This window comes from Oryza glaberrima, chromosome 12, assembly GCF_000147395.1.
Source record: "Oryza glaberrima chromosome 12, OglaRS2, whole genome shotgun sequence".
NCBI classification, from domain to species: Eukaryota; Viridiplantae; Streptophyta; class Magnoliopsida; order Poales; family Poaceae; genus Oryza; species Oryza glaberrima.
The window spans coordinates 16,580,411-16,701,252 of NC_068337.1; the positions used below are offsets into that span (position 1 = coordinate 16,580,411).

The window sequence follows — 120,842 nt, forward strand, 5'->3', positions numbered from 1 at the left end:
GGTTCATATGTTTATTAGGGTTAAAGGTTTAGCCTATGCCTGGTGATAATCAACTTTTTGTTTAGATTTATGTGGATGATATCATCTTTGGTTGTTCAACCCACGCTTTGGTTGTAGATTTTGCTGAGACTATGCGCAGGGAATTTGAGATGAGCATGATGGGTGAGTTATCGTACTTTTTGGGATTGCAAATTAAGCAAACACCTCAAGGTACTTTTGTGCATCAAACGAAGTATACGAAGGATCTTTTGAGACGGTTCAAGATGGAGAATTGCAAGCCAATTTCAACACCAATTGGTTCTACAGCTGTTTTGGATCCTGATGAAGATGGTGAAGCTGTTGACCAAAAGGAATATAGAAGTATGATTGGATCTTTGATGTATCTAACTGCTTCTAGGCCAAACATACAATTTGCTGTGTGTTTGTGTGCACGCTTTCAAGCTTCTCCTCGTGCTTCACATCGTCAAGCGGTCAAGCGAATAATGAGGTATTTGAATCATACATTGAGTTTGGAATTTGGTATTCTACTTCATCTTCTATATGCTTAAGTGTATATTCCGATGCTGATTTTGGTGGTTGTAGAATTGATAGGAAAAGTACTAGTGGAGCATGTCATTTTCTTGGTACATCATTGATTGCATGGTCTTCTAGGAAATAATCTTGTGTTGCTCAATCAACTACTGAATCTAAATATGTTGTTGCTGCTAGTTATTGTTCACAGATTCTTTGGCTTTTATCTATTTTGAAAGATTATGGTCTTACTTTTGAGAAAGTACCTCTCTTTTGTGATAATACTAGTGCTATTAATATTGCTATGAATCATGTTCAACACTCACGCACAAAGCACATTGATATTCGTTTTCACTTTTTGGGGGATCATGTTGAGAAGGGAGATGTTGAATTGCAGTTTTTGGACACAAAGTTGCAAATTGCTGATATTTTCACTAAACCTTTGGATTCTAATCGATTTTCTTTTCTTCGTGGTGAATTGGGAATAATTCATCCTTTTGGCATGGTTTGAGGGGGAGTTTCTACCTCATGGTTTTATCAAGCAATAATATGACAATGAGAAAAATTGATAAACGAGAGCTTTTTTCTATACATATGGTATTTTCTTGTGCATGCTAGCAATACTTCGAAGGTTTATTTGTCTCTAGCATAGCTTGTATGTATTATAGTCTTTTCATGAGATTTAGATTTTTGCTTTTAAGGGAAATGATGCATGACACTTAAATTTTATACTTGAATTAAGCAAATATGCAATGTTGATGCTAGCATATGGTTTGATTTGTAAATGCTCTATATATATGCTTTACGACTTGTTATTCCTCAAATAGCTTTAATTGCTCATTGTGAAAAGAGAATAAAAAATATAAAAAAATGAATACTGAATCCTTGAAAACAGTCTTGACGACAAGGACGTATTCTATGTGAGAAAAATAATGGGTGCCGAATCCCTGGAAACAGTCTTGACGACAGGGATGTACCCGAAATAAAAGAGAAAAATATGAGAAAAAAGCTCAAGAAAAGAAAAAGTTCAAAAAATACTCTTGGTTATTTTGTGCTAAAGGTTATTTGAGAAAGAGTGATAAATGCAATAGGTATATGTGTTTAGTGTTTATTTTTCAACCTATGTGCTTGTTAAGATGTTGCATTATAAATCGTATGAAATCATGAATTTTGATTGTTGATCCAAGCTTAATTGTAAAATCTTTGGTTCATGGTTATACTTTAATGCATGTTTGTTATGTTCTAGATGGGTTCATCTTCTTTTTATTGCAAATCATGACTTGATATGCTATATGTATGCTAAGCTCTTGAACATAATTCCTATGCTTGATGAAATCATTATCAAAAGGGGGAGAAGAGATGAATTTTTGTGAAGCAAGGTGAAAATTTTTGAGAAGAGATGAGTTTTGGAGTTGTTGAGAAGAGCATGTTGTTTTTGGTTCAATTGGGAATTTCTTTTTTTTAAAAAGGGGGAGAAGTTTTCTTTTGGATTTTTGAGCACGATGTGTACATTTGTACGAAGTGTGCTTTTTACCACTTTTGTTTTTATTTTTTCCAAACACTAAAACATTTTTGATGGGTTTGCCAATGTGTTCATCAAGGGGGAGATTGTAAAATCAAAGGTGTTTTTGATTATTATTCTGTGATGAACAATTGGGCATTGGAGATTATTGGTTTTGATATTTGGAATTTATTCACGAAGTGATTTTGGAGATGATTGGATTTCACAGGTGATTGCAGGATTCGTCATTTTATGTGACCGGTCAGACTGGGCTCTGGTAGCCGGTCAGACCGGCGTGTATTGCGCGGTCTGACCGGCCGACGCTGTGTTGGTTGTTTGTTTGGATATCCGTGATTATTTCATGATTATGGCTTCTAGATGGATACTATACGTATGTAATACTGTTGTTTGCTACTAATGAGTCAAGTTGGAGATAGCTTGGTCTCGGAATATGGTTTCTTTGTTTATTTCATGTGTAGGTGACTTGATGTCTCGGGAGAGTATTTGCGGTGATGGACCGGGAGTCGGCTTGGGGATAAGACGATGTCCGTGGTGGTCAGAGATCATGCGGGATACTTAGGCTAGAGTTGATGCACGTGGTTGATGGAGATTCCATATGGCATACGATGGAGGTATTGTGTGCATATGGGATGCGGAGTCGAATTTGGAAGGAGTGCAAATTTGATACGATTGGTTATGTAAAGTTTCTTTCTTATACTAGAGGGTTTCCAAAGATGTTTAGGACTCTTAGTATGAGTTTGGTTCGTGGCTTTAGGCTGCCTACCTCGAATATAAATAGAGGGGGAGCGTGAGGCTTCCCGGTATCGCTTTTGAGAGCAATTGAGTTGAGTTTTGAGTTAGGGTTTCGAGTTTAGTCGAAATTTTTGTAAGGAGTGCTGTTGGTGCACTTTGTAAACACAGAGTTAATCAATAAAGTCATCATCCACTTTAAGAGTTCTTCGATTTGGGTTCACCGGGTTTCGGCGGTCTAACCGGCAATATACCAGCGGTCAGACCGGCGGCATACGGGCGGTCCGACCGGCGGCGGCGATAGGCACGGCAGGTATCTCGGCGGTTCGACCGATCGATCTACATCGGTCAGACCGACAGCATCCACTCGGTCAGACCGGCAGATCAATCTCGGTCAGACCGACTTCTGTCGAATTCGAGGGTAACTTTTATTTCCGCTAAAAGTTTTCGGTTTTTGGGCATACCAACCATTCATCCCCCTCTGGTTGGCTTAGTTCTTGTGTTTCCATCCTACAGTTAAAAAAATATGACGTTTGACTTTCTTTATTAACTTTTAGAACATTTACTATCAAAACTAGTCAAAGCATTAACCAATTTCCATTGCGTTACGCGCAGACAGTTGAGCTTTCAAAACTAGTCAAAACATTTGGTGAGAGTGACCCAATTTTCCCATTTTGATTTCTTTGGATTATGCCAAATTCTTTTTTCCAAGATGAACAAAATTTTCATTAGTGTCATGACCGGAAGAAGAAATAAGGCTGCTCATTTGATTTGATAATGGATAAAATCCAACATTTGCATAAAAAGATACTATAGTCATTTATTATATCGGTTTTTTTTAGGAAAATCCAAAGATATGAGAAGACAAATTTAACCAACCAGATGCATCTTATTCAGATGCTGACGTGCATGTAAGAATGCTCATTCACATTCAGTCCAACCAACAAACCTGACAAATTTAATGAAGAATAACTTCACACTGAAAACACACACCCATCAAACTTCATACTAATAACAATTCATCCTCGTCTATAAAAGGATATGAAAGAAACATCAGACGATGAGGATGGAACAAGATAAATCGAGGAACTGTGCAAGCATCACAATATTTTTGTGTGCATATATAGTTGGAGCACATGCCAGAATTATCTTAACAAAACTGGAGTGTCATGAGAATGAGAGGTATTCAGTAAACACATGAGAATCCAAAAATGTATTACTGTTCAAGTATGCTTGCAAGTTCAGGGTTATCTGACTATTCTCGTACTGATTCAGCAAACACTTGTCCAAGCCAGTTGTAAGTGTTGACAACTCTGTGTGACAAGTTAACAAGCACGATCGCAGCACCTAAACGCCTTGCGGTGATATAGAGTTGCCAACCACCTCGATCTAGCCAAAAGGCCAATTCAAGATGGGTTTTGTAGAAAATTAGCTAAACCGCCTAGCGGAGCCGATTTAGAGATCAAAATCAGCCTCTAGGCCGATTTAGATCGATATGAAGATAACTACCCGTCTCGTGAGTAAAACGGAAGGTTTTCAGGACAAACCTACAAAGAGGTGTCGCACTCTCGCAGTGGTGGCGGACGGTTTACGGCGTAAACCGACAAAGATGGACTAAAACTAGGGTAAAATAGAAAATATAGTAAAAGAACGATTCAAGTAAATTGTATTCGGGAGATTACAATGAACCTGCCTTGTCCCTTAAATAAGGGTTGGTCTTGCCCTCTACAGACCCTTATCCATGTCCAACTCGGGATATAAACCAAAGTAAACACAAAACATAGCTTTCCCGAGCAAGGAAACCCGCAACCCGATGAAAACAGACTCGGACTCGACCCTGACGGTCAGACCGCCCACATACCTGAGGTCAGACCAGCCCTACTAGCCGGTCAGACCGCCCACGTACCTGTGGTCTGACCGGCCCTGTGAAGGAAACCTGACACTTTCCAAACTTTGGCAATTTTTCCCTATTTCGTCCATATGTACTAAATTTGGGTGTAAACAGTAAGACCGATACCAAATTTAGTTATCTTGTAGTATTGATGCTAACTGAATTATTTTTATTACGTGTGCCATCGTATCTTCATCCAACGGCAAGGGCGAAGGAAAAAGCCAGCAAAAACAAGCCTCGTAGGCCTCGGTTGATTATAAACCGTAACGGCGTATCAACGACAGACAAAATAAATTTTATGAATAGAACTTTTATATATGTGTTTTTAATAACTTAAAAGTCCGTGTAAAAAAGAAGTACATTGAAAGTACCTTGAAATCAACTTCAAAATAAAATTCTAAATTAAAATTTTGGCAATGGCTGTCTTTTTTTTTTTGGCAAACAACGAGGGCCGTAAAAGACCGCTAATGGGTTTGTTGTATGTTTGGTTTGCTTGTTAACTTGGGTCCGGCTTGTTGTGCGCGTTTCGGCCTTTTGGGCCACCTGGCATTTGTATTTTGGTCTTATCTTGTGGACCACTTGTGATGACGTCTCAAAGTCATTTGTTTTGCTAAGGCGTGTAAGTTGGGTCGGATTTTGATCATTATTGTGGGCCGTTTTTTCTCTTTTGGACTAAAATGGATTGAAATTTATGGACATCTTGTATGGGCCATCTGCACTCATGTAATCTGCATTGTAATGAGACAAAACATAAGGGATAGCCATGGACGAGATCTGGGTACGGCAATTTTGACCATGAGTGTAGGTATCCGCGGGTGCCCGACCCAATGGGCACTGGTATGGGAGTAATATTTTGCTCACCTGAGAATGTAGTAGGCAACAACCGTGTATTTTTTATCCACCAGTAACCCATGCTTGACCTGGTACCTATGTATTAGCTAAATTTGGTCCATCTCTTAAATCTCATATCCCATCCTCTTGGCCCATTTGACCCATTAACCAATGACATATATATACTCAACGGAGAAAATTTGAAAATATAACTAATAGAAACCCTAACCTAATTCCCAACACCCCTCTCCTACCCCAATTCCCACACCGACGGCGGTGGTATGGGCGGGCGACGGAGACAGGTAGGGAGTGGCTACACATGAAGTCGGCGTGGGTACGCAAGAACGGCGGTGGCTCGTGTAGGTGACGTAGGAAGCGACGATGCAGGATAGCATCGTTGGCCGTCAGCAGTTGTGGCTTAGCACGACGTAGACGACAGCGGCTCAAGGTGACGACGGTGATGACAGTTTAGACAGGCAACGACAGGCAATAGTGACGGCGGCCAAGGATAATAGGCGGCGACGCAGACTACTCTCTGAGTGACGGTGCTAGGTCCTTACCCGGTATCCACTGGGCATGCGTGTGCCCGCTGGGTATGTGCACAGGCACGAAGTTTTGCCTACTAACCCAATTGCATATTACCGGGCCTTGGGTCGTGCATGGTTTTGCTCTGCCCATGCCCAACCCGGCCTGTGATCATCCCTAGGGAGATCCAATAAAATCACAATGCAAGCACACGTGTAACTTCTTGATAGTGATAGTATAGTTCAAATGACAAAGAGATCTGTACTCAATTTATAGTACTGATAATAAAAAACAGTAGTAGTCTTGAAGGTTGCACATATTTAAGTTGAAGTTGCATATATCCAATTTTAACTAAATTTAAAATTGCACTTAGTAGCGGCCTCCCTGCACGCTACCCACAGTGAAAAATAAGGAAATTGGGGAGAGGAAGCAGCGGGTTAACTGAGCGCGATTAGCCCGTTGCCCAAATGTGCGCGTCACATAGGTGGTGTTTGGATCAGGGACTTAACTTTGGTCTCTGTATTTATACACTAATTTAGAGTATTAAATATAGACTACTTACAAAACTAATTACATAAATGAAAGCTAATTCACGAGACAAATTTTTAAACCTAATTAATCTATAATTAGAAAATATTTACTCTAGCATCACATAGGCTAATCATGGATTAATTAGGCTCAATAAATTCATCTCGCGAATTAGTCCAAGATTATGGATGGGTTTTATTAATAGTCTACTTTTAATATATTATAATTGGTGTCCAAAAATCCGATGTGATAGGGACTTAAAAGTTTTAGTCTCATCTAAACAGGGTCATAGCCTGATAATACGCACGTAACTTGCACAAGATCTACAGGGAAAAAAGAATCGACTGATCGGAAATGCTACTAGGCGAGGGCGATCGATCCCCCCCCCCTCCTCCCCCTCCCTCCCTCCCTCCACCTGGTTTCCTTTTTTGGCACCGTATTACTTTCCTATTTTAGTAAATTTATGCACCTAAAGTTTATATACCTCAAGTTTACACATCTAAAGTTTAGAGACCAAAAGTTTATAAGTCAAAAGTTTATATATCCGATTCAAATTTGAATTTGAATTTGAATTCAAATATTTTTTATATATAGTATTTTTGTACATCTAAAGTTTATACACCTAAAGTTTATATACTCGATTCAAATTTGAATTTGAATTCAAATATTTTCTACATATAGTATTTCTATACATCTAAATTTTATACACCTAAAGTTTATAGATCCAAAGTTTATAAGTCAAAAGTTTACGTACCCGATTCAAATTTAAATTTGAATTTGAATTTTTTATACATAAATTTTTCTAACTTTTTGTTTTTTTTAATTTTTTTTTGTGTACTGTAATAGGAAGAGAAGAAGGGGAGGAGGAAGGAGAGGGGGGGGGGGGGGGGTTGGGCAGATCCGATCGCTGGGCGACGCCCAGTAGGCCCCCCTCGTCTGATAGCTTAAAATGTTTCGAAAATAGCAAAGCTGTTCATGTTATCGAAAATTTCCGTTTTTTAAAATTTAAATTGAGGACACGGGCACAAAAACGTCCCACGCAACCAATCAACCAATTTCCCGCGCGCTGTCACGCTCACACAGTTGAGCTCCCGCGCCGAGTCCCGCCACCCAACCGCGGCCCTCCCGCTGTTTCCCGCCAAATTTGGCACGCCGCCGCTGTTGCCTCTCCTTCTCCGTTTCTCTTCCATTTCCTCTCCATTTTTAGCTTCCCCCGATCGTCTCGTCTCCACCCATCCTTCCTCCCCCGCCGCGCCTTCGCCACCACCGCACATCATCGCTCGCTTCCCGGCGGAACGCGCCCCGTTCCGCCGCCGCCGCCGCAGGAGAAGACGACTACGACGACGACGAGCGGTGTTGTGTGAAGAGAAGGTGATCCTGACCGCCGCCGTACGCCGCCATTGCCGCCGGGGCCGCGGCACCGCCCCTGATGGGCAACGTCTGCATCGGCCCGCGCCGCAACTTCGCCAAGAACGGCCTCCTCGGCATCCTGCGGCCGCGCCACGCCGCGCCGTCCTCCCCGTCGCAGCCCACCACCACCTCCCGCTCCATCCCCGTCGTGCTCCCCTCCGCCCCCTCCTCCAAGCCGCCGCCGCCCACCCAGACCGCCCCGCCCGTACCCGTCGTCATCTCCGAGCCGCCGCCACCGCAGCCGCAGCCCGAACCGCAGCCCGCGGCGCCGTCGCAGCCGCCGCCACCGCAGGAGCAGCCCTCGCCGCCACCGCCCGCATCGTCGAACACCACCCAGCAGCCTCCGCCGCCGCAGCAGCGGCAGCAGTCGCGCGCCAAGAAGCCGGCGCACATCAAGCGCATCTCCAGCGCCGGCCTGCAGGTGGAGTCGGTGCTCCGGCGAAAGACTGTGAATCTCAAGGACAAGTACAGCCTGGGGCGCAAGCTCGGTCAGGGCCAGTTCGGGACGACTTACCTGTGCGTCGACAAGGCGAACGGCGGCGAGTACGCGTGCAAGTCGATCGCCAAGCGGAAGCTGCTCACCGACGAGGACGTGGAGGACGTCCGCCGCGAGATCCAGATCATGCACCACCTCGCCGGCCACCCCAACATCATCTCCATCCGCGGCGCCTACGAGGACGCCGTGGCGGTGCACGTCGTCATGGAGCTCTGCGCCGGCGGCGAGCTGTTCGACCGGATCGTGCGCAAGGGGCACTACACGGAGCGGCAGGCGGCCGGGCTCGCCCGCGTCATCGTCGCCGTCGTCGAGTCGTGCCACTCGCTCGGCGTCATGCACCGCGACCTGAAGCCCGAGAACTTCCTGTTCGTCGGCAACGAGGAGGACGCGCCGCTCAAGACCATCGACTTCGGCCTCTCCATGTTCTTCCGCCCAGGTAAACAAACAACCGGTCACGCACCATGGTCGTCGCCGCCATTGTCGCCGTCGTGAGGAGCTCGATCGATCTGCGTGGCTTTGCACTGCAGGCGAGGTGTTCACCGACGTGGTGGGGAGCCCGTACTACGTGGCGCCGGAGGTGCTGAAGAAGAGCTACGGGCAGGAGGCCGACGTGTGGAGCGCCGGCGTCATCATCTACATCCTCCTCTGCGGCGTGCCGCCGTTCTGGGCAGGTAGGTAGGCGACGCCGCCATTGACGAACAAATTTCGACCTCGAATGCTGAACAAATTTCTCGCCGCCGCCGGCGACATCGCCGTCGTCGTCTTCGCAGAGACGGAGCAGGGGATATTCGAGCAGGTGCTGCACGGGACGCTGGACTTCGAGTCGGACCCATGGCCGAACGTGTCGGATGGCGCCAAGGACCTCCTCCGCAAGGTGCTCGTCCGGGACCCCAAGAAGCGGCTCACCGCGCACGAAGTCCTATGTGAGCTCACCACTCTCTTGGCAATCCGCCATGGCTGCTTCCTGCAACACTGACACTGCTGTTCTTTTCTCGCAGGCCATCCATGGCTGCAGATGAGCGGGTCGGCGCCGGACAAGCCGCTGGACTCGGCGGTGCTGTCGCGGCTGAGGCAGTTCTCGGCCATGAACAAGCTCAAGAAGATGGCATTGAGAGTGAGCACCTGTCTTGCATTGTGGAAATTGAGATTTGTTCATGGTGATGGTGTGTGACATTGATTGGGCGATCGATTGCGCAGGTGATCGCGGAGAACTTGTCGGAGGAAGAGATCGCCGGGTTGAAGGAGATGTTCAAGATGATGGACACGGACAACAGCGGGCAGATCAACTACGAGGAGCTCAAGGCCGGGTTGGAGAGGGTGGGTGCCAACATGAAGGAGTCTGAAATTTATCAGCTCATGCAGGCTGTAAGTTTGTGCTCTAAACCCCTCTGCTAATCATATTCACTTGGAGATCTTGGTTGGTAAAGATGTTTTCTAAAACTATTATTTGCAAATTACTCCCTCCGTTTTTAAATATTTGATGCCGTTAACTTTTTTAAATATGTTTGATCGTTTGTCTTATTTGAAAACTTTAAGTAATTATTAATTCTTTTTCTATCATTTGATTTATTGTTAAATATATTTTTATGTATACATATAGTTTTACATATTTCACAAAAGTTTTTGAATAAGAGAACAGTCAAACATATGCTAAAAAGTCAACGGTGTAAAATATTTAGAAACGGAGGGAGTAGTAATTAGTTACATTTAACTTCTAGATTGGAATGGCACAGAAGTTACATTTTAGACTCTAGTTCTTCAGATCTTCTTATTATTTTTCAGATCTTCAGATATAATGTGACATGAAGGAAGCACACTGACTTGATTGTTCTCTGTTGATAGTCAAAGGAGTTGCATAGGACATTGTCCCAGTCCATGTAGCTCGGCATAACAATGATTAAGAACAAGGGAAATCGAATTGTTTAACCAAATAGTTTAGTCACATGTTCTTTTGTTCTTCTTTGCCTGTTTACTTATTGACAAAGTGTTAACTGGTAAAGACTGAACTGAATTCATCAATGTGCAACTAATTGTGGCAAGTGCATAACAAAACGTTTATCATGTTCTTTATGTAGGCTGATATCGACAATAGTGGCACCATAGATTATGGAGAATTCATAGCTGCCACTCTACACCTCAACAAAGTTGAAAGGGAAGATCATCTATATGCCGCCTTCCAATACTTCGACAAAGATGGCAGTGGATACATCACATCTGATGAGCTTCAGCAAGCCTGCGATGAGTTTGGTATCGAGGACGTTCGACTCGAAGACATGATAGGCGAAGTAGATCAGGACAATGTAAGATCATCCAAGAACCAATCCTACAATTTTGCGCTGCTATTAGGGTTGGCAACTCTAACCATGAAAGATTATCTTCCATCAGTAAATCTGACGTATTTTGTGCTATTCTTTTTCCTGCAGGATGGGCGTATAGATTACAACGAGTTTGTCGCGATGATGCAGAAAACAACAACAGGGTTCGGGAAGAAAGGTGGTCATAATTTTAGCGGTTTTAGGGATGCCTTGAAGTCACATAGCTGACAATGTTGTAGTGTTATATTGTATATTGGTATACCCCTTTCTATGGGAAATGTTGTTGTGCATACGTGTTGTAAATGTAAAGGAAATGTGTTCTGATCAATTCATAGGAGTTTTGTTAACTGAAGATTTCAAGCTTATTTTCTTGCCGGTTGGTGTCTTGCAAAAACATCCATCACCCCACGTTCAAGCAGATAAAAATGTTGTTTTCTGCCTGAACATTTGAAATGCTAACAATTCCCTTTGTCCTTTTGAGGCAACACAGAGATATACAGATAACATAACAAAAACAATTGCATAGCAGAGTTGAGGTGTATGAGTTAATATGCACAAGAAAGAGTAGCAATCAAATCATCAAGCAAACCGCAAGCCAAAGAGAGCCTATCTTCCATGAAAGTTGCAACAAAGTTTCACTTTTTACAGATTTTGTGGGGGAAATTAACCACATTGGTTGTTGGACTAGGTCCACTGTTCCCTTCTTCAGGCATGGATGGTGAGCAGAAGCTCTACTATCGACCCCTAACCACATGGAAGCCTAGGCACAAGGCTGGTAAATATTGTTGAGGTAGAGGTGACTCTCACCTCTAATCTTATTCGTATCATCTCCGTACGCATTACCTTACCTTTTGAGATTACATATCATATAGGGATAAGTTTCTAGATATCTATAGTACTCTGACTTCACGTGTTGGCGACTTCCATACTCCCAATGCCTTCCATACTCAGTATAACTCTGTATCATCTGTCTGAGTATGAGACAGAAGTATTAATTCATCAATGGTAAGCTAACGAGAGTGTGTCTGTGTGTGTGCATTGTGTATTTGTGTGCAATTCTTCCCGGGAGAAGCAGTATAGGCTATATATAGTGAGGAAGGCAGCTGGCTGGGTGGCTGAATGCAGATCTTAAGAGAACCGGCTCACAACAAGAGTCCACACTTGGAGAAAAAATATATATACATATACTTACTGTAAATATGTACCCGCTGTTAAGAAAACAAGGAAGGTAGCCCACGTATTCGCGCGGGCATGAATCGTAGACTGTGTTCGCGTGTGTGAGAGAGAAAGAGGAATGCGCGCGACAGAGAGAGCGAGAGATAGAGAGAGAGAGGGGGGAGAGTGAGAGACTCTCGGTCTTATCTGCGCGATAGAGACCACCGGTCAGCTCGGCTCGACTTTTTAGTGTCGGTTTTTTAAAAACCGAGTGTCGGTTTTTAATTAACCGACACTCCTAGTAAATTAAAGGTGTTAGTTTTTGTTAAAAAAAAGACACCTATATTATAGAAAACCGACACCTACAGTCTATTAAAGGTGGTAGTCTTTTTTTTATTTTCATCCTACAGTCTATTAAAGGTGGTAGTCTTTTTTTTATTTTCATCCCGCAGAGGTCGGAAATGATATATAGGTGCCGGTTTTATCACTTCCTATAGTGTGATCAAATCATATATGTATGATTTAGTTACTATGTAAATAATCTAACAACATAAGCATATTAGAATACTTTTATGATTTAAATGCTATAGTTGCCTAAATGTTTTTGACGTAAATTTTGCTTTCTATTAGAAGAAGGAAAATAAGAGAGATAAATAGATAATAGAATGAAAAGAGAATGGGAATAGGAGCGTACAGAGTACGTATGTATATGCATCCGCACGAATAGAGTGGGGGTCCAATTTAGAGTTAGATTAGGATGGGTGGATTACTTTTTTTTGCTACATCTATTCTAATGGTCAAAAAAAAGATGGGCCCACTAATTTAAATGATAATCAAGAGTTAGATGTTTCTTTACCACATGGCAGCTTAGAAGCGTTTGTAGAGTGCCATGTGGTGACATATGAGCGTTTGTAGAAAGTTTAATGGACTTTTAGTATATAACTAGGAAGGTGGCCCACGCGTATGTGTGGGCACTTATATTATTGAAAGATAAGATTATTGTTTGATCAAAAATTTTGTCTCATAGATTAAGCGCAAACTAAAGTTCGGATAATGTTATTTTATAATAATTTAAGGGTTCTATTTTTCTTAAGGTATCTTAAAAACCATTCACAAACTTTTGAGTAGGGGAAGTATTAAGTACTTACGACTTTTGAATCATTTTTTTTCTCGAGTAAATAAGAAACTATTGCTAGTTAATTATCGTACAGTCCATCTATATGCATACCGCGTAGTATAGCCACAAATAAAAATTACGAGACAAGATACTCAAAATTCTTGTGATTAAATAGTCTCATAAAGGCGCATGATATAGTAAGAAAGGGAGAGAAGGGTATGCATGGAAAAAAAGAAGAAAGGGAAAAATGAAAAAAGGGAGAGGAAGCGTACGTACCCTCGCACGTAGGTGCATACCTATGCCACGGGACGAGAGGTGGGATCTTGTAGTATTTAGTTTATTCTAAGATCAATTTAATCTAACAGTTTATAATATTGGATGTCCCGATTTAAGTGAAAATTAAGCAGTGGATACTTTGCTTTTTTTTCTTAGAATTTCTAATATTTGCTCTAATTTATTAGAGCACCACGTGGCAGCTTGAGAGCATTTTAATAAATTTTAAAGGACTTAACACATGTAATTAAAATATTAACCGCTTAATATATATGTATGGGGCATATGGTTATATTTGTTCCAGCTTCCTGCATGTTTATATGCATGTAGAGAGAAATTAATTGTGTGGCTAGCAAGCCATTAGATGTCTAATTAATAGCAATTAATTTTGACACCTATTTATAGTTGTTTATAGTAGCTCTTATATATTCATCTTACGACTTTGATTATCCGTTGATCCCAATTTACTGATCACCATCACTCGCATGAAAAAAATACGTACTACTTAGGGTTTAGGACAGCTGAAATTGATGAATTATCTGATTTATGTTGTAGCTATTTGAGGGTATAAACAAATAAATTGACTTCTAAAAAGTTAAAATGTGGTTTAAAAAAGACACCATTTAGAAACTTGGAAAGCGTGCAAACAAAAATCCAACTATGGAATCTGGAAAAAAAGAGGGTCTTAAACTCCCTTACAACACCCTTGTCTTTGTAAGAGTTCTCTTGATATTCGTTAATATTGTGCTCAGATTTATAATATAATAATTTCTTTCACCTATATGAATAAATAGTACAAAATCCAAATACGACATAACACGATACATTATAATTATTCTATAATCAACTCTCGGTTTCATCTTAAACAGAGCTAAATGTTGGAAAAAACACAAACCACAGTGTTTAATTCTTCTCTCGCTGCATCATACCTTTAATTTTCTTTCCATGTTATTAACAAAATTAATCATCTCCATAAATGATTTGATATGTGGCATAGCGGTAGTGCTGCGGCAGTCATGATCACCTTAGATGCCTCAGATACGACGCTTTGCACGCGTGCAAAAGGCAAAGGTGCAGACGTGCATTGTGCAGTGGGCCAAAAAGACGATTTCGGACGCTTTATTTATTAGCAAATAATATATCAAATGATTTAAATAATGGGTCTAGTTGTTCTAGTGTAAGTGTATATTAGTGAGTATAGATTTTAAATTGTTAATTTAATGGGTACACAGTATATAGTATATAATGTTGTAGACTTTATTTTGAAAGAATGCATTATTTGAGAATAATAGTCCAATGTAATAAAAATAGTTCCAATGATTTAAATAGTGGGTCCATCAGTTTAAGTGTACGTATAAATCAGGTAATATAGATCTTAAATTGTTTATTTGATAGGTACGCAATATAGATGTGTAAACTTTATTTTAAAATAGTGCATTATTTGAAAATAATAGTATAAAATAATGAGTACATATGTTTAAGTGGAAATTATATTACATTATTAATTTAATGGTAACATATAATGGTGTAAATTTTATTTCAAAAATTGTAGAGCTAATTTAGTTACATGTGAGTTGTATGATGGTAGATTTGTTTGTTTGTAAAATTATGGTGATTTAAAAAATTTCCATTATATAAATGGGAAAAAGAAGAAAAAAAGGAAAAAAAAAAGAGGAAGGGAAGGAAGCGTACGTACATGTTACGTACGTATACCCACACATGCGCGGTAGGAGGAGGAGAGGTGGGACCCCCAGTATTTGGTTTGTTTTAAGATCAATTTCATCTAACAGTGTATAATATTGGACCCACCAATTTAAGTGAAAATCAAGGGGTGGATGTTTTGCTTTCTTTCTTATAATTTCTAGGATTTTCTTTAATTTATTAGAGCGCCACGTGGCGGCTTGAGAGCGTTTGTAGAAAGTTTAATGGACTTTTAGTATATAACTAGGAAGGTAGCCCGCGCATATGCGCGGACACTTATTTAATGTTGCTTAACTTTTTTTATTATAAATGTTTACATGTAGATTATATTTTCAAAATAGATCTTCACTCTATTTTAAACATGTTTTAGTTAATATCTGGTTATGACATATTACATGAAACCATACAACCCTAAATTTATGACAATGACATGAATTTATGAGAACAACATGTGTCACGATAATAAAACAATAATGGAATAATGGAGTTTTTTTTATTTCTATTTGTAATATATGTGATTTTCTTACCTGAATAAAGTGTTTTTTAAAATACTACCACGATAAAATCTCCAAAGGACCATATTGTTGGTTATATTTTGACAAATATATATAATTTTGCATACCGTATTTTTCAACGCCTTTCATAATCACATAAGATACCTTTACTTATTAATTTAGAGAATGAATCTATTTTCCCAAACTTATTTATAATAACTAATTGATTGAAGTATAATTCATAGTCACATCAATAGAGTGCATGACATACATTCATCAAATTATGTCTGATAAGTTGGAATTCCTCAACTATAAAAAAAATATATCATGAGTAGTTTATTGCGCATGTTACTTGATTGTTCATTTGTTATCAAAACTATTTGACAAAGAGAAAAACATACATATATGACCATAAATCCTATGATGGACTAAATGGTTATATTATAGCAAGATCACTGGCTTGAAATATTTTTCATAATTATTTTTTACATTTATGTAACATTTAGGTTGCCCACTTATCATATACTATTGAAATAGTTCTAAAAATTAAAAAAAAGATGAGAATCTTAATCTCAGACATATTAAATCTAAATCACATCTGCTTAAAAATACACAACTAAATTGTGTTGTTTTCAATTATTTTACATATAGAGCTTTAAGTTAGTATTATATAGTCATCAAGTGTTATTTGACACCTAGAATATGATGTAAAATTATTTGAAATAGGAAAAGTACAAGTTACCCCCTAACTATTACGGTCGACCGAATTACCCCATAAACCCAAAACCAGACATCTTTCACCCTCAATTATTAATAAAATATGAATTACCCCCCCCCCCCCAAACTCAACCTGGAGTAGTTTTGGTCCTACATGGTAGTCCAATCTGCATTTAAAAAAAATAAAATAGGTGGGGCCACATGTGACACTCTGTACCCTCTCTACCCCTCTCCTCTCTCACCTCTCTCTCTCTGCCTCTCTTCCTGAATCCCATTCCCCAGCCTCTCTCTTCTCCCTCCCATTGCTACTGGGCCGGCCGGGTAGGCACACTGTCACCCCGCTGCTCTTCTCCTCCTCCTTCGTCTATTCCCCTACGCTTGCTTGCTTGATTGATCCGCCTCGTTGTCTCATCGGGAGAGAGGCATTGGTGATGGGGATCGATTAAAAACCGTGGTGGGACGACATGCTATGGTAGACATAGTTGCGGCCGTATTTGTTGGCCAAGTTCTAGATGGCAGGGGTGTAGCAGAACCTGGCCATTAAGGACCAGCGTAGGTTCTCGCCTCCGGCACCTGCAACTCTCATCATGCGACAACGATATGCAACGGAAATGATGGAGACGACGGCCTCGATTGGAATGCGCATGTGGCTGCCGAGTCAGCTGAGGAGGAGCGGCCTCCGCCGCTTGCCGCCCCTAGCCTTGCCGATTGATATGTGGAGGGAGAAGAAAGAGAGAGATGATGAAGGGGTGAGGAAGAGATATGATATATGGGTCCTACCATTTTTTAAGAAAATGCTAACTAAATTGACACGTAGGACGAAAAACCACTCCGCATTGGGGGGGGGGGACGTAATTCGTCTGGTATTAATAGTTGAGGGTGAAAGATGTCCAGTTTTTGGGTTTATGGGGGTAATTCGGTCGACCGTAATAGTTTAAGGGGTAATTCATTATTTTTCTGATTATTATTATAACATTATTTATTATATGTTGACCTCATGTATAATGATGTATTTATGAACATAGACATCAATAGTTTATTTAATTAGAGGATCCGACTGGATCACAAATTAGATATATGATTTTAAAATAATTTATAGATAGGATGTTTAAAGAGTATTCATAGGATATTTTATTTTTATATTGTAAATGATCTAGTTTAGCTATGTATATTTGCATAACTTTATAGAGTAATATATTTTATTTTAAAATAGTATAATATCATATTTTATGGAGCATCGAGTTTTTCAGTGGCACTGCGTACCTGCTTTACGTATGTTTTTTTTACTTATTAATCGCTTTTATCGTAAGTCGGTACATGTTTTCATTTCTTCCGTTGAAGAGGAGATAAGATTCATTGTTTCTTCTCCGTATGTACGTACGTACATACAAAGATAACTTACGTTTTGTTTCTTTGTCCGGCCCACAGTATTGATGCAAAAGTATTCTTTTTTTTAAAATAACACATCCAATCTAATGGTCTAAAGTATTGGGTCCACCAATTTAAATGAAAATCGACAGGGAGATTTAATAGTGCCATGTGGCGGTCTAGGAGTATTTATAGTAACGCCACGTGGCGGCTTGAGAGCGTTTCTAGAAAGTTTAATGGACTTTTAGTATATAATAGATAGAAGATAGATAGATAGATGATATATGATGTATGCGGTGCATCGTTGAATGGATAGATAGGTTCAGATATAATCTGTTGTAACAGAATAGATATTATCTATCCAACAACCTGCACTATCTTGTAAACCACAGTGATGGTTATTATCACCAATATATGAACAAAGGTGCGGCCCAAGAGGGTTCAACACTTCTGCACATCTGGTGCTTCATATGGTATCAGAGCCCCACTAAAATCGCATCTGCTCGAACTCATGGGGAGTTCATCCAAGGCGACGGCCAGCAATCTGCTTGGTGGAAGCACGATCTTGGAGAAACTCTCCAAGACTAGGGGTGAAAACGGGGCGGGTATTTCCCGACCGTCCGCCCGGCCACATTATTTCGGGTCAAATTCGGGTCGGAAATTCGGGTACCCGAACCCTTACATGGATACAGGTTCGAATACGGGTAGTTTTTGGCGGATATGAAATCGGATTCGGGAGCGCGGTATCCGACGGATACGGATTATTCGGGAAATTATGCGGGTATTACCCGGTAATCTATCCGTATATTACCCGGATAGATGGACAGCAGCCCAACAGGCAAGCGCCCAACAGCCCACACCCAAAAGGCCAACCAAACAAAGTGACAAGCACAAACCCTAGCCTTCACAGTTCAGATCAGGGCAGGCCGCAAGCTGGCAAACAGCCAGGCAGCGCCGCGCTGCATGCGTGCATCCAGCACCGCCGCCGTGCCTTCGCGCTAGGCGCTAGTGCTCACTGCAGTCTGCAAGTGGCTACTCGGCCGTGCCCACCGACCACCGGCCGCTGTCGCACATCGCCGCGTGGGTGTCCGACAAGCCGACGACCGTCAGACTGCCGCCGTCTACTTTGGTACAGTTTTGCTGATAGGCATTACTATGCCATAAGCCCCTAATATATTCATATTATGCATATAGGAAATGGCTGAATGGCTATTGTCTATGTGGTATATTTGGTTGTTGCTTTGACTTGATATCCGAATAAATATTCGTAACCGATAGTGTTTGTATCCGTCTTGGTACGTATTCGTTTCGTATTTATATCCGACATTATCCGTGCTTTTATTCGTATCCGATAATATCCGTGCCCGACCCGATCCCGATTAAAAAATGTGGGTTAGGATATGGGAAGGATGAAATCTGACCGAACCCGACCCGATTTCACCCCTATCCAAGACCAATCACGCGGTAAGGAAAGCGTAGATTCTGGGATTGGTTCGAGGAACCCATCTTGAAGGGCACCTCACCGGCACGACGGCAGCTCCGACTGCTATAATCACGAAGCAAGGTGACAACGAGCTAATTAAGGACAGAGGTCCGGGGACCCAAATCCAGTCTATGAAGAATGGGTGGCAACTGGTAAGCAAATCCTGGCACAGGTAGCCACATGCAGCACCTCTGCAGAGCAGGGTTCACTTTCTCGGTTTGGGACTTTTGATAGGGGTCACCGAAATCCCGAAATTTCGGAAATTTTGGTCCCAAATTTTGAGCAAAATTTAGTTGAATTTGAACAAATATTATCCAAATTCATGAAAAAATTGAAAAATTGAAAAATTTCGGACGAACTAATATCGTATTGGAGTGGACCGAAATGACCGAAATTTCGGAAATTTCGGTCCGAAATTTCCAACCCTGCTGCAGAGGCGTGCAGGATGCTTGAGGAGATATACTCCTCGGTGATAATAGCGCGCTTCATCAACACTAGAATCGCTCTCTTCAACACCAAGAAGGGCGATCTAGATCTATCCGTCGCTGACTATCGCAAAGATGAGGGTGCTTAGTGATGAGATGACCGCCGCTGTCAAGAAGGTTGTCGACGATGAAGATCTCATTTCCTATTTCATTGCTAGCTCGATGACAACTTTGAGCCGGTCATCTCATCCATTGTCAGTAAAACCGAACCGATGATTAATTTCTGGGAGAGGCATACTCCTAGTGGCTCAGCTTTGAGCAGTGCCTGGCTCGTCGACAAACCACCGAAGCGTCAGTCAATATGGCCAATCGAGGACGTGGCAGCTAACAGAGCAGGCACAATGGCAACCATGACCACGGGAACAATGGAGGCTACAACGGTGCAAACCGCGACCGAGATCATGGAAACAGTGCCACCGGTGGGTGCCAAGGAGGAGTTGATATCAGGCACAAGTGCTAACTCTGCTATAAAAGAGGACATATATACCAATCTTGGAATTTACTTTTCACTAATACAGATATGTGGAACTAGTACTTGAAGTATATATCTACCTATTTTTGTAATTGCCATGTTGGCTGTCTTTGTTGTTTCATTGGGTTGGATTGAGATGTTGTTAGTCGACTCTTTTTGTCTTCGCCATGGCTATGATTTTTTTCTGGGTCCACCAGTGCTACAGGAGGTGATGTGTCGATTGTCTAAGGTGAAAGAGCCACAAAATTTTATTTGGTCATTTCAGATTTGCTAAAGTTCTACTAGTAGTTATTTCTTTCCGTTTGTTTTAAACTCCAACTTTAAACTTCAACTTTCTCGTTTTCTATTAGCACACTTTCCAAACTTCTAGATATTGTATTCCATTAGCACACTTTGGTCTAGCTGGACATGACCCGGTCGTAGACTCGGTAGTACTCCCCAAGTGATATTAATTTATATGGCTCTCCCATGCTTGATCCCAGCATAAATTGCGCCCAAGAATCCAAGATCGCCACTTCCTTTCTACACTTGCTTCACCATAGAAGGTTAGTTGATCCTAGTTCAGCTCCTGCTTACCTTTTCTTTCTCTCTCTCTCTCTCTCTCTCTCTCTCTCTCTCTCTCTCTCTTTTGCTAGTGACGCTTACTAATTTTATGCGGCAAACATTCCCTACATCTGAGAAAGCTTTTCTCAGATTTTATACGACACACAACTTCTCTTCTGCAAATTAGAAAATGCCAAGCAATATTTAATATTTTCTTTAATTTTCTTCACTTTGTGAATGCCACCTATTTTTGTTTTGTATTCATCTCGGCTGTTATACCATGTGATAATTTGGCTCCCATGTCGTCTATCATTAATTTGAGTTTTTCTGCGTTTGTTCGTGTGTTCTTGCATGTCGTTCTCAGTTAATGATCGAGCAATCCTCTAGCCTCTAGGCTTGTTCCTTTTGTAATGAACATAGGCTGTGTGTTTAGTTCGTGTCCCAAAATTTTTTTTAGTATATGGATACATATTTGAAGTATTAAACGTACAGTAATAAGAAAATAAATTACAGATTCCGCCCGTAAATTGCGAGATAAATTTTTTAAGCCTAATTAATCCGTTATTAGCAAATGTTTACTGTTGCATCATATTATCAAATCATGGCGTAATTAGGCTCAAAAGATTCATCTCGTGATTTACATGCAAACTGTGCAATTGGTTTTTTTTCGTCCGCATTTAGTGCTCCATATATGTGTCCAAACATTTGATGTGATGGAAAGGTTGGAAGTTTAAAGAAAAAATTTTGAATCTAAACACAGCCATAGAAGTGTTCCTGATTTTATTGTACGTGATCCAAGAAGGGGAACTTATATATTCACATGTTTCTCAGTCAAAGTAGTTGGGTTAGGTATCAGGAAAGTGTGGTTGTCTAATCTGATGAAGTTATTGAATCAGCTCATGGCTTTACTGCTAAGATGTGTGTGTTATGCAGTATTACATATACCATCCTTTTGAATCATATTAGAGAACTTCCATATTTCCATAAGATGAATATGCAGTGGGTTTCGCGATATAATTAAAGATGGCAGAATTGGATTCTTTATTTTTATGAAAGAGTAAAATACACGGCCGGTCCTTAAAGTTGAGCGCGGGTGTCACTTAGGTCCACAATCTTGTAAATTGCACATCTAGATCAACCATCTTGTTTAAGTGACTCATTGAAGTCCAAAGGACCTCTAACCGGGTTGGCTGGCTTACGTGGCGATCCAGCGTGACAACATATTTGCATTTTGCCCCCCATTTTGCTTCCCCTCTTCCTAAATCTCTCTCTCATGCGTCGGTGGCGAGCGGCGAACGGCGACGCGGAGGGGCGGGCATCGGACGGCGGCGCACGGGGACGGCCCCGCTGCCCTCCCACGCGGCGTCGCTGACTCTGCCCTTCCGCTCCGAGGCTGCGAGACTCCATCGCTGCCACCGCGCCTAGCTCGTCGCTGTCGTCTTCAACCTGGGGGTGCGGAGGATGGCGTTGATGGCGGGCGGCAAGAGAGGAGGCGTCGGTGGCGGGCGGGAGAGGAGGCGTCGGTGGCGAGCGGCGAGAGAGGAGGCATCAGTGGGGGCGGGAGAGGAGGCGTCGGTGGCAGGGAGATCCGGTGGCCGACGTCGGCGCCAATGACGTGCGCTGGGTGCTGCGCCTCTCCACCACGCCCGCCTCGCCGATGCTTCCGCCTCTCCTCCATGGCCGCGCCGTGTGCGCCGACTGCTGGCCCGCCCCCGCGCGCGGCTACATGCCTTTGCCTCCACCTCCGCTGCCGACTACACAAACCCGCCACCGGCGCCCGAGTGAGCCCCGCCTCTCCCGCTGGCCGCTCACGCTACCTCCTTCTCTGCTCCGCCGACGGCCGCCCGAGCAACCTCCGCCTCCGCTGCTGCTACCAGTGCCCGAGCGTCATCCTCGTCGTCGTCCTCCACTCCTCCGTCGCCATTCTCAATGCCGTCGTGCTGGTGAGCTAGTGAGGGGCGGCGCGGCAGCAGGATCCCGACGCCGCCGCGATGTTACGGATCCCGGCGTTGCCGTGACGCCGCCGCCTGCCCCCGTGCTCTCGCCCACCGCTGCTCTACCAGCCGCAGCCACTCGCGCGTGTGTGTCGTGCTAGTGTGTTGCTTGCTACTGGCGCTCGCGGCACCATCAGTAGCGGCGGTGGCGCGGCATGACTACAACGAAGGATTTAGGGATTTTTGTGCTGTCCATGGCACTACTGTTGCGGAGGGGCTTGTTTGTAAAATTGGTGCTTGTGTGGCGTGCCACGTCGGCGGTCAGAGCCGGTTAAGTGGGGTTTGGACCTCAATAAGTCACTTAAACAAGATGGTAGACATATATGTGCAATTTACAAGATTATAAACCTAAGTGACACCCGCGCTCAACTTTAAGTACCGGCTATGTATTTTACTCTTTATGAAACAATAGATCAATTCCTACTGGGTATATATTAATACGTTTAAACAAATAAGAACAGAGTTCAGTGAAATCCTACTAGTTTTATATTATTAATAAGTTGAAATAAAAACAGAGTTCGGAGGAGTCAAGGAACTGAAAAGCAGAAAAGAAAAAAAAACAAAAATTGATGCTACAAGGATTCTAGCCGTTCTATAATCCAAGATGAATGTCCCACCATGGATAACCATGGCGAATTCATTCTTGCACTGATTTCTGCATTATGCTCCATGAATAGTATAATTATCTCCATACAGAATTGGACAGGAAGGGAGTAGTATTTTACTATTTCTAAATGATGCAATGACAAATATTTCCAGGTTGTTCAAATATTTTTGTTGCATCAGTAATACTTATGTAACATCATAAATTTAAAAATTGTTAACAGAGCTGTTCGGAAATAAGTGCTCAAGGCAGTGATCTTTTTGTCATTTGTGACCTTAGAGATTGGGTTGATTTTGATACATCTTCCTGGTAGGCCACAATTTTGTCACTACAAATTATAATCATTTTTTATATTTATAGTCTTATAAAAGAAGCATTTTGATTTTGCTCTCAAATGGTAGAGGCAGGTAATAAATGGCCACGCAAGGTAAACAGTGCAACACTCTAGAAGATTTGCTATTCGATGACATAGGAGACCCATTGCCTATTAAGCTATCAGTACTGCAAAGCATCACAAATGACTTCTCGGAAGAGCAGATTATTGGAAGTGGTGGCTTCGGAATAGTTTATAAGGTATGTCTGACTAATTCTTGATTTTATCAGTTATAGGAGCATTTCAAAACCTACCATCTTGCTAATTTCGAACAGGAAGTCCATGTTACCTTACCAACTGAATATATAAATGTCCAACTGGAACCGTACAACTGAACCAGTATACCATATTTTTATACTGATTGGAGGGTCCTCCAAAGTCACATGATAATTCATGAGAACACGGGCTGAAAAATTTCAGGAAAAACAGAAATTGACTTAGAAATTATTACGATTGTCTATGATGGATTAACATGACTCGTCATAGATGAGTCATCTTTGGTGGGCCAAAAAGTATCTCGTTTAAGACCGGAGAGGACCCGTCACACATGTCAGGTCATCTGTGACGGGCCATAATTGTAACCCGTCACAAAATGATCTATGTCATCTATGACATCATAGATAATGTTATGAACCATCATAGATGATATCACTCATTTTTTAAAAAATTCACGGATAAAAAATTCACTAATGAGTAAAAGTTCCAAATTTCGAATTTTCTAAAAAACCTCGGTTGGAGAAATGCCCTATATAAAAGTTGTAGATCTCAATATAACTTTATAACTGACAATATTTTCATTAGAGATCGTATACATCCCCAAATATGCATTAAAGTGATGAGATCTATTTTTAAAAATGAAAAATTGACTTTTTCAAATGACCTCAGATGAAAACATGGTATGGATCAAAGTCGTCGTAGAGCTCAACCAGATCTACAACATTATAATTGACAATAGTTTTATTTGGGATAGTTTACATGCCCTAAGGTGAGATCTATTTTGAAAAACAAAATTTTAAATTCTTCAAATGATCTCAGACGAAGATATTCCATATATAATATTAAACACGATGAGATCTAAAACATTTTAGTTGATGATGTTTTCATTTGAAATCATTTAGAGTGTTAAATATATGTTACATGCTTTGGAGAGGAATAACTGAAACAATAATATTGAAAGAGAAATCAAATCAACATGTGCTCTATAGTTGATGAGTTTGTAAGGGTGCTCTTTTTAGAGAGGGAGGTCTTGAGTACTAAACACAACAAATGCAAGCATATCTACGTTTCTAAAAAAATGTGGAATTGTGGGTAGTGGCATGTCATCATGTATAGAATGGATAGATAGTGAAATTCAAATTTTTTTAATTTTTTTTGGGTGCACATTTAAAGTTCAAAATCATGACTCGTGATTTAACATCAATGATGGTTCGTAAGTTACTACCCATCAGAGATGAGTCATCAGTGACGGGTGAGAAGTTGTGACACGTCAGAAATGACTCAGCATTGATGGGTTGAAAGTTACTACTCGTCAGAAATGACTCACCTGTGATGGGTGTTCACCCATCAAAGATGGTATTTTGTCATCACTGGTCACTTTAACTCTGACGAACACCGAACCCGTTAGAGATGACGAGTTGATGAGACCGTCATCTTTGACCTGGTATGGTGTAGCAATTAACATATAGAGTTGAAAATTCACAGGGAGTGCTTGGAGATGAGCTTGTTGCGGTGAAGAAGCTTTACTCATTTCATGCAATTAAAGACGAACCATTTCAACGCGAGGTTGATTGTCTCATGAGGATTAGGCACTGCAATATAGTATGGTTTGTTGGGTACTGTGCTGAAACATCTACAGATGTGGTACGAAAAGGAAGGGAAAATATGTTTGTGGATTCGAAAGAAAAGTTGCTTTGCTTCGAGTATCTACGTTATGGAAGCCTTCGCAGTCATCTTGATACTGGTATAACTATATGTGATCCATTTGCTCCATTTATGATGTTCATTCTGAGTAAAAATATTTACATTGTGGAAAAAGTAATAGAAAACCACTAGTGTATCGGTAAATACAACATAGTAATAAGAGGTTTGTTGACCTAAAATTGTGCAAATATAATTAACTCCAAATTTGAGTTGCGGGCAAAATTATGGTACCTACATGGCCAGCCACCACTATATATTGTAATGGTCATATATTCGAAGTGCATGGCAATGGTGTGCCAAAATAAAAGGCATTATGAATAATTTTGCAATTTATACTACAAGGCTATGATGTACTATTTATTTGTCGTACAGCCGGATCTTGTGTGCTTCAATGGCAGATTTGTTACCAAATAATCAAAGGTATTTGCCTGGGTTTGCACTATCTGCATGAGAGGAAGATAATTCATCTAGATCTCAAACCAGATAACGTACTGCTCGATGACAGTATGGTGCCTAAAATTGCGGATTTTGGTTTGTCAAGGCTCTTGAGTTAAGAAAAAAGCCGCATGGTCACTGAGAGAATTTTTGGAACAAGGTTAGTCAAGTATGTGTGTGTGTATATATATATATATGTGTGTTTATATACATATGTATACATGTATATGTATACACGTATGTATATACATACGTATATACGTATACATGTATATATATGTATATATATATACACACACATATATATATAGAGAGAGAGTAAAATTAACTCAGGCTCCATGGTGCACGGGCTCTAAGATTCAAATTGAGTATATACCTAATTTAAATGAGTTTGAATTTTTTTAAATGTTTGTATGAATATTAACTTCCTTACTAACAAGTTCAAACAAGTTTGAACTGAGTTTGAACAATTTTTGTTAGATTTTGGTTCTAAGTATATAACATCCAAACATATAATTAGTTAGGTGTGTAATAATGAATTGTGAATATAAAGTTGAGTTTGAGTTGTTTTCGTTGATAGGTATAGGTATGAATTAAATTCTTATATCTAGGTATATACTCATAATTTGAAAATTTTAAAAAATTTGAGAGAATTTGTGTGTTTCATATACCTTGGAGTCCGGGTACAATGGAGTTCCATATATATATATATATATATATATATATATATATATATATATAGAGAGAGAGAGAGAGAGAGAGAGAGAGAGAGAGAGAGAGTTTCATATATCTTTGCAAATGAGTTTTCCCGTGGATCCGCTTTCCTTGGACCTGAGATTACAGTTGTCCATTGATGCAGGAGATACATGGCACCCGAATACTTAGTTAATGGAGATATCACAGTCAAGTCAGATATATACAGCTTGGGTTTGATAATCAGAGAGATGGTGATGGGTCCTAATAATGAAGGAACAACGACAGAAAATGTATATTCAAGAAGAAATAATTAATAATCAGTACTACATTTTAGATTGTTTGAGTTAATACTACTACGTGTGTAACTTTTTGCTAATGAAATTGAATTGCTTGTCAGGTACTGGAAATCTGGAGGCGTAGGTTGGAACAGGATTCATCAAAGATGAGGCAGACGCCAATCGAAATGCGTTACCGGCAAATAATAGAAGCGTGCATTGAGATATCAGAGACATGCATAGCGGGTAATCCAGATAAGAGGCCAACCACAGGGGATATCCTTCGTCGGCATGAGAAAGAGGAAGCAGGGAATTGGTCTATCGTCCCAGTTACTCCAGTTGTAGATTGGGTATAAATAAATCATCTCTTACTATAAAATTAATTATTTTATAGATCACTAATTCCTAAAATTTAACATGCAAACATATCATATCATCATCAACTAATAATTATAGTCGATATACCGAGTTTTCATTGCAAACCCCCAAGATATTATTACTACATACTAAGGATAACAACATTTAAACATCATGCAACATGCATGCTATATCATTATAATTTATTAATCTAATAGTTTTAGAGATTTAAAATGTAAACTTGTCAAATCATCTTACATAATTTGCATAATGTTTCAGTATTTCTCTCCATTATTTTTCTATAATATCCTATATACCTATATAGTTCATCCTTATTTAGTTTATGATATTTTTCTTTTCTCATTAAGTAATAGCACATCAATTGTTTTTAAGTCCTTAGATGATTAATTTATGGTTCAAATTATCTCTTTTCTTTTCTTCTCTCATTGAGTCATATTATCTCAATTTTTTTAGCCCTTAGATGTATGGTCTAAATTATCTTCTTTTGTTTCCTCATAAAGCAACATCATCTTACTTTTATATTTGGATCATCATTCTATATACTATTTAAATTTAATTCACATTAACTTACGTAAACTTATGTTTATTTAAGATTATGTTGTTTAAACTGTCTCACACATTTTTTTACTCATTTTTATCATAGTAAATTTCGCAACAGCGTAAGGGATTTCATCTAGTATGCATATATACTATCATGTCGCTTGAACAGTACATCTTTCATTCAAAGATTCACCAAGTACATCCAAAGAGCTTTAGATGATGACGAGTATACTGAAAAGTAATTACCGTGAGCCCGAATGTTTGGCTGAATATAAGTACTCCCTCTGTCCCAAAATAAACGTAACCATTAGTTTCCGTATATAACTTTAATCGTTCATCTTATTTATTTTTTTTAAAAAAATAAAAAGCATAAGTCAAGTATAAAATACTATTCATGTTTTATAATCTAATAACAATAAAAATACTAATCATAAAATTTTTTTAAATAAGACGGATGATAAAAGTTGGACACGGAAACTCATGGCTACGCTTAGGGGCTGTTTGGATGGGGGACTAATCTGTAGTACCTGTCACATCAGATGTTTGGACACTGATTAGAAGTATTAAACATAGACTAATGACAAAACTCATTTCATAACTCTGGAATAATTCGCGAGAGGAATTTGTTGAGTCTAATTAATGTAATTCACTGGGAGTACCAAGCATAGACACAGGCAAATAAGGGAAAGGGATGTCTTAACTGAAAACAGAGAAAGACAAAAAAACTAACAACAGGCTCTTTCATTGCCGATCATTTACTTCGAATGGTTCTGTGATTAGCTTTTATTTTGCTTCCGTGGCAGATAAGCTCGCTATCCAGGTTGATGGAGAGCATAAAGCGAATGGCTGTAACTTCACCCGAACCGCGAACAATTCGAGGTGAGGAGTCCAAAGCGTTGCAATTGCAACCTGGGCCTTCTCAGCCAGGGGACAGGAGACCAGCTGATAAGGTAAATGATGAAACAAATGCCCAAATTTATATAAATATTAATAAATTGATTTATTAATATTTATATAAATATAGATAATACTAGAATTTCTTATATTGTAAAACGGAGGGAGTAGTACTAACAGACATTTACAGAATCTACTGTGGATTATACTTGGTACCGAACAATCCAAATTTTTATATTGGTTGACGAACGAATGTAGAGTTTTTGGTTGGATGCTACAAGCAACGCCAAGTGCTACATGCTATCATCGAGATTATTAAAGGTTACATGGGGAGAAAGCCCCGAGCACTGGAAATGGATCACCCTCCCCGATTCTAGGTAAGGTTTCCATACTGAGCAAACTTTCAAATCCCTACATTTCATATTATAAGTCTTTGACTATTTTCTTACTGAAAGTACTTTAAATTTGCCCAAGTTTATAGTAAAATATAATAATACTTTTAATATAAAGCAAACATTGTATCAAAATATATTTGATGCTAAATTTAACCGAACTAATTTGCTATCATAAATGTTGCTAATTTTTTCTATAACTTTGGTCAAAATTAAAGAAACTTTGAGTTAAAAAAAGTTAAATGACTTATAATATATATTGAAACGGAAGGTTTATTTTCTCCGTTGGAACAAAGGTCTATTTTCCAAATCCATGAAACAGGCACATGTATATTAATTTGTTTTGTTTTCTCTGCTGGTACAATACAAAGGCTTGTTAATTTCCAAATCCTGAAAACATGCACATATTAATTTTTTGTGTTTTATTTTTCCTCTGTTGGTACAAAGGTTTGCCGAATGCGCGGAGCTCCTAAACGTGTACTGGCTGGCGGTGATTGGGGAGATCGCAACGGAGGACCTGACGCCGGGTACTCGCTACGCGGTGTACCTGGTGTACAAGCTGACGGGCACCGCCGTCGGCCTGAGAGGTGGCCAGACGCAGAGGTCATCGCTCAGGCTCTACGGCGAGATCACCGTCTCCACCGGCAAGGTCAGCGTCGACGTCGTCCCTGCAGCGGCGCGCGGAATGGCCGCCGGCGTGGCCTATCCTGTGGCCAGGGGAGACGGCTGGATGGAGCTCAAGCTGGCCGAGTTTGCTGCCGACGAGAAGCTGCTCGGTGAGAAGAAGGTGATAGTGGACTTCCGCGAGGAGAACGACCATGTCAAGAAGAGTGGTCTTGTTATAGAGGGCATGGAGTTCAGGCCCAACAAGTGAAGCCCGCAAAAGGCTCAACATTTTGTTCCACAAGAACAATTTCTAGTATCCTAACTATTCTCAGCACATAAAACGACAAGTTTTATCTCTTTAATATACTTTATCTATCTATCACTGTTAGTATTTTAATAATAATGAGATATTTTGATCATTTTTACTCTCTACTAATTTCACTATGAGATACCACTACAACAAAACAACCCAATCAATGGAGACATCTTATTTGTAGGTTAGAGACGAAACGTCTCCCACAGATAACTGGGACGCTTTATAACAAAACAACCTAATGGAGACATCTTATTTGTAGGATAGAGACGTTTTATTTCGCCTCCCACAGATAACTGGGACGCTTTTATAAAACGTCGTAGGAACGTCTCCGTTTACACCGTCGCGTACCTATATTATTTAAGACGTCGCGTACCTATATTATTTAAGACGTTGCTACAGACGTGTAAATTGCATCTCTACAAAATATAGAGATGCTTTTATAGAAGCATTAATATAGTCATGCACATCTTAATATATTTGATATTAACGCTTTCATCTGGGCTCGAACACAGCACCTGCAGGTTGCAAAGTTCATGCACTAACCAAGTCATTAACATGAACAATCTTGAAGGTAAATAGATAGTTTTTCTTATATTGCAACTCTGCAAACATGCGTACTGTAGCAGATACATTAAAAGGAGACCGGAGGGAGTATACTCTTCTTAAATAGATAGTTTTTCTTATATTGTAACTCTGCAAACATGCGTCCTGTAGCAGATACATCTCAGCAAAAACAAATAAAAATTAATAGGACCTGCTTGTTAGCGTTGGTTTTTCTCTCCACCTTCTCTGCTTCTCTATCCGTGAGAGGACAGAGCGCTGCCAGCGAGGGCCAGTCCAAACAAGGAGGGAAGGAAGGGGGCTGCACGAGCTCGGCTGTCCCACGCATGGTGAGTGGGCGGCCAGCGGCCAACGGCTGGGAGGATATGGTGGGCGCAACGGGGAGGGCGCAGTGGGGGTTGGAGATGGCAGGGCACTAGCGAGGGGGTCGTCAGAGATAGCGGGACAGCGGTGAGGTGGGCTCGAGGCAGCGGCTCATCAATCCCGCGAATAGGAGGTCGAGCTTGCTTGGGAGACGTCTCTGCAAGCTCATGGAGGGCATCCACCATCTCCTCCGGATTGGCGGAGAGGCGAGGAGGAGGTGGGAGGTGGTGGAGAGGCTGCCGGGTGACCGACGCCGATAGCAGCACAATGGTGAGGCTTGGCGCTGGTGAAGCGAGTGCGGGAGCGGAGGAACCCGAGGAGGGTGCCCCTGGGGTCGGCGGCAGCGGCTCCGTGGTGGTAGAGCTTGAAGCGCTCGCTGTTGACCACGAAGACCACCACCTCTGTCCCGGGCGCCATTGCCACCTATCTCACTGCCAAGCGCCGCCTGCCTCGCCGAAAAAACTGCCGCCGTAGTAGCTTTTTCCAGCCGTCCTCACCCGTCCCTCGCGTATACCATTGTCGGCCGCGAGATGCGAGACGTGCACCACCTGCTGCCTCTATCGGCGCCCGTGGCTCTGCTTGCACGGGCTCGAGCCCCTGCTGCCATTGACCGCTGTGCAACGCCGATAGACACCACCGTCGCTAGCTCAGTTCGGAGAGAGAGAGATGGAGGTGAGGGAAGGGAAGGGACAAAAGAGAGAGGATGGGATCGGAAATCCTGTTTGGCGATCGATCGCCCTGGGGATGGATCAGCGATCGATCCCCTCCCCCCTCCACCTGGTTTCCTTTTTTGGCACCGCATTACTTTCCTATTTTAGTAAATTTATACACCTCAAGGTTACACATCTAAAGTTTAGAGACCAAAAGTTTATATATCCGATTCAAATTTGAATTTGAATTCAAATATTTTTTATATATAGTGTTTCTATACATCTAAAGTTTATACACCTAAAGTTTATAGACCTAAAGTTTATAGATCTAAAGTTTATAAGTAAAAAGTTTATATATCTGATTCAAATTTGAATTTAAATTATATCCGATTCAAATTTGAATTTGAATTCAAATATCTGATTCAAATTTGAATTTGAATTCAAATATTTTTCATATATAGTATTTCTATACATCTAAAGTTTATACACCTAAAGTTTACATACTAAAGTTTATAGACCTAAAGTTTATATACCCGATTCAAATTTGAATTTGAATTATATCTGATTCAAATTTGAATTTGAATTCAAATATTTTCTATATATAGTATTTCTATACATCTAAAGTTTATAGACCCAAAGTTTAGAAGTTAAAAGTTTACATACTCGATTCAAATTTGAATTTGAATTCAAATTTTTTTATATATAGTATTTCTATACATAAATTTTTCTAACTTCTGTTTTTTTAAAAAAATTGTGGAGATGTGTAAACTTGAGGTGTACAAACTTTAGGTGCATAAATTGACTAAAATAGGAAAGTAATGCGGTGCTAAAAAAGGAAATCGGGTGGAGGAAGGGAGGGGGAGGGGTGGGGAGCGAATCTGATCGCTACCCCATCCCCACGGCGATCGATCGCCGATTTAGGTGTACCTGGATGGGATGAAGGGAAGAGATAGATGGGGAGAGTATGACATGTGGGGTCCACCGATTTTTTTTAGAAAATAATTGCTGACTAGATTTCCATGTAGGACCAAAACCACCCCGGTTTGAGGCAGGGGGTTATTTATCCGGATTTAAGAGTTTAAGGTGCTGAATGGCCGGTATTGCAGCTCAGGGGGCAATTCGATCGACCTCGATAGTTTATGGGGGTTAATTCGTACTTTTTGAAAAAGGAAGTGGAACCAAATGAGAACAAGCCGCTTGGGCTGTGTTGCTTGGTCGGTGTTTGTCACGCCCAGAAATTCCCAAATAGAATTCCAAGCATAGTGTGCATTAAAATTCCCGTCCAGGACCGGCCGGGGTACACAAACGACAAAGTTGACATACAGATCCACGTCTTACAAACATTATAAAAGTCTTACATAAGTGCAGCGGAAAAACAAAAGATAACTGGAGCTAAGCCTTGACTTGAACGGCAGCGGGAACACCACTCCACAGGCATCCTCGACGGCACGGACGAAGCCTACTCCTCAGAGAAACCACCATCTGACACATACTCAAACTCTGTGGTTGGGGAAAAAAATAGAGCAAGACTGAGTACTACCCACTGTACTCAGCAAGTCATGCCGGAATCGGGGTATGATGCACGATATTGCCAAAGGACAACTAGAGAGGTTCTTTTGCATAAAGCGAGCATTTATAAACAGGTGTTTAAAGCGGTAAAACAATTGTACTAATTAATCAATATTAACCATCCACTGTTCAATGCTACACCAGGCCCAACCAACCACCTGAACTAATCAGTTCCATGAGACTACACTAGGGTGAGACTAATCACGGTGAATCTGGTTGACCGCCTATAACCGCGGGCACGGCTATTCGAATAGTTTTACTCTGATCAGAGGTGTACAACTGTACCCACAAGATACAGCCCCACGACACGTTTCCATGCGCCGACATGCCACCACGACATACCGGATATAGGCCGTGACAGGACCCTTCGCATAACCCCCTCTAACCAAGCACACCACACCTCAGGTTTCACCCCCACTCCTCGCAAGGCAGCGGGCAGTCCCCTCTCGTGGCTAGGTGAATCCGGAAGCCGCATAGGCCGTCGCAGGGCCCATCCAAACTCCATCACGCCCACCCTTGCCTGGATGCGTCAGCTAGAGGAAAGCTACACTACAAGCCCAGCCGTTGCCCACGCTGGCTTCCTGGGCATCCCGTGAACCGGTCCTTAATTGCCATGGGCGCGACCATCAAAACCATGCACCCACAACCCACCATGTGATTGATTTTAATTAACCAACACCGAAGCGGTGGCACTAGTCCAGCATTAACATTAGAACCTACAGTCTATACATTAGTATGTTTTCCCCATTGTGTGCTAGTTGAATTAAGCATGGCTAAGCAATCCCTAGTCCAATCTCTAATCATGTTTATATCCCAAGTTATCAAAGGAGCATAGTACCAAAAATAGCATGGCTGTAACAGTAGGTAAACATCCCATAGTATTATTGCAAAACAATGCAGTATTTTATGGAAAACAATAGACCATTTGCAATATAGGATCAACATTCAAGTGACAAGCATGACTTGCCTTGCTCTGCTCCTGGAGGAACCTCGGCGACTATTTCAAAGTACACCGGAGCATCGGGAGAGCCGGAATCTAAGCAACATACAAGGCAAACAATACAAACAGGCTATAAGACTACTGAAATAGAGAACGAAACCATTATTAATGGATTCTACACATTTTTCTTGATTTACTGAGACTTGAATGGGCTTAAACGGAGCTCGGATGGATTAGATATAATTTTAGAAGATTCACTGTGATTTTACTATAAACAGAAAAATCCTTAATTGAACTATTGCACAATAAATAAATCCCGGGGAAAGAGAGAGGTGGCGCCGACATGCGGGCCCCCACATGGCGATGACACAGGTGGCGGTCCGCGGTGGACCGAGTCCATGGACCGGGGAAGGGACGGCGCACCACGTGGCGCTGACGTGGCGCCGACGCGGCGGCCACGCGGCAGCCACGTGGGCGGCCGAACGGACGGCCCCGATCTACCATCCGGTAGATCGAACGGCGGATGCGGCTCGTGGTCGGCGCGCGCGGGCACGGCTCAAGCCGGCCCGGCGGCCATGGCGCGCGGCGGTGCGGCGCGCCTGCAGCAGCGACGCGAGGCGGCGACCGGCCGGTGGCGGAGGGCGACGGTGTCACGGCGACGCAGGCGGCGAAGCGGCGGCTAAGCGGCTAAGCGGTGGCGCGGCGGCTAGCGGCGCGGGAGAGAGAGAGAGAGGAAGGGGAGGAGGGACCTCACCGACGACGACCGACGACAGCGAGCGATGGAGGGCGGCGGTGTTAGCGGAACGAGCTCCGGGATCACCTAAGGAATCAAAAGGGAGGGGTTAGTGAGCGGGAGAGAGACCACGGATGGCTAGGGTGCTGGCCGAAGGCGGCGGCCATGGCCGAACTCACCGGCGCACGGTGCGGAGTGTGTTTCGGCGGCGGAAATCGGCGGCAGAGAGGCGGACAGCGCAGGTGTCAGTCTCACGAATGCGACGGTGTTGATGGCGCGGCTCGGCGCGGCGGCTAGCGGCGGTGGAGGGGACGGGAGCGGGCGAATGCAAAGCGAAAAAGAGAGAGGAGGGAACGGGGGTACTTTATATAGGCTCACAAGGGCTGATCGTGGCCGGGGTGGCCGCGATTTCGCCGGCGGAGTGGGGAGAGGTGGGGAGGAGAGAGAGGCGGGATTCTAAAATCGTATCCCCACTGTCTCGAGCGCGGGTGCGGGTGAGGGAGAGGGGGAGTGGGTGCAGGAGGCGCGGGCGCATGCGCAGGCGTGGCCGACGTGGCCCGGAGGAGGCGGGGCGTGGACGCGGCAGCGGTTGTGGGCGCGGTGGCGGCGGCTGGAGGTTGGGGAAGGACCCGTTAGGTGGGCCCCACCTGTCGGCGACCCCGGGAGAGAGGAGGGAGGCGGCTGGCTTAGCTGGGCCTCGGCCTGTGGGCCGGCCCAGCTGGAAGGAAGGGGGGGAGAGGGAATGGGCCGGCGGCCCATCCTGAAAAGAAAAAGGAGGGAAAAAGAAAGAAAAAGGAGGAAAAAAATTTCCAGGGAATTAAATATTGCTTGTGCTCAATTTTAATTGGTTAAAATTATTTCTAGAGCTCTGAAAATTCCACTAAAAATCTTGTTAGCATATTTCAACATGTAGAACTCAAGAAAAATCCCACATGCCAATTCCGATTATTATTTGCATTAATTTATTAGGGTTTCTCTTGCTTTGACACCGATATTTTCTCAAGGTGATTTATAAATTCAATTTAGGCTTGGGGAGAGAACTTCAGGGTGTGACATACCAACCCCCCTTAAACGGAATCTCGGCCCCAAGATTCGGAGGAGCTGGTGAAGAGGTGCGGATGGGCGGCCTTCAACTCATCTTCCCTTTCCCAGGTTGCTTCTTCCTCTGAATGGTGGCTCCACTGAACCCTGCAGAACCTAGTGACCTTGTTTCTGGTTCTCCTTTCACTGGTCTCAAGAATACGAACTGGCTTCTCTACATACGTCAGATCTTCTTGGATATCGATGTGCTCCGATCGGCTTGTTCTTCGGGTATCCTCAGACACTTCTTTAACTGGGACACGTGGAACACGTCATGGATACCGATCATATTGGATGGAAGTTCTAGCTGATAAGCAACTTCTCCTCTACGTTCCAAGATTCTGTATGGTCCCACGAAGCGTGGTGCCAACTTGCCTTTCGTTTGAAAACGGTGTACTCCCCGGAGCGGAGTAACACGAAGGTACACATAATCCCCTGTTTCAAAAGTGAGCTCCCTTCGGAGGTTGTCTGCGTAGCTCTTCTGTCGAGACTGGGCAATTCTCAGCCTCTCTCTGACGGTTCTGACTTTCTCTTCTGCTTCCATTAACACTTCTGTTCCGAACAGTTGACGTTCGCCCGTTTGATCCCAGAAGAGAGGTGTGCGGCACTTCCGACCGTACAACGCTTTGAACGGCGCCATATGTAGACTGGCCTGATAGCTGTTGTTGTAAGAGAACTCCGCATACGGCAAGCTTTTGTCCCAGGCTCCACCAAAATCAAGTGCACAAGCCCTTAACATGTCCTCCAATATTTGATTGACCCGCTCGGTCTGACCATCGGTCTGCGGATGGTAGGCTGTGCTGAAATTCAGCCGGGTTCCCAATTCCTCTTGCAATTTCTGCCAGAACTTTGAAGTGAATTGGCTCCCTCGATCAGATACTATCTTTTTGGGTACTCCATGTAGACACATGATCCTCGAGAGATAGAGCTATGTCAACCTTTTGCCCGTATAAGTAGTATGCACTGGAATGAAATGAGCAACTTTGGTAAGTCGGTCCACGACTACCCAGATTGAATCGTGACCAGATGATGTCCTGGGCAGACCTGTTATGAAATCCATTCCAATTTCTTCCCATTTCCATTCCGGGATTTGAAGAGGTTGTAGCAATCCTGCGGGCCTCTGATGTTCTGCTTTAACTCGCTGGCAAACATCGCAGAGCGCGACGAATTCAGCTATCTCCCTCCTCATGCTGGCCCACCAAAATTTTTCTTTGAGATCTTGATACATCTTGGTACTACCCGGATGAATGGAATATTGAGTCTGATGAGCCTCAGTAAGTATTAGATCGTTCAGCTCTTTGTCATCGGGCATGCACAATCTTTCTCCCATCCAGATCGTGCCATGTTCATCCTCAAGGAAGTCCCGGGCTTTTCCGACCCTCATATTCTTTTTTAGTTCAGCTATCTCAGGATCATTCACTTGAGCTTCTCTGACTTGATCCACGAGCGTAGGCCGTGCTTCTAGGGCGGCTACGAACCCGTGTTCTACGATTCCCACGTTGAGACGTTCAAGCTCCTGCTGCAATTCTTTACACATGCCCTCGGTGCATAGGGCATTGCAGCAGCTCTTCCTGCTTAATGCATCTGCCACCACATTGGCTTTACCCGGATGGTAGTGAATGCTCTTGTCATAATCTTTGATTAGCTCCAACTATCTTCGTTGTCGGAGATTCAAATCCGGTTGGGTGAAGATATATTTCGGACTCTTGTGATCTGTATATACTTCGCCACGTACTTGCCTGCATCCGAGATCAACGTCCTCGTATGAACCTGGGATTTCTTCATGAGGGATTCGGCCGTTCTCGGTTATCGGCGAGCGAAGTCGATCATCTGGCTCGTTCTCTTGCTCCTCTCGCCGAGAAAGTCTTTTTATCGATGGACTGGCAATGGCCTTCCTGGTAGATATCGATCCCTGTGGAAAAAGCATCAAGAGGAACGTCTGTAATATAAGTGTGAAGTCTTTTGTAAATAGAATGAAAATCTATCTACTAAGAGTTTGGGCGGTCTATGAGATATGCAAGTACTGCTCGTTGCTCAGGCTATTTTTGCCCATTGTCGAGTTGGGTACTCTCCCTAGCCCCCAGCCTTGTCCTCGGAGAAGTCTTTTGTCGGAGGAGAAGGCTTGATGACCCACAACTTGCCTAATTGAAAACGTGATTACCTAGCTCCCAGCCATGAAGTTGGAAAAGTCAATTTCTGATTATACGGCTTGGTTAATGCGCCATCATTGAGCACTCTTACATGACCAGGTTTGACATGGTCGTTTGGCTCTTAGTATCCGACATGACCTTATCTGCTCTGGGCATACCCAGCCAAAATTCCTGTAGGTTTCTCAAAGGCTTGTCGGACTGGCGTAATGGGACATTAGGTTCGATTTCAATGGTAGGTGTTGTCGCGATAAGGGATCTCTTGGTGGAACATTGTCTCATGAAATATTAAAAAAGAAAATAGCTTCCTTGAATTTTATTTGATATTGGTGGGGTACATTGATTCTATACATAGAATTTATGTAATTGATCAATGTTCTAGGAGTTGGATAACTTGCGGCCCTCGCCATCTGCGATCTTGAATGTGCCTGGTCGCAAGACTTGCACCCCCGTGTATGGTCCTTCCTATTTAGGCGAGAGCTTATTCTACCCTGCCTGGTTTTGAACTCGTTGGAGGACATAGTCGCTGATAGCAAGTGTGCGAGCTCTGATGCGCTTCTCGTGATATCGGCGTAGGGCCTATTGGTATGCAGCTGCTCGGATGGCAACTTGTTCACGATGTTCTTCGAGTAGAATCACATCGTCGCTTCGTCTTTCATCCTGTTCCTCGTCGGAATATTTCTGTACTCGTGTGCTCTGATGTCACAGCTCCGTGGGGAGCATGGATTCTGATCCGTACACGAGGAAGAAAGGTGTTTCCTTATTGGATGTTGTCGGCGTGGTTCATACGGCCCATAGTACAGACGGGAGTTCTTCTACCCACTTTGTGTCGTAGGCCATGAGCCTATCATACATGCGGGTTTTGATCCCTTGGAGTACTATTCCGTTAGCACGTTCGACTTGTCAGTTGCTTTGAGGATGGGATACAGAGGCGAAGCAAATTTTGACTCCTAGTTCGATGCAGTAAACTTGGAAGTCACCGCTGGTGAACTGGGAACCGTTATCTGTAAGAATGCGGTGAGGCAAACCATATCTACAGAATATCCCCTTGATGAATTTTATGGCGTTGTCGGCTTTAATTACTCATGTTAGCTCACTTCAATCTACTTAGTGAATTTGTCGATTGCCACGAACATGAATATGTAGCCCCCTTGTCCTCGTGGGAATGTTCCGAGTATATCGAGCCCCAAGCATGAGAACAGCCATGTCAAAGGGATAGTCTGGAGCGCTTGTGCTGGCAACTTGGTATGTTTGCTAAAGAACTGGCAAGCTTCAAATCATTGCACAATGTCACAGGCATCTTTTAAGGCTGTTGGGTAGAAAAACCCTTGTCTAAAGGCTTTGCCGACCAAGGTACGTCCGCTAGCGTGTGATTCACAAATGCCTTCGTGGATGTCAAGGAAGAGAGTTTTTCCACCATCGGATGAGACGCACTTGAGGAGGATGCAGTTCGGGGCCTTTTTGTATAGATCTCTGCCGATCATGCAATATATCTTGGCCTGACGGGATAATTTCTCTGCCTCCGTGTCGTCATCCGACAGCTCGTCTGATTCTAGGAATTTTATTAGCGGAGTACGCAAGTCGTTTGTTGTCTTGATGTTTGCAACGACGTATGCGACTTTTGTAGCCCCCGGCGGGATGTCAGTGTTGGTTGTGGTACTTTCGTCGTGCGTATCCTTGACTGAGGGTTTTGTCAAGATGTCCAGGAATGTTCCGGGCTCAAGTGGTTCTCGTCTGGAAGCGCGGCGTGCGAGGTCGTCTGGTTCGACATTGTCTTTTCTATAGACGCGTCGTACTTCGATCCCGTCGAACCTATGTTCCATTTTTCGAACTTCGGCGAGGTATTTGGCTAACTCGGGGTTAGAGCACTTGTAGTCTTTGTGTACTTGGTTTGCAACTAACTCGGAATCTCCTTTTACGATTAGTCGCTTAGCACCGAGTGCAGCTGCTGCTCTTATTCCCGCGAGTAGGCCTTCGTACTCGGCCGTGTTGATTGTTGCCCGGAAGTTGAGGTGGATTGCATGCTTGAATTGATCTCCGGAAGGAGATGTCAAGATGAACCCGGCTCCCGCTCCTTGGCTGTTGAGTGTGCCGTCGAACGCCATAGTTCAAGTCTCATTATCTATTTGGCTGGCCGGTCTATCTTCGGGGATAGTCCAGTCGGCTACGAAGTCAGCTAAGACAGTCCAGTCGGCTACGAAGTCAGCTAAGACTTGGCTGTCCTTGGTACAAAGTGTACATAAAACTGGCTTAAATCGACTACCCATTTAGCAATGCGGCCGACGACGTCTTTGTTTCTGACAACTTCCTTTAAAGGGAAAGAGGAGACGACCATGACCTTGTGAGCTTGGAAGTAGTGGCGTAGCTTTCTTGATGTCATGACCACGACGTAGAGCAGTTTCTGTATCCGTGGATATCTAATTTTTGCGTTGTGGAGGGCCTCGCTGACGTAGTACACAGGGTGTTGTACTTTTTCCCTCTTTACGACGATAACCGTACTCACAGAATAAGGTGTAGCAGCGATATATAGAAATAATTCTTCATTAATTTGAGGAGAACCGAGTACAGTGGGTTTGACAAGTAGCATTTGAGTACGATGAACGCGTTCTTGGCCTCTTGGGTCCACTTGAATTTTTCATGCTTCTTGAGTAGGGCGAAGAAAGCTTGTCCTTGTTCTCCCATCCTTGCGACGAAGCGGCTTAGCGAAGCCATGCATCCCATCAACCGCTGAACTTCCTTGAGCCTTGTGGGCAACTTCATGTTCTCGATTGCCTTCACCTTCTCGGGGTTGGCCTCGATCCCTTGTCCTGAGACAAGGAAGTCGAGTAGCTTCCCCGATGATACTCCGAACGTGCACTTCTCCGGGTTTAGCTTCATACGATATCTGCGGAGATTGTCGAACGTTTCCCTCAGGTCGTCGATTAGTGGATCGCCTATCTTGGTCTTGACGACGATATCGTCAACATAGGCATCGACGTTTTATCCAAACTGACTGCCAAGTGCACCTTGGATTCCACGCTAATATGTGTTCCCTACGCTTATTAATCCGAATGGCATCATGGTATAGCAGAATACACCGAAGGGCGTGATGAACGTTGTTTTCTCCTCATCCTCTTTGGCCATGCTGATCTGGTGGTAGCCGGAGTAAGCGTCAAGGAAGCTTAACAACTCGCATCCTGCTGTTGAGTCCACGAGTTGGTCTATTCGAGGAAGAGGGAAATGGCCCTTGGGGCACGCTTTGTTGAGATCGGTGAAGTCGACGCACATTCTCCACTTCCCGTTGGCCTTGCGTACCATTACTGCATTGGTGAGCTACTCGGGGTGGAGAACCTCTCTGATGAAGCCAGCTTTGAGAAGTTTGTCGAGCTCTTCTCGTATGGCCTGTTTTCAGTCGGGTGCGAATCTCCTCAGTTTTTGTTTAATTGGCTTGGCGTCAGGTCGCACCATCAATTTGTGCTCAATCACCTCCCTGGGAACTCCCGACGTGTCGTACGATTGCCAAGCGGACACATTTGCATTGTCGCGGAGGAAGGCGATGAGCACGAGTTCCTATTTGTCACCCAGTGTAGCCCCTATCCTGACCGTCTTGTCGGGGTTGGAGCTAGACAACGGGATTATCTTGATAGCACCGTCTGGCTTTAACTTTTTGCTGGGTTTGCTCACTTTCTTAGGCTACTCGGTTGTGGTGGGTGGGTTGGGAGTATGCTCAACCATGTCAAGGCTCCACTTGTCACACTGCACTGCCAATTTAGCATTGCCCTGGATAGTGATTGTCCCTTTTGGTCCTGGTATTTTGAGTAGAACAATGTCGAGGCTCCGCTTGTCACACTGCACTGCTCAACCATGTCCGTTTGCTCAGCGGCAAGGACTTCTCCCAAGGGTTTGCGCTTCCCACTTTTACGACTTCTCTTCTTGCTTGATTCTGGTGCATCCTTGTTACTCGACCTCTTCTCTTCGCTCGTCTTGCTCTTTCCCTCTTCGCGTCTTAATGCATCATCCGCATGAGCGCATCTGTCGATGATCTCGAACAACTTTCGGGCAGACGTGATTCGTCTGTCGCCAGCTCCTGGGTGGTGTATCGATCTTGGACACCTGATTTGAACGCGCAGATAATAGAAGCATCGGTGATCTCGGGGATCGTATTCCTGCACTCATTGAAGCGCCGAATATAGTCCCTCAACGATTCACCTTGGTTCTGAGTTAAAGCGTGTAGGTCGTCCTCGATTGCGTGGCGTTTGTAGGTTCCCTGGAAGTTGGCGATGAACTACTACCACAAGTCTTCCGATGATGAGATCGAGTGGGACGGGAGATGGACCAGCCATGAATGAGCAGATCCCTTCAGCGCAGCTGGCAAGTAATTTACCAGCGTGTTGTTGTCTGCGCCAGCGGCATAGAGGATTGTGGAGTAGACTTGCAGAAATTCTTCTGGATCTGTGCTTCCATCGTACTTCTCTATTGCGCCTGGTCGGAACTTCTCGGGCCACCGCACATCTCGAAGTTCGAGCGTGAATGCCCTGCATTTGCGCTTTATAGCAAAAGGTGGCCTGCGATGTTGACGTAATCGAGGAGGCTGGTCTGATGATGATGATGACGACGATGAGGGGTTGCTAGGTTCGGGAGCCCGGCTTCTCGAATGATGATCTCGTCCTCGATCTCGACCGAGAGCGGGAGATCGGGAGTTTCAATCTCGTCGGTTGCCACCGTTTTGCTCCTGATCTCGGCGATTAGCTCCCTAATCTGGCCGGTTGTCATTATTAGCGTCATTGCGGTGGCCGCTGTGGGCCCGTCGATCCTGATCTTCATTTAGGGCACCTCCTCGACAGTCGTCCCTTCTCTGCCGCGGAGGAGTGTGGTGGCGATGTTGTCGGGCGTCGGTGTTATCGCCACGGTGTGAAGGAGAACGACGCCGGTTGTTGTCGCGATCTCTCTTGTCCCTCCGCCGATAGTCCAAATGATCGCGAAGATCGCGGTTCGCGGGACGCGGTGGAGTAGGATCTCGTCTTCCTCGGGGTGAGTGGTCACCGGAGGGACGTGTCCCGTTGGGATTTTCTCTGTTTGCATCTCCTGCGGTTGGTCCTCCGTCCTCATGCTGCTCCGGGTTGACAGCTGCTTCGGCAAATGCGGCATTGAGGTTAGTCATTGTCTCTCGCAGTCGCGTAGCCCATTGGTTGACGTCGGGGTTTGTGACCGGGTCGAAAGGACTTTCACTCAATATCGCATCTAGGGTTCGTAGCTGCTGAGCGAGCGTTCTCGCTGCTGTGGACGCGCTTGTTTCAGTGTTGTCAACCACGTTTACATCCCGTGGTGACTCCGAAGAGGACTCGTAGTCTTCTAGGAGGTGTAGCACAAATGGTTCATTCGGATTAGCTTCGACATATCCTACGAACCGATCTGATGTCGTCATCGCATCTGGGTCCCTGGGAACACATGGAGTTTGAACTCGCAGTTGTTGGACACGATGATGCGGTGGTCTCAGAGTTGTGAGAAAGATCCTGCAGCTTGTAAGGTCGTGAGACCTAGATTTGTGAATTGGGTAGTATGTGACTCCTGTCGGTGAAGTGCGTTGAATCCCACGCTCCTAGCAGGCGTAGAGTTCAGCTTTCACGTGGAGTATCACCGGGCAATCCTCGAGAATATGCTTGGATGTCGGCTTTTAGGTGGTATTCCTTGTCGGCTCTGGTTTTTGTACAAGGGACAAAATTCGGCCGTTTGAGGATTTTTCCTAGGTGTTGGGACCATCGATGTTCCGTTCTCCACTTGAGTGGGAGGAATTGTCGGCGGGGCGTCGTTTCTTAGAGTCGTAACCATGCCTCTCTCGTTCCCGATAGTGATTGGGCCAGTCGAGATCGGTGTGACGATATAGACCGAAAACACGATGGATCCGACTTGAGTCCACACCAGCGATCTCCCCTGCCTTGATCGACGCCAGTGTTGGAACTGTTGTCGGGGATCCTTGAAGTCATACCGGTTGATCCTTGAGCACCAAGTCCCCCTACCTGGCGCGCCACTGTCAACGAGTGATACTCGCGGACCGGATGAGTAGAGTATTGGGGTACGTTGGAACGAGGGTCTACGTAGTTCGACATCAAGCAGACAAAAGACAAAGTTTATACTAGTTCAAGCCGCTTATCAGGTAATAGCCCTAGTCCAGTTTATATGAGATTGATTATGATGAGAACAGATGACAAAGAGACTAGTCGAAATAGAGGGTATCGACGAGATCGTAGTCGAGGGGTTCGACGAAATCTCCCGGCGATTTGGCTCCACGTAATCTGGCTTCGTAAGCGTTGGTGGGTGTGTTGGCGATTGAATTCGATGTCTTGAACCCTTCCCAGGGGGTCCCTTTTATACCGTGGATCATCTTGATCCCCAAGAAAGGTTTGACGATATCGGACCTAGTATGGTATTACAGAAAATCTATCCCTTCCGAGTAGGACTTTGGAAATCACTTGACTCGTAGAGATATTTTCCATAATTCGAAGTGGTTTCCACGTGACATTTACGGGAACAATCCGTATGCGCGAAGGTATATCTTATCGATATATTCCATAAGTTGTAGGATAGGAGGTATGCCTTATCTGTAACCCTGACACATAAGGTTTTGTTTAAGTACGGATAGAATGCATCCATTTGGAGAGATGCGCAGCGGTCATTGCACTTGGCCTGTGACCATGTGTATCTAAAACCTTTCCCCTCAGTTATGCATGAAGCGGAAGTACATCATGATGCCGATTATTATTCAAGGCCCAAAATAACCTGGTAAAGACATTGATGTGTACTTAAAACCATTGGTTGAAGATCTGAAACTGTTATGAAAGAAAAAGAGTTGTCGTTGTGTGGAATGAGGACAAATATGAGCAATTTAACCTATGAGTATTGCTGTTCATAACCATTAACGATTGACAATCAAACAAGGAGTATAAGGCTTACACCCACTGTATGGATGATACTGACAGTACGTATTTGAAGCATTGTACGAAGGTTGTGTACATGGGCCATCGTCGATTTCTTGTTGCAAACCACCCTGTACGAAAGAAAGGCAGACATTTTGAAGATAAGGCAGACCACCATACTAAGCCTAAATATCGTAACGGAAAAACCGTGTTTGCTATGGTGTAAGATCTGACAGTAGTATTTGGAAAAGTGATCCGGCAGCCAACCTATAGCAAGTGAAGATGGTCATGTGGCGATGTGGAAGAAGAAGTCAATTTTTTAGGAGTTACCCTATTGGGATGTCTTATAGGTCCGCCACGCAATCGATGTGATGCACCTCATTAAGAACTTGTGCGTTAACCTGCTAGGCTTCCTAGGTGTATACTGGGAAGTCTTAGGGGCGTTTGTAAAATGCCTCATGCGTCTTATGAGCGTTTGTAGGAGGTTTAATCGACTTTTAGTATATAATAGAAAATAGATGTGCTAAATTTATAGCTTTTTACCTTTTCAAGATAATGTAGGGGCTTTCTAGCAGCAACCAATGTCTATACATGGAACATAAGTTTTCCAAGTAACAGAAAATTTCTTGCATACACTTCTTGCAACTGCCAAAACTGGGATTAACATACTGGCTGGTCCATGTAGGCCCTGTTTGGAATCTAGGATTTTGAAACGAAATTCTATCAGTGGCTGGCTTGTCGATGAACATGTTGTAGAAATTTGATATTATATATGATAGGAATTGACAATATAAATTATATAGAAAATATTCAACATAGTAATATTTGCCCGGGCTTTAAGATTTTTCTAGCTCTGTCACTGCTGCAGATTACTAGATATAGTACTTGTTTACAGTGTATTTACATACGGAACGACAGGTTGAGCTCCAGACAATAGTATGTTATACTATAAATAAGTATGTTGCACTACCTAGGATATATCATCTTTCCTTGGGAATATAGGATCGATATCCCAATTGTTGCAAGTCATCACTTGTTTTTAGTTTCTGTTTTCATGTGTCGTGGAAAACAAAGTTCAAATTGGATGTCCTTGTTCTTTCCTTCCTTGTGACAAATCTTTGTCTGTCCTGCTGTTTAATAATGTACATTTAATGTGTGAAAAATATCTTAGACCATCTGTCATTACTTTTAAGTATATGATGCTGAGAGTGCAAACAAACGATGGATACTTTACTGCTAAAAATAGACACAGTATGTCACTCTAGCTTACTTTGTCAAACGCAGCCCTTCTATACAAGTTAATTTGGATAGGATGCAAAAATGAGAGGACATCCCTAAAGGGATGCAAGTCTTTCCTGCATAGAGCTTAGTTATATGTTCCAAGAATGTGATGTGAACAAGGGGCATTAAGAAAATGATGACTATACTACCAGCCAAGTTGTATGAAATCAACTGCAACTATGCATATACCCAACTCCTTAAAGTTTCTTGATCACAAGAAAAAAAAAACTTAAGAGGACATCGATGAGGGTAACCTTAACCACCAGCATGACCACAACAGCACCATTCTAATGGGCAACGTCTGTGTTGGCACAACCTGTAGTTTGTCGAAGAACGGCCTTCTTTGCGCCATCTGGCGAAATGGATCCACCACCACTTCCTCCACCCCATCCCACCCCACCATCTCGCGCTCTGTCCCCGTCGTCCAGCCCTCTTCCCTCTCTTCACCGACCTCTGAGCCGCCACCGCCACAGAAGCAGCTCACCTCTACTGCCCCTCCAAGACCAATTGTTATCTCTAAGCCAGTGAGAAAGCCAACTCAACCACATCCCAGGCCGAAACAACCGACCAAACCGCCGCCGTCATCGAGCACCCAGCCACAGCAGAGGCATCAGTCTCAGGTCAAGAAGCACATCTCCAGCGCCGGGTTGCAGGTGGAGTCAGTGCTCCAACAAAAGGCGGAGAATCTCAAGGATAGGTACAACCTTGGGCGCAAGCTTGGGCAGGGCCTGTTTGGCACAACATACTTGTGCGTGGACAAGGCAACCAGAAAGGAGTATGCGTGCAAGTCGATTGCAAAGCAGAAGCTCGTCACTGATGACGACGTGGAGTTCATCCGCCGCGAGATCAGGATCATGCACCACCTTGCTGGCCATCCAAACATCATCTCCATCCGGGGCAGCTACGAGGATGCCGTGGCGGTGCACATTGTTATGGAGCTCTGCACTGGCGGTGAGCTATTCGACCGCATCATCAGCAAGGGATATTACACAGAGAGGCAGGCTGCTGAGGTTGCCCGCATCATCGTCTCTGTCATCGAGTCTTGCCACTCTCTCGGTGTCATGCATCGCGACCTCAAGCCCGAGAACTTCCTCTTCGTTAGCAACGAGGAGGATGCGCCACTCAAACTCATTGACTTTGGCCTCTCCATATTCTTCCGCCAAGGTAAATCAATCAATCAGTTATGACACCTTCACCATCGAAGAACTGCATTGTGTTAGTCGTTGCAGGTGAGACGTTCACTGACGTGGTTGGGAGCATGTATTACGTGGCACCAGAGGTGTTGAGAGGGAATTATGGGCAGCAAGCTGATGTGTGGAGCGCTGGCGTCATCATCTACATCCTCCTTTGTGGCGTACCACCATTCTGGGCTGGTAGGCACACACTATTGACACACCACTTTTCACTTGGTTTCCAGCATGTATCTTGAACTATGACACAAAATTGCTTGTTACCGCCGTATTTTCACAGATACAAAGCAGGGGGTATTTGACAAGGTGCTGCATGGCATGCTAGAATTTGACGCGGATCCGTGGACAAATGTGTCGGAAGGTGCCAAGGACCTGCTTCGGAAGGTCCTTGTCCGGGATCCTAAGGAGCGGCTCACAGCGCACCAAGTACTACGTGTGTTCAGTCCTTCCCCCTCTTCTTCTTTAACTGACTGCAACAGCCATTCCAGGCAATCTAACACTACTATATTGCTAGCAGGCCATCCATGGTTGGAGATGTGCAGCAATGGCACTGGAAAAACAACTGAACTCAACGTTGAACACTTGTACGAGAGGGAAGAGATGTACTACAAATGATGAATGATGTATATGTCAAGACATGGTATGTGGTTTATATAGAGTAGAAGATAGAGATGAAAAAGAAGGAATGTGATACAAGATCAGTCATATCCTTGAATCTCTTTAACAACAATACGGTCTAACATTCCCCACTATCCAATCATCAGCAATGTCAATGCTTAGGCTAGAGTAGAAACCAATAAGAGCGTCCAATATAGATAGCCCTTACGTCGTAGTTGAGGTACCCAAAGTAAAGAGTGTTCAATATAAGAAGGGTCTTTCCCTGATTGCTATGGCAAAGATAAATAGTATTGTGCATTTTCTGGCATTTTTAACCGTTAGATCTGGAATGAACCACTTAGATCAAAGTATTACATTAATTCGATATAGTATTTTTTACATGTTGCAGGAAAAGTGACCCTCCAATTTTTTCATGGAGAAGGAACATAATTGGTTTGAAATTAGTGGCCTAGAATAGTTTATTATGACTCCTTGCTACTGTATAACTAAAACAGGGGCAAGATAATTTTAAATGGAGCTCGACTACTAATGGGGAGTTCACGATGAAATACTATTGTCTAGCACTACTCCATAGTGATGTGCCTAATTTAAATATATGTCTCTGGAATTTAAAAGTATATCTTAAAGTAAAGATTTTCCTTTGATATTTACGACAGGGAGTTGTTTTAACTAGGATAATCTAGCTAAACATAACTAACATGGTAAACAAAATTGTTATTTTTGTCAGAATAATGAGACAATAAGACATTTATTATTTGAATGCCATTTAGCCCATTTCGTTTGTTATATTATACATGTCGAGCTAGCAATCCCTCCACCCCCATAGTGTTTCGCATATGTGTTACTAGGTGGCTTTGAAATGTTCACAAGGATTTCAGAAGATATGGTCTTTTAGGAGTGGTTGCTACTTGTTGGTTGACATGGTTATGCAAGAATGATGTGGTTTTTGATAGAAAATTTGTTTCCTCTTCTTTGCAGGATATTTTCTCAACTATCCATTAGCTGCGTATTTGGGTTGTGCTACAAAAGCCTGTTTCGCATGATTTGGTTGTTGCGGCATGTGTACACTTGGAGTTGGTGGTGAAAGAGTATTTTACCTCGCTAGGGACATGGCTGGCATTGCAGTCTTAGGATTGATGGTCTATAATACTTCTTGCACTCCTTTTTTATATAAAGTTGAGACTACGTGTGTTTGGTTATATGCATCTTACTATATGTTCTCAGTATGATTGCATTATCTTGATGTAATTGGTTGAGTTCATTAAAGCTACATTTATCTATAAAAAGGAAAAGTGATCCTTAAATAGAGGATCTAGATCCTAGAGACAGATACAAAAATGATGTATTCATGAAATCTTGTTCTTGTGTGTGGTTCTATGACACTTCTCCGGAATACGTTATTGTAGGTGACCAAAACATGTTTTCGAAGGCGGCCCAAACTTCACCTACGATCAAACTACACACTCCAAAAATCTACAAGACATTCATTTGATTTTCTTAGGCGGCCACCCTAAGAACCCCGCTTACGAAAATTGATTTTTGCAGGTGACACTATTAAGTCAACTGCTTGAAAAAAATGGCTTAAAAAAGAATGAAAACCAAGATCAAAATATCCTCCAATTCAGAAATTCAAATACAATTCCACCAGGACAAACCCAAACAAGATTTGTCAAATTCACGAAACAATTCAGCCAAGGACATTGATGGCATCCTCTTCAACTTCTTCGGCCATCGTCTTGGAAAAGAAGCCGAACAACACCATCGGCGTTAGTGAGGGAGGGCGGAGGCTGGTCGAGACAATGAGGACAGCCAAGAGCTTCCTGCTATGATTAGGATGATCGTGACGAATAAGAGAGGTTCTCGAGGCCCGGCTGCGGAGGATCCAGGCTCATGAGGCTCGGCGGCCCTCGGTTTTGCATGCCAAACTGATAAGTCCTCCATGGTATACATACCGTTTTAGGTTAGGTATTGATAGTCCTATTTACACTATTGTACTATCAAAACTGGAGAAAATGGGCCTGTGAAGCCATATTAAAACCCACCTTGTGGTGTTGGTATGCTTGAAATGAAAAGTGGTTTGTAGAAGATCATAATACGGAGTTACGCCTATCCCCAATTTCGTAGTCACATCTAAGGATATTCCGTGTTTACTTTCAATCACTGCGTAAAACCAAATTTCTATTACACATTCTAGGACAAGCCTGGGACACTTCCTGGGGTTGCCGGGCAGTGGCAGACGAACTCCTTAGGTAATTCCATCTAAGCATGGTTACCTTGTGACCACGTGCATATTGGAACACCCGTAGCCAAGTAATTAGTTAGTTGAGGTAACCTCATTTGCCAAGGGTCATGGATCACTAGGATGGTGGCAGAGTATGTCCATGGGGTCCTGTGCACATGATGCCTTGTGCTTGTATGAGTTCTATATATGTTGGAAAACCACCCAAAGCTTGTTCAGGTTTTGTAATGAATAATTTGTAATAATTAATAGGTCTCTTGCACTGCCTGGTATCGATCATCTTAATTGTGCAAACGATGTAGTTTTTTGTTTCCTTTTTCGCACATCATGGAAAACAATGTTCCAAAGGGATGTTCCTTCGTCTTTCCTTCCTTGTGAGTTGTGACAAATCTTGTTTGTTCAGTCCTTTGTCCTTATTTTTAAGCACAATTAATATCACAGCAAGTGATCAACCCATCTTTGGACCAATGAGCTGTACTTTACTGGTAAAAGCGAGAGACAATGAATGCCACTCTTACTCTCATCACAATATACCAGTATTGGTAGAAGTAAACTAGCAAAAACCACACAAGGAAAAACGATGGAGCTGCGTGGGGATTATAATAGAGGAGTTCCGTTATAATAATTCCGAAAGAGTTCCGTTATGATTCAAGTGTGTCATATCTGATATGAATGAGAGGCATTAGGAAAATGGTGGCTGTACTAGCATACAATTCATGTTCTATGAAATCACCTACGAACACAACCACTAGCTCGGTGACAAGATGGAACATTTCTTGTAGGAAGAAATTCTAGGTGGTATGGCCTGTACGTCACAAAGGATCGAGCTCTGCATGAACTTCTATGGGCACCACAAGACCACTGCCAATGACTCAATGATAGGCAGTTGCACAAATCTCAATGATTCTTTGGCCCAGCACAAATTTGATTGTTGTTCTGCACACTGTTGTGATTGTATGACGGAAGCCTGTGTTTTAATTAATTAGGAGGTCTGTTGACTACAGATTTCAAGCTAGCTTATGTTATTATTAATTCGTGTTGTGCAAAAACATCCCTACACCCTTGTTCAAGAGGATAAAATAAAACTTGTGTTCTCCTTGAACTTTAGAAATGCTGACGATTTGCATTACTCTATTCAGGTAATACAGAAAGATTCAGAGACAACATAATAATAAGGAAAGCAAATGCGCAGCTGAGTTGAGTTGAGATGCATGAAGCGCATATGAATCATCTGGTAGTATTTGCCATCTGCCATGAAACCCTATCTGCCATGAAAGATGCAACTACAAGTTTCACTTCTACTATTTCTGAGGGAGGAACTACAAAGTTCTTGCATGTTTCCTTCTTCAGGAACGGAGAGTTGGAGAGCAGAAGCTCTGCTTGGTCTTCAGCATCCATCAGTTTTGCACTTTGCAAACAGATTTTGTTTGAATTATTAACATTTACATAACAATACTCACCTTTCACTCTCATCATCAATGATTTTCACACTTATTCACCACCTTGTCTGTCCTGCTGTCTAATAATTATATATTTTCTTTCATTTATTGAAACTATTTATGTTCCTTGCGTTGAGAAGTATGGGCACGATGCAGAGATTGTAAATAAACATCCTTATATATTTATCACCGCATCTTTTGACCAATGAGTATTACCCATTCTTGAGAAAGTACTGAGAGATATCATATTTTCTACTGTAAAATTGGTACCTTCAAATACTTACTCGAGGTAGAAAAAATAGTGTAAAATTTAGGTACCTCGAGATACTTATTTTGCAAGTAAAGAAAAAGAGAATGTCACTCCTACTCTTCATCACAATAGAACTGATAGTACTGTAGTGGTAGAAACAAAGTAGGCACCCACACATGAATAAATTGATCTGGGAATTTTAATATAGAAATCGAGCTCGAATTTTGCTATAGAGGATACAAGAATTCCAGACAGCCTCGCTATGTCTCGAGAGTGTGGTATGAATTGGAGGCATCAGGAAAATGGTGGCTGTACTAGCGTACCAGTCAAGTTCTAGAAAGCAACTATGAGTACCACATATTTTTTTATCACAAAGGGCAAAAATTGGTTATTGGCAAACATTCCAGGTGGCACAATCCAGCAGAGCTATCTTAGCTCCACAAGCACTTCTACGTGCAAAAAACCACATATACAGGCACTGGCAGAGCTAAAAAACTTTTAGAGCCCAGACAAATATTACTACATTGAGTATGTGTATTGCAAAAACTCTATTTTCAACCACTACAACACCAAATTTGTATTACACATTCGCAAATTTGTCTGGCAGTGGTGCGCCACTATGCAAGAATCAACTCCTTGAAAAATTCTATCTGAGTATGGCTCCTATCTGACCACATACAGACTGAAAACACCGCTGCTAATTACTAAGTAATTACTCCTTCCGGTACTAAAACTATTGATGTTATATAGGCTTGGAACCAGCTACTAAGTAATTTACTCCCTCAGGCACCAATATTATTGACGTTTCAGGCTTGGAACCAGAGAATGCTAATTGTTGACATTTTTGTTCAGCATGTAATCTTGGACTGGTTGACCCTGAATGCATGCAATTAAAAAATGTCTCAACAATAGGGAATCGAACGCACTAGATATATACATAGAGATGTAATTACAATTAGCACAGGATCATCTTTAATATGGACAAAATATGGATAAACACTCTAATAAATTACTTCTTGATATGTGAGATCATGTTCGAAACGTCAAAAATTTTATAACCGGAGGGAATATATAGTTTGTTAAGTTAACCTCATGTGCCAGAGGGTAATGGATAGCCATGCCAGTGAAAGTCACGTGCGTGTATGAGTTCTTAGTGTTGGCAAGCCCAAATATTCGTTCGGGCTTTACATTTGCAGTGAACCAAGAAAAATAATGAATAGTAGTATGCAGTAATAAATAGGTCTACTGCATTGCCTGGTATCAATCATCTTCATTGGCGCAAGTGATTTAATTCTCTTTTTTTTTTTGCTGTTTTTGCATATCGTGGAAAACAATGTTCCAAAGGGATGTTCCTTGTGAAAAATCTTGTTTGTTCTGCTCAGTCCATTTGTCCTTAGCAGGGTTCAAAATTCCGGAACAAAATTTTTGGTCATTTCGGACCCCAACCCTCGGTACGATATTATTTTTGCTGAAATTTTTATTTTTTTTTGAATTTTGTAGTATTTTATTCAAATTTGACCTCCGATAGAATCGGCCAAACCAAAAAATCAAACCCTGATCCTTATTCCCTAAGTGTCGTACAATTAATGCACAGACTACAAATAAATAATGGATATTTTATCCTTATATATACATCACCCAGTCTTTTGCCCAATGACAATGAGTAGTTCTTCACTATTTAAAAAGATAGAATAAATGCCACTCTTTACTCTTCCTCACAACTCAATAGATAGTATTGGTAGAAGCAATCTACGAAGTTAAACCACATAACATAAGGAAAGACAGTTGAGACTATAATAGAGGAGGCAAGAATTCCAGAGTTTTGTTATGACTTGATAGTGTGATATGAATAAGAGGCATCAGGAAAGCTTCTACAAGCATGGTCTTGATAAGACGCAAAAGATCTTGCTGGCAGACATTCTAAGATGTCTGGCCTGTATGTCACAAAGTCTCGTGAAGTCTAGAAAAGTTGTCGAGGATGAAGCTCCACATGAACTCTTACATGCACAAGACCACAGACAATGAGAAATTTTGAGAGAAGTTTCTTTGACCAATCACAAATCTCAAAGTAGTTGTGCATACTTTTGCGAATGTGAAGGAGATTTGTATTGTTATTAATTGATAGTAGGTTTGTTAACGACAGATTTCAAGGCTATGTTAACATCGAATCATGTTGTGTGTTGTCGAATGACAACCGCGTCACGTCGAAGAACGTGGAAATTGGTTGGATGTTTTGAATAGTAAAACAATATATTAACTTGATAAAAATTTTTGAGGATCCCCTCATTACATGGTCCTAGGGGCTATTTATAATCCTAGACCAGAGGCTTACACCTCCTAGGGATTAGGTTGTACAGGAAAATTTACATGGATACCCTTGTGAAAGGGACATTAGTGAGGGCACACAGTGTCCTTTACACTTTTGGGCTCTAGATGGGCCAACTTGGTCTGCCTGGTTATGACGGAAAGGGCTTCCCTGGGCTGGGGGGCCCTCTGGTCCTCTCCTTCGCATGGATCCTAGTCCAGGCGGAGCCTTCGTGCTTCGTCACATGCCATTCGCCCATATAACCTTCGCCTGCGTAGTTCTCTTGATTGCAAAGCTTGGATTTAGGTCTTTGGCCTTTTGCTTGCGTGCTTCGCCACATGGCTTTTGACATATGGCTTCGCCTTAGTCGAACCCAATGGTCTTGGCTTGGTTCCTCATTGGTTAGGCGGTTTCGGCAGGTTCAGTTGAAGGTCCTCGTGGCATGCCTCCAACATTGTGCAAAAATGTCCATGAATCCAAGAGGATAAAACTTATGTTCTGCTGGAATTTTTGAAATGCTAAAGATTTCATTTGCTTTATTGAGATAGTACAGAAAGATGCAGACAACAAAACAAAAACAAAAGCTTAGCAGAGTTGTGGTGCAAGCACAGATGAATTAACTAATATATACAAGAATGAATAGGAGCTAAATCATGTAGTAAATCACAAGCTAAATAAAGCCTATCTGCCATGAAAGATGCAACTTCATGGTTCACTTTGACTATTTTTGTGGGAGAAACCACATAGTTCTCGAGGATCCTTCAGTTTTGCACTTCATAGACATGTTTTGTTCGAATTATCAACATTTACATCACACGACATTAATCACCTTCACTCTCGTCAACAATGATTTTTACATTTTTTACTGCCCCGTTCCACCTATATTTTAGTGGGTTGGCAGGCACCAGTGTCTAAACAAGGTCAAGTGGAATGCAGATTCTTCAGACATCCCCTAGACATGTTTTTGCATAGAACAAAAGTTTTCTGAGTAACAGTAAATTTATACATCTCGTTGTGACAAATCTTTTTTTTCTGCCATTTAATATTTTAGTCAGTACTAAAAAAAATGTTTTTTCATGGCACCACACCTTTTATTTTCTGGTGATTGGCTCCCGCCTACGAAAATGAATTGGACAAAGATTATTGTAGATTCTTCTTTATCCTTATATATATGCATCAGCTCGTCTTTGGACCAATGAAAACTACATGTAAAAAAGAGAGAATAAATGTCACTCATCAGATTGTATTGGTAGAAGCAAACTAGGAAAGCCCATAGAAGGAATTAAAAATACTAGGAAAGAAGCCCGCGCAGATGTGCTGGCATTTTGTTTAATGTTTATGTCAAAAGCGTTTCCTAGATTCAAACATAAATCACTATGTCCCGGTTATATATAAATTTGCCTAATATCGCCACTACTTATTATTATTATTATTTTATTTTATTATGGATACTTATTATCGTTCTTTTGAAACCTGAGTGATTATTTAATAGATGAAATTGTATTTGTAACATCAAAATAAGAACAATACATCGTTAATCGACTAAAAAAATTATCTCCACTACTAACCTAACTGTTCATGTCGATCTGACTTATTTCCAAATCTATGTATAAATATTCCAATAATATTTTATCAAAAAAATATATTATAACAATATCGCTTCTATGAGTTAATAGGATAATACTGTTAAAAATTTGATATGAATGCCCATCTAACGGATGAAGCCGAACATAACTACCAAGGCTTTCTTCCTCGATACCTTGAAACATGGGTCACATATCGACATAGTCGTGCCCATCAAGACCATCGTGGAGAACAGTTTTAACGGCTAATTCACTATTAGTACTCTCATAAAGGATTGCATCGTTAAGTACCCATGGTGGCTTAACTCATCCAAATGTATGCCTTTGCTATATCATGGTAGTATAGCAAGCTTTATTATCTATGCTTGGCACCCTTTTGAGAATGGAAAAAGAGAAGACGGAGGTGATTACAATAATCCTTTTTAAAGTTTGAGTTGTTTTGTGGTATATAGTAGACACAATTTGTTTATAGTGTAAATCAATATTACTCAAATTTCAATAATACATATACAATATTCTTATTTGAAAGTGAGTGAGGTTATCATGTTAGTAGAGTGTATGACATACATCCATCAACTATGCCCGACACATCGGAATTCCTGAAGTATAAGAAAATATATTATGGGTGTTACTGGATTGTTTATTTGTTGCCAAAACTATATGACAAACAAAAAACCTACATATATGACCATAGTTCTCATGATGGATTAAGGGGTTGTAGTATAGCCATATCACTCGCTAGAAGTATTTTTAATAAAGTTTATCATGTCTATGTATCATGTGTGCTTCTCACTTTTCAAATACCAATCAAATAGTTTTGAAAAATTCAAAAAAAATATTTGAGAATCGTAATATCTCACATATTAAAATTAGATAAGATCTACTTGAAAAAAATATAACTAAATTCTGTTGTTTTCATTTTTCATTTTTACATATGTAGATTCAAATTATTTGTCAGGTGATATTGTACACCATAATTATTTGAAAAATTATTATGACATTTAATTATTATGTGCCATTATGTATTTATCAGTTAGCACTAACTACTATAGGTCAATAATAGTTCATTTAATTAAAGGAATACATCAGAATTATTGAAATTGATACATATTTAATAGATGAACACTTACAGACCATTGAATTCATATTACATCTTTGATCTAGTTTAACTGCGTATATTGGTTGGGTAATATTTTTTATATCATGGAAAATCATAGTTTAGAGACCATTGATTTTCTCTGATCATAGTATGTATGTATATTTTTAGCTATATATTTTTACATGTGTATATATGTTACTTTGCTTTTTCTTACATGGGAGATTTTGTTTTTTTTTGGGGGGGGTTGTTTTTTCAATAGACCTAATTTAACGGTATAAAATAACGGGTTCACTAATTTAAAGTTTGTAGAGTAATATATTTTAGCTCTATATCATAGAAAATGCAAAGGGTGATGGTATGGCTCACACTATTTTTTAATTTATAATAAAACATCAATATATAGATTTAAATTATTGATTTAATTGTCAAGAATATAAAGAACTAAATTGATCATAAAACCAACTTATAGTTTTCAAAAGTTAAAACATGCATGGAGCCCTCCACGCAGATGACACTGACCTAATTTAAAGTTCGTAGAGTAATATATTTTATCTCTATATCATAGAAAATGCAAAGGGTGAAGGCATATATATGGCTCACACTATTTTTTAATTTGATAATAAAACATCAATATATAGATTTAAATTATTGATTTAATTGTCAAGAATGTAAAGAACTAAACTGACCAAAAGTTAATACATGCATGGAGCCCTCCACGAAGATGACACTGACCGTGGTAACCATGAAAGTCTACATTCAATCGAAGATATGAATCAAATGTTGTTTAGATTTTATTATGCTTTAGATATCTCAACAACCTAAAAATAAGAAGAGCAGATAATGCATATACGTGCTTGAGCCGTGAGCTGATGGTGATTATCTTGGCTGATCGTTTGGGCTGGTGCTTTTATAATTAATCTTGGCAGTGATTTTTTTCAATCATAGTTATCAATATCTTTGGTTTTTATTTCGTTCGTACATACGTATAGCTTTTGCCTTTTTTTTCCCGGATGAATTGTACGCAAGGATTTTCTCTTGTATGTGAATAGGATATTGGGAGTGAGAGATTATTTTTTATAGATTTAATAATTTGAACGGGATATTAGGAGGGAGAGATTATTTTTTATAGATCTAATAATTTAATTGTCTAAAATAATGGTCTCTTAGCTTTAAGTGAAAATCGAGGATTAAATGTTTTATTTTCTCTAAGAATTTATATGATTTTCTTTAATTTATTATAGCGCTACTTAGCAACGTAGAAGCGTTTGTAGAGTGACACATGGTGACGTGAGAGCGTTTGTAGGAAATTTAATGGATAGAGTATAACAAAATAAATGATAATTACATATTTCTTTAGTAAATAAACATATGTTCAAACACCAATAATATTATGGAGGTATATTAGGTAAAGCAAAATAATAAAAGAAGGTGTATAAGAAAAGGAAAAAAGTCTGGGGGGGTATGTTACGTTCGTACTTGTACGTACGTACTTGCAGGCGGTGAGGGAGGCATACGTATGAGGGTCTATTATTAATCTAATCTAATGGTGCAAAATTATGGACCCACCAATTTAAATGAAAATCGAGGGTTAGATGTTTTTAATATATTAAAACGTCACATGGCGACTTAGGAGCGTTTATAGAATTGCCACGTGGCGGCTTAGGGAGCGTTTGTAGGAAGTTTAATGGACTTTTAGTATATAATAGATTGAGATAGGAACTATAATAGAGGAGGCAAGAACTCCATAATTTTGTTACGATTCAAGGGAGTGATATGAATAGGAGGCATCGGGAATATGGTGGCCATACTAGCATGCACATCAATTGCATGGTATCTGAGATAATCTACGGATCCTTTGATCAGTGCTTTGCGCGTATCATCTGTATGTCACAAATCTTAGTCCTTTGTTCCAGCTAGCAGAACTATCGCGTTCCACATGAATTTCTACGTGCACAAGAATAAGACCACTGGCTGGGAGATGTTTTGAGACCTTGGCAGTAGCAGAAATCCCTAGGTCCAAAACACATTTGATGGGTCTGGATCATTAAGAGCAAGTTTAATAGTATAGCCAACTACTAGCTGCAATTTATCTATAGCTAATCTAATAGCTTATTCATACAATATATAGTTACATACTACACTATTAATACATGATCCCACCTATCATACACACATTGCGTCTTGGAGTCCGTGTTACAGTTGGCTATAAATCTATAGCCCGCTGCTCTTCTCTCTCCTTATTTATCTACTTAAAATATGTTTGCAGATGGCTTATAGCCTCCTATTGTACCTGCTCTAATGTGGCTGTACATGGTGGCAAACATTTTGCTTTTAACCCATCATGATGATTAGGACGGCAGTGATCGATCATCGGTAGTCAGAGATCCCCAGAGGGATACATGCATGCAGTATGATAAGGAGAAGGTGATCCCATGAATCTGCCACGGTGCCATCATCACTGTGAAGGCAGGCAACACACCTCACACTACTACGGAGCCAGTCATCCGTAACGGGTCACAACCCTCATCATTAACCACAAAGTGTGTGATCATTGATTATTGGTCACTAATGTGAAAATCTCATTTGTGTCTGGCGAGTAGCCGTCACAACCGATGATAGAGATATACTTGTCGGGCCCCAACTCTCACCGTTCACCGATAGGTTTTTCAGCCCGTCGCAGAGGTGTCATTGGTATCATTATCAACATCCACCTGATCACCACCCAATGGGGAAGCGACAAGCATATCTTCGTGTCCTTCCTCATTCACCAGGCTGCTTGCTTCATTGCCTTCCATTATTCACTGCCTATTGCTCTTCGTGCTTTGTCCAACATGTGCAACCCTTCATGAATCCTCGACAGATCAGATATGCGTCATGCGTGTCCTCATGTGCTGGTAAACATCTTCTCGTTCTTACAATCAAAGCATGGACAAGTCATGCATTGATTGTTCCTTATGTTCTTGTCTTGCTCTACAACATTTATGAAACCGACAACGCCCCTTCTAAACTCTGGGCTCACTCGATCACTTCCATACATCCAACTTTTATCCATCGGCAATTTGGAACAAAAAATAGATATAATATATGTAGCTATATATCACACAAAAATTGTGGTTGTAATTTATTTGTTATTACCTAGCGAGACTCTTGTATTTTTTTTCTTCAAATAAAGAGCAAAATTTTGCCCCTCTAGCCCTCCCCCCTCCCCAACCCGTCCCGGTTAGAAAGACGGTAAGATATAGAGTAGAGAGGACTAGGGTTGGGGACAAATCTGTAGTGAAGGAGCTAAACACAAATTTGTTGCCATGGTGGATTTCTAAGTGGGCTAAATGCTAAATTTAATTGGTGCAAAACTAGCTACTTGGTATAACATATTGCCTCACATAGCTGATTTGGTTCTGGTACATGAGCAAGATGAGTTTCACTGGAACCTCACCCCGAATGGGGTCTTCTCGATCAAATCTCATTATCTAGCTCTAACACATACCGGGGTTCCGAATATCAATAGACGCATTTGGAAGGTGAAAGTAAAAAAATCTTCCTTTGGTATCAACGCTAGGCGTAATTGCTCACCAAGGACAACCTTGCTAAGAGAAATTGGAAAGGTAGTAAGACATGTTGTTTTTGTCACAAGGATGAAACTAGCAAACATTTATTCTTTCAGTGTCGCTTATCTTGCTAGGTGTAGTTTGTAATTCATCTAGCTATCTAGCTTATAATTTAAAACATCCTCGCAATGTTAGTCATATGTTTGGGAGTTGGCTATCATGTATCCTAAAGACATGAGGAATCTGCTTTTGATGGGTGCGATAACTCTGTGTTGGTCCATTTGGCTAAGCAAGAATGAAATAATTTTTGATAACAAGATGGTGTTTTCTCCTTTGCAGGTTATCACTTTAGTTACCCGATGGCTACGTACCTGGGCTATCCTCCATAAACTGGGACACGAGATACTATTGTGGTGGTATCACGACAGTTGGACCAGGTGGCGCAGGAGTTTTTTTTACCTAGGAACATGGGTTTTGGTCTAGTCTATGGATTGATAGGCACTAAGATGTTTCTGTCAAACTTTTATGCTTGGGAGATATTTCTAGTTGTTTCTTTCTTTTTTTGGTTGTGTCATTTTATGCAGAGACCGGGGGTGACTCAGTATGATTGTACCATCTTGATGTAATTAACTGAGTTAAATAAATCCTCCATTATCTAAAAAATGTTTTCTTGAGACCTTGGGTGATACATCAACCAAAATTATAGATATAGATGTGTACTTTATAAGTTTATGAATCTAAATGATACTCTGGTAGATATTTAAGGACCAACCATGTATTTTGCTATCCTGAGATACGGAGGGTGTTGAAAAAGCAATGCATTCTCTCATCCTCCGGCCCTTATATATATCACCCCCATCTCTAAACATTTAATTTACTCCCATTATATAGCTAACTTGTTAAAAAGGAACATCTTTTTTATTGTTTGTGATGCTACACATCATAGAATATTTTGTAGCATTTCACAACAGGAAGGATGGAGGCCAGACTACGGTGCGATAAAACCAGAAAAATCTCTATGCGTGTGATACGAATGAGATGCATCATGAAAACAGTAACCATGCTAGCCGACCGGCTAGGCTGAATAATTTTTTTTTTGTCGAGAACTTATATCCAAAAGATCTCCTTATAACAGAAGGTCCATCGTGATATGGCTACTTTAAATGTACTTATATATGTACATCCTCCACAATAACATCTGGCAGCATGTTGGGAACTTTGATTCCATCGAAGTCTAGCTATCGTGTGCCCTAAGGGAAATACTCCCTCCGTATTTTAATGTATGACGCCGTTAACCTTTTAATTAACGTTTGACCATTCGTCTTATTCAAAAAATTTATGTTATTATCATTTATTTTATCGTGACTTGATTTATCATCAAATGTTCTTTAAGCATGATATAAATATTTTTATATTTAAAAAAAATAAGACGAATGGTCAAACGTTGATTAAAAAGTCAACGGCGTCATACATTAAAATACGGAGGGAGTATATTTTTTAGTTTTTCCTTTTAAGTTTTCCTGGAAAGTCACCAGTTCCCGTGGACTATTATATACCTTTTTAGTTAGTTCCTTATACTACGGACATACGCGCTCTCCGTTAAAAAATAGGAGAGGAAGTACTTGTTATGAGGGCCATATATTGTTCATCAGAGACAGAGTTTTACCAATGTATAGCGAGCTTAGGCCATTCCCAACCCAAAACACTAAACATAGTTTCCATAAACTCCACATCATAAAGAAACTAGTATTAGACACTACTCTTCCAATGCAAATACTACTATTTTATACTTAAATTTAATGCTACTTATCTCACATAATGTCTTGGATGTTGTGTAGAAACCATGTCTCATGTAAGACATAGTTTCCTTCTCTTTCCTCATTTATTCACTTGCCACATCAGTTTTCATCATATGTGACAGCTTATTTAATGCTATAGACACTATCCTAGTTATTGGGTTAGGAATGGCCTTATATTTATATATAACGTTGAATCCAAGCATCGAGCCAAGTGTCGAGCCTTCAATTTCAGTATTAGAAAATTAGTGGTGATATTACCAGATGCCATTTTTGGGAACCTTTATTCGATATATGGGACAAATTAAGGCAGTTGCACCTGCATTATTGTCCTAATTAATTACATGAATAAATGAAAAGACTACCACGAAAATATGGTAGTAATTACCGTTTGGAAATAAAATATTTTCTCCGAGGGTAATGGCAGAAAAAAACACCTAGCAACCTTGTGGTACATAGCAGGAAGTCACATCTTCAATAACACATATACCAGTTCAACTCTTTCCTCACCGCACTACCAGAAACTCAACTAGCTCTGACGGGCTAATATTTTAGTGACGTGATTTTATTCAGCCGTCAGGACTAGACGAATTTGCCTGACGTGGTGTAAAACTGTCAGAAATATTCTATTTCCCTGACGTGTTTATCGGAACCGTCATGATAAATGAATTTCGCTGACGTGGTTTGTCCGTCAGAAGAAAAGTTTGGGTTCCCGCGAGGCTTCCAGGGACCGCGCCAATAATTTTGCTGCCGCGCCAAAAAAATTTCGGGACGAGCGCGCGAGAATAATTGTGGTGTGCTTTGACCGGTCAGGCTCAAGACTGGTGAGGACTGAGGAGCTGAGGACAGATACCCATTCAGCTGCCAGCAGACCCCTCTTCTTCCTCCTCACCCCCTCTCCAAGCTGCCTCCTTCCCCCAGATTCACCACCATGAATCCCCCAAATCAACCACCATGGATTCTCTCCACTAGAATCTCCGGTCACCCTCCCACCCTATCTCCGGCATCATCGTGCCCTCCACCGCGCCCACTAACTATCTCCCCTGCCTCTCTATCCAGATCTCTCAGTCCAGATCCAAAGTTGCAGCCTCCACCAGCTCCGGCAACTCCTGCAACCAAATCCCTGTTCGAGGTTGAAGCTACTGGATCAAAATCCCCAATTACTTCATTATTAGGGTAAGTTTCTCTCTTGTACTGTTCTTTTTCTATGAATCCACAACATTCTTCACTGTTCTTGATTTTCCTTTTCGATTTTCAGTGGATGCACCCTAGATCTACTGGTAAGTTTTCCTGCTCAAGGATATACCCACAGACCCCCCCAATTTTTTATGCTAGCTGAACAAACCCCCAGTTTTTTCTGCCAGTAGATGCTTTTTGTTTCAAGAGAACAGGATGCTGCCTGCTTATACGAGGTAAGATGAATTATTTCCACTATTATTTGCAGTAAGTGATAAACAATGGTAGCTTTCACAAAAAAAATGTTGCTGTTACTACAGACATGCATAGGGATTAGTGGATGACACCAGCAAAGGATGGGTGAAAGGCTAAGGAATACTAATGTGAGGTAAACATACTTTCTTTTTCTCCCTACTCCTGGTGCCCCCATTTTATATTGCTATGTTTTCTAGAAGATTGTGTTGGAAACAAGGAAATGGGCATAGTTTCTTTTTACATTCTATCAGCAGCATATCTTTTGTGTGAAGGGTAGCAACAAAAGTAGTACATGTAGACTTTCAAATGGGCTAAAATTTTGTACTTGAACAGACCTTTTTTTCTATGCCATCATAGTTGCTTCTGCCGTACGAGACATGTCTCTTCCTGAGCTGTTCTTTGCTCCGGCCATATTTTTGTTCTTTAGCTCTTTCAGATATGTAGATATGGGCTAATATCATCTCTAGAAAATTATGATGGCAGATTTGCTACATCTGAAGCCAATCATATTTTCATGGTATGCAGAGAATTGTTTTAGCGAATTTCTTTTTCCTAAACTTAGGTTTGTCTACAATTGTTAGAGGGCTCGATGCAGCTAAGGATGGCCACATGGGAAGCAATGGCCACAGCATATGTTCTACTAGAAGAGGATTTACATACTTGGGACCTTTGTCGTTAAATTGATGGTAGCTAGCTCCAAGCATAACTGCATCTCACACTACTATAATAGTATGAGAAAATGTAATAAGCTTGTATACTATGACGATAGAATGCTTACAAGAGAGCCGGCCACTATTAATGTGTATTGTCTCATACCACAGCTACTAATTGAAGCAACTGAAGTATTTTAACATATAATTTTAGTATTTCAGTAATTAAGAGTGGAACTACAGCTTAATTATTTTCACCATTTATATGACTGAAAGTTGCTGCATTTTTAATGTCAGGTACACCTTAAATTACAGGATTAGAAAGGGTTCAGCCAAAGTATCGTAAGCTTTTTTTGTGTCCACATCTTGCGGTCCTTAATAGATCTTTGGTAAACTAAATTATTGATGATTTTACTATCCACCATTGTATTACAAGCAACATAATGATAGCATTCACATGAATTCTGTTCTGTGAGCAATATAATTGGTGTGCTATGAGCATGCTTTCTGCTCTTATAGTGATTTTCCTTCGGTCTGGGGTGATGTTTCTCTGGATCTGTTACCCGTTGGTTTATTTTTCCAATTAGAGTTCTATTGGTAAGCTTTATACAGATGCCTTGCAACATATGCCGAATACCTTTAAACTATGGTTGTTAGTTGAACAGATCCATCAGTATGTGTAGCTATTTACTTAAGCATTCTAAGTTTCTCATAAATATCCTGTTAATGTGATTCTCTTAAAGTATGATATAACCACTATTGCCATATACATATGTTAATCATGCATGCAAATTTGTGATTGCAATGAATAATTTGTTGACATCATGTAATAATCATTAGTGAATTTGTGATTGATTTATATTAGCTGTATTTTTCTGTTATGTGTAATCTTAGAGTCAGTAGTAGAAAATAGAACTTTTTGTCATGATATGAATCTTGCTTAAAATGGAAATAGTTTAGATAGTTACAATTAGTCCAACTTGCTGCAGGGGTTGGATGACCATTATTGCTATTTTAGTTGCTGCATGGGCATGCATTTTTATTACTAGTTAGAATTGGAATAATTAATCATAAACTTTTCAAACTGCTGCAGGGAACTGATTCCTCCCATTTAGGCTCACAGCAAGTTGACTGCAATGGCTACCACAACAATGATGGATTTGATATTGCTTCAAGCAATGGTGGCAGTAACAACATCGACCAACAATTGTATCGGTTGTTTGAATGCTTCTCCTTGATGCTGCTACAGCACATGTCATGCAAGATGGGCTAAGGTTTTTGATATACCAATGTGGAGTTGCGGCATACTAATGCTTTTGGATATTTTGTCTATATGGTTCTAACCATATAGATGGAGTGTGAGACTTTGAAAGTACGTGCTATTAGGTGTCTTAGGCCATGCAAACTCTAGTTGTTCAACTTGTGTGTTGAAATAGTGAACTAGAACTATTCTATGATGGACTTGATCTTTCTATTTTCTGAATGAAATATGGAATTTGAGCTGTTTATATGTTATCTGTGATGAATATCATAATGACCATTTTTGCTATTAGATAATGTATATATATGGATCATCCCTGTATATGGTACATTATCACAATAGCGGATGACCAATTTTCCTGACGGTTGTACCTGTCAGAAAAATTAGAAAAATATCTTTGACGGTCAAACCTATCAGTGATACGGGAAATATCACTGACTGAAATTCACATCAGGAAAATTAACCCTGACGTGCATTCACGTCAGGAATAATTTCCTTGACGGACACACGTCAGGCAAATTAATTTTCCCCGACAAGCTAGTTGTGACGGTATTTTCCTGACGATGACACGTAAGGACCTATTTTCCTGACGGTATTTTGCTTTTTCCTGACAGTTTTTAGCCGTCAGAGACATTGCAGTTTCTGGTAGTGCCGCATATATATATATAGCGCATTTTGTAGCGACTAGCAAGCGAAATAAAACTAACATGATAATGGAAAAGCAAATAGAGATTGAAGCTGTATATGTTGCGTTTGTCGTGTGGGAGTATGGGGCATCAGGAAAGAAGTGACCACTAATTTACTGAGTAGGATGTGAAATAGAACACCTGCTGCTGAACCTTTGGGATGGATACCTTTCGATTCTGCCCTTGATTTAACGGGATGCACATTTGGCTCCTCTGCAAAATCCATGCAAACTTATTTTGAAAGCATTCTTGCAATATACTCCCTCCATCCCAAAATGTTTGACGCCGTTGACTTTTTTAAAAATGTTTGACTGTTCATCTTATTTAAAAAATTTAAGTAATTATTAATTCTTTTCCTATCATTTGATTTATTGTTAAATATACTTTTATGTATACATATAGTTTTACACATTTCATAAAAGTTTTTGAATAAGACGAACGGTCAAACATGTTTAAAAAAGTCAACAGCGTCAAACATTTAGGGAATGAGGGAGTAATTAATATGAAGCCTGGTAATATTGTAAACAGTAAAAAAAAACTCCATGCTTGTCAATAGTACGAATAGAAAACGTGGATTAATTAAGAAATAACTATCCAAGGTAATGGTAAGCAAAACAGAAAACTGATGTACACGTACATCAGATGTGCTAAAGTTTTAGTGCCAAACAAAAGTTATTTCCATGATGATCTCACCTAAAATGTAGAAATTGTCTTTAAATTGGGAGGATACAAACTTTTCGATGTGATATCAGAATTAACAACAATGGTTCAACCTAGAGTGCAAACGGAAAAAAAGGAGCATATATAATAATTTCAAGAGTTCTCCAGTTGGTATGTATCTCTGTCATTTTACTGGACCTTCGCAAGTGCTGTCCCATTACTTTTCCTTTTAATTTGCTTGCACCTCCCACTGTCCTGTATAGTCATGCATGTGCACATGTTAAGGCCTTATATCTTAAACACGAGAATAGAAAAAATTGCATACAATCGAGTATTACGGATTCCTCAATCTGACATAAGTAAAAAAAAAATGCGTAAAACATAAAAATGAAAAGGCAGTGTTTGGATGCAACAATGGAAAAACATAGGTTGGACCTGAAGAAAATGGTAAAATGTGGTGAAAAGGGGGAAACTTTTATATGTGTATCGCTGTGTGATACAAATGAGAGGCATCATGAAAACAGAAAACATGCTAGCCTCCGCACAGGGCCATCAAGGGCGGTGTGCGAGGTTAGTGCCCGCACAGGGCCTCCAATCGGCGAGAGCAACCAGCCTGACATCATGTTCTGCGTACCGGAGCAGTACGGGCCCAACGGCGAGTTGGCATGCTGCAGCCTCCGTAGTCGATCGGTAGGCCAAGAGGCATCTGCGGCTGGTTCCTAAGCGCATGTACAATGGTCTGGTCTCTTTATTACCATGCAACTAAATTTGATGACTAATGAAGAAAAAGAAAAACAGAAATAGAAATATGGTTGTTATGCATGACAACGGTTCAGAGTCGACTCTTAGCTATTAGATCGAATTTTGTTGCACGATGGTGAAAGAAAGGAAAGAAGACTAAGAAAAAAAAATATTTTAATACATTAATAGTAGAGACCATATTATCTACAACTGTTGCATGACATTAGTCTTTAGATAGCGTAGAGCTTATACCTATCTCTACCTTGATATATGCCCTAATCCTGCGAGACTGCGACTGGTAGCAGCTAGCTTGTGGGCTAAGCTGCATAAATTTTCTGGTGAGAGCACAATGATTCACTAAATTACCTTAATGCACTACTAAAAAACCCTCATAGAGACCAGCCATATAGGTGACGGTTCATTTAAAACCGACACCTATAACCTTTTTCCCACATCCACACCATGAAAAAAATATAGTACCGGCACCTTTAAGTACTATAGGTGTCATATAGGTGCCGTTTTTTTTATAGAACTGACACCTATATTTACATTATACGTGTCGGTTCTAGAGGAAAAACCGGCCTCTATACTATAGGTGTCGGTTTTTTAAAAGAACCGACACCTATTAGAAAAACGGCCTTATCCATCCGCTCACCACCCCACAGTGCCGACCTTATCCATCCACCCACCACCCCCACACGGCGCCATCCATCTCTCTCTCTCCTCCCCCCTCTTTCTCGCGGTCTCGCCAATTTCCCTTTACGCGGCGGGTGTGACGGAGTAGCGGCGGTGGCGACGGAGAAGGATGGCGCGTTGGTCCTCTCTCGGCCCGGGGGCCCTCCCCCTTCTCTCCTCCTCCAGGGCAGCCTGCCAGTGGAGAAGGCCGGCCGGCGCGGGCACGGATGCGGCTGAAGTAGCGCCTGTGGTGATGGAGAATGATGGCGCGGCGGTCCTCCCCCGGCTCTGGGGCCCTCCCCCTTCTCTCCTCCTCCAGGGCGGCGCGGGTGAGGTGGAGAACGACGCGACGAGCTGACAGTGGCGGTGGTGGTGGTGGAGGCCGGGATCTCGCCGGCCTCCTCACTCCCGGCGCGGCGTTGGGTGGCGGCCGCCGGCGCGAAGGCCGGCGTGGCGAGGTGGCGGCACGGAGGCGGGCACGGCTAGGTTCCGGCGTGGTTGCCAGGCGAGGTGGTGGTGGGCGGCGGTGGAGAAGGCCGACAGCAGTGTTGGTGCCATCTTTTTTTCTTAATAGTATAGATGCCGGTTTTAAAGCAGGCACCAATAAGATTAAGGCAAAAATGCCAGTTGGGAAACTGGCACCTATAGCCAGTTCCCAACCGGCATCTATAGGGATTTTTGTAGTGACAGAAGGTCATGATGGGCTGTTTGGAAACTCCATACTCTTGAGGAACAATAATTATTTAGGATATTGAGTACTCCTTCCATCTACGTAGCTACATGACGTGGCATACATGCTAAGGAAAACATATTTTATTTGTACTACGTACATATCAATGGAATTGTCTCTTCATATATTATAGATCGATAAGTTATTAGGACCACATTGTTTATCAAAGACAGTCGTAGAAATTCATATAGAATCTTGATATTATCTACTTACACTCCTTTTTGTTTTATAGAACTATGAATATATACAATTAATTTTTCAAGCATCGAGCCTTTTAGTTACTTTCGTAGTACTAGGCCGGTGCCCCTATTTGTTTTCTCGGAAACCTTCATCTCATAGTTATATGGGACAAAAGGCAAAATAAATTATGGCATATGTCTTGACATGTCCAAATTTAAATACTAATTCCAAACAAAAGGTGATAGTAATTGCTATTTAAATTTTAAAATACTTCTTGAGGCAGACGACAGAAAAAAATTGCCTACCAACCATCCAGGACATAACAGTTTGTATCATCTTCAATAACTAGCTTGTCCAACTCTTTCATACATCTCTCCAGATTTGGGTATATATATACATCTTTCTTCACTACAATACATATGGGCTCTCGTCGTTGCAACTAGGAGCAATTAGCAGGCGAGCAACAATCAACAAGACAATGGGAGAGGTAGATATATAAGAGAATCTAGTTTCTTCAAGTTGTCTTGCATTGTGATGTGATGGGAGTAGGAAGCATCAGAAAAGAAGTGGACCGAACAAGAAAAATAATTCGGAGGTTTTCATTACATCCATAGTGACTAGTAGTGCTGACATTCTAATGTGTCTCGCTGTGGCAGCTGCCGTGGTTACTCGAGAGTGTGAGTTGCCAAGTATCTCTGACTCTGAGCACCATCCTTACCCGGTGTGAGTGCCGGCCATGGTGAGGCATCATGCGCACAAAGCTGGCTGATGGGAGTACATTGTTTGCAGCTTTCGGTCAGCAAACCATATTGTGGTGTGTGGTGGATGCCGGTGGAAACCGTACGAGTGGTGCGATGTAGCGGGTCGCAGCTCATGTCGGGAGCAGCGGATCTGAGACTAAAGGAAGAGCCGCAGAGTAAACTGTAGAGATCCCTGACATATGTATAACTAGTTGACACCTCGCGCGTTGATGCGGGATGTTTGGGTATACAATTCAGTCATAAAATTGTAATATATATAAAATAATATAAACATCAATGAGAAATGTCTATTCCAATAATAAAAAAAAAGCCAGTTGAAGTACATTAATATATATTCCTATTTGGTTAGCAAAAGATGTAAACCATAAGGGGTAGAGAAATTAAAATAAACTTTATACAATTAATATACAAGAGGGGCTTTCCCAATTGTTTTTCTATAAAAGAGCAGGTAGGTAAATTAAGAATATGGAAGCTGTGGCTATTACAACAAATTAGTTTATATAGATAACTAGTTCGAAGTTGTATTAGCAGAACAGAGAAAGTAAGAGCCTGAGATATTTATAACTTAAGGTAAGAATGGAGTGACTGTCAACGCTATATTACATTTGAAGCAAACATTAATATTCAGAATTCATCTAGGAAGAACTTACAGGAGCTACATATGCATTACACCATAAATTGAGTAGGATTTTAGCAAATGTCCATACTGCATAGAGCACACGATATATGATTCAGTCCATGGTTCCATGCAATAATTTATCTTGTGAAAAGGTGAGTAAGAATGCAATATCTCAACAGATATTATGGTCCATTCAGAGAAACACAGATAAAATATACAGCATATCATACCACCACTCATCCCTCAGAGTAATAAGCTGTATATTAAAACATTGTCAATGAAGGCAATAATTTGTGGAGCATATAAAAATTATACTTGGAGCAACCAACAGCTCTAAGACCATAACAATATATAGAAACACATAAATATCATGATTCGAAAAAGATGTGGTTCTTCTTACCACTCATGCTGCACTGCTAAAGCATTTTACCGAGAATTGATGTGATGCGGACAGTAATAATCTTGGTCGGTCCACTGATTTCTTCCAACAACTTCAGAGATTTCAGTGAAAACAAGAACTACTTAACAACATTAAATTTGTCGAATTTGAATTGGTTGTGTGATTAATAAGAAGAAATAAAAAAGGAAAAATTGGGATCCATGAAATTAAAAGAAAATGTTGAGAGAGTGAGAGGGAGCTAAAGAAATTATCCTGACATGCTTAAACTGATTAATTACCTGACTACCTGAGCTCAATAGTTGATCTAGGCAAGCAGGCGCTTGGCTACGCAGCTCTGCTTGCATCGCTAAGAATAATCGTTGGTGGTGCATGCTTTTATTAGCGAAGGAGGTGGCTGTCAGTTTCGTTGCTAAGGAGATGAAGAGTCGAACAGGGAAGTTGAAGCGAAAGATGTTTTAGAATAGGAGAAGCTAACGCTACGGTCCCGAGCACCGTTGATGGAAAGAAGCGCCGCCACCGCCACCACTCTAACTCCATGAGGAAACCCCCACTGAGCCAAAAAAAAAAAAACAATCCCTAACTCCTTCACTGTTGATTGGGCCTAGATCGACACAGATGGGCCTCACATGGTCCAAGTTATTACATGGGCCTCACGTGGTCCAAGTTATTACATGGGCCTCATGTGCTATCTGTGTGTGAGATGATGGTTGGGCTGCCTTCAATCTGACAGTGATGCATTTTCCTCATCCAACGGCTGAGAAACGATACAAGTCACTGATCCAACGGCTGAGAACTGACGATGACATGAAACATTGAGGTTAGAGCTTTAGGATCTTAATTTCACTTCATGTCATAACTTTATAAAAAGAAGGGAAGCAAAAGAAAGATACTTAAATATATACGAAATATTAAATATATACGAAATATTGAATACAAGACAGAGATGGGATTTCAAGGGTAGTGAAACAAAATTAATCAACATATATCTAGTTTTTATATAGGATAGTTAATTACAGCGTTATGCTTAGATCACTGACTTGAACATAGAGCAAAGTAGAGTAAAAAAATGAGAGTTTTTACTATGAGGTGCCAGGTAGCAGGAGGTACCACTCACATCCATCCATTTGCAAGGGGTAAGATTGGAATGGGTAAAGCATTGCCGCCGTCAGCCCGCATATTTCTCCCCAAGTCCCGACGCTTTCTTCCAGTGCTCCCCCATCTTATCTCTCCATGTCGCGCCACCTCAAAATTCCTTCGTTGTTGTGGTCCGCCGTCGGTCTCGCCATGGTCACAATTTCCAAGCGGCTGCAGTCGAGCTTTTGGGAGGTCCAGATGAAGAGAAATGAAAATGGGTCATACAGTGTGTTGGAGTGCTGCATCAAGTGGGAGGTTTATACGGGGGCGAAAGGAGAACCTGCAGTGGGAGCTCGCCGGAGATTGATTGTAGCCGGCCGCCAGTGAATGGAAAGGAGATGGCGGAAGGAAAGATTGCGTAAAAAAGAAAAGGAGAGGGTGCGTCGAGGAAGACGAATGTGAGAGGAAGAAAAGGTGCTTTACCTGTGAGAAGTGGTGGATTGGCGAATAGGAGTATAGGACTAATGGCCGACTGCTATGGAGCCTGTGCTGCATAGGAATTTAATACTAGTATTGCATATGAATAAGATTATCGGTGTATTTGTAGGTAACAAAGATCATTAATTAATTAACGCTTACATGGTCTGTTTGGCACAGCTCCAGCTCTAGCTCCACCTCTCCTGGAGCTGGAGCTCAGCTCCACCTAGAATGAGAACGGAACTGTGTGGAGCTCTCTCACAAAATGAACTAGAGAGGTGGAGCTGGTTTTAGGCAGCACCTCAACTCCACTCTAAACCCAACTTCTGAAGTTAAATTTAGGAGTTAGAGCTCTACCAAACAGGCCAGCTAATGCGATATGTTAAAAGTTGTGAAAATTTAATAAAAAAATTGGCAGAACCTCCCCGGTACTTATGAACCTCCCCAGGACTAAAGAACACTACGAGAGGACTAAACAACAAGACAAGTCCAAATCCATTATGTAGCCTGACATTACATAGTTTCAAATTACATAATGTTATAAAGTCTCAAAACCAGAGATAGACTAGACAGACAAAAGAGAACTCCAGTTACTGTCCCTCTAGGATCATCAGCCGTGCCACAATGGATTGTCTGCATGCCTCCTTTTCTGCTGAACAGAAATCAGAAACTAAAAACTGGGCGCGACAGAAATAAAACTTCTCATGTTTATACCATGGGCATTTCGTCGAACGCCTCGAGTGCAAAATAAATGAAAGATCCTATACAAGATGTTCGCTGACATCTGCCATCTGAGATGTCTCCCTTCCTGTCGCCCTACCACCGCCCTACCACACAGTCACTGCATCCGCTGTACTGTGAGGATGGTGAGACCTCCTGACGTCCCCGCACAACAGACCACTGCGCCAGAGGTCGCCAAGCCCCCGATCGAGCCAAGAAAGGCCTCCTGTTGCCGGCCTGTCGTCCTTGCCAAATCTGGCGCCTCAACCTCGGCGGTGGCTGGATCTGGCTGAGGGGATGGGCAGAGTGGAGGCGCTAGGGGGAGGGGGAGGAAGATTAAGAAGGGGCGGAGGAGATGGCGGTTGCTAGTGTCGCACTCAAACGGGAGAGGAGGAAACGATGGTCGTCGACGTCCATGCTCGACTACGAGCGGAGGTGGCAGCCGGCGTCATCACACCGCGAGTGGGAACAGAGGAGGCGGTGGGCAAAGCCATTGGCAAGCTGGAATAAAGGCCGGTATATATGACTGGGCATCGACGAGACAAAAGTCATCCGCTTTATTATGATACCTGATCCACGTATGGATGTGGTGATAATATATTGTGACCAGGTTTCAGCGAAGCAAAGCCACCCATATCACAGTTATCATTAAATCTACACCAACCTCAAAACCCTCGGCGAGCAAATAATTTTGAAGATGATGACCAAAAGCGCAATCGGAGGTGTTCCATAGGCTCATCCTATGGATGTAATTAACCGACAGCCTCATTGCTACGCGCTGGGTTTCAGCGGACTGCACGCAATCTCTAGTCATCATACCTTTCTATTAAGCATTCTCGCAAAGGAAAAACGCGAACTCCTGTAGGAGCCCTCATGTATTTGTAAATATTCATGTTAATGAATCGTGATTAATAAAATATATGGTTTCCCTATTTTTTGTGTGTTCGTTGTTTTGATTTCATCAAACATGGAGGGAGGCGGATCGGGAGAAAGGTTAATACGAATGTACAATTCTACCCTTTCACCACCTTATCACAATTGGTACCGCCCCTCATAGAGACACGGTACCATGAGGTACTGACCAATTTCAGTCGTTGGATCCTCCCAGATCGACAGCTAGGATATGGTATTGCATGCCCTCAACCTCAAGTACGGTAAAAAACCTCCTTGTAGTTTTCTTCTCCAACTCTTTTTATATCACGTCTTTGAGCATGCAACAATTCACTCCATATATAAAAAACAGATCACTGTATAAAGACATAGCAACATTAATGAGGTAAGGCACAAAACAAGAAGAAAGATGCGGAGAGGATATCAAAGAGTTTTGGGAATATGAGGCATGAGGGAAAAGGTGAATGTCTGCTTGGATTTATCCAGAATATCATTCACACAAGAGAAGACATGGTTCCCATACCAACCTTCGGCAAGGCTTTTGCATCGCCTATGACGGCCTTGTTCGTAGTTGTACATGCTATCTGCTATCTAGGGAACGAGGCCTTCTTGTCGATCATTTGTGCATGGCTCTGATGTCTCGAACAAGAGTCTCACTCCGATGGTCCGTACTCGTAGTATCAAGCAATTTGAACCATTAATCTCATTTAATTGAAGGATTTAGATTTATTTTTACTATCTTCTCACTTAACGGTAGTAGAATTGATCAAGAAGGGGTATTATGAAAAATTACTAAATAAATCACGGTGAAGAAAGGTGAATCTCGGTACGTAAAACAGAACCTGCGTCGATCGGAAAGTAGAAAAATAGGAAAACGAAACGCACTTGGAATGGGAAATTAGGATCACGTATTCACGTACGGACTGAAAAAGGAAAAACTAGAGATAACATGTGTTTTTGTTGTCGACCCGATCCGGACTGTCTGTATGAAAACATAACATATTTTATTCTAAAATAATAGTTCTTCAATTTATGTGTGCACCATCGGAAAACCACGTGTTTTTTATCTACCCGGTCTGGACAGATCAGATGAAATCCAGCCGTAACATATTTTGTACAAAAATAGTACTTCTGGTTTAACTTATGTGTGTACAACAAAAAAAACTACGTGCTTTTTCATTGTCGATTAGGTCCGAATGGACCGGATGAAATTCAGTTCAGTCGTAACATATTTTATCCTAAAATAATAGTTTTGGTTTAATTTATGTGTGTACTACCAAAAAACCCGCATGCTTTTTCGTTGTCGACACAGTCCGAACAGAGCAGATCAAATCCGGATGTAACATATTTTTTTGTCCTAAAATAATAGTTGTGGTTTAATTTATGTGTGTATAAAAAAAACCACGTGTTTTTTCATTATCGACCCGGTCCGAAGAGACTAGATAAAATCCGGACGTCGTAACATATTTTGTACTAAAATAGTTCTGGTTTAATTTATGTGTACGACCGAAAAACCATTTGTTTTTTCGTTGATGACCTGATCCGAACTATTCGGATAAAATCAAGATGTAATATATTTTATCTGTGCACCACTGAAAAACCATGTATTTTCATTGTCAACCCGATCTAGATCGTCCTGATTAGAACGATCTAAAATAGTAGTTTTGCTTCAATTTATGTTTGCACGATCGAAAAAACATGGTTTTTATCCATCGATCCGGACAGACCGGATGAAGTCGGGACGTAATATATTTTGCCCTAAAATATATAGTTCTTCTGCTTTAAAAGGCTAGAGAGAGAAACGGGTAGCCGGTATATATATGTCGCCGCCGACAAGATCTACGCGTGCCACCGGCGGGATGCAGAGAAACGGATTATGGGGGATCGATGTGTCACCGCCGGCAGGATCCACACGCGCCTCCCTGCCAGAGGACTCACCACTTGCCACCCAAAAGCGCCGCCGGGCGAAGGAGTTGCGATCCAATTTTTCTGGTGAAATATTGACGATGTGCCGCCGATACCAGCCACAGCCAGTGTAACGATCAAAACAGCCCACCGGTGGCACGATGCAAATGGGCCTGACGTTAGTGACCCATACCCAAAAAAAAACAAAAAAAAGAACAAGTAAATGGCTAAGTTACCCTCATTACTCTATTAACAAATTACAAATTTATTCTTAATAATAAACAACCCAGATTTTTCTACCAGCTAATTACACAATTTTTAAATGTCTTGTACCAAATTTTGTCATGATACTCGAGAATCGCTCCTCAAACAAACACTAATTACAGTTCATGCATTACATGCAATTATAACGTCTTCATCATGCCCACGTAATTTCGCTGTATGTACATCTTAATATGATACGAATAAGAGGCGTCATGAAACAGCAATAACTATGGTTTACAAACATACATACGCGGTGTATGATATTGCTAACGAGCACGACGGTTTACCGAATTATGAGTGAAAAGCTTATTTGCCAGAATTTTTGCTATTCGGCAAACTTTGTTTAAAAAATAGGATAACCCACACTGGTAGAGATACCATCTTTGGTTGGTCCGACAAAATCCACAATAGTCCCGGATCCAAAAAGAACCGGGAGTAAAGATTGTTTTTAGTCCCGGTTATAAAAATTTTGATCTTTAGTCCCGGATTGGTAGTCCTGGTTTGAAAACCGGGACTACAGGGGGTTGCGAACCGTGACTAAAAAGCATTTCTCCACCAGTGCCAGAGTTGTTTCCGTGGGATCATGGATAGGGAATTTATTGTCCCGCTGGCAAAATAAATTCTCTAGCTATCTCCTGCAAATACACGATATTACTGACTAAAATATAGAACACAAACAAATACACGATATTACTGACTAAAATATAGAACACAAATGGAATCTTAAGAAGCTGGGATGATAGTATGAGAGTCTCAAGTACAAATGTGGCTGATACACTTATTAGCGGCCATGGATTAATGGCACGAGAAGGTAGATGTGATAACTAGGTCCCCTAAACTATTTCATTTTTTCAATTTGCAAGGCAAGTCTCCGCTACAACACATAGTCTATCTATCTTCTATCTATCTATCTATTATATATTAAAAATCCATTAAACTTCCTACAAACGTTCTCGAACTGCCATATGTTCCTCAAAACGCTCTCAACATGCCACATGGCACAACGTGAACCCGCGCCTAGAAGTTGAGGACCCACACGTGCGCTTTTGCCATGATCATAACATGGAGCGTATTTATCTCAAGATCAGTTTCCTACTTTGAATCAATGAAGCTGGCAAAATTAGCTATCCTACGTTAACTTAATATCACATTATCTCTACATATACATATATACACCGGTCAGTAGATTAGCAAATTTTAAATCGATCAAGCAGGCAAGATTATTATCTCCTTCAGCAACACCACGACCAGATGGTATTTTAATCTCTACAATACACGACTCTATCTGGCGACTCATCTTGGCATAAGAGGTGTTTGGTGACATTAGTCAATTCAGGCTGCTCATATTTGGCAAAAGAAGGTAATCGTGCACCTATAGAAGAACACAATAATGCTATCCTGTATTAATTAAGGCTACACTATATTGCATCTATTGAATAACATAAATGTATATATTATATTGCATATGAACATTTGCAGATAACATGGTACTTTACAATTTGATTACTGCGTTAACACAGAAAAAATGATAGGTGGACAATTAAATTAAGAGTGATTAGGCAATGGGATGCGATTAATCCTACAATGGCTGATGAGTTCTATGGTATATAGATGATTCTACTTGACGCAAGGTATCATTGTTACAAACATATCATTTAATATATTGTTCTATTATGTAAATACTATTTTCTTCGGGGCAACTCAATACATGCCGCAATCCCAAAGCAATTGGCAAACCACTTTAGGCCAAAAATTAAGATAAACTCATTATATATTTTTAAAAGTTTCAAAGTTATGGAACATGATAAGTATTGTGTATAATTAAAGTAAGAGTGATTAGGCTATAGGATGCGGTTAATCTTACAATGGCTGTGGGTTCTATGGTATACAGATGAGTCTACTAGATGCAAGGTATGATTGTTGCAAACATGTCATTTAATATATTGTTTTATTATGTAAATACTATTTTCTTCGAGGCAACTCAATACATGCCTCAATCCCAAAGCAATTGGCAAACCACTTTAGGCCAAAAATTAAGATAAACTCATTATACATTTTTTATAAAACAATCAAAGTTATGGAACATGATAAGTACTGTGTACCGAAAGATATCTCAAAATCTTTTTTTATCACGATACAATAATAAAATAGGTCAAAGCAAAAAAGAATGTTTCTCAGACTACTACTTTGAGTTTACAGACAAGAAAACATTATGGGGCAGAAAGAACGAAGATCAACAGTTATGAGGTATGTGTTTAATATTGCTTCTTTTAATCATTGTTATTAGAACTAAATGTACTTTTTTCTATTTAGACGTAATTAGCACCAATGTTTAATTCTTCTGTTCTGAAGAAAAATACAAAACTGAGGTTACTCCATCTCATTGATAGCTGCTGAATTTTAACATACAAATATTAAAATCCAAAAAACAATTAATCCACCGTAAAAAAATTCTCAATTCTTGGATTCCTGGGCCGCATCTCGAACTACACCAAATCATATTAGACTATATAAACCAATGCATTTAGTGGACTTTCATGTCCACCCAATTCATCCATTAATAGAAAACAATAACCTATATCCAATTAAAAAAGTCTTAATTTTCATTTAACACTTAATTTAGTATGCATGCTTTTTTAAAGAAAATAAGCCTACCATTCTTTACAGTTGATGAATAACATTATAAATAATTGCTTCTATGTATTACATAAATACAATGTAGTATAAAGATAACTATTATGTTACAAAATTATAAAAAGCAAAATTGACGAAAACAATTTAGGGACAAAACGTGCTGGATGTTCTCTGGTTAATATTGTCCTTATATAAGTGTCTCAACCAAACGATACGACGTATGTCCATTAAAGTTCCTCAAAACGCTCTCAAGTTACCAAATGCTACAAAATTTGAGAAAAAAAACAAAACATATATCCCTTAATTTCCACATAAATTGGTGGGTCCAATATTATAAGCCGTTAGATTAAACTACGATTCCACCTCTTCTCTCCCTACGTACCCGCCTTTCCTTCCACTCAGGAGGACCTTCCTCTTTTTCCCTTTCCATTTTTCCATGTATTTAGTTGAGCCACTATAATTATTATTATTCATGATAATAAACTTTACATAATAGTTGCTTTACTAACATTGAATGTCAACATATAACTCTTTACAATTAGATGTAAATAAATTAGATCTACAATATTTAAAAATAGAGTTAACACCATTATATGATATTATGTACCAATTATTTTAGACTATTTCCTAATAAAAATATTTGTTTATCAATTTTTAGTTAAACCGGTGGACATATTATTTAGACCATGAGATCTAGCCTCGGAAGTCCTCTTTGTCTCTCTATACAACACATGTGACATCTTTACCTTCTACACGCATGACGAAGCATCGTATACCTAAGGTAGCTAAGGTGATCATGATGTTATAGCGCTACTGCTTCGCTAAAATGAAAACGTGTCAAATCATCAATGGGCAACGATTGGTTTTTTTTAATAACATGAAAACAAATCGCGAAGATGCAATGTAGAAAGAAGAAGAATCAAGCACTGTAGGTTGAATATAATTAATCTCTCTATACAGTATATAAGCAGGGCGAAGCTATGATAAAAATTACCATGTGTCACATACACATATATTACACATGTAATATTCTAATTACATGTGTTAATTAAAAACTTGCTTTGGAAAAAAAATTGCACACTGTGTCCCATGCATGAGGGAGGAGGAGCGTGGTGTTGTCCCTTATGTAAACTAAATAGTTAGACAAAATATGGTGTATACTTCTATTATAAGATGATGGATGAGTGGAAGATACCAATGAGGAATGAGCGGTCCGAGAATAATGACAAATATTTTACGTTTGTATGTGATTGAGCGACAATATGATGTGTCAGCTGTACAAGGAGTGTTTTTTTATTATGAATAATGACAAACACACCGATTAGAAGGAGAATATGTGATTATCTGAATTTGAAATAAACAAATCAGACAAACCAAAATTTTAAGTAGTCATGGAATGGACGGTTTCATAAATTTTTATTAATTCTGGTGATGTAAATAATATTGAATTTATTGAACAAAACTATATTATTGATATAACCAGACTACATGATAGAAAAACTTTACTTCAAAACACTTCAAAATTTATAAGTAAACTACCCATACTAATTAAATTTATATAATTATAGTCTTATTTTAAACAATTATTGTTTCAAGAAAGTAATGAAACTTGCAAAAACTAAAGAAATTAGCTTTAAACAATGTTGATATTTTGCAATACCAAGCAAAGCGATGGTGTAGGTGATTTGTATGCACCAAAACCTTTTAAAGTTCTTCAAAACTATGGAGAAAATATGAAATTGTTGAACTTATATACAGCGGGGGAATCCAAGTTTTAATTTACCATTAATTTGTTCGTTATATGCCTTCATAAGATGATCCATTTTGAGTTCCTTGATTTTGCAATTTTCGCTTGTACCCATATTTGCATGGTATGTATACAAGTGATATGGTTGATAATTAAGCTAGCGGTAGTAAAGTTGTACTAACTTAATCCATCTTGTATTCAAGAGTCTGAATGTTTTTTGAGTTACATTAAGAAAATAGAACCCCTGAATCATTTTAAAAGGATATTGTTCGATCCCAAGTTTATTACCTATGAGACAATTTCTAAATAAACTATAATCTTATATTTCAACAATATAAATGCCCGCGCATCGTGCGGGCCACCTTCCTAGTTATATATAATTCATCTATCTATCTCCTAGTAGTATTTATACCGCCTCGCCTTTCTTTTCTTGCAGTAGTTCTTCTACCACATGCACAACTCATTCAAGCAATAGCAAGGCAGGCAGCATGAGCCATCCAAGAAGAATTTAGAACATGATTGAGAGAGGGGGAGGGAAATAATGGGTGTATTACAGTGTGATACACCCTCAGGTGCAGAGGCATGGAATGGTTGGTTTCATTTTCCAAAACAAATTACAACACGAGATATGAATAGGAGGCATCAGGGAATATATCTTGTGGAACAAATCCCAAGAAAGAATCTCCCAAATCAGTATAGATTGTTCATCTCCGGAATCTGTGTTGACAGGGGTGACAGAATTTACCAATACCAACGTTCTCACAGCATTGTCTAAATGACTCGTACGCATGTGCACGCACATTTTCTGCTTCATGCGCACCAAAACCAATGTTCTCGCAGCTTCAGATCTGATTCATCTCGTATGTGACGTTTTCTGATCTGACTCTTGTACATCTTCAGCTGAATATGATGATGCAACTATGGCTGCTATTCCAACGCATGAATATTCAGAAGTAAGCATATAACTCATACGCATGCACATGTTCGCTAGGTATATCTTGCAGATGAATATAAAAAAAAACATATTGCAATTAGATGGAGCTTTCTCCACATGCATGCAGCAGTTGTTAAGTGTGCTGCTCCATTTCATTCTCTCTTTGACCTCTTTTGTAACATTTGGCTACTACACGACATGCTAAAAACAATTGTACTAGGAGGGAAAAAAACTGAAAACAACTTATCCAACTCTTTTCTATACCACCACATATTTGAGCTAGCTTGTAGCTTCCATTTTCCACACTGCACAAACACATAGCGAAGTGGAGTAGTAGCAACTAACAAGGAGTGGCTAAAATCAAAGAAGATGAGTGAGAGAAAGAGGGGTGTGATATGAATAGGAGGCATTTGGGGAGAAGTGCACAAGTTTTGTGTTGATAATGGTCCACATTTGGATATCAGAGGATCCAGATTCCCCAACATAACCAATACTGTCGGCAAAACTGATCTGTGGTGATGATTAGTGTCTCCTGTTACGATCGCGACAGGGCTAGGTTATTTTCTCCGGCGGGTGTGTTTCTTGCCAGCGACGAGTCTCTACACTTGTGTGTGAGGGGGAGGTGTTTACCTCGCTAGGCGTCATCAGGGCGACAGAGCGTGAGCCAAGGGTCCAACATTCCTGAAATCACCGAATTTTCGGTATTTTTATTGACCAAAATTATTTGAAAATTTGATTAATTTTAAATAAAATTGATCAATTCACAAACAATTGAAAAAAAAAACCCCGGAAATTTCAAGTGAGATATATGTGCTTGCCGGTGGTGGTGGGGGTATTTTTGAAATTTCATTCCAAAGTTTCAGTCCCTGGCGGTGATGGTGTCCAGGACGGTTTCCTCCTACTACAGTTGTTAAGTTGTATTCACTACACACACTTCTACGTGAACAATATCACCACCACTGACAACATGCATGATATCAACCACGTAGCACGGATTTTATTGTAACCCAACATATAGGCCAGCAATGTATTTAGATAATAAAATTTATTTTTATCTTGGATTTTAAAAAAATATACAACCAATCATTACAGAGATTTCAGGATGCATGAATATGCGAACTACCAAAATCTTTACTAAAACAAGAAAACTACTTCAAATATTTTCTCAAAGACAGGGAATTTCTATCAATGGTTGGTGAAAATGTACATAACCATTATTTCTTCCCAATAGCTTACAAGTTGTATCTACTCCTTGTCTTCCTATAACTAAAAGCGGAATCTCTAAAATCTGTAGGCAATCATTGTCAATCGAATTTTACACATATCACCATCATGAGTGATGTTGAACCATAAGTGGAAGATAACATCATATAAACTAAGCAAGAAGCATTCAATCGCCTAGATTTTGTCATCGCCTATTCATCGAAGCCGATCCAATAGGGACAGCCACAAAGGATACAATACCAGAAAACTTTCAATGCGACGCCTTCAAGAACGTTGACATCAAGGTTTTAACCCTTAGATCTACCAGAACGCACAAATTTATAAAAGAGGAAAAACCAGGCACATCACCTCCAGTAAGATGTGTGAGACATCACCGATGTCAGAGGTGTCTACCAAACCCTAGCTTGCCCCAGCCGCCATGCCGTGCCATAGCCAGCAGCCACACCTCCATTTTGTCTGCATCTAGACATGATCTTGGCAAAGAACGTGCGCCGTACGCGCGCGGCGTAGTCGATCGCCCGTCCTCCCTTTGAACTTTTGTTCTGTTTTTTTCTCTAAATGATACTGTTTTGTAATCCATAGACCAGCAATGCCTCATGCTCCATTTTGATAGAAGAAAGTAGGTATGTCGTCTAATCAAACGTAGTTGTAGTTGGTTTTTCATTTTGAGATAATGAAATGTACTAGTTTGTGCCATGTGTTTTATGAAAAGTAGAATAAATTTTAAAATCATAAATATCTACTATCTTCGTTTCATATTATAAGTCAGTTCGACTTTTTTCTAAGTCAAATTTCTTTAACATAACTTTGATTAAGTTCATAGATAAATCTAGCAATACTTTCAACATAAAATAAAGAAACTATCAAAATGAATTCAATGTTTATTTAATAAAACTAATTTAATGCTATAAATGTTGTTATATTTTTCTATAAACTTGGTCAAACATTAAAAAGATTGTTTTAACAAAAGTGAAAGCAATATATAATATAAAAAAGATGATACGGAGGGAGTAGTTTATTAGAAGGGTTAGGTTTGGAAAACGGAGCAAACAAACCAGTACATAAGAAAAAAACATGTGTTTCAATCAAACCATTTTTTTGCGCTTTGTGAACAAAATAGAGAATAACAATCCTCAATTTTATCTGTACTACTTAAAAATTTGATTCATATGCCCTTTCCTCGCCTCGCCCAAAGCACGTCCTAAGAGCAGAGTCGTCCGTCCTTCCCTCCCCTCGCATGCTGTGCAGTGTGCACCCTCCCGCAAGACAAACAGAGAATTTCTCCAATTGCGATACACAGAAAGGGGAATCCAACTAATTCCCAGTGGTATGTGCCCATTGCAATACACATGCTCAAGAAGGATAATGAACCATCTCTTGTCACAGATTACAGATCACAGGAAAGCAAATTATTCATTGAATCGAGTACCTGAATGATCCCCTGCTGTAAACACCTAATTCAGAAATGTTTTACATCGCTCCATCTGCCCATTTCCTCACAACCAACCGAATTGAACAAAGAAATACTCCATGACTAACTACACAGAAATTTCCACCTAAGTTTAGTTGGGTGACAGGGCTAAAACTGCCATCCGCAGACCTCTATTACCCACTGAAAAACGAATCAGCATCTCCGCCCATTCACAGAATAATCAAGTTTCAAAGGGCAAAACTTCTCCTGAATGTATCGGATTGACCTAATATTGGATTCGCTGGAAAGCTTACAACATTATCTACAACTTCTGTATACAAAGTTTTCCAGAAAAAGATCCTAAATCAAGCTTGTCAAACGAGAAATCTAAGTTGTGACTTGACACTGCCTAGGATGAATGACTTCAAATTAAACTGATAGTTCTATGAATGAGATCATGTCCAGAAAATTCAATAAATTTGAAATCGACGCGCATAGAATTCTCCTCGTCTTCTAATCTACGTATGTTGGGGAGCACGCTCCGGTGCTTTCTACTTGTAGTATATACTCCAAGTAGAATTAATCTTGACCGTTTATTTTAAAGGGTAGATTAGTAATCTCCCTAATATGCATTAGGGGTAATTTTGGCATGGGCTGATTAGGGGTAATTTTGGTAATTTTGGCTTGATCGCATCAGGCACGACGCAGCCACCGCATCTCAGGCCGATCGGATTTTGGGTACGTGATACCTATCTGGATCGCAATTGCTAAGGGCCCCTTTGAATCAAAGGATTTACGTAGGAATTTCATAGGATTCAAATCCTATAGGAAATTTTCCTATTTGGCCTTTTGATTCAAAGGATTGAAGCTTTCTAAATCCTATGAAATTCTTATGGAATGGCATATTGCATGTGGATTTTGGAGGAAATTTAGCAAGAGCTCCAACCTCTTGAAAAATTTCCTTTGAGTCTATCTCTCTCATCTAATTCCTACGTTTTTCTTGCGCTCTAATCAAACGATCATTTCTGTGTTTTTCCTATATTTTGCAATCCTCTGTTTTACACTTCAATTCCTGTCAGAATCCTGTGTTTTTCCTATTCCTCCGTTTTTTCTACCCTGCGATCCAAAGGGGCCCTCAAACTTCCGCGCCACCTGCATGACTTCCTTGTCACTGAGCTATATCTAATTTGAGGATTGAAGGCAAATTTATACTAGTTATAGTATATGCTAATTACATGCAGTTACATGCTGTAACTCACTGTAACTTCCTATTTTTCTCCCAGATTTTACGGACATCATCCTTCGTTTGTTGTACTGTATTTTGATGTGGACCCGTTAGCCACTTAACAGTCACCGTTGTTGATGTTGGATCATGCGGCTAAAAATATCGAATGTTATGGTTAAAAAAAACTGTCGAACATCTATCTACTAGGTAGTAAAAGGTACACGTTCGGTCTATCCGGACCGGATAGATTTAAAAAACCACGTATAGAATAAAGCATAACGGTTTATTTTAGAAAAATTATTAAGTCCGGGACCGTATAGATCGGGACGATTTTAAAAAATCAAGAATTTTCGGTTGATCACGTAAAGAATAAAGTAGAATAGTTTATTTTGGAAAATAAAATATTAAGTCCAGGACTGTTCGGACCTTGTCGATTTAAAAAAAATGGTTTTCAGGTCTTCCGAGCATAGAATAAAGCTTATTTTGGACAAAAAAAAATATTAAGTTCGAGACCGTTTGGACCAGGTGGATTTTAAAAAAATCATGGTTTTTTGTCGACTGCGCAAAGAATATAGCAGAACTGTTTATTTTGGATAAGAAAAATAAGTCCGAGGCCGTTCGGACCGAGTCGATTTTAAAAAATCATGGTTTTTCAGTCGATCGTGCATAGAATAAAATAGAACCGTTTATTATGGAAAAAAAATATTAAGTCTGAGACCGTCCGGATCGGGTCTATTTTTCAAAATCATGGTTTTTGGTCGATCGCGCATAGAATAAAGCAGATCGGTTTATTTTGGACAAAAAAAATTATTAAGCCCAGGATGATCGTTCAGATTGGGTCGATTTTAAGAAATCATGGTTTTTTTGTCGACCGCGTATAGAATAAAGCAAAACGGTTTATTTTGGAGAAAAAAATTAGGTAGGCTGAAAAGATCAGAGACCATTTATCTATCATATGCTTGTTTTGTGAGAAAAAAATTCAACCGATTTTCAATTGATCATTTATCTATCATATGCTTGTTTTGTGAGAAAAAAAATCAATCGATTTTCGATTGATACACCGCTTCTGAGTTCTTACATGCATATCCTAACGGCATAGATTGGCCGGTGGCAGCATAAGCATACAACAGGACATATATAACTATAATTACACTAAATAAATGGCATAACATGAACTAATTTTTTGATTTAATAAGATTAACACAGTCTCATTCCCAGCATGTGCTTGCTGCCGACATTGTTGGTTGACTGCTTCCTCATGCTGAAGTAGACCTGGTAGCTCCGCAACGTCCTGCTGGCTGAACACCCAAAGTTCGTGCATAAAGACCAGATTTTCTTGTGTTAGTTCGTGAGATCTTGTCAGGTTTCTAAATTAAGCATTTGTCAGTAAGTTCAGTTCATGCCAGCTTCTGAAGTTTCTAAATTCATCATCTTTAGCTCAATCTTACCTCTGATGAAACAAGAGGTGGCTTCATAAGCTGCTACCCCTCTGCATGCAAGTGCTATGTAGCCACGATAAAGTGTTCCGTCACCTGTAATCCTGGTGAGAACTGTGTCGCATTTTGGAAGTGAATCTGGCAAGGACAGTACTTTGGTCAGATATATGAACCTGAAACCTGTAGTGAACATATTATGAATTTTGATACTGAAACTTGTTGCCTGAGCAACAACTCATTGTAGGCCCCTTAGATGTTGCTTTGCAAAGTCCTCATGTAGAGGTATATATACAAGTTGCAAAATAAAATTATTTTGATTAACAGTATATGCACTACTAAAATAGTGATAGTAGAGCACTATATGAATTGGCATTAACACTCCAAATATTATGTAGTGAGTCAGGCAACATGATCAACCAAAGTTAATTAGAACTTAAGCGACATTCCTTATGAATTACGATGTGATTCAGATATTCTTTTAGAACTTAAGCAAAATTCCTCTTATATGGTCAATATTTTTAACCTTCCTGTGGTTGATCCAATAACTGAAGGACATGTAACGTTTGTATATGGGTTGCTCAATTCATTACCTTTTCTGTCTATTATCTGTGTGAATCAACAATGATTTCTGACATCAATACAATGATTTCAGGCAACTACAATGAACTCTATTCATATTTTGCACCAAAGCTTCCCATTATGAAAATCATATAAAATGTTCTCCCTTTACTTTATGCAGCAAGATATGAATATATTTCGACAAGACTTAGCAGGAATTTTGATCAAGTCCAAACTGAACAAGATTAAAGACTGTCCACTGCTACCAAGTACCAACCACGATATAAATGGATTTTTGTCCAAGAGGATGGGTTTTTCTCATGCTAAAATCAGCCATGCAAAACAATACTATAAAGGACAATTACCATACCATGCTATCTTTTATTCATCAAGTGAGGCCCTTAGTAACAATTTATTTACCCCTTCAATATTTGACTGGTCTCAACCTTTGTTGCCTTTTACAATTATTCAAGTTTCTTTCCTTTATACAAAGAGGAGGCAACTACATATAAGAGATCAGATGATCACATGGGAACAAGTAAATTCCATGAGCACTTATGTCAAAAGGGCAAGTTGAGAAATAAACTGTTACAGCTAGCTAACCATGATATGTACAACAATCACGGAGCAAAAAACAAGATCAGCAGGTGGTTCAGAGTAAATAAGTAAAAATGCTGTTAACATTAACCGTTCTGTTCTGAAATAAACAGTGTATTTACTGAACCAAAACGAGCAATATAATTGGTGAAAAGGCAACCAGAGTTCAAAGGAAAGAAGCACCATGCATCATCTACTCGTCATTAATTGATGGTGGCATAATAATTCAATGCAAATATAGCCGCCACTAGTAACAGCCACCCATTCCAAAGCCCCCACAACAGGTGAACATTAGTTTCATTCAGAAAGATGACAACTTTAGACATCATAATTCAATAGCACAACATTGCGCGCCAAATCCAATTGATACGACGAAGCAGCCACACGTACCTTCCAAGATGGCTTCGCGCACTTGCTCCTTGCAAATACCGAATGCTCCCACTAGCATCCCAATGCCATGGCACCTCGGAGCACCCAGTAAGCATGCCTCTCTCGGGATCGCCAACGCCATGGTGGAGTTGTTCAGATATAGATGGATCATCTCATCCTTCATGCTGCAGATTAACAGGAAACTGGTAGCCTCAGAAATCAAATCGAAATTTAAAAAAAAACAACTTGAGATTGAAAGTTGAGGGGAGGCATTAGGGGAGCGCGTCTTACTGCAAATTTCCGGGCATTACCTTCCACTATTCTCCAATGGCGAGTCTTCCTCCTGCTCCGATGGAGGTGCTTGAGGCGGCATGGGGACGAAGGGGAACCAGGTGTGCGCTGCCATTGGATCCAGAGGCTGCGTCCTCCGCTTGTGGGGTGATGGATTGGGGGCTCTCTGTGGACCCCCGTTTCTATAACAGGAATCATTCGTGTAAACAGTACCATTTCCCTGGATCAAGTAGTCTGGTACACACGAGTTCATAGCTGAAATACCAAAAGCACATACACGAGAGTCTAGTGCTAATTATTACATCATAAGCCCGCAGGCATTCTCTTAAATCATCGAACCGAGCGGTCCGGAATACATCCAAAAGCAGAAATAGATGAGGCAGCGGAATTCAGGCAGCGGCATGCCATTGCCACAGGCAACGACCGTAACTAAGACCTACTGGGCGCCATCGTCTTCTTCTCCCTCCTGGTAGTAGGCATAGGGATCCTCCGAAGCTTCATCTCCCGCTTCTGATTAATTTTATATTTGCAAGGGTGAGTACCAACCGTACTCAGCAAGCCACCATAGCAAGAAATGCACATGATAGGGGTATTCAAAGGATAGCTATGGTTCCTTTGCGCAAAGCCAGTTTTGTAATTCTTTTCGCAAGCCTAAGACCTAGCACAGACTAATCAAATTTTAGTACCAGTGTTCATATTAAACAATGACGGTTCTGTCCACCATCCATTGTGATCCCAAGGATAGCTTCCCGCCATTGAGTCGTCATGGTTTTCTGAGGACGTCCACCTTCCTTCCTCTTAGGAAGTGGCTCCATCAGCATAAAAATCATCATGCAATATCCCATCCCACACAGGTTAAGAATTTAGAGTCTAGCCAAGTGTAATACATGTCCCGGTGCTCAATAACCGCGAGCACGGCTATTCGAATAGATTTGGTTTACTCGCACTGCAGTGGATGTACACTTTACCCGCACTCCGCAACTGCCCAACACATGAGCCTCGTCCCAACACATGAGACGCGTCACGGCAAAGCTTTTCGATAACCTCGCATTGGCAGTACCCGCTCCATGAACTTAAATCCTCATGCACTCTAGGTGTCCATGTTTCTAGCAGTGAGAGGAGTTCTGGCGCTCCCGGGAAAGAGAAGTCTCACACACATATTAAATTATAGTTCAAGTTAAGTTCTCTCTCTCACACACTCATGGCAGTCCTACCAATGGCGACACCGATGTAGGGCACGCCTCTCGGCCCTACCTCAACGGCTGTCCCATCGTAGCGCACCTGCCTCACTCAGGGGTGAACCATCTATGCAGGGATACTGCCTCCGCTCGGCTATCTAATCCGCTAGGTCTATACCCATTCGAGAAGTACGGTTGTACGGGGGTCGTTTCATGCTTAACTTCATGGCTCGGTCCTTAATTGACCGGGGACGGTACTAGCCTTTTCCAGATACCACCCAAATCCTCCGTCCGCCCCAGTCGAAAATAGTTGTTTAGTTTTATTTTTCCTTTCACAAATCATGTCATCAATATCATGGCAATGTGGCGCTCATGTCTCCACATGCCGCATCTCAATTACCTTCCCAAAGGTAATTGCCCAGGCATATAGCATTTGATAAATATGAGTATGCATAATTCTAGAATAGCATTTCTAAGCAATTGTCATAATTGACTAGGGACTCATACGTAAACATGGTTACGAAGGAATAAGGGCAAACAATAATCAAGGCATGGCATAATCACAAGTAGGATGTTCATCATTGCATGCAATTTTATTTGTAAACAAAATAATTTCGCAATTGGGATCAACATGTTCAAGGAATAGTGATGACTTGCCTTGCTCAAGGTCTTGCGGGTCTTGGTCCTCGCTTGGATCCGCAACTCTCTCGGGCTCTACAAGTACGTGCGAAGAATCGATTTTGAATTCGGTTAGAATTCAAGTAAAATCCAAATAAATCCAAATGGAAGTCGAACGCGAAAGTCGATTCTTTTATATTAACTTTACTATTCGCGGACTAGGGCAAACCCAATTTCGATTTATATATCCTAAGCTATTTTGCGGGTGTAAATATTTGGTTAGCATAAGTTTTTGATTGAATCTACCCGAGTATTATATTCATATATTTGGTTAGAAATTTCTATTGCGAGCTAAACATCGGACGGAATCCTAAAATTTATCTTATAATATTATACGATTTAATTTAGCCTATGACTAAATGATTAAATATAATACACGTCTAAAATTCCTAGTGATTAAATCCGAATTTCTATCGTGAATCGATTTCTTATAGAGATTACCCAAATATAATTTATAATAGCCTATAAGAATTCATCTAATTAATTATATCTAAATTACTACCGCGAATTGATCATTTGTAGAGATCATTAAAAACAATCTACAATAATCTATATAATTCACCTAATTGTTTAGTTTTTAAATACATCTATGATTATAGCATTATTTTGCAAATACTATATTTTCGTTAATCCTATACTTAAATTCTAATATTTTTAAGTTTCCTAAATTTCTCCTAATTTTTCCTACTTATTTCCTTCTCTTTTCCCCCTTTTTCTTTTCCTTTTCTTTTCTTTTCTTTTTCTCTTCCTTCTTTTCTTTTCTCCCTCTCTCTTCTCTCTTTTCTTTTCTCTCTCTCTTCTCGGCTTCTCCCTCTCTCTCTCGGCTCCCTGCTACCCGGGGCGGCGACGGCGACCGAGCAAGGGGAGGTGGCGGCGGCTTACCGACGGCGATAGCGGCGACAGCGGCGCGACGACGGCACACGGCGCGGCGGCACGAAGGCGACGGTGCGGCGGCGCGAGGGCGGCGCGTCGGCGACGGCGGCGCAAGGCGGCGACGCACGGCGCGGCTGCTCCGGGGCGACGGCGCGGCGGCTGCGAAGGTGGCGGCGCGGCGGCACGACAACGGCGGCGTGTGGAGAAGGGGAAAAGGGAGAGGAAGGGGGAGATGGAGTGGGGAAAATGGGGAGAGGGTGGAGTTTTATAGGGGAGAGGAGGGGAAAGAAAGAGAAGGGAAGGGGCGACGCGACGGCGGCGCGGCGGCGCGGGGCGCAAGGCGGCGACGGAACGCGCGGCGACGGGACGTCGACGGCGGCGGCGACAGCGGCGGCGCGCGGCTCGGGGCGGGACGCGACGGGCGGCGACACGACGGCAGCGCGGCGCGACGGCGACGGGGCGAGACGACGGGCGAGCGGCGATGGAACGGGCAGGCGGCTCGGGGCGCGAGGCAGCACGGCATGTGGCAGCGGCGCGGGGCGCGAGGCGGCGGGCGCGCGGCGCGAGGCGACGGGACGGCGCGGCAAGGGTGGCGTGCGGTGCGAGGCGGCGACACGGAGCTCGAGGCGGCGCGCGGCGTGAGGCGGCGACGCGACACCAGCGCGGCGTGGCAGCGGCGACGCGACGGCGACGATGGCGACGGCGGCGCGGGGGGCGGGCAGCGCGCGGGCGAGCAGCGCGAGCGGCAGGGGAGGGGTTAGGGCTAGGGACGCGATCGAACACCTTTGCCATAATGAACAGTGCATTTTCTTATTTATTCCAATTTTAGTTTATTTCCCCTATAAATTTGATTCTATAATTTCTAATCTTTGCATTCATGAATTTTACTCAACATTTGTGTTATTCCGACTAATGGATTCACTTAAACTTAATATTACCCATTTTTATTTTTATATGATTTATTTGAGTTTTTTTTTTAATTAGGGTTAATTCTTATTCCATTGCTCTTTAAATTTGATGGATATAAATATGGTCGTAATAATATTTTACTCATTTCTATCCATACCTAATCTTTATTTTAATTTATATTTATTTTACCAATTTATTTTTAAGGTTTATTCCTAATTAACTATTCTTTACTCACGATTAATAAACTTCGAGATCAAATCCAAATAAAATAGGCGAATAGGATCGGCATGATGCAATTAATTTAAAAAGTTTTTGAAAATCCGTATTTTTAGAGTTTTGATTTTGTCGGTCGAATTTTCAGGGTGTTACACTCTCCCACGCGGCTGTGGGAGTGACGGCGGGCGGAGATGGACGGGGCTGGAGCCGAGCGTGGGGGAGGTGGCCGACGGCGAGGAAGGGGATAGTGAGGAGGACGAAGGCTTAGCGGCGGTAAGTGGCGCGGTGCTAGGGTCTGAGGTGGAACTCGGCAGAAGGTGGGTCGACGCGGGTAGCGGCGGGATAGGGCGGAGCTCTGGAGATCCCGGATGGAGATGCGAGATCACCGAGGGGAGTGGAGAAGGGGGCGGTGGTGGAGTGGAGAAGGATGTGGCGGCGGTGGCGGGTGGAGGTGACGTGGCGGAGAGGGCTGATAGCGAGGAGAATGTGGCGGCGGTGGCAGGTGGAGGCGCGACGACGTGAGGCGACTCGCTGAAGAAGGGGGTGGGGGAGGATGACGGCAACGGAGGGGGCTCACAAGGCGGTGTGGAGATGAGCTTCGACGGAGGGAGCGGAGAAGGGGACGGTGCTGGAGGGGGAGGAGACGCTAGGATGGAAGACGGAGGCGACGAGGGAGATGGACGGCGACAGAGGCGGGGATGGATGGGAATGGCGTCGATACTGATAAATTACATAATACCCCTATGCGAATTATTATCCTTGGACGAATATACCCCTCCAGATATATACTACCACTAACTCTGGTGGGAGTAGAAATAGATCTCAACCCTACAATTAGATATGATCAACGACTCAAATTAGTTTCTACTCTAAGTAGAAAGCACCGGAGCGGGACTCCGTATGTTGGACTAGAAAATTAGCATGCCACAACAGAAAAGCACTACAGGATCATAGACAATATGAAACATGTTAGAGTTTATGTCGAATATGTATACAAAGTCGGTTACAGTTTAGGACTTAGAGTTGTAATAGGTATTAGGACTCGAGTATGAGTTGGAGTCTATCCTAGGATCTCTCATAAATAGAGGAGCATGCCTGTTGTAACCACATGGCGATTTAGCATAGCGAGAGGGAGTGGCTGCCGGCGGTGACCAGCCGTGAGTCGTTATAACTTTGATACGCTCTAATATACTAGATCGGGAAGGAGCGCCCGTAATCAGTCCCCGAAGATGTATGCCTCGGCTGAACTCCGTTATCAAATATCGTACCTCGGTGTCGTCATCATGTTTGGATCTCCTATGGCATTTTCTTCTGCGATTTGGTTTCCAATGTGATTTCGGGGCCGTTTTTATAACAAAGCAATCAAATCAGCCTCAAAGTCTATCTCAAAAGAGATTACGAGATAGCCTCTCCATGTCTCAGATACTCTTGCCCCAAATTGTCTATTGTGGCAGAGAACACTGCCTCAAAAGATTATCTCTGCCTCAAAGTAACTGAAGCAGCTTGAGGCTGATAAGGCTACACCTCAAACGGAAACTGAGGTCCACAAGATGCCTCGAGGTTTAACAACCAAATATCTATAAAATATAGCCTATTTTGCAAATCGGTAGATAAGGAGCTCCATGGGACACATAATGAAAAGATAATATGAAAAGATATTATAAGCATATGAAAATATATCATGCCTCTACAAATCATCTTTTCCTAGGACAGCCCTTAGCTGGTTGTTCCTGCCAATGGTGTTTCCCTTCCATGTTGAAGGCACTGCCTAGAGTCAAATATTTGCTCTCTAATGAAGGAGAAACATATGTTTTGGCCTTTACAGGTTCGGTCATGGCAATGGCAGCACGTTTGAGTGTCATTTTCTTTCTCGGAGGCATCGTTAGGACAGCCTTTTTTGTTTTGCAGCCCAAGTGTTGCTGGTGTGGGGTGTTAGGAAGAAATAGCTTGTGTTATAGTCTGCTGCGGCATAATATTTCTCTTTATGTAATAATTATAGGTTGTATGTGCATTCTAGTTATGTTAATGCCAAAAGTAGTCTTAGAGTAATTATATTATCTTGATGTAATTGGCTAAGAATGATAAAGCTTATTTTATGTTTTTAAAAGCATTCCGTTTCATTCGATCAGCAGAACAAAAAAAAAACATTGTACCATCTTCAATAAAAAAAGTTTTTCCAACTCTTTATATACCCCCATCAAATTTAGGATACAGCCCTTCCTTTTCAGCGTATGGTTTCTCATTGCAAGTAGGAGCAAATAGCAAGCAATAGCCAACAAACAAAATGGGAGAGAGAAGATAGAGATTCCAAGTATACATCATCTTGCTTTGTGATGGGAGTAGGAGGCATCGGCAAAGGTGTGACCACATGCTTTACTAGTCACTCCGGCCACTGGCCCTCACATCCGAGCTCTGCCTCTATCACCCCCTAGAACCAAGCCCCGCTGCCGACATGAGCTAGAGCTCAACACCCCTGATACATTTGCTTGCTGCCGCCACCGCTCACTGCTTCGCAGGGTCAAGGATGTGTTAAAAAGATAATGATTTGACACTAGCATGGAAAACGAGGATCACGGTTTCATCGATGGGCAGTTTTCTGTCTTCTTATATGTATATACAAATGATTAATCACCTGAATGTAGGATACAAATAATGGAGTCTTTGGATACAAATAATCACCTGAATCTCTCATGGGATGAGAGTGAAATAAAAACATAGTGGATGCAGTTATCGGCAATGGCCTAGTGGCATAGAAAATTAACACCGATACAAGTGGTCAGTGGAGGCACTACATATCTTAATAGTTTTTTCACAGATTCTAGTAGTTGTTCTATAAGCAGAAATGAAACATATTCCTGCTCATCTTTTGCGAGCAAGCCTCTACTGACTACCATTGTAGTATCACCAGTAGCCAAACCTCAGCAGTACAATGCATGCATTTCTGTGTCCATATAAAGGAAATATTATCAATCATCTCTCACCTTATTGATCCACATGGAATCAGAATGAATGTTTTGATAATTTCAAATACTTACAACTTCTTCACATCCATGCAAAGGCTCTTGCATACCCAAAAAAATGTCTTATCCACTACTGGATAACTGATCTTTTGTCGTGTTACAAAAACACAAATATATCGGTTAGATTAAGAACTGGTACTGGTACTAATATGTTATTAGTACTGGTTCTAAAAGTCCAAGTTCCAAAAACATCTTTAGTTCCGGTTGGTGTTACCAATAGGTACTAAAAATGCATCTTTAATTTAGTACATGTTGGTTACACCAACCAGATCTTTAGTGCCAGTTGGTAACACCAACCCGGACTAAACATGCCTCTAGGATTAGTTTAAAAAGAAATCATCTCTATCCAAGTCAAATATGTGGAGTTGGTGGGATGGTTAGGTGTGTGAGGGTTGAGGTGAGAAGTCTTGAGTTCGAATATGTATCCCCCACATATTTTTTTTGACTTAATATGCATTTTAGAACCGGTACTAAAAGATCGAGATCTTTAGGCTCGATTTATTGGTCACAGTTGCTACAACTAGTGTAAAAGATCATTTCTTCAGCAGTGGTCTATAAATTAAATTTGTGCATCTACATGATCTCTACTTTAAAAATTGGAACTTAATGCCAGGTACTATGGTTTTCTTTTCTTCATGGTATGCTGAGCATGATGCCTGCTACTTATCCGTTCTAATCCTTTGTTTTCCTCTAATGTTTTGGGATTTTGCTTTAAGGTGATACAACAAAGGTAACATACTTATAACATAATTGTCCAGGGGAAGACATGTAATCGTTAGTCACTAAAATCACTATAATAAAGACATGCATTCCCGTGCATCCATTTTGTTTTATGGTAGTTATCTTGACTATTTTAGGGTGTCAACCTTTATATGCCTGGCTGACTTCAGTGCCGGTTGTGCGCAATACGACTTACATTGTGGCCACTATATACTTAGTTTGGACTTGACTATGGTGCATGTATACAAAGTGGTCTTCACTATTTTTAGCTCTTCAAGGGTGATTAAGGAATAGCACAAAAAGTTTATGCAGAAAGCATAATTATATATACATCTACTTCACACTTTAATTCAAAATAATTAACCAACAGATTGATGAGAGAAATGTAATTACTACCTCCTGCTACGAACATATATAGATGGGTATTAATTGCATAGAGGCATTATATATTTCGTCGTCCTTTTATATATACCACCTCATCTTTCAGTACCAATTCAGTATTTTCGTATCTTTTGAACAAACATAATAGCAAACTATAGTGAACAAAAAGTATGGATGATGGAGTAAGAGGAGATAAGAAATTAATAGATATCAAGTTCTGCATGTATATCTCAGTTTGATCGGACAAGGAGGCATCCAGGAAAATTTGACCTTGCAAGCTTATGGTTTCAGTTGGATGAATTGTTGCTCTGGCACATGGTAAACTGTGGAGGACACGATGTTTCCACGCTTGACATTCAAGATCTACAGAATGTTTTTTTAAGAATTTTTGTGATGAAAGAAATGTGAGGCTACCTGCACATGTTCAGTTCATAATTATAACCTATGCATGCAATTTCACTTCCAATTCCTGCAATATCGGGAACACCCCTCCCCCGCGTGAACGAAACTATTTTGCACAAAGTTTTCAATTTTTGTGTGAATTTGGTAAAAGTTATTCAACTTAGGCTAAAGTTTGTTCAATTTTTTAAAAAATATTCCAAAAAATCTGAAATCTTGGAAATTTTGCTATCCCGTGGTAGAAATGTTAAAAAACGAGAAACAAATATGCATCATATCAACTAGATCTCATATGCAATAATGTATCTTTAGATAGCCAATTAGGCACTAGTACTAAATTGATCTAAATTTGAACAACGGTCTAACTGGACACCTTATAATCTTACCGGACACCCTGACTGTCGATTAGGAGTCGGTCTGGCTGGGAGTCTCATGTCGGTCCAACTGACAACCATCGGGCGGTCTGACCAGCAGATTTCCGGTATGTTCATGCCAATCCAAGGCCTCCACAGCCATCGCCACTCCCCTTCGCTGTAGACGATGCACCCAACTCCCAAGCTGCTGGTGGTGGATCCACCCCCTCCCGAGCTCAGCAACGGTGGGTCCGACACTACATAGCTCGGCAATGGCGGATCCAAGGCCGTCGGCGATGGATCTGCCTCTTCTGACCTTGCTATAGTCATACACCCCTCTCCCAAGCTGGCCACTGAGTGGATCCGCCTCCCCCGAGCTCGTACGTAGTCGTCGTCGATGGTGGGGTCGCCATCATCGCCGTTGATGTCGCTGTTGCATCCCGAGCCTGCCAGCTTCCACTAGCGACCTCTCATCTGCTCCAGCCCGTTGCTGCCAACCGCGCTTGTAGCCGCCGCTGATGCCACCGAACGTCATCCCTTCCCTTCTTCCGCTGATGCCACTGAACGTAGTGCCTTGCCCGCTATCACCGAGTGGCCTGGAGGCTGGACGGAGAGGGATGGGGATCGAAGCCCTAGTAGAGGTGTGAGGGAGATCGAGTGAGGGAGGGCGTAGGTGAGGGAGAAGGATTGCTTGTCGGTGGCTGGCGATGCTGGATAAAAAAGTGCCTCCACGCTTTGCTGGCGGGCCTCTTTAGGTCCCGACTGCCATTGATTTTTGCACGTGGAGGCTAAGGAGGTCTACCTGCGAAAATGAAGGGTATTTTCACAGGCAAACTTCTTTAGATCCCACTTGTATAAATTGATTATTTTTTTCAGTTGGGGCTAGACCTATAGAACTTCTGATATTTTCACAAGCGAGAATATTTTTAGTCCACTTGAAAAAATAAAATCCAAGTGTCGGGAAAAATTATTTTTTAAGTAGTGAACAGTACATGTGTGCTAACTTTCAGCAATGTTAGTCTTGCAGCTGATCTGAATCTCTACTCTTGGCTCTGTTTGAGTGAAAGGAACTCACCCAAACTGTGGAATACTTCATGTACTAATTTTCGTTAAATGCAAAAAAAATATGTTTCTTTTAAGCTGCAAAATTCACGATTTACCTACATTTAACACCACAAGTTGAAATAAAAGAATAAAACTATGCAGTTACAACACAGTACAAGATAGTATAGTTTGTGAAGCATAGAGATCAACAGCTAGCTACAACTTCAAAAATCTAGTATGAAGATGGGATGATGCGTAAATAATTTTTACCCTCAACTCAAAAGATATTCTAACTCCAGACAGTATATATATATTTCTAACTGTTTTTTTGTATGTTTTTTACTTTTTTTTTAAAAAAAAATATTCAAGTCTCTTCTTTTACACTAAGTGGTTTTGATGTGCAAGGTATAAAGTAACGTTTTGAAGTCGAAGTTGTTACTGTAACACGCATGTCTTATTTTGTTGTTTTGGGTTGATCTCGGAATGTGGAAAAAGACATGGTTGTGAAATGGATAATATCCTTATGTATATCCATCATCCCATCTTTTGATCGATGAGTGTAACTTTACCATTGAAAGACAATGTCACTGCTCACTTAGTATCCATCACAAAATTGCAAGCCATGCAACAGAAAAAGGATGGAGCTGAATACGATTACAGTAGGCGTGAACAATAGATTGAGTTCCACTGTGTATCCAAGAGTGGTATGAATAAGAAGCATCAGGAAAATGGTGGACAAACTAGCATATGCATCTAGTACGATAAAATTCCCAGGGAGCACACATGTACAATCACAAGCAAAAACCTTGATCTGCAGACACTACAGGTGATTTGGCCCCCGAAGCTTAGGCCTGAACACCAAAAGGATATTCAGCTTCACACACAATTTTACTTCCACTAGCTCACAGTAATGACATTCAGAAATTCAAGGACCGGTAATAGGCCACGCAAGCCTCAGGCAGTCCGGCTCAATGACAGAAGAAAGCCCCATCATTGAAGCCTTCTTTCGATGATGTGATGGTTAGTCAGGAATAAACAAACACGCATCTTTAGAGTGGAGCGAAAATGATGGTGGCAGTTGTTCAGTTTAATCCAGGATGAAATGTGCAGATGAAAGAGGCCGGGCTCGTTCACGAATTGATCTCATAACATATAGGATAAAATAGCAGCTGCCCTGGATGTATCTGCTGTAGCAGCTTATAGTCAGATTGGATTGTAACTGTTTAAGGTTCTCTTCTTTATCTCCCAGTTTCGGCAGCCTGTGCAACGGTTGTGGTCTTCTTTCTCCCCCCCCCCCCCCCCCCCCAAAAAAAAAAAACAATTGATTCTTAATAAAATTGGTTGGCCAACCTTTCAGAAAATAAATCTGATACCCTAGAATTGTTTAATTATGTGGGGATCATGGAGGGGCAATTTCTTGTCCTGAAGGCAAAAGAAATTCGGTATGTCATTACAAATACACAAACAGTTACTCACTTTGCATATATAATACAGATGGAATCTTCAAACTAATTGTCACCTGAGACGAGAGTATGAGACTCTCTGAAAGTGAAATACAAATTCTAATGGCATGAGAAATTCTGTAGGTTGATGATACTTATGCCCCCTAAACAACTTTTTTCCAAATTTACAAGGCAGTCTCAGTAATTCACCTATCCATCTCCTAATAGTACAAATACAACCTCATCTTTCAGTATATATAAACATGCAACAGTACTTTGCCACCACATCGACTCATCATTCCAACGAAGCAATTAGCAATTGCCATCCAACAAGACCTCAGGTTGTGAGAGAAATCTAAGAATGTGAGAGAAATCAAAGAGACTGTGATACACACCCTCGGTTGTAGGGGCATGGAGTTGTTGTTTTTGATAAATATCTAAAACAAAGTAGAATATATGCAATATGGATAGGAGGCATCAGGCAATATGTCATGAAATAATCTTATCGCCAGAGTCAGAGATATCTTTTAGGAGGCACCGCACCAAACTGATCAAGAGTCTCCCAAATCAGCACAGGTTGTTTCTCCATAGGTGCTAACAACTGATAGAAACCAACTTCTCGAACCATCATGCACAGGAGTACATGTCTTCTTTTCTGCCCTGACTACTCCTACATAATCTCCCCAGCTGAATGATCATGCAGCTAGGTGCTACATAACTACAGATCTAGCGCCAAATCTTTCATAAAAGATAGAGTATAAAAAACTACATATTTAGTAACAAAATTATCATAAAACTATACATGGCCTTAAATCTATAGTTCTCTGATAAACTTCGGGCTAAATCTGTAGTTTTGTGATAGTATGGTCAAAATACATGTACTTTTGTAAAATTTACTCAAAAAAATTTATGTTCTATCTAAAGTTTTGAAATGTTAACAATTCCTTGTGCTATTGGCGTAATACAAGCAGATGCGAATGACATAATGAAAATAAAAACAAATGCATAGCAGAGTGTATGAAGCATATGAATTAATATCCGGTGGATCACAAGCTAAGGAAACCCTGTCTACCATGAAAAGTTGCAAGTACAAGTTTCGCTTTTAAATTTTTTTTGGGTGAAACCAGGTTGTTTGCTGGACTGGATCCATCGTTTCATTCTACAGGCATGGTGAGCAGAACCTCTGCTTTTCCTTTGGGGTCCTTCTTCGGTTTTGCACTTTGCAATAATAGATTTTATTTTAATTATGAACATTCACACTACATCACAATAATCGCCTTCGGTACCATCATCAATAATTTCCCCTTTTTTCTATCACCCCTTTCCACTTATGTTTGAATGCTCTGACAACCACCAATGTCTAAACAAGTTCAAGTAAAATGCAGATTCTTCAGGCATATGCTCTATACATATTTTAGCATGGAAGAAGTTTCCTGAGTAAAAGAATTTTTTTTCATACATCTCATTGTGACACATCTTATTTGTTCTGCTGCTTAATGATATATATTATTTTTTTATCTGTTGAAAATATTGTAGTCCACATTTCCTTACTATTAGAGTATATGGTAGTTAGAGTTATATTAGGATACAATCGTCCCAGGTTACGCAGTATACCTCTCCTATACTATCAAACACTTACTTTTTCAACAGTCATGCAGAGAGAATAAATAAATAATGGATACCTTATCCTCATATACACATAAACCAGTCTTTTGGTCAACAAGTATTACTTTGCTGGTAAAAAAAAGCAGACAGAGAGGTGCCACTCTTTACTCTTCCTCACAATTCAGCTTTGTATTGGTAGAAACATACGAGCAATCCACAACTAAAAATGATGGTGCTGGGGATTAACAGAGGCAAGAATTCCAGAGAGTTTTGTGTTTTTCTCAAGAGCGCAATATGAATAAGAGGCATCAGGAAAAGGGTGGCAATACCAGCATATGAGTCAAGTTCAATGAGATTACATCGAAGAACATCAAGGTTAATTCTTTGCCACAAGCAAAAGATTTGCCTGGCAAACACTCTAGGTTGTATGGCATGTGTATCCCAAAGCTCTAACTTCAGCTCCAGTAGAGATATATATTGAGCTCTGATACCCACGAACTTGTAGGTACACAAGACCCCCACTTGTATATTATTAACCTTGAGGTTGAGTGTTCCTTGGGCGTAGTAGTCTTAAATCTCATTGTAATTGTGCAGGCAATGAATGTCTCGGCTTCCATGAGACCATGACAGAACAAAGCAAGTGCATGTAATAAAAAAGAAGAGAAAATATTAGTTCCATAAAATAGGAAATAGCCAGTTAATTACAAGGTTGTATATGGATACTCTACCAAATAAACTTGTGGATAAACATTCATCAAACTATTCTTAGGTCGGGATTCGATTAAAAATAATTATTTCTTGTTGTTTCCCGGAAACGATTTTTGTAAGTAGGATATAGCAGTACAATCTCTGAGTGTGCACATACTTTGCCACATTGGCAAGATATGCTCATGTTGTGGGATCCGGGAACGGCGAAAATACTGCCCACGTGAGGCAACCTCACATGCTCTCTCCTTCGCTGCAGACAACAGATGACCTCACATGCTCATGTTGTCTTGTTCTCGGCCACAGACAATAGATGAGCTCACGAAGACGAGACGAGGAGCTCGACCAAGGCGACGTGATGGCGGCGGCGATAGCCACCCTCTGATGAACTCCATATCTAGGTCAGCTCCACGACCCTGCATCCTTCGCCGCTATCGCGGACCTTTCCAGCACGGCAGCATAGATTGACGTCAACGTGGGGGGGGGGGGGGGGGCCTAATCAGTTAAGATATATGCTCACTTCACGAGAAGAACGGTTTTCCTTTCAAAGACCATATCATTCCTTGTGAGGCTGTGTGCGCATGCTACAAAACAGCCTCATGCACCATACCAAGTGAAAATAATTTAAGTCTAAACATAATGAGATAAGGAGAGCTCTCCCACGATTTGCACTGCACAAAGCAATACAGCTCTCCTCCCAACAGTTCTATATATCACCCCATCTTTGAATATCACTTCTTATATTTCCCTAGCTAGTTCAAAAGGGAGCATCTTTTTTATAATGTTTATGGCACTACACCTCATAGTATGTTGTAGAGATTGGAATACCACAGCAGAAAGGAAGGAGCCGAGGATAAATATGATGAGGTAAAAACTGATAATTTTTTATTATGTGATACGAATGTGTCAAACGGCTATACTTGACAACGGTATTTGTATTTCATGGGGGACGTTAATACTAAGGTATACGTGAGATTGCAGTAAAGTAGATAGGAGAGAAAGATTTTTATATTGGTTCAAGCCCCTGAAATAGATAATAGCCCTACTTCAGTTTATATGTATAGCTTTGGGATATATTACTAATTATAATAGGGGAGCAAGCTAGCTAATCCAGCCGATCTACTAATACTCATCAAGAACTAATTTCATGACTTGGAGTCGGTGGCTAGCTATTGTTTTCTTCCTCCTGGTTGATCACTCTCCATGTAAAGGAAATTTGATCAATGATTTCTCACTTTGTTGATCCACGTGGAAGCAGAACGAACATTTTCATATTGAGAATATTTACAACTTCTTCACCCATGCAAACCTTCTAGCATAGAATAAATTCAATTTTGTCTATAAATTTCACCCATCTACATGATCTCTACTCCTAACGTTAGCAATTTATGGCAGATTGTCATTGTGGTTTTCTTTTCATCATGATATGATGAGCATGGAGCCAGCTGCTACTTTCTAATCCTTTCTTTTCTTTTGAGGTTTTGGGATTTTCCTCTAAGGTGATACAAGGGAAATATATATATAACCGAAGGGTTTGGAGAAGACATATAACCATTACAATCACAATGATAAACGCATGCATTCCTTTTGTTTTGATAGTATGAAATTCTAGTTGTCTTGACTTTTTATGCAGCTCACTTGATTTGCATAGCCTAGAATCTAGCAACTTTTATATGCCTCACTTACTGTTAATGGGGCTGCACGCAATATCACTTTCACTAGTACACAGACAGCTATAGGTGCCAGTAGAGAACTGGCAATAGGTGACAGTTTCCCAGTCGGCACCAATAACACCGGTCATAGAACTGGCACCTTTGTGCTATCCTGGATTCAAAAAAAAAAGCCGGCTCAAGCTGAGCTGATGCTTTTACATATCACAAATCAAATCCATCACTAATCATCATCAACAACAATAATAATCCTTAATCCAATCCATCACCAATCACAGATGAACAACAATCAGATGCACTAACTCCCTAGTTCCAGCCTGTCGTCAATCTGCCAGGGTCCCTCTCTGCGCGAGGTCACCGCCTACCGCCGGGTCCCTCTCCATGCCGATGTCGCTGCTAGGGTCCCTCTCCGCACCGTGGTCACTACCACTAGATCCGGTGTGTAGACCCCCGTTTTTATAATAACAGGAATCATTCGTGTAAACAGTACCATTTCCCTGGATCAAGTAGTCTGGTACACACGAGTTTATAGCTGAAATACCAAAAGCACATACACGAGAGTCTAGTGCTAATTATTACATCATAAGCCCGCAGACATTGTCTTAAATCATCGGACCGAGCGGTCGGGAATACATCCAAAAGCAGAAATAGATAAGGCAGCGGAATTCAAGCAGCGGCATGCCATTGCCACAGGCAACGACCGTACTAAGACCTACTGAGCGCCATCGTCTTCATCTCCCTCCTGGTAGTAGGCATAGGGATCCTCCGAATCTTCATCTCCCGCTTCTGATTAATTTTATATTTGCAAGGGTGAGTACCAACCGTACTCAGCAAACCATCACAGCAAGAATGCACATGACAGGGGTATTCAAAGGATGGCTATGGTTCTTTTGCGCAAAGCCAGTTTTGTAATTCTTTTCACAAGCCTAAAACCTAGCACAGACTGATCAAATTTTAGTACCAGTGTTCATATTAAACAATGACGGTTCTGTCCACCATCCATTGTGATCCCAAGGATAGCTTCCCGCCATTGAGTCGTCATGATTTTCTGAGGACGTCCACATTCCCGCCTCTCAGGAAGTGGCTCCATCAGCATAAAAATCATCATGCAATATCCCATCCCACACAAGTTAAAGAATTTAGTGTCTAGCCAAGTGTAATACATGTCCCGGTGCTCAATAACCGCGACCACGGCTATTTGAATAGATTTGGTTTACTCACACTGCAGTGGATGTACACTTTACCCACACTCCGCAACTGCCCAACACATGAGCCTCGTCCCAACACATGAGACGCGTCACGGCAAAGCTTTTCGATAACCTCGCATTGGCAGTACCCGCTCCATGAACTTAAATCCTCATGCACTCTAGGCGTCCATGTTTCTAGCAGTGAGAGGAGTTCTAGCGCTCCCGGGAAAGAGAAGTCTCACACACATATTAAATTATGGTTCAAGTTAAGTTCTCTCTCTCACACACTCATGGCAGTCCTACCAATGGCGACACCGATGTAGGGCACGCCTCTCGGCCCTACCTCAACGGCTGTCCCACCGTAGCGCACCTGCCTCACTCAGGGGTGAACCATCTATGCAGGGATACTGCCTCCGCTCGGCTATCTAATCCGCTAGGTCTATACCCATACGAGAAGTACGGTTGTACGGGGGTCGTTTCATGTTTAACTTCATGGCTCGGTCCTTAATTGACCGGGGACGGTACTAGCCTTTTCCAGATACCACCCAAATCCTCCGTCCGCCGCAGTCGAAAACAATTGTTTAATTTTATTTCTCCTTTCACAAATCATGTCATCAATATCATGGCAATGTGGCACTCATGTCTCCACATGCCGCATCTCAATTACCTTCCCAAAGGTAATTGCCCAAGCATATAGCATTTGATAAATATGAGTATGCATGATTCTAGAATAGCATTTCTAAGCAATTGTCATAATTGACTAGGGACTCATACGTAAACATGGTTACGAAGGAATAAGGGGCAAACAACAATCAAAGTATGGCATAATCACAAGTAGGATGTTCATCATTGCGTGCAATTTTATTTGTAAACCAAACAATTTCGCAATTGGGATCAACATGTTCAAAGAATAGTGATGACTTGCCTTGCTCAAGGTCTTGCGGGTCTTGGTCCTTGCTTGGATCCGCAACTCCCTCGGGCTCTACAAGTACGTGCGAAGAATCGATTTTGAATTCGGTTAGAATTCAAGTAAAATCCAAATAAATCCAAATGGGAGTCGAATGCGAAAGTCAATTCTTTTATATTAACTTTACTATTTGCGAACTAAGGCAAACCCAATTTCGATTTTAAATATTCTAAACTATTTTGCAGGTGTAAATATTTGGTTAGCATAAGTTTTTGATTGAATCTACCCGAGTATTATATTCATATATTAGGTTAGAAATTTCTATTGCGAGCTAAACATCAGACGGAATCCTAAAATTATCTTATAATATTATACGATTTAATTTAGTCTATGACTAAATGATTAAAGATAATATACGTCTAAAATTCCTAGTGATTAAATCCGAATTTCTATTGTGAATCGATTTCTTATAGAGATTACCCAAATATAATTTATAATAGCCTATAAGAATTCATCTAATTAATTATATCTAAATTACTACCGCGAACTGATCATTTGTAGAGATCATTAAAAACAATCTACAATAATCTATATAATTCACCTAATTGTTTAGTTTTTAAATACATCTATGATTATAGCATTATTTTGCAAATACTATATTTTCGTTAATCCTATACTTAAATTCTAATATTTTTAAGTGTCCTAAATTTCCCCTAATTTTTCCTACTTACTTCCTTCTCTTTCCCCCCTTTTCTTTTCCTTTTCTTTTCTTTTCTTTTTCTCTTCCTTCTTTTCTTTTTCTTTTCTCTCTCTCTTCTCTCTTTTCTTTTCTTTTCTCACTCTCTCTTCTCTCTTTTCTTTTCTTTTCTCACTCTCTCTTCTCTTTTCCTTTCTTCTTCCTCCTCCCGGCTCCTCCCTGCCCCTCTCTCTCTCGGCTCCCTCTCTCCCTACCCGAGCGGCGACGGCAATTTTATTTGTAAACAAAACAATTTCGCAATTGGGATCAACATGTTCAAGGAATAGTGATGACTAGCCTTGCTCAAAGTCTTGCGGGTCTTGGCCTTCACTTGGATCCGCAACTCCCTCGGGCTCTATAGGTACGTGCGAAAATTGATTTGAATTCGGTTAGAATTCAAATAAAAATCCAAATAAATCCAAATGGAAGTCGAACGCGAAAATCTATTCTTTTATATTAACTTTACTATTCGCGAACTAGGGCACACCCAATTTCGATTTATATATCCTAAACTATTTTGCGGGTATAAATATTTTGTTATCATAAGTTTTTAGTTTAATCTAACCGAGCATTATGTCCATATAATAGGTTAGAAATTTCTATTGCGAGCTAAATGTCGGACGGAATCCTAAAATTATCTTATAACATTATTCGTTTTAATTTAGTCCATGACTAACGATTAAATATAATATACGTCTAAAAATTCCTAGTGATTAAATCTAAATTTCTACCGTGAATCGATTACTTATAGAGATTATCCAAAAATGATCCATAATAGTCTATAAAAATTCATCTATTTGCTTAGTTATTAATTACATCTAAATTACTACCGCGAATTGATTTCTTATAGAAATTACCAAGAATAATCCATATTTTATATTAAATTTCACAATCCTACGACTATAACTAATCTATAACTAAATTCTAATTATTTTAGATTTTCTAAACTTCCCTAATCTCCGTCTAATTTCCTATTTATTTCCTTTTCTTTTTCTCCCTTTCTTTTTTTTCTTTTTCTTTCCTTTCTTTTTTTTTTCTTTTTCTCTTCTTCTCTCTTTTCCTTTCTTCTTCTTTTCTTTTTCTCTTCTTCTCTCTTTTCCTTTCTTCTTCTTTTCTTTTTCTCTTCTTCTCTCTTTTCCTTTCTTCTTCCTCCTCCCGGCTCCTCCCTGCCTCTCTCTCTCTCGGCTCCCTCTCTCCCTACCCGAGCGGCGACGGCGGTGGACGCGAAGGGGGGGAAGGCGGCTCACCGGCAGCGGCGGCGACGATGACGACGGCGGCGGCGACACGGACGACGGCAGCACGGGTGGCTCGGTGGCTCAAAGCGGTGGTGCGGCGGCCTAATGCGGCGGCGCGGCGGCGTGGCGACGGCGGCGTGTGGAGGAGAGGAAGAGGGAGAGGAGGAGGGAATGGAGTGGGGGAGAATGGAGAGGGAGGGGGGTATTTGTAGAGAGGGGAGGAGGAGAGGGGGAGGACGGCGGCTTATGGCGACGCGACGGGCGGCGCGCGGCGCGGCAGGTGGCGATGGCGACGGGCGGGCGGCACGGCGCGGGACGCGAGGCGGCGATGCGACGGGCGAGCGGGGCGGCAGGGCGCGGGGCGCGAGGCGAGGACGCGACGGCCGAGCGACGCGTGGGCGCGGGGCGCAAGGCGGCGATGGCGATGGGCGGGTGGTGCGGCGCGGCACGGCGACGGCGAAAGGACGATGGCGCGGCGACGGGACGAGCGCGCGGCGCGGCGACGGGATGGGCGCGCGGCGGCAGGCGGGCGCGGGCGCGGGGCGCGAGGCGGCGGTACGGGGCTCGAGGCCGACGGCGACGCGACGGCGATGATGGCGACGGCACCGCGGCGGGCGAGCGGCGCGCGTGGCAGGGGAGGGGGGCGGGGCTAGGGGGACCGTGTCGAGCACCTGGAGTGCAATGAACAGTGACTTTTCTATTTTATCCCAATTTTAGCCCATTTTCTATTTAAATATAGCCCTATAAATTCCAATTTTTGCATAATTGAAGTTTACTCCATATTTGTGTTATCCTAATTAAAAATTTACCCTAATTTAATATCACCCATATTTCATTTATATAATTTATTTGAATTTTTAATTAGGGTTAATTCTTATTTCATCGTACCAAAATTTGATTATTGCTAATATGGTCGCGACAATATTTTATTTGTTTCCAATCTCACCTCGACCTTATTTTAAATTATATTCTAGCCATTTATTTTACTTATTTAATTTTGGGTTTTATTCCTAATCAATTGTTCTTTATTTGCGATTTATGAACTCCGAAATCCGAATCCAACAAAATAGTCAAACAAAATCGGCATGATGCAATTTATTTAAAAAGTTTTTGAAAACCCATATTTTTAGTGTTTTGATTTCATCGGTCGAATTTTCAGGGTGTTACAAACCTACCCCCCTTAAATAAATCTCGTCTCGAGATTTCTTACCAGTTTTCGAACAAATGCGGGTATTCCGTCTTTAAGAACTCTTCACTTTCCCAGGTGGCTTCATCCTCGGTGTGATTACTCTATTGTACCTTGTACATATGCCATACTTTGCTCCTAGTCCTCTTCTCGGCTCTATCCAATATCCGGATCGGGTGTTCTGGATACGTGAGATCATTGCTAATGTGAATCTCTTCTAGTGGAGCTTGCTCTTCCAGCACTCGTAAACATTTCTTTAACTGAGACACATGGAAGACTGGGTGCACATCGGCGATATTTTCTGGTAGCTGCAACTGATATGCAACTTCCCCTCTTCTAGCCGTGATTTGAAAGGTTCCCACATATCTTGGTGCTAGTTTTCCCTTAACTTTAAACCTTTTTGTTCCCCTCATCGGACAAACCTTTAGATAAACATAATCTCCTTCCTTAAATTCCAGGTCTCTTCTTCGGGTGTCGGCATAACTTTTCTGCCATGATTGTGCCACTTTTAGACGGTCTCGAATCAGGCGAACCTTCTCTTCGGCCTCGTTGATAATGTCAGGTCCAAATACCGCCCGTTCTCCAGTCTCGGACCACATTAGCAGGGTACGACATCGTTGACCAAACAATGCCTCATTGGGTGACATCTTTAGGCTTGCTTGAAAGCTGTTGTTGTAGGAGAATTCGGCGTAGGGCAAACATCTCTCCCAATCCTTGCTAAAATCCAGCGCACAAGCTCTCAGCATGTCCTCAAGGACCTGGTTGGTTCTCTCCGTCTAGCCATCTGTCTGTGGATGATAAGCTGTGCTAAACGCGAGGTAACTTCCTAGGGCTTCATGGACTTGCTCCCAGAAATGCGAGGTAAACTGTGTGCCTCGATCAGATATAATCCTCTTAGGTACACCATGAAGACATACTATCCTGGTCATGTATAACTCGGCTATCTTGGCACTGCTGTAATTCGTCTTAATGGGGATGAACCTCGCCGTCTTGGTGAGTCGATCCACGATCACCCAAATGGAATCATATCCTGTTGCGGTCTTGGGCAATCCAACAATAAAATCCATACCTATCTCATCCCATTTCCATTCGGGAATCCTGAGAGGTTGCAACAAACCTGCCGGCCTCTGGTGCTCAGCCTTCACCTTCTGGCATACGTCGCAGAGTGTTACGTATTCGGCCACATCTCTCTTCATGTTGGGCCACCAGTAGCCCTCCTTCAGATCCTGGTACATTTTGGTACTTCCGGGGTGTAATGAGTATGCCGATTCGTGAGCTTCCTTTAGAATTAATCCCCTCAGTCCACCCCATTTGGGTACATAAATCCTCTTTTTATACCATAGGACATCTTTTTCGTCGGTTGAAAATTCCTTTGCACGTCCTGCAGCTAAGCGTTCCTTCACCTCTCGGATTTCCTCGTTGTCCTTCTAGGCTTGTTCTATTTGGGTTCTCAAAAGAGGTTGAATGTCCAGGGTGTTTATCTATCCACGAGGTACTATATGTAGGTTCAGCTGAGCTATTTCCTCCCTAAGCTCAGGGACCATCCCTTCCATTCTCAGATGATTGCAATGGCTCTTACGATTCAGAGCGTCGGCCACAACGTTTGCTTTGCCTGGGTGATAGTGAACCTCTAGATCATAGTCCTTGATTAATTCTAACCATCGCCTTTGCCTCAAGTTGAGATCTGACTGGGTGAAGATATACTTCAGACTCTTGTGGTCAGTGTAGATATCGCAATGGTTTCCAATCAGATAATGTCTCCAAATCTTTAGCGCATGAACCACAGCTGCGAGTTCTAGATCATGAGTAGGGTAGTTTTCCTCGTGTGGTCGCAATTGTCGCGACGCATAGGCCACAACCTTTCCGTCCTGCATCAGTTCTCCTCCTAGTCCTTGCCTTGATGCATCACAATATATAACAAAGTCTTTCCTGATGTCGGGAAGAACTAAAATAGGCGCCGAGGTCAGCTTTTCTTTGAGCTGCTCAAAGCTCTCCTGACACTGTTCTGACCACACGAACTTCTTTTTCCTTCTTGAGGAGTTGTGTCATTGGTCGGGCTATCTTAGAGAATCCTTCAATAAACCTTCGGTAGTATCCGGCCAAGCCTAAAAAACTCCGAATTTCAGTCACAGATTTGGGTGCTTTCCATTCCGTAACAGCTTCCACTTTAGCAGGATCCACTGCTACTCCACCGGCCGAGATTACGTGGCCTAAAAAAAGCGACTTCTTTTAACCAGAACTCACACTTGCTGAATTTTGCATATAACTTATGCTTCCGAAGTTTCTCGAGTACCAATCGCAAGTGTTCCGCATGTTCTTCCTCATCTTTGGAGTAGATTAGAATATCATCGATGAATACCACCACAAACTTATCCAAGTAATCCATGAATACTTTGTTCATAAGATTCATGAAGTATGCTGGGGCATTGGTTAGACCAAACGACATTACTGTGAATTCATACAACCCATAGCGTGTTGAAAACGCGGTTTTGGGGATATCCTCGGTCCTAATCTTCAGTTGGTGGTATCCTGATCGAAGGTCTATCTTTGAGAACACCTTAGCTCCCTTGAGTTGGTCGAAGAGATCATCAATCCTTGGTAGTGGATACTTGTTCTTAATAGTTACTTCGTTCAGTGAATGGTAGTCTACACACATCCTCATGCTACCATCTTTCTTCTTGACGAATAGCACTGGGGCTCCCCAAGGTGACGAACTGCGGCGTACAAAACCCTTCTCTTGCAACTCTCTGATTTGCTTTTTGAGTTCCTCCAACTCATTGACCGGCATCCGATATGGTCTCTTGGATATGGGGGCAGTTCCGGGTATCAGGTCAATAATGAACTCTATGTCACGATCTGGTGGCATTCCTAGTAAATCTTCTGGGAATACATCGGGAAATCACTGCACTACGGGCATTCCTTTTTGGGGTAGCATGGTAAATATACCTCCGGCACGTTCAGTTAGTCTAGGGTCTTGATCCATGGTTGCTCTCATATCCGATCCCCAGGGCGTGGTCAGGGTAACTTCTCTACGTCTACAGTCGATTACTCCTCTATGCTTTGCTAACCAATCCATACCCAATATGACATCAAGGGTCTGTGGTATCAAAACCATAAGGTTGGAGGGAAACACCACATCCCTAAGGCGAATAGGTACGTCAATGCAAGCTGTGTCCACGGCTATTTCACTCCCAGGTGAATGTACTAACATTGGTTGCCTTAGTTTAACTCTGGTTAAATTGTGTTGTTGACTTGCTTTTAGAGATATAAATGAATGCGATGCTCCTGAATCGAAGAGAACTTTAACTGGGGTGGAGTTGAGTGAAAACATACCCATCAGTACGCCTTGGTCTTCCTGGGCCTCTTCAGCTCGAACGTGGTTCACTTGCCCGCGTCCAAATCCGGTAGCGGTCCTGTTAGTCTGCGGAGTCCTGAATAGACCTCGTCCAGCAGCAGGGGTAGCAGTCCCGTGAATAGCCGTTGCATTAGCTCCGGTGCGAATGGGTGTCTTGTTTGGATGAGGACATTTATTGGCGAAATGCCCATACTCTCCATAGTTGAAACAGCTTCCCGGCCTTACTGATCCAGTGGCGGCCTGATCCGGTGCAGGAGCTCGGTTCTGAATGGTAACCGGCCTATGGAAATTGCTGGAGGCGGCAGGTCGACTGGTTGTCACCACTGTTGGTCTCCATGCCGAGGAGGTTGTCCCTTTTGGACGCTGGGGTGCGGTCTGAGACGGGCGGTTCATGGCAAGCCTCCTTTTACGATTGTGCTCCACGACCTTCCGGTCGTTTTCCAGCCTAACGACCTTATTGATTAAACTCTGGAAACTATCGTGGTCTTGTCCAATCATGGGCCCACGCAACTCGTCATTCAAGCCTTCAATGAATTTGCCGATCTTTTCCTCTTCGTCGGCAAGATCTCCAGTCGCGTAGCGTGCCAACTGAGTGAAACGGTTCAGGTACTCTTGTACTGTGGTATTCCCTTGCCGTAGTCTCCTGAACTCATTCTTCTTCATCCGCATCACTGCGGCAGGCACGAAGTTGTCACGGAAGGCTGTGGTAAATTCTTCCCAGTTTGGTTCTCCAGCATCTTCTTCTCGAGCTTCTTTGTATGTGTCCCACCAATCTCCGGCTGGTCCTTCCAATTGGTTTGCCGCAAAGATCACTTTATCGGCCTCCCGTACTCGAACAAGCATTAGCTTCTTCTCAATGACCCTTAACCAATCTTCAGCATCCATAGGTTCTTGAGCTGTGGCGAATGTGGGTGGCTTGGTCCTCATAAACTCTCCAAAGGTCGATCCGCCGCGGTTGCCTCGGTTGTTTGCAATGGCTTGTAGAAGTTGGGTTTGGGTGGCCATAATTCCGGCCAAGGTGGTTAGGTCAGGTGTCTGAGTTTCATCATTGCTGGTTGTTGCCCGACGTCGGCTTGCCATCTGTGCAGGTTGATTGATTGAGTAAGTATCCTAATTCTCTAGCTATCTTTTACGGCTTTATCCCATTAGGGGGGGATTGTTTTGATGTGAACTTTGTTTTGCAAACATGGTGGAATAAACTCATTTATAATACAACAACAATAGATATCATAAATAACATCACAGAGTTTCACAAATAGTACATAAATCATGATGCAATCGACTGCATACATACGTAGTCCAAATAAGGTTCATCCAAAAGACACATCGAACTAATCATCAATCTACTCGTCAATCTAGGTAGGGGGGTGCGTCTCGCATGCTATCCAAAAACCACCTGATACGAGATCGAAGCTGCAAGGAGTCCGTCAGTCTAGTCCTCCAGCCATCCGCAGGATCCTAGGGCAGGTAGAGGGTGGTCGCGGGCACGCGCAAACCTGAGTCCCCACGGCTCAGAAGTAGTAGGATCTGGATCTGGCTTGGGCCTCTTGCCCGGAGGTCGTGTGCTCTTGCGAGCAGTGCTGAGGGTGCGAGGGCCTCCGAGGAAGGTGATGCGGGGAACAGGGGTCTCATCCTCTGAAGGATTAGTGATGTCTGGCTCGATCTCTGGCTCGGTGTCGGTCCCCTCTGTCTCAGAGTCGACCTGGATCGGAGTCTCCAAACTGGAACCCAGCTGCGGAGAAGGTGTAGGGATCAGTGGAGTGTGCACCATCTCCGGGACAGGTGGCTGTGTCGCTGTCGGGTCCACTAGGTAAGGTGCTGACTCGGTAGCTAGCATACTAGCCTCTCCCAGAAGAGCGTGGAACGCTGGTGGGTACGGCGGGGTGAGGAAGAAGTAGCGGTCACGGCCTACTGCTGTGGAAGTAGAAGCTCCTGTGGTGCTGATCGTGGCTGCTCGAAGCTGCTCCTCTAGCTGGCTGACGTGCTCCTGACTCTCTCTCAGCTGCTCCTCCAGTGTATCCATCATCCCGCGGCGGTCGTTGTACTGGTCAGATAACTGCTGGAACTGGTCGCCGTGGACCTGGAGCTGTGCCTTCAGTGAGTCTATCTCACTGCCCCAAGCCTGGTGCTCCTCCTCCAGCTGAAGCTGCTGCGCTGTGAGGTCGGTCACCTCAGTCTCTAACTTTCCCATACGTCTCTGGTGGTCGTCAATCTCCAACAGAGCCTCCTCGTAGTAGTCATCTACCGCCTCAGCCCATCGTGACAACCGAGTCACCATCGGGTTGTAGCAGCAGGGCGTGTCCTGAACTGTGCAAATTGAGTTTCCCTCCTCCCGGAACGGGTGATGAGCAAACTCGGTACTCGCTAACTCAGCTCGGTGGATAGAGCTGAGTCGGAGGAAGGCCTCCCGGGCTGCATCCTGCATCGCGGTCTCTGGCAGGTCTCGGTGGTGACGTGTCTGAAAGCTGTAATCCAACTCGGAAGCGACTCGGGGGTGAACCTCGACCCGAGCATCCCAAACTGAACCACACTGTCTCACTCGGTATGACGGGAACCCAGAGTATCGCAGACGCCTCAACATCCGATGCAGCTCAATGACATACCCCTCTGACTGAGGTAAGCTCAACTCCCAGGTAGCGGGTGAATCGTGGTCTGCCATCTAAGTTTAAGAAAAACCCAAAGTCAGTTGAAAATAAAAATTGGTTTTGTGAAGGAAATAGTTAAGAGTAAAGTGCGAAATTACGTAAAGTTTTGTAAACATAGCGTTTTTATTTTTGAAAGTATTACTAAGCGGGAATTTCTCCCTTGGCCAACTTAGGAAAGGGTGGGGCGCCTTTTGGTCTTTTCCTACAGTCGTATGGCTCTGATACCAGCTCTGTAGACCCCCGTTTTTATAAGAGGAATCATTCATGTAAACAGTACCATTTCCCTGGATCAAGTAGTCTGGTACATACGAGTTCATAGCTGAAATACTAAAAGCTCATACACGAGAGTCTAGTGCTAATTATTACATCATAGGCCCGCAGGCATTGTCTTAAATTATCGGACCGAGCGATCCGGAATACATCCAAAAGCAGAAATAGATGAGGCAGCGGAATTCAGGCAGCGGCATGCCATTGCCACAGGCAATGACCGTACTAAGACCTACTGAGCGCCATCGTCTTCATCTCCCTCCTGGTAGTAGGCATAGGGATCCTCCGAAGCAGTACTCAAAGGATGGCTATGGTTCCTTTGCGCAAAGCCAGTTTTGTGATTCTTTTCACAAGCCTAAGACCTAGCACAGACTGATCAAATTTTAGTACCAGTGTTCATATTAAACAATGACGGTTCTGTCCACCATCCATTGTGATCCCAAGGATAGCTTCCCGCCATTGAGTCGTCATGGTTTTCTGAGGACGTCCACATTCCCGCCTCTCAGGAAGTGGCTCCATCAGCATAAAAATCATCATGCAATATCCCATCCCTCACAAGTTAAAGAATTTAGAGTTTAGCCAAGTGTAATACATGTCCCGGTGGTCAATAACCGCGAGCACGGCTATTCGAATAGATTTGGTTTACTCACACTGCAGTGGATGTACACTTTACGCGTACTCCGCGACTGCCCAACACATGAGCCTCGTCTCAACACATGAGACGCGTCACGGCAAAGCTTTTCGATAACCTCGCATTGGCAGTACCCGCTCCATGAACTTAAATCCTCATGCACTCTAGGCGTCCATGTTTCTAGCAGTGAGACGAGTTCTGGCGCTCCCGGGATAGAGAAGTCTCACACACATATTAAATTATGGTTCAAGTTAAGTTCTCTCTCTCACACACTCATGACAGTCCTACCAATGGCGACACCGTTGTAGGGCACGCCTCTCGGCCCTACCTCAACGGCTGTACCACCGTAGCGCACCTGCCTCACTCAGGGGTGAACCATCTATGCAGGGATACTGCCTCCGCTCGGCTATCAAATCCGCTAGGTCTATACCCATACGAGAGTACGGTTGTACGAGGGTCGTTTCATGCTTAACTTCATGGCTCGGTCCTTAATTGACCGGGGACGGTACTAGCCTTTTCCAGATACCACCCAAATCCTCCGTCCGCCCCAGTCGAAAATAGTTGTTTAGTCTATTTCTCCTTTCACAAATCATGTCATCGATATCATGGCAATGTGGCGCTCATGTCTCCACATGCCGCATCTTAATTACCTTTCCAAAGGTAATTGCCCAAGCATATAGCATTTAATAAATATGAGTACGCATGATTCTAGAATAGCATTCCTAAGCAATTGTCATAATTGACTAGGGACTCATACGTAAACATGGTTACGAAGGAATAAGGGTAAACAATAATCAAGGCATGGCATAACCACAAGTAGGATGTTCATCATTGCATGCAATTTTATTTGTAAACAAAACAATTTCGCAATTGGGATCAACATGTTCAAGGAATAGTGATGACTTGCCTTGCTCAAAGTCTTGCGGGTCTTGGCCTTCACTTGGATCCGCAACTCCCTCAGGCTCTATAGCTACGTGCGAAAATTGATTTGAATTCGGTTAGAATTCAAATAAAAATCCAAATAAATCCAAATGGAAGTCGAACGCGAAAATCGATTCTTTTATATTAACTTTATTATTCGCGAACTAGGGCACACCCAATTTCGATTTATATATCCTAAACTATTTTGCGGGTATAAATATTTTGTTATCATAAGTTTTTAGTTTAATCTACCCGAGCATTATGTCCATATAATAGGTTAGAAATTTCTATCGCGAGCTAAATGTCGGACGGAATCCTAAAATTATCTTATAACATTATACGTTTTAATTTAGTCCATGACTAACAATTAAATATAATATACGTCTAAAAATTCCTAGCGATTAAATCCGAATTTCTACCGTGAATCGATTACTTATAGAGATTATCCAAAAATGATCCATAATAGTCTATAAAAATTCATCTATTTGCTTAGTTATTAATTACATCTAAATTACTACCGCGAATTGATTTCTTATAGAAATTACCAAGAATAATCCATATTTTATATTAAATTTCACAATCCTACGACTATAAATAATCTATAACTAAATTCTAATTATTTTAGATTTTCTAAACTTCCCTAATCTCCCTCTAATTTCCTATTTATTTCCTTTTCTTTTTCTCCCTTTCTTTTTTTTCTTTTTCTTTCCTTTCTTTTTCTTTTCTTTTTCTCTTCTTCTCTCTTTTCCATTCTTCTTCCTCCTCCCGGCTCCTCCCTGCCCGCGGCGGCGACGCGGACGACGGCGGCGCGGGTGGCTCGGTGGCTCAAAGCGGTGGCGCGGCGGCACGGCGGCATGGCAACGGCGGCGTGTGGAGGAGGGGAAGAGGGAGAGGAGGAGGGAATGGAGTGGGGGAGAATGGAGAGGGAGGGGGTATTTGTAGAGAGGGGAGGAGGAGAGGGGGAGGGCGGCGGCTTATGGCGACGCGACGGGCGGCGCGGGACGCGAGGCGGCGATGCGACGGGCGAGCGGCGCGGCAGGGCGCGGGGCGCGAGGCGACGACACGACAGCCGAGCGACGCGTGGGCGCGGGGCGCAAGGCGGCGATGGCGATGGGCGGGTGGTGCAGCGCGGGACGGCGACGGCGAAAGGACGAGCGCGCGGCGCGTGACGGGATGGGCGCGCGGCAGCAGGCGGGCGCGCGGCGCGGGGCGCGAGGCAGCAGTACGGGGCTCGAGGCGGCGGCACGGGGCGCGAGGCCGACGGCGACGCGACGGCGATGATGGCGACGGCACCGCGGCGGGCGAGCGGCGCGCGAGCGAGCGGCGCGCGGGCGGACGGCGCGCGCGAGCGGCGCGCGCGACAGGGGACGGGGGCGGGGCTAGGGGGACCGTGTCGAGCACCTGGAGTGCAATGAACAGTGACTTTTCTATTTTATCCCAATTTTAGCCCATTTTCTATTTAAATATAGCCCTATAAATTCCAATTTTTGCATAATTGAAGTTTACTCCATATTTGTGTTATCCTAATTAAAAATTTACCCTAATTTAATATCACCCATATTTCATTTATCTAATTTATTTGAATTTTTAATTAGGGTTAATTCTTATTTCATCGTACCAAAATTTGATTATTGCTAATATGGTCGCGACAATATTTTTTTTGTTTCCAATCTCACCTCGACCTTATTTTAAATTATATTCTAGTCATTTATTTTACTTATTTAATTTTGGGTTTTATTCCTAATCAATTGTTCTTTATTTGCGATTTATGAACTCCGAAATCCGAATCCAACAAAATAGTCGAACAAAATCGGCATGATGCAATTTATTTAAAAAGTTTTTGAAAATCCATATTTTTAGTGTTTTGATTTCATCGGTCGAATTTTCAGGGTGTTACAGGATGTGACGATGACGCGGCGCGGTAGGGCGCGGGGCGCGAGGCGGCGACGCGACGGGCGAAGGCGACGGCGGGGCAGCGGCGCGAGGGGCGAGCGGCGCGCGGGGCGCGGGGCTCGAGGCAGCGCGCGGCACGAGGCGGCAACGCGACATCGGCACGGCGCGGCAGCGGCGACGCGACGGCGATGGGACGGTGCGGCAGCGGCGGTGCGCGGCGCGAGGCGCGGGGCGCGGGCGCGGGCGCAGCGACACGACGGCCGCGCGGCGACGGCGATGGCGCAGCAGCGGGATGGCGACAGGCGGCGGCGGCACGGGGCTCGGGGGGTGCGGCGCGGCAGCGCGACGCGAGGCGGGCGGCGCGGCGCAACGGGCGGCAGCGGCGACACGACAGCGGGCGGCGCGGCGCGGCGGGTGAGCGGGGCGCGGGCGAGCGGCGCGCGGGCGACAGTGGCGACAGAGAGAGGGGAAAAAGGAGGAGCTGGGTTAGGGGACCGCGTCGAACACCTGGCGGCCGATGAACAGTGTAGTTTCCTATTTTTCCTGATTTTAACCCATTTTTTATTTAAATTTGATTCCATAATTCCTAACTTTTCTACATCTGAAGTTTAATCAATATTTGTGTTATTTTAACTAATGAATTCACCCTAGTTTAATAGTACTCATATTTTATTTTTATATAATTTATTTGAGTTTTAATTAGGGTTAATTCTTATTCCATCGTATTTAAATTTAATTGATCCAATTATGGTCGCGTTAATATTTTATTTATTTCTATCCACACCTAATCTTTATTTTAATTTATATTTATTTTACCAATTTGTTTTTTTTAAGGTTTATTGCTAATTAACTATTCTTTACTCACCCTTAATAAACTTCGAGATCAAATCCAAATAAAATAGGCGAATAAGATCGGCATGATGCAATTAATTTAATAAGTTTTTGAAAATCCGTATTTTTAGAGTTTAGATTTTTGTCGTCGAATTTTCAGGGTGTTACACGGTGGTATGCGAGCTCCAGGTGACCAGATCTGGTGTTCCCGAGCTCCACGCGACCGGACATGCGCGCTGTCGCGATCAGAAAACTACCTTTTCCCAATTGCTTGTGCATTGATCCCCGTCCCAAGAAAAGTTGGGGTACACGTCAATAATCGCTTTAGGATCAACAACTCTCTCATCATACAATGTTTCTCAAGATAACCAGGTTATAAAACTTGTCATACTTTGGTAACTTGTCATGTAACTTTACGAGCGGCTTGTATTAGTTTGATTGTTAACCTACCAAAGATGAAGCTTCCTTGTTGGATCTAAACATTGATATGATTTTGGTCTGACCTCCGTAGATTATCCTTGAACATATCACTTGGCTCGTAATTGGGAAGAGCTCCCAAGAAAAGACATCTTAGATTCACTTTCTTTACATTCGTTTTACTTGCCATTTTTCTCTTCGTGTTGTCATCATTTGACTTCCTGCATATTCCTTTGCACCTTCAACCTTGATGTGTTCTTTCCCACTGGATCGTTTGTGAGGAAAGCACATTGAGCGGTAACTAGTGCAAGTGTTTTTATTCTGTGTAGCATCTGATACAAGCCAAAAGTTCGATCGAGCTTTGGATTACCACTATTCATGTTACCCATCTTGACTTCCCGGTCAAGTCTAATAATTTCAATCCTTGTCTTTACTGAAACACTTTTCCGTATGACCATCTTGCTTTGTTGCAACTTCTCCTTCTTTATAGACAAGATGACCGTCTTTGGGTCGATTGTTGTCATAAGCCTTCCTTGGCTGATTCGGGTCCGGTTTCTCAGTATCCTATATCAACCTAAAGAATGAGTTTATTTATATATATAAAGAATGAGTTTG

The 120,842-nt window shown here is 41.9% G+C and overlaps 2 protein-coding genes, 1 long non-coding RNA gene, 1 other non-coding gene and 1 pseudogene across 6 annotated transcripts; all 5 read left to right on the top strand.

Annotated features, from left to right (window-relative positions):
- Nucleotides 1–7,773: 7,773 nt before the first annotated feature.
- On the top strand, nucleotides 7,774–11,244 carry LOC127757955 (calcium-dependent protein kinase 27). The gene is made up of 7 exons (XM_052283544.1): nucleotides 7,774–8,878; nucleotides 8,970–9,113; nucleotides 9,213–9,365; nucleotides 9,441–9,556; nucleotides 9,640–9,807; nucleotides 10,518–10,742; nucleotides 10,866–11,244. Exons 1-7 carry the CDS (start codon nucleotides 7,966–7,968, stop codon nucleotides 10,983–10,985), a joined length of 1,839 nt encoding a protein of 612 aa, XP_052139504.1. The 5' UTR covers nucleotides 7,774–7,965; the 3' UTR covers nucleotides 10,986–11,244.
- An 8,423-nt stretch (nucleotides 11,245–19,667) lies between these two features.
- On the top strand, nucleotides 19,668–19,810 carry LOC127758282 (small nucleolar RNA Z247). The gene has a single exon (XR_008013705.1). It is a non-coding gene; the product is annotated as a small nucleolar RNA Z247 (small nucleolar RNA).
- Nucleotides 19,811–23,577: 3,767 nt separating this feature from the next.
- Nucleotides 23,578–29,940, top strand: LOC127756469 (probable serine/threonine-protein kinase PBL19; annotated as a pseudogene).
- A 16,555-nt stretch (nucleotides 29,941–46,495) lies between these two features.
- On the top strand, nucleotides 46,496–48,010 carry LOC127757902 (calcium-dependent protein kinase 27-like). Its single transcript, XM_052283494.1, has 3 exons — nucleotides 46,496–47,369; nucleotides 47,435–47,578; nucleotides 47,676–48,010. Exons 1-3 carry the CDS (start codon nucleotides 46,496–46,498, stop codon nucleotides 48,008–48,010), a joined length of 1,353 nt encoding a protein of 450 aa, XP_052139454.1.
- Nucleotides 48,011–62,976: 14,966 nt separating this feature from the next.
- LOC127756778 (uncharacterized) lies at nucleotides 62,977–65,885 on the top strand. Of its 3 annotated transcripts, XR_008013305.1 has the most exons (6): nucleotides 62,977–63,448; nucleotides 63,531–63,552; nucleotides 63,640–63,684; nucleotides 63,769–63,836; nucleotides 64,651–64,695; nucleotides 65,447–65,885. It is a non-coding gene; the product is annotated as an uncharacterized LOC127756778 (long non-coding RNA). The 3 variants fall into 3 exon arrangements; XR_008013306.1 differs by having other exon boundaries at nucleotides 63,531–63,684; nucleotides 64,651–64,742; XR_008013304.1 differs by having other exon boundaries at nucleotides 63,531–63,684.
- Nucleotides 65,886–120,842: the final 54,957 nt, after the last annotated feature.

Coding starts and splice junctions, on each gene's coding strand:
- LOC127757902 (XM_052283494.1), top strand. CDS start 46,496: ATGGGCAACGTCTGTGTTGGCACAACCTGTAGTTTGTCGAAGAACGGC. Junction 47,370..47,434: donor CTCCATATTCTTCCGCCAAG/GTAAATCAATCA, acceptor TAGTCGTTGCAG/GTGAGACGTTCACTGACGTG. Junction 47,579..47,675: donor CGTACCACCATTCTGGGCTG/GTAGGCACACAC, acceptor GTATTTTCACAG/ATACAAAGCAGGGGGTATTT.
- LOC127757955 (XM_052283544.1), top strand. CDS start 7,966: ATGGGCAACGTCTGCATCGGCCCGCGCCGCAACTTCGCCAAGAACGGC. Junction 9,366..9,440: donor CACCGCGCACGAAGTCCTAT/GTGAGCTCACCA, acceptor CTTTTCTCGCAG/GCCATCCATGGCTGCAGATG. Junction 9,557..9,639: donor TCAAGAAGATGGCATTGAGA/GTGAGCACCTGT, acceptor TCGATTGCGCAG/GTGATCGCGGAGAACTTGTC.